Here is a 138,485-nt window from a genome sequence, read left to right on the forward strand (position 1 = left end):
CTTTTTCATTAAAATATTTTTTTCTTTATTTCAGCTAAGATAGTATGTATATTCCACAAACATTTTAAAATATAAAATAAAAATTAAATATTAGTGTAGAGAGACTAATGCTTTGCCTCTTCCTCTCTTTTCATTTTTTTATTCTTGTGGCAGGTCATATTTAGCCTTACAATAATTTAAAAAAAAGAACAGCAAAAACCAACAGAATAATTTCAAGACCAAAAAATGTGTAACTAAATCATGTTTGTAAGATACCAGAATAAAACATGCTTACAAAGAATATTATTCAAATGTGGATAAATAAATTTTAATGTATATACTTATGGGATAGTTAAATGCTTAGAAAGATCCACCACACTGAGGTGGAATTGCCTCAGAGATTTTCTGGGAAAGGAGGTGTATATAATTATTTGCTCCTTTGTTTATATTAACGCTTCTCTCAAATGCACTTTGAAAACCGGGGTGTGTATGTGACAGCCTTCACATGTACCATTAAAACACTGACTGTATTCTTAATTCACAATAAACTCACTATATGAATAATAACTTGAGTAGCGTGAGTTACTGACATTTCTCATTTGGAAAATCCCAGCTTAAATTTGTAAAAGTTTGCAGGTACTTCATGTACTTAATGACAGCACAGTTCCTTAATGGAGTAATGTAAAGTAAAGTAAAAAAGGGTAATGGAGACTTTTCATTCAAAGTTGAATCATAGAGTATGTTGAGTCAGAAGGAACCTGTCAGGATCCTTGAATCCCACTCCTGGCCCTGCACAGGACACCCCAAGACTCCCTCCATGTGTGTGAGAGCATTGTACAAAGGCTGCTTGAACTCTGTCAGGCTTGGAGCTGTGTCTGCTGCCCTGGGGAGTCTGTCCCAGTGCTCAAACACCCTTTGGGTGAAAAACCTTTTCCTAACATCCATCCTAAGTCCCTCATGACTCAGCTCCAGCCATTTCCCCAGGTCCCTTCACTGGCCATGAGAATTAAGAGGTTGGCACCTGCCCCTCTGCTGCCCCTCATGAGGATTTGAAGGCCACACTGAGCTCTCCCCTCAGTCTCCTCCAGGCTGGACAAACCAAGTGACTTCAGCCACTCCTCATACAGCTTCCCCTCCAGACCTTTCATCATCCCTGTGGCCTCCTTTGGACACTCTCTAATGCCTTTATTTTTGTTGTGGCACCCAAAACTGCTCACAGAACTCCAGACAAGGCTGCCCCAGTGCAGAGCAGAGCAGGACAATCCCCTCAAATACAAAAACATTTTCCCAGGACACTTTACTCACTAGTTTCCTGAGCAACCTGAAGTCAGCTCTCCTCCTGTCCAGAGCTGAAGTTTTGCTGTCCCTTTTCCTCCTGTCAACAGAGATTTTAAACTCAATTTCTCTGTGGCCTCTTTGGCCAAGATGGCTGCAATCACCACTTCACTCACAAGATCCTCTCTCGTGAGGAGAGGATGACAAGTGCAGACATGCTTCATTATAGTAGTTTTCTCTCATTTCTCCATGTTCTTCTTAGTACAGGAAGGCAGACACAGCAAAACACTTAGGAAACGGGTTGTAAGTGAAGTGCACTTGGCTGTCTAACCATCTGTAGATTAAGATGTTCTTCATTTCTTCTCTTCTTCTTATCACAGAATCACAGAATGTTAAGGGGACAGAAGGAACCTTAAAGATCATCCATCTAACCCCCTGCCATGGGCAGGGATGCCTTCTACTGGCCCAGCTTGCTCAGATCCCAGTCCAGCCTGGCCTTGAACACTGCCAGAGATGGGGCAGCCACAGCTGCTCTGGGCAACCTGTGCCAGGGCCTCAGCAGCATCACAGTAAAGAATTTTTCCTTATATCTTATCTAACCCTGCTTCACTTAAAAAACATTTAGAATAGAACAGACCATGATAGAATAGTTAATTGAAAGGGGCCCACAATGATCATTCAGTCCAATTGCTCAACCACTTAAGGGATGACCAAAACATGGAAAAAACATTGAGGTTATTAAGGGCATTGTCCAAATGCTTGTGGCATTGAACACTTCTCAAGACCAGCCTGGTTTAGTGCTTGGCCTCTCTCGTGGTAAGGAAATATTTCCTAGTGTCAAGTTTGAACCTCCCCATATGCAACTTTTAATTATTCCCACACATCCTAACACTGGATACCAGAAAGAAGGAACTGGCAGCTCTTTTCCACTTCCCCTGTTCAGGAAGCTGCACCACCACAATCGACCCTGCAACTAAAGCTGACTTTTTTGGGCCTCTGCAGAGAGCCCATGGCCCATGAACTATCCCCTAAGGATTGTGGAGATATTAACAACTGTCAAGAAATTAAGTGTAATCCTGATATGGCATAAATGGTAGATGAAAGGTTTTTCCCAGTACCTGGATTAAAGCAACAAAGGTATGTTTTATCTGTAAAAACTGGGAAAGGAAAATCATGGGTAATGGCAGGAAAAAATGTGAACAGATGATACTAAAGTTTTGTGGTGAGGTTTTGTTTTGAGGTGACTTTGTGGTCATGTCAGTACTCATAACCCATGGAGCCAGCTAGGTTCTGCCTTGCTGTCTCCTGCACTGCTGTTGCAGCACTGTAGGCACAAGGCACTGCACCAAACCAAGAGCTTCCAGAGGTGATCCTGCTGGGAGAGCAATGCAGCAGCTCCTCCTGAAAGGCACTGCAGTAAAGCAGAGCCAATTCTCACACCTTGTACTCCTTCATCACGCAGGTACCTGATGTGAGCTGATCAGAGGAGAGTATCCATGCTCAAGAGCCAAAACAGTGACCTTTTCTGGACATAAATAAACCAATACTGGCAAAAATCTAAACAGCCTACAATCAGACTAGAAAATTACAAAGTATCCTGAGCCAGAAGGCACTCACAAAGTCCAGCTCCTGGCTCCACACAGTACAACACCAAGAATCACACCACATCTCCAAGAGTGTAGTTCAAATGCTTCTTAATGTGACAACTTTCCTGGGGAGTCTTTCCACTGCCCAACCACCCTCTGGGTTAAGAACCTTTTTCCAATAGCCAATCTGCCCAAAGATTATGCTAATAAATGCCACTGGAGGACCCAGGATACATTTGGTACAGTCCTTAGCTTGGAGAAATCACAATCTAAACAAAAGAGATAAGTAAGAGATTAATGGATAAGGACTATTATTAACCCTGTTTCATAAATAGAAAAGAATTGAGACTCAAAGCCTGGTTATAACTTACATGTCTAGTAGAAAACAAATACATAAGAATCAAGGTGTGAACAGGCTTCAAAAATCTTACAAGAAACCAGGGAAATACTCCCAAGTTCCTCTTAGATCCAGTTCATTGTATTAACTGTAAACTCCCCCCTCACCTTCCCATATGTAGAGGAAAACCAACAGTGAAGTCAGTAGAGAAAATAGAAGAGCTCTCTCCTAAGCATCCATTTTTCTTTTATAAGCCAAACCTTAACCCACCTGAGGTTTATATGGCCATAAGAGAAATTCTGCCACCTTATCCAGAAACTCTGTCCCACTGAAAAACTAATCCAGCACTGTCAGATTTGAGCTCCCGAGTAGGAGAGAAGGAAGTTTTCGTCTTCCTCCTGCAATGTCTATCCCTGCCAAAATAGAAAACACAGCTTGGAGTGCCATCTAGAGGAGTGTGCTCCTCTACAGGAAACTCTTTTGTTGGTTGAAGATGTAACGCCTAAGATTTTCAAACTAGCTCTTGTTAGGAAATAGGGGATGAGAGCACGAAAAGCACCAGCATGTTCCTCAGTATTTTGGCATGTATGTGAATACTCTCAAAATTTCAATGATATCTGTACATGTAACTACATGTCTTAGAAAATCTGCCACAGTAACAAGAACATTTATTTGTAATGATGGATAAAATACTCCAAGGAATCTTGAAAATGTCTGAAGAGATAGCTAAAGAGCAGCCTGGAAACCAAAAAACACAACATTGATGGGGTCATCTCTAAAAATCCTTATTTGTGTGTGGATTTTTGTGTCTGCACAGCCCTGGCAAGGCTCATGGAGCTCCAGCCCAGTGTCACTCACAGCTGGAGCACGAGCCCTGCTCTCCTTTCCTGTCCCCTCAGGAAGGCACCCAGGGCAGAGATGTAGTGGATGCGGATACCAGGCACCAGATGGCTCAGGGCTGTGGTCCCCGAGTGACTGCAGGAGGCAGGGCAGCCCAGAGACACAGCACTGCTCAGGGCCAGCACCAGGGCAGCCCAGAAGGAGCAAGGAGCCTCTCCAAGCACTGCCCACAGCACAGGTAGGATGCCCCAGCCACAACAGCACCCATGGAGCAGCTTTGCCCTGCTCCCCATCCTGTTTGCTGCACAGGACTGACACGCAGACATCCAAACACTCCCAGACTCTTCAGGTTCCAGGGCAGCTGAGTTGGAAACTGGCCCCAAAGTTAAATCCCAGGCATTTATCTCTAGCAGCTAGCCTCAACACTTAGAAACAGGTAATCTCGAATTTCTTCAACCAACATTAATCCCTGTGTCTCTAATTTCTAAATGCTTTTAAAAATCTACCCTTCCTATTGTGGGTGATCATTATACATGGCTAAAAAGTTAAGGTGGCCAGGAGTTTTTAAAAAATGTTTAAACACATGTAAGCAAACACTGTTAATGGAACTTTTAGGTTGAAATATATAGTTTCTAAAGATAAAATAGCAGAGCAATAATGATCTGTGTCTCTGATGTTTGCTTTAATGTCAGACAGCTTGTCATACAACATTGTATACATTTCATTAACTCTGCAATGAGGTAATCACACCAAAAAATCAACCATCACACACTGACTGGTGGTTTTGCAGGTAGAGTCAACTATCAGAAATTCTCATGCCACCAGTGTGGATGCCACGAGGAAGTGATTTCTCTGACCAAGACAAAAAGAAGAGAGTTCCTTGATTTGCATGTGAACAACATTCAAATACATTTTTTTGTTTCTATTTTAAGTGCACATTTCAATTCACTTCAGGTCTAATCCCATTTACAGTCTTTCTGTCCCTGCACATCTTCCAGATTCACCACATATTGGGAATTCCAGTCTCTCTCAAAAAGATCTTTCATCTGCTCCTGGACAGGTTGTTGCCTTCTTTGCAGGTTGGTTGAATCCTGTTTGATAATTAGTCCCACACCAGCTGTATCAGTGAAGTAGTTTTCTGACCAATTGGAAGTCCCTGTGCAATGGAAAAGCAGCTGATTAGAAAACATTCATTTCCCAGTGCTCTGTTTGATCTCTGGGCTTTGTTGATTTGCTCTATGACTGCAAATCTCATTAGGACCAACGAAGCAGCAAAAATCAGGTCACCTCCTTCTTATGCCAGACCTCAGGTTTTGAAAACTTGCTATTAACTGCAACCCTGAAGGTTCATAACCTTCTGATTCATTACAGTCTGTGACAGAGTGTACAAATTGACTCATGAACATGGCAATAAAGTGCAATATTTGAGTATTAAGAGAAGTAAAAGCCAGTGTTTGACATGGGTTTCAGTGTTTGAAGAAAAAAGTCTTTAATTTACTTAGTTCTCTTCACTTGTTAAAGGAAAACAAAAGGAGGAACTGGACTCCTGATCAATAAACCCTCGGGAGCTGTTCTGAGCTTGACACGCAAAGCCTGCTTCTAAACCAGGCAAAGCTGGAAATCCAGCTGCAGACATTGTCTGGGGCTCTCTCCAAATCAAGCACTGTGAACAATGCACATTCTATCACTTACACACTTGCCCTTGTGATTGCCTTTGCCAGAAAAATCTGCCAATTCCAGAAGGTGCTTAGGCATGAAAACAAATCATCTACGTATCTGCCTTCAAGTATGAAACAGGTTATTAAAGTATTGAAGGCAACTGGAGCTGTAAACCCTCAGCCAGTTGGAAGATGAGACTATTTGCTGGAGTGTATTGCTGGGAGGATGAGCTGGCTGAAGTGACAGAGCACTTTCACGTCTCCTTTTTTGAGGGTTCCTAATAAAAGAATGAAATGTAAACACCATCCTGGCTTTCGGGAGCAACGCACAGTTGACATTACTGTTTTCTCATTTCCTTTCCTAGAATTCTGTTCAACAAACAGTGCATGGAATTAATTCCTCCCAGCAGTTTCCTCTTTATTAAAGCACTGTAATGTCATGGACTGGAGCACCAGCTATCCCTGTGTCACTGTGAGCACACAGGCTGTGAAATCCCCGCTGTGCTTGTCACAGGCTGTGCACTCAGCCTTGTCACACTCTGCTCCTAATGGCTCACAGTCATATGAAATAATCTCTTACTGAACTTGACCTACATTATTTTCTCCCCTTCATATCTGTTCTCCTTTACCTAGGACAGACTTTGCTTTATATGGCAAAATGAGGTATTTTTGGTATTGCAAGTGATCCTATCTCAGCCTCAGTCCAGTAGATCTGGGGATACTGTAAATATTTGGAATAATGGAATACATACCGATGTAGGCTACTTTATCAGTGACCATGTACTTGTTGTGATTCACTCTCCCATGAGGAATGTTTGTGTGATTGAGAACAGGAACAATGAAGAGTTTCTGGAGGGAGAGGAATTAAAAATATTAACACAAATCCTAGAGTGAGGAACAGACATCATGATTGGACAGTGCATGTTTTCTATAGTTTCAAAGAATAGAAGAGTGTGGAAAGAACAAAAGAGAACATACTGCACTATGTCATTGAATAGACCATAGAAGGGATCTTACTCCTATCCGAGAAAACTAGCAAATAATACTTCCACTATACATAAAACTGGATAAGCAATTAAGATCAGATACAGAAAATGTTTGCCTCACAATGTTCCATTAGTGGCACAGCTATTATCATTACAGGGCAGACAATTAAATGCAGTTTTAAGCAGCTGTTTAATAGATTGCATTTACCACTGATTGCTGCTCTTATTTTGTGTGAGAATGGGCTGATCACAGACACAAGGGGTACTGTAGGCCACTATAATGCCTAACTTTTTGTGTTAACTCTTACCAAAATCTACATTTTCCTTTCTATTTTTTTTTTCTGAAACCCACTCCTCCTTCTGTGGTATTTCTCTGTTGTGATTACTGCATCAAGTTGGGAGCATCCACATCATCCCCACTCCACCTGATACATTCCAGCCTAATGCCTATCACCTGTGTGCAATATTTAGTGCTCAAGAACAGATCTTTCTGTATAGGCACACAGCAGAGCTCTCAGTTAAAAAAAAATGGTATCAATTAGACCAACTTAACATGTTCCATGCAGGAAAAGGTCTCTGAGAGGAGCACTAAGTTATCATATAAACTGCTGCTGCCACAGAGCTCAGCAAAAGCAGCTGCCTGGATAATGTCTCAAGTGCCACAGCCAGGCACATACCTGATATCACTAGTAGCTTTAAATAGCTGCTTCCTCAAAGATTATATGTTGGGCCTTATTTTCACAAAAACAGGAAGCAGTCACTGCAAAACCAGACAACCAGCTTCTCTAGAAGCTAACATTTGTACACACGAACAGCAGCTCATTCTCAGAAACCAGTGTGGGGCCATATCCTCAAGCTGCCTGTCCAAAATCAGGGTTCTTATTCATACCACGTCGATGCTGATGTGGGCGTGTGGGTTGTCGAGGGCACGCAGGGACCTGAGGTAGTGGAGCATGGCTGGGTCGGTGTAGGCCCAGCAGCTGACCAGGAGCCGGACCTGCACTCGGTGGTTGAAAGCTGCACGCCTCAGGGCATTGTCAATGGCTGGCCAGTACCTGCAGAAAGGGAGGTAAAAAGGGATATTTTTTAAAAACAGTTCACTAGAAAGCTGTGAAGTTGAGACTAGGAGTGATGATGCACAGATGGGGTTTCTGATGTCCAGTAAGTGAAGCACTCATGGCTTCCCTGGAGGTACAAACAAGGTTTCTGCCTTCTACCAAGTCTGTTCTTTTCACAGAATGTGTTTTGAGACCTCCAGACCCTGCCAAATTGGGGTGAAATTCATCCAAAAGTTTAAAGCTTAGTGAAGTGCCCCTACACAGACACACACACACAGCGTGGTGCCACCATCCTTATCTCCTTGGGAAACCAAAGATAACAATAGCAACTCCAGGGTAAAGCCAGTTCATACAGCACAGAGTAAAAGGGCAGTGCAGAGACCAGAGGAAAGTCTAAGAACTGTTTTGCAGAATATGGCTTTTTCAGGCCCCTGGAGACTGTTTCCAGTGTCTGCAGTGATCCTGTGCCATCAGCCAGCATGGGCAGACTCCATCCCTCCCTGTCCTCATTGTGTGTGCCCAAGGTAATGGACACAGCTGTGCTCTGAACATGGGAAAATCCATTTTCCTGACACTTGTGTTGGCTGTAGCTATGGGGGACATTTTTAACATCCTTCACCCAGCTACACAACACTAAGAGCTGGACAATGTGCATCCCAGGGCTGGTAACTCCAAACACCCACATGGCATTTTCACTGCACAGATCCTAACAAATACTGCACAGAGGGAGAGGGGCATGTTTAGTACAGATTGGAGGGCTGATAACAGAGAGAGGTCCAGCATTTGCTCACAGTCCCATGAGCAATGATGAATTAATTTGCCTAACTTAATCCTTTTGGTCTTATGTACAAAGGCCTGAATTCTCTGATCCTCCCCCATGCATCGTCCTATTGCTATCAATGGCCTGGCCACATGCTCTGAGGCTCAGGCTTGACTTACAGATCCTGAAAGGCTTGGAAAATCATGCTATTTGAAATGCAATTTTTGAATGGTTTCAATTTTTAAAATATATCAGTTTCTAGTTGATTAATACTCAGGCATTAGACAGCAGCTTTGTTTCCTCTGCCTCAGCTGCTGGAGGAACCTAAAATGAACTAATCAGCTTCAATTCATGGCACTACAGCTGGTTGCTGTGGAGATAGCCCGAGGCCCTGTGCCACTTTCCCTGGGCCTTTCAAACCCTTGTTTGCATCTGATCAGCCCAAGATGTCACAAACTGTGGATTAAGCCTTCAGATGAAGAATAAGGAGTATTAATGCACTCAGTCCTAAGGGGGAAAAGAGACTTTCTGGGAACTTATTCCCTGAAAGATGAGTGGGTTCTCAGAAGATGAGAAACCCAGAGACTCAATCATGTTACATATAAACTGAAAATCCTCTGAGGTGTTGAATTTATTAAAGATATCCTCCAAGTAGAGGCTAATCTCAATTTTGTTTCTTGGACAGTAGAATTATCTGCATCTCTCTCTTATCCTAAAATCTTCCCCTAACACACCTATGCCTCAGCTGAACTACAGAGGCTTTGCAGAGTTGTGGCAGAGGGACATGATGCATGGTATCATTCTGGCTGAATGGCAGCCTAGAGCTTACCCTGTTCAACAAGACGTCTTGTACATAATTCTTTCACTTGAACTTCTTTCTCAGATCATTTAGCTGGTTGAAATGGAAAACTCAGAAAAGTTGTAAGCAGATAATTCAGAGCACTTGGTTGCACATAAACATCCCAATTCAAGCCTATCTAAGAGGATTTGGGAGTCAGTGCTGCTGTGTAACTTTCTGTGCTGCTCAGGTTTGGGTTCATGTGCAGAGCCTGCACAGTTCTGCTGAGCCTTGGGCAGTCTTTGGACCAGGACAGTGGTTCAGACTCAAGGCCAGGCTGGATGGGGCTTTGAGCAGCCTGGTCTAGTGGAAAGGGTCCCTGCCCATGGCACAGGAGGGGAGGGATGAGATGTTCTGTAGCCCAAACCATTCTATGATTCTGTGATTACTCCAGATCATCATTATCACCTTATCTCTGAAGCTGCTGCTGGAACTTAGATGGAATTATTAAAAACAAAACAAAAACCCCAAACAGCAACCAAAAAACCCCCCTCAACAACAGCAACAATAAAACACCAACCCCCAAACAAAGAAAAAACCCAGAAGTTTCTTTAGAGACTGTTTCAGCTCTCACTGCAAAGGTCAGGAGAGTCAAGAATCACCCTCTATACTATTGGTCAAGTGCATCAAGCAAGAAATAGAGTAGGAAGTCAAGACTCTTCACAAGTAAAGAACAACAAGAAAGAAGAATGGGAGCAAAAAAGGAGAGCACAGCAATGCTTTCTCTGAAAAATCTGATGTCAGATAAATTTCTGGTGTTCCCTTTCCTCTCTCAATTCATAAAGCTGCTGTGTTGAATTTTGGAGGACGCTGGACCTGACTGTCCCTAGTATGGCATGTCACAGCTTTTCTTCTGTGTGTAGAGCACAGGAGGCTGCTCCAGAGTACCAGCAAAGCACACAGGTGTTGGTAATCATCCTTCCTGCAGCATCAGGACTGGAATCACAGAATCCTGGAATTGTCAGGCTCTGGAAAAGACCTTTAAGGTCATCAAGTGCAACTCTCAGTCCCGCAGCAGCACCATGTTCACCACTGAAACATGTACTCAAGTCCCATAGCCACAGAATTTTTAAACACTTCAAGGGATGGTGGGGCCACCACTCCCCTGGGTAGTCTGTTCCGATACCTGACAACCCTTTCCATGAATTCCTTTTTCCTAATATCCAATCTAAACATCCCCTGGCACAACTTGAGGCTGTTTCCTCCCATCCTGTCCCTTGGTATATAGAAGGCACAGTCTATGGATGATTGTGAATGCAGAGCAAAGGCTCTCCCCATTCTGAATATTTTCCTTGCAGAAGGAGGGGAATCATATATTTTTTTTTCTTTAAATAATACAAGTAGCTGACTTGCTCAGGATTGAAATTGTACCTTTTTGGCCGAATAAAACGGCTGGTAGGGAAATATTCCATAACAGAAACATAGACAAACTCCTGTGCCTGACTGATAATACTGAGTATAGCATGGAGGTCATGGGTGCGACCTTCTGGGCAAAATGCTGGAGGAGAAGCCTGGAAAAAAAAAAGAAAGAAGAAAACATGTAGATCCGTGATTTTTTTTTTTTTAAATCTCAGACTCCTTTGTGTTTAGATCTGTCTACTTTTCACTAAAATATCATGAAGCATTTGAGATGGATCACCATCTTTCCTCGTGCCTTCCATATCTGGCTGGGTCAGATATTTATTGATATATTGAGCCTACAGGTGATTAAAAGAGACCTGCACACTGTTCCTGCCATACAGTTTGACAGCTTATGCTGGGTTTATCCCTATCCTTTGAACATCCCAGAGAAACCTAAGGAACAAATTATTATCCACCTGGAACACAAGCAATTGAGCAGGACTGCTGAAGAAACTTTTCTGCTCAATCCTTAAACACTTTACACTCTGTCGTGTTATTTTCAAACATACTTACAGAAAAATAGGTTTTTGTCAAGATTCCATTAAATTCTACTTCCAGCGGATGATGCTTGTTAATGTGGGTTGAGTAATTAAGAGGCCAAGGGTCTGGGATGGTAGCATTAGGATATCCAACATCCCAGTAGGTACTAAATGTTTTCCAGAGGTCTTGGGCCAAGCAGCTGCAGTTATACATCACAGCACCAAGCTCCTTCACCTGCAAAGAGAACAAGCTGTGTCACAGCCCCACGAGGAGCCACCTCCAGGAGTTTCTGTAGCGGGATAGAATACAAGAAAATAAAGGTAGTATAGAAAGTAATCTTAACCCTAAAGAGCTGCAGCTGGGCTAATTATTAAAGATTAGGAGCAGGCCTGACTTTAACAGGCCACAGCTGTAGCCAATAAGAAAAAGAGTGCTATAAAAGAATGGGTTTGTTGGTTGAGGGGGAACTGGAGTCAGCTGGTTGCTGTGAGAAGGAGGAGTAGGTGCTTAGAAGAGCTGCCCACGAGAAACACCAAAGAGGTACAAAGCTCTTGCATTAAGAAGACAACAGTATGGAACCTTTGCAATGTAACAACAACAGGTTTCTTTGCTGTTTCTTCTGCTCTTACAATATTTTACATCATTATGATTTTTCTCTCTTATCTGCTAGGATGTGAGTTTTCCCCCAGATTTCTGAATATGCAGCAGCAGATGTTACCTGAGATAAAGACCTCCAGTCCATGTTTGCACTACCAATATATATGTGTTTCATGTCTACTATCCAGAATTTGCTATGCAGCACTCCTCCTGTCAAATGTCCAAAATCAATCTTTTTCACATGAGCCCCTGAAGAAAGAGAGAGGGAAAAAGAGTTTAGGTACAGCATGGAGGTGGTTCCTCAACAGCCAGAACACATCTGCATGCCTGACTCTTCCAGGCAGTAACAATTACCAAAATTCACAAGCACTCATTTCTGGGAACACAGTAACTTGAAAAACAATATGCAGAATGTGAACTTTCAGAAGATCCTGAAGAGCATGGCAACACAGAAAGAAAGCATGAACTAGTGGGCAGATGGTGCTTTTCCTGTGAATCCATGTAAGCACTACATCAGAACAAGCCTTGAAGACCAGTTTCCCACAGATGCCTTTTTGCAATACAGAAGCTGTGAGGGGATCACTGAAGGGAAATAATTACCTTTCTCCTCTAAAAGCTCAAGGTCCCTTGATTTTGTCGCCAGAGTTGGTGAGCTTGCTGCAATATACAAAGAGACATTCTGTGCGAGTAACCTCTCAAACCTCTGCAGAATATCTTCACCCTGTGTAGGGGGACACAGCATGGGTAATGTAGAATGTAATCTTATCTCCCAATGAGTTGCAGCTGGAACCCATTACTAAAGATTAGGAGCAGGCCTGATGATAACAGGCAACACCTATAGCCAATAAGAACGAGTGGTATAAAAGAGTGGATTGGTGGGAAGAGGAGGGAGAGAATTCAGGAGTCAGATGGCTGCTGCAAGGACCAGGAACAGTCAGTGCTTTGAGGAGATGCCTGTGAGAAACATTGAAGTATGAAACTCTGGTGCTATGGAATCCTTGCATCATAATGATGCAATAACTCATGATATATAAGACAACATATAACGATAATAGAACTGTTGTAATATATACGACAACAAGCCTGTGTGGTGAATTGTTATTTTTTATATTTTGTTACAGAAGGTGTAGTAAGAGATATGCAAGGGCAGTGTTACTAATGGGTACTTCCTTTGAAGAACCCCAGCATGAGGAAGGTCAGAAATTTCACTTATTTCAGCCTAACTTGACTAAAGGAGGAAAGTTGGAGTCTTGCTTAAAAAAAGCATGGACAACCTTCCTGGATGTGCAGGAGGAGTTAAGCAACGTCTCTGGGAGACAGACCACACAGCCAGCCTGTCCTCTACCACGTGGACATGAGGAAAAACAATCACAGACATGCTTGCTGCTGATTTTACCTTACCTGCTTGGAAGAGGAGTCATTGACACAAATATCCTTCCCAGTGAGAGACCAATAGTAAGAAGCCACATACACTTTTTCTTGGGCTAGATCAAGCAGTTTTGTCCAGGCTTGGTACAAGGGTTTGGCTGCAGTGCTGTTTATCTCGAAGGGTAAGTCATAAGGAACATTTTCCACAAGTTCAAAGCTGCAATGGCAATTTTGTATTGTGAAGTAAGTGACTGTGACCCCAGCAGGACACCAAGGCAGGCTGCACAGTTGGCCATGCTGGGTGCCAACCTCCGCAGCAAACAAGATGAGCTGGACAAACAGGCTGGCAGTTCTCCTTACCCCTAGTTTTTGTGGCCAGGTTTATATCACTGTACAGTGACCTCCCAAATTCAGCAGAATGGTTTCTCAGTAGCCATTCTGAGCTTTTTATTTTACTCTGCCTAAGATGTGGAGAAAAGCAAACCCCCATAGCTGGATGTTGCTAGGGTACCCTCTTCACCCTGGAGGTGAAGCAGCACAGACATTCCCTGCCCCTCCAGCCTCTGAGAGAGGCTGCTCTGCCAGCTGTGACACTGCTGCCACAAAAGGAGGGTGGCTGCAGGGGGCAGAGGAGGAACTGATCTGGAATGAACATTACAGGCACAGGACTGGGAGAGGAGCTGTGATACTGCTCCTATTGCCCCTCACAGCACGCAGCTGCCAATTACCCAGTGCCTAAACAGCACCCCAAATTAGCAGTTCTCCTAAATTAGTGGTGCTTCATCACTTATGATACAGTGAGAAGGGAATAAAACCCATGCTGATATTATCAGTGCTGTAGCTATTCCTTCCTCTGGTGACGACTTTCTCCATGTGCCATCTAACCCGACTCACCTGCAGGAGTCATTGCATCTGTTGGTGCCTCCTGGGATATCCCCATAGAGTCCTTCTTCCTCTGGGGCATCTCCGTACAGTCCTTCCTCCTCCACATTTCTGTAAATGCTGACAATTGCTGCTGCTTCTCCGTTACCATCAGCTGTGCTGTCCATGCTCAGGAAGTAAAAAGCCCCCAGGACCAGACCAAGAGTCAGAATTGCCCCCAAGATTTGAAACTAGAACAGAACACACAGAGGAGAAGATTTAAGTGATCACCAAGGCATTGATGCACCAGCTCATGGATGACTGCCTGTGCAGGTGAATAAATCACAATCTTTGAATGGGAGATCCACTTGCAGCTCCTGCCAGACAGTGTTCTCAGGGACAGCACTGAAAGTGAGGAGCTGTTCAAGGTCTGCTTGGACAGGGCCCTGAGCAGCCTGATCTAATTGAAGATGACCCTTCTCCCTGCAGGGAGGTTGGATTAGATGACCTTTAAAATGTTCATTTAAACTCAAATGAAATGCAGTGAGAAGGAACAGAAGTTGCCAAAATTTTACACATTGCAACCCCAAAATCAGGGAAGAAAGGTAAACAAAGAGACAGGAGAATAAATTGAAGAAAGGAACTGCTAAAAAACAAAAGAGAAAATTCTGAAACTAAGTGAAAACAATAAAAGCCAATGGGATGACATGACGTGCAAGAAAATGGACCAAAGCTTGCCCAATTGATCCTCATTGAAATGGCAAGATTTCATTCCTTTCCTGAAAGGAAGAGCTTCCTGAAATTTCATGAAATCTTGAAATCAGAGAATCAAGTGGAACAAACACTCTGGAAAGGAGATCTGATCAAATAAAGTGCAACTGGGGGGGGAAAAAAGAAAATTTGGAAATGGGTTGGTGTTGGTTTATGTGAAGACTGTGATTTTAGTTTAATGTTTTGGTTTAATTTTTTGTGCCAACATACCAATCCCTTGTTTTTTTCCCAAATGCTGTGATTACTTTGATATTGATGACCTTTATTTTAGCACAGGACCAATGGATGTTCAACAAAGTTTCTACCAAAATAAAAATAGGGAAATTTCTAACACAAGATTAGCTGTGGGATTAAGCCAAGCATTACCATAAAAAGGAAGTTTGTGTTGTCAGGGGAGAAAAAACAGTTCAGAAAGTATCAGAGTCAGAAAGACATTTTGTGGTTTCTGAACATGTTCTGGTTTTGTCTTAAACCTCCCTTAATTGAAACTACACAAATCTAATTTATCCATGTGCACAGTATTCCCAAGTCATTTTAGTGTGGTGAGTTAGTTTCATTTCACTTTTGCTGCACTTTCATTTTTTTATCCTGAATGTAGACAGAAAAATTAAATGTAGCCTGGCTACCTGGCAGCTTCAGATCTGCAGTCCAGCCACTCACATGCTAAAAAATTTTAGCACCAGGCTCTCAATGCTGCCTTGTACTGAGCAGGAAAAGACAACCAGCCACACATGCAGATCTATTACCCCCAGTAATTATCATGGCTGGCTCCCCATGGCAATTTGTGGGAGCTGGAACCATCCACCAGCCTGTGATAGGCACCATGGACTTCAGAGCTGAGCTTCTGAGCCCCCAGGCAGGAGAATTGAGTCTGGGGGTGGTCCTGAGGCTGCAGCCATAAATCTGAGCTCCCAAAAGGGCACATGGGGAAGCCACACAGAAACCACTTGCCTCTGAAAGTTTCTGTTTCAGTTTCTGTGTGGATAAAGCTGCTTGCTTTTAATCTTCTCTGCTTTTCTCAAAATCTACAGTGCTGACAGATTTCAGGCATTGATTTGAATAAAATAATCAACTTTAGGCTATCTAGTTAAATTTTTCCCCTCTGGCTTGTTCTCCACCCTACCACAAAAAAAAAAAAAAAATCTCACCTACTTTTAACAGTTCCACATTTCATCACATGAACCTGTTAGCAAGACTTAGGTTTTAGAAGTTATTTCTAAGGTAAGAAATCTATTTTGCAGTCACATCATGGCTGTCACCATGCTATGCACTGTGATGTCCAGGTACTCTGGGCGTCTGAATAAATGAACAACTGAATACATGAATAAATGCTGTGCCGGGGTGGAAGTGAGGCTGTTTGTATGAGTGTGGTTTCCTTGTCCTGAGCCAGACTGAGCTGCTGGATTTATCTCCACATTGCTCCCTCTGGGCAAGGTTTGATCAGTCTACCGGATAAATCAATGAGGGTTTTGTCACTCACTTGTTTACAAATGGGATTGAAACCTACACAGTTTTCTAAAATGGCCAATAAAATAATTCTCAACCTGTTATTTCTTTTCAGAAATGTCAGCACAATCTCAGCCCTTGTAAGCAAATGTGGTGCATCCCAATAATTACCGTTTTGACGTCTTTTTGATTGTTCACGCCTAATTTCATGTTGGAGGACTCATCAAACATCAGGGATGTTTTTAATGCTTTTTTCACAATCTGAAAAACAGAAATGTATGCAAGGGGAAAAATAAAGCTTTATGACAACATTTGTGTACAGCCAATTACAGACAAAAAGTGCAGGTTACTGCCACTGCTTTACACAGTGCTCTGAGATTTGAGCATGGATCTGTGCATCATCCTCCTGTATTATGGCTCTTGAGTGACATTAACAGATTCCAAAGTGACAGAGAGACATGTCCCCACTGTTTTCCCCCAGTGCTCTCTACACACAAAAATCCCTGCAGTAATTAATGTGTAAACATCTGCATCACTGCCTCTTGCAGCCATCCTTCAACACCCACTTTTGTCCTGTTGCAAGAGAACATGTTTGCCAACAAGCAGTAATTAAATGCAGAAGCAGTGGGTGATAGTGTGCAGAGCATCAGCCTCATTCTGCATGTGACTCTGTCAGGCTTCTGCTCTCTTCCTGTGCCTGTTGTCTTCAATGCCAGCATCTCTTCCAGAAGTGACTCTGTTAAGGGGACAGGGACTAGGCTGAAATACAAATTCCCTTTCTCCCCTGTTGCAGTCATGACTCTAGAAAATAAGTTATCTTCTTATCCTTCTCAGGCAGTATTTCTCCAATCTTTTGTTACTGCCAGCAGAGGCAACCATAAGAGCAAATACCAAAATATGCCAATATGACAGCAGATGGCCAGACAGGGGGAGCTGGCACTTGCCTATTTTATCTCCTCAAAAACTTGACACACGCCCAGTGGGTCATGGATCATCTCTGCACTGGCAGAGGTGAGTTTACACAACAGGAGCCTGATGACACTTTTCATTCTGAGAAGCAAGAAGCAGATCCTGGCATGCAGCAGATTTCAGAAGGTGCCACCAGATGATACCTCCACCTGTCCAGTCCCTGAATGCCTGTTCTGACCCCTGAGCCCCTGGGTTTTTGTGGCCTGGAGGATCAACCTGCTGCAGTGGAGTTGTTCTGTGGGTGGCCACACTCAAACAAGGTTTATGTAGGAAGGATCCTGCCAGGCTTGTCCCATCCATCTTGCCACGTGTCACAGTGTCTGCCTCCCCCAGCAGCAAAGCAGCATGGCCCTACACATTCCCTGCTGCTTCCAGCTCCTGCCCACTCCTCCCTTCTGTGTGGATGCTGTGGCTGCAGGGAGCAGGCAGGGGCTGGACACAGCCCCAAAGGCTTCCTCGAGTCACAGGTGCTGGTGGGGCTGAACCAAAGAGGTGGAGGATGGACAGGAGGACAAGGGAGGAGGGTCTGAAACTTGGGGAATGCAGAGAGGGATGTGGAAAGGGAGGGCCTGTGATAAAACAGCAGACATGAGAGAATGACAAAGATGGAAAAGGTGGAGAGGGAATAAAAGGTACAAACGCTCCTGTTTAAAAGCATACTGGAGCTGCATAGAAGAAAGCCCTGCTTCCATTTCAGGGCCTGCTTGTTGTTATCAGCTGTAATCACTACAGCAGGGCCCACTTCCCAAAGCAGTTTTACTCACACTTTTCACTGTCACTTCCTTTTGCTGCCCCAGGCTCAGCTGCAAGTTCTTCCACTAAAAATAGTTACAAATGCTGGCAGGTAAACATCCATTCTCCCAGATCTGGAGAAATGGAGTGGCTGCCAGCAGTGAAGGACAGTTGGTCATTCCCACAGCTCTGAAATCCTGGTTCATGTTTTCAGCACAGTATAAACACCCACTGCCTTACCCCAAAGAGCTGACAGCCCAAACAGATGGGGGATCAACCCACCACACAGAGAAAGGTGTGACAGCAACACACACGAGAGGAAGGGGTCACATTGCAACCCAGAAATCTTAGTGGGAAGGAAGGGAAGAGAGAGCAAGAGTGAAGATGTGAAAGAGCTGGGTAGAAAGTGAGACAGAGCTATTTTAAAGGAGGAGAAGAAAGGCACCTGACAAACAGCAGCAGCCCTTCAGGCTGGGCCAGAAGAGCCCACTGGGGCTGCAGGTCATGCTGTGCAGCTTGTGGCTTTGGCACAGCTGTCTCAATAGCTGGGCTGGCCAGGAACAAGCACCAGGAGTGCTTCTCATCACAGGACTGGAGCTGAGAGGTGTCTCTCTGGCTCCCTTGTCCCTCTGCCTGCCTTGTCGCTCTGGCTCCTGAAGCCCCATGGGGTAACCCAGGCAGTGTCTTGGTAGGAAACTGCAGGTGTCAGTGCTATGAGAGCCACGTGATGGCCTCAGATGGAGGGAGCTTACCAGAAACAACTTGTTTCACTTCTCTTTTTCAGCAACAATTACAAAATGTCTTCCAAAAGCAGCGTTTTTCTTAAAATACGAAGGTGAAAAGATTTTGTGAGTGCTGTGACAGAATCATCTACTGTCCTGTTCAAACAAAGCACTTCCTGATGTTTTTGACTGGTGATGGGTTGAAGTCCCACCTGCTGTACAATAGTTGTGAGAACTGCTCTAAAACAGTTTAATTTTCAAGAAGGGAAACATCACAGAAACAACCAGAATTCTTAAGAATAATATTGTAGCTAGTCAGCAATTAATTACGGCTCCCTCAAAACTTTCAGGGCTCTACCAGCTGCCAGTTTCAATGACTGAATGAAGTTCATCCAAGAGCAATAAATATAAGCACTATTAGCACTGCTGCACAGGCTGGGGCACCAGCTAATGCCAGTCTGCTGAGTACCCACAGGACTCTGCTGTTTGTAACATTAAGGTTCCTTTCTCCTTGCCTCCGAAATACCTCTTGGTACTTTTCTCCACCAGCCACAAATTGTGTCAGACTTTGAATTCCAAAAACAAGAATGTGATTTTTCACTGTACCAGATCCTCCCCAGGAGCTGTCTGAAGTTCCTCAGATGAACAAGATGCATTCATCTCTCCATGGCCACCCCTCAGCTCCCTCAAGATGAAGACAAAGGCACTTACCATCCTGGAAGGTCTCCTCCTGTGTGGATGTCCCCCTGAATTCTGATGTTACTCCCAGCCTTGTATACAAAAGGCAACACTCATGCTCTGTCAGCACATTTGTTTAGGGTTCTTCTGGTTTTTTCCCCTCCTGCTGTAGATCACTTCCTCTTAGACACTGAGTCTCACAGTGTGTACTGACAGGGTGCTGAGTTATCCTCCAGTTGTTGTGACCCAGTACTTAAACTCTGGGTTCTGATCTTCACATGTTTGCCATAACTTGCTCTGTTGGATGGCAAAGCCCCCACTCAGTGGTGGAAAGTCAGAGTTCCCATCAGCATGAGAAGACACTGGTTGGAAGGGCTGCTTGCTTTGGTTACCAGCCCAAACATGGCTTTATTTTTACTGCACTATCTTAACCACAAGCTTCATTTTAAGCAGACAAACAAACCCTCCAAAACAACCTCTCTACAAAGTTTTTCTTGAAAGCAGAGTCGTGCTGGACAAACACAAGGAAGCAAAGCAGCTCCTTTGAAACAGTGCAGCCCTCATCTTGAACATGTGGCATTTGGAATTTGCAGTGATGCTGTTCAGGGTTATATCTGACACTGAGTTTGGGGCAGCTTGTAAGATATTATGCCTTCTATAAAAGTCCAAAGGCTGCACCTCAGCCAACACAAATCCTTCTGGGAATGCTGCTGTTTTCCTCCAGGCAGCCTCTTGTTCCTGCTGAACCCAAGGATGCAGTTCCCCAGTGCAGGTCCAGAGGAAGGATGCTGTAAGGAGTTGGTGGAGACAGCTTGGAACACGAGGCTTTAGCACACCTTGTACTAAGCTGCTGAAGAGGGAAAAAATAACGAGCCAGAGGATAGGTCTGGTACAACAGAAAGAGGGCTTTCCATGGAAAATGCAAGTGCCATGAGTCCTCTGCTTCCCTCAAGACCAAAACACAAGTGTGAACTCAAAGAAGCCCAAAAAGTAATTAGTGGAGCAAATAGGAACCTCTCTGCCCAGCCACCTCACTCCTGAATTTACTGCAGTGCACAGATCACTTACCATGGGAGCCATCCCAAATCTCTGGATTTACAACAGGACTTAAAAACAAAGCAAAGGCTGCTGCTGTCCCTGTATATCCGTGTCACAGACATATTTTATGAAAAATCCTTTCCTTAGGATATTTCCTCCTGAGAAGCTGAGAAGCCTCTGGAATGTAAAATGTAAACAATGATTATCTGCTGCTGTGGAATGCAACAGGTGCATCTGTGATTGGCCCATGTTGGTTGTTTCTAATTAATGGCCAATCACAGTCAGCTGGCTCAGACAGAGAGTCTGAGCCACAAACCTTTGTTATCATTGTTTTCTATTCTATTCTTAGCTAGCCTTCTGATGAAATCCTTTCTTCTATTCTTTTAGTATAGTTTTAATGTAATATGTATCATAAAATAATAAATCAAGCCTTCAGAAACATGGAGTCAGATCCTCGTCTCTTCCCTCAGCCTGAGACCCCTGTGAACACGGTCACAAATCCGAGTTACCAGGAAGCTGGAGGCAGGATCTGCAGCCAGTGAAAAGGGCTCCAGAAAGCCACCCCTGCTAAAGATCCAGATCAGCCCCAGGAAGTGTCCCTGGCCTTCAGATGACTTCAGAGGCTGAGCATTCCAACCAAATATTTCAGCTAAGCTCCTGCTTGTGTGCAGGGCTGAAATCCTGGCATGAGCTGTGCCAGATAAGTCACAAAATCTCCCACTGAATTCGGGATCAAACCACACAGGGCAGCAGCACCTTTTTGCCAAGTTCAGGATTTATCATTTATCCCTCCAATATCACAAGTTCAGTTTAAGAGGGTTGTATCAGAGGAAGAGCAGCTCCCAGGAAAAGGAATGCTCTGTATTCCTCCTCTTTGTCAGCTCTCTAACCACTTGCAGCACTGATGAATTCCACTGTCCTCCTCCACTCCAGATTGCACAATCCTGGTTTCCTTCTCCTCTGACCTCACATACCAGCCCACCCACTCTGCATTTCTGATCTTGCCAGCAGTGTTGTAGCTGTGACAGCTTCAGGATGGAAGAGAGTTTATGGGCAGAATATGGTTCTGTTTGACCAATTCATGCAGCTGGGGGGAGGAAAGAAAACGAGAATAGCAAGTTTTAGAGCAAACAGGAAATTTTATTTCTTCTTCCTCTTTCCCACTTCTCAGACAAGGCTCCTTCTACCAGTTGCTCTGGCTGACTTGCCACCATCCCACACAGAATAAATGCACCTCTTGCTCTATGGTTGGGTGGCACTCTGTGCTTAACATAATCCCTCTAAAAATCATGCCTGGATTTCCAGTTTGTTACAGAGTGCATAGAAAGATACAGTGGAGGAGCTTTTTCTGCCTGTGTGGGAGGTTTGCTAAGAAGAAACTGCCAGTTTAATGCATCCTCATCTCTGAGAGCTAATTATAGACCAAAACATCAGAACCACTGCAGAGATTACTACAAAACTCCACTTTCTGTTTCATGAGAACGAGGCTGGGCTCCAAATACCAACAGCTGACAGAAGGATGGGAGGCAGGAGTAGTCAAGGTCTGAAAAGAAAAGTGTTCTATTTATACTTTGTGCCAGAAGAGTGTATACTTAAATTAGCTGGGGAAGGGGGGGGGGTGGGGAACCAAAAGAAATTATTTCAGGTTTAGAACTGGGAAGTGATTCAGCTGACAAGCCATGGGAAAATTTCAAAGTCTAAATAAAATTGTGATTTGTTTGGAAGTATTTATGAAGATTTACTCAGTTTTCACTTTTTAAAACATTCAGTAAATTCACTATGATATCTGATCATGGACTTGAAACATTTAACTTCAAATATATATATATATATATATATATATATATATATATATATAAATAACTTATTTAGAATAATTTTATTCAGCCTAAAATTAAATACTCTATGCCTGCCAGCCATGTTTTGTTTAGAAAAAAAATTCAGGGGAAACAAGTAAAGCTGTGATTCATATAGCACAAGAGAGTGCAGAGTCCTTTGCTGTCGCAGTCTTGCCACTCATCTTTTGCAGCACTCACCCTCCAGTCACACCTGGGAAAGATGACTTGCAGGTGTTAGGAAAATACTTCAGTGTATGATGTGTTGAATGTATTTTCTATTATAAAAATTATACTCCTCTTATCTCTGTGGTTATTGCTGTTGCTGAAACAAAACCTCACCCAGACCTCTGGATCTCCTGTTTGGGAGTGTCAGCAAGTGCCAGGTGGATGCTGTATTTTGTGGGTTTTGGTAGGTGTTTTCCTTCCTGAGATTAGAATGTTGACAGAAGCATTTAGTGTTGAACAAACCCTTTCTCGCACCAACTCTTTTGGCAAGTACAGTATTTCCAGGATTTTCTGTTCAGAGGAGAAAAGGCTTAATCAGGGTAGAGTCCTAATGAGTGCTACTGTCCTATACTCATTGTTCTTGGCTTCTCTTGCTCAGCCCACATCACTCAGAGAGCTCAGCAGCCAACCCACTGCAGTAACACCTTTTCTAGGTAACTGCACAGGGGACTGTGCAGGTGCTCAGTCTTTGCAGGGTTGCACCCAAATGGCTGCACCCCACTAAGGAAAGCAGCACCCCTGCATGCACACTGCTGCCCCAACCAGCCCCATCTCACCAGCTGAGACCAGCAGGGCTTTGCTCTTTGTTGGGGAAGATGAAACAGGAAAGCCTCATAAATATGATTGTTTGGCAAAAGATTTTGAGAATATGGAAACTATAAGTGAGATTGAAAAGAAAGCAAGCTTTGAGATCCCTTAGTTACTGAACAACTGGAAAACAATGGTGTGGCTGGCTGAAGGTAATCTCCTTTTGATAGAACACCCTCTGCTTGCCAAGGGTCAGAGCAGACCCTGCCAGCTTGGCAGAAGGGGCCCAAAGAGGAGTTTTTGGTGTTTAAAATGTAACCCAGTATGGCAATGTAGTGATTCTTATAGGCCATATGTAAATGCTATAGGATTTGTATCTTGTACTAGATTGGTTAGTGAGAAATAGAATATTCAACACAGAAGAAGATTTATTGCATTGTAACGGGAACTTTGCACTCTTACCCCTTTTACTCTCTTACCCTTTTTTACTCCCTTACACTCTCACTCTCTCACCCTCTCTACCCCTCTCTTCTCTCTTTGCTGCTCTGAGCTGTGGCTGGCATCTCCCAGCAGGGCCCTGCACCCAGGCCCTCTGCAATGAACCCCAAATCCCAGCAGGCCCCTGCACCCAGGCCCTCTGCAATGAACCCCAAGTTCCATCACCTGGCTGCAGAGATCTCGTCTCCATCCATCCTGACCGTGCTACCCCCGATGCTCCTACAGCTCTTCAAAGCCCAAGGATGTCCTTGCTGTCCTGGCTCTCCCACACCACATCTGCAGAACCCAGCAGATGAGGCTCTACTGCTGAATCTTCACACAACATCCAAAAAAACCACCTGTCTGCTCCAAAGAATGAAAAACTTTGTTCTGAGAAAGGATCCTGAAACCCTGCTCAAGGCAAAGCGTTCTGCTGTTCCCTGCTGTGCACATGTGGAAAATCAGGCTCTATTTCCCAAAGCAGCTGAGGATGTTGGAGAGCCAGGCTTGCAGCTGAAGGCTCAGCAGGAAGATGCACAGAGGAGATCATTACTTTTCCCATCTATCCTTTATTTTTCAATTCTAGCAGCTTTCATTATGTTGCAAATAGTTTTGGCTACAGTTCCACTGCCTCTTATGTTTATTCAGTCAAACAGTTAAAAATTAATGAAGTGGGTGCACTATTGATTTCAAAAGGGCCCTTTGCACAGCATCCCAACTCAAACACTGCTCCATACTGTCAGGGAAGCCTGGGGAGAGGCAATATTGTCAGTGTGCAATGCAGCCCTGCATTGTAGGCAACACAGAAACCTCTGCAGACACAGCACACAAAGCTGCAGAAGGCTTTTTAAGAGAGACATAAGATTTATTGGGTTTTTAAAACACAAAATCCCTCCCTAAAACTTTTCAACGTAAAAGATTTCTATATACAAGTATCTAAGGGAAAGGTAACCAGGAGATGGAAGTTCTCCCAGTGATTCTCGTTAGGGACTAATATTTTCTTCCTCTTTCTGTTTTAGTTATTGCTGGCAAGCAATGCCATGTTTTCATCAGCTGCATGTGTTCTGCTTCCTACAGGAGCTGTGCTAATGCAGAGTTCCACGTGGCACCAGGCAGGCTGGGGGAGGCTGAAGGCAGTGCAGAGAAGGAGGAATTAACATTATTTCTAAAGTGCCAGGAAGGATGCAAAGCTCAGAGAGAACTGCAGGAGGGAAGGAGGACACTGGTGGAATGAAGGAAAACATCAAAAACTACTTCACAGACACGTAAGCTATATATATATAATCTAAAAAAGAAAAATGTGCCTAATAATGTATCTGCAATCACATACCTCCTGGGGAATGATCACTTCCAGGCTGGATTCAACCACCATGTTAATAATGGCAACGACACATAACAGCACTAAAAATTAAATAAAGTATCACCATACAATACGGAGATGTGCTACCTCCATGTTGAAGAGACTTAGGGACTTAAACCAGAGATTCTGGGGGAATAAGGGGGCTCCTGCTCTTTGGAGAGGGACCTGCTCAGCCATAGGTGTTACAGGACTGATCCAGTCGTGCTCTGAGTCTCCAGTTGCTGACAATTCTGTCATTTTACTGCACTTAACACCAGTGAGAACAGGCAGTTGAAACAATCCATCCACCAAACACACATCCTCCTCCAAATTAATGCACAAAATGCAGCATCACTGTCACATGATAAAAGAATGATTTATTAGAGCAACTTTATGATAAAATTATATAAAATAACAATTTGGTTTTTTAAAGACATCCACAATATCACCTTGAAACAAAATGTACAGATACTGCCTATAATCCAAACAAAAATAAATTACTGTTCAAAAAAAAACACAACAAACCAAAAGTGGAAAGAAATCAGGGCAGAAGAAACAAATCAAAATTATACACAGCATTTCAAGAGGGCGTGGAAAAGAGAAAGTCATTAATTGATTCAAGTTATACAAACGTGTTTCAGCTTTACTCTCAGACAGCTCAGCTTGCATTTGTGTTGCATGCAAATGGAATGATCCAGTGAACAGTTCAGAACAGCAGAATCAGCAGCATAACAACAGCAGAGAGTGAAATAGGCACAATTCAGCACGGGGCACATTGAAAGTGAACAGGTAGTTCTGTCTGGTCTTTGCAAAAGTTATACACATTTACCAACTTCAAAAATAGCTAGTGTGATCTGCAAAACAAGAAAAAACTAGTAGAGTCTTGCACTTAAATACTTTACACCTTTTTATTTTTTTCTTTTTGTCTCCTTTTTTGTCAGTAGGCTGTATGTAAACATTCCACTAGTTGTACCTTTATTAAAATACTCAAAGATGATGCAGAGGTTCTTTCCTCCTGGAGCAAGACCACAACATGACACCACCACAGATCCAGCTGGGTCCTCGCTCCCAAAGCTCCTACACACCCTCACAGGAATTTACATTCACCCCATCAGAACAGAGTAACAGGATTTTACATTTGAAAGCGTCAAACTGAAAAGTTTTCAAGTATAGTGGAAGAGCTGAGGGCTGGGATTTTGGAAGGTGCTCAGGGCATCAAGCACCCAAAGCGTTACGGAAACCCCAAAAGGACCTGAGCACTTGCTTCCCCCAAGACTTGAAAAATCCCACCCTTGGTTACATTGCTTTAGTCAAACACAAAACACGCAAAAGCAGTGGCCCAGGAGTGACACACAGGGCAGTGCCAGCCCTGCCAAGCTCAGTGCAGGGCCCATCCCCAGCTCACAGGAGCAGCAGGAATCTCGTGCACTGACCCTGGGCCCCCCAGAGACACCACTACACATGGGGCAGGTTCACACTGGAGTCACACAGGCATGGTTCCATGGCTGCATACAGTACTGCTTGTAAGAACCAACAACCAGCAAAGGAGTGGATAGCTCTTTGGCTTATCTGGAGCAGACAAGTGCAAACCACAGTACAGCAGAAGCAGTGAACACAAGAGAAAATATGTTGCGTTTCATCGTTGACTAGCAACACCTTTTCAAATGCAAAGATCCAAGAATGAGCATTGTGTCAGGACACAGAAGCATTTTACAGTTTGGCTGAGTCACAAATAAAACAGATCAAGCTGTGCATCCTCCCTGCCTTCACACACTCATTTCCAAATTACCAAGAGACACTGATTGTTGCATCCTCATTAGTCACTTGAAGAGGTACTGTATTTTGCAGGTTGATTTAATTGATGCAAGGTATCTGTGGGCTTGCTCTCTCTAGCTCAGAACAGAGCAACCAAGGGAGAAAAATCCCTCCCTGATGTGTTCAAGAATCAAAGAAGAATCAAGCAATTTTCAAGTGAAAGTAAACAGAAGTCCCATCAAGGACACATTGCAGAGAAACAGAATCCACTTGCGCATAGCCATGAAGATGTGGAAATAACAAATAAGCAGAGAAGTCAGATTTAGGTCTTAGTAATTCACTTGTTTCTACAGCAAAACTGAAACTAACAGCAACACCTTATCTGTGAAGGTCCTTTGACTCCTAGTGAGTTGGGGTAGCACCTGGTCAGTTCAAACCCTAACTAAGAAGGGCTTGAAAAATTGTGTTTCATATGTCAGGAATGATACCACCACTTATGATATTCACCAAGGACACAGTCAGGTATTTCAAGAAAAGACAGATCAGAATCAACAACTGAATTAACACATTCAGATAGTGCATATATTACAGGCAGAACAACATCAAGGGCAAATTCTTTTTATTCTGCATTCATCTACGTGAAATCCAGCAGATTTCTTCATGGAAGGGCATCTCCACACAAGCAGATGAGCTTATAGCCTACTGGAAATCTTGGAAGGATATCTGCACCTACTATTTACCAGCCAGCATCTTGCAGGCTCAAAAATAAACTAATGACGTGTTGACATACTCCCATTCTGGGACTGATCCTGTCTCTGCTGAAATTGATTAAATTTCCTGGCTTCACCAGGAAAGCAATCACCTTCTTCACTAGTAAGGTTAAACACTTTGTGAGCATCCCTATTTAGGTAAATTATTTTAACAGGTTCCCACAGTTACAACATCCTAGCAGAAAAGCTCAGGTAACTACTGAAGCTAACTAAGGAATCCACTACTCACCCCAAAATATAGAGTCAGCACACAAGAAGCAGTCAAGCTTGGGAAACCATTTTCACTGGTTAAACTACATACTGTATGAGGGCAAAGTGGAACTCATCTGCTCACCTTTCCCAGTAAATGTATCCTCCACAGCTACAAAAGAATTTCTTTACCTGATTACTATTTGTTGACCTGGAAGAATGAAAAAGGAATCGATACAAGACAGAAAAAACTGGGAGCAAACACATCTGGAAGAGATCCCCTCAAAACCAAAATTTTTGCTCTTAAAGCAAGAAAAATTGCTTAGTGTTTTGCAGTTTAACACAAAGACAGAATATAAACCCCAACTTTTGTTAAATAAGAAATTGCTCAAACAACTGTACACAATCCTTAGTGTTTCTAGGATTATAATGGACCAAAAATTAAATCCAGAGACAAAAATCCCAAACGTACCTATACAAGTGCTTGACACTGTTGAACAGTTTCTGAGGAACACCACAATGGTGGCCTCCACAAGCACTTTTGCATTGAAAAAAAAATCATAACAGAATTAGCCATAAAGGTGGAGCTACATTGAAGCCATTATTTTTTCAGTGCTGTCAAGTGATTGCACTAGTTCACAGCAACTGTGTAATTGAGTTTATTCCACGAGCCATAGGAACAGATGGTTTTCTTTGCAATTGGGTAATTGCAAACATCTTAGTCTTTAGCCCAGCCAAGAGCATTTGTAGCTCATTATGAAAAGACTGTATATTTAAATTAAAAAAGAAAAGCAGCTTTAAGACAGCATTTGTACCAAAATCATGAAAATTTGGCAAGCTAAATTGTAAAATATAACTTTTTGCACCTACCCCAGACTTTGGGTCTGAAAGATAATCAAAAACATTAGGTGTATCGGTAGTCTTTACATTCATACCATTATTAACTTTTACACTTTCCCAATAGAAAAAACAAAAGGGTTTATTCTGTCTTGTTTTGGCTTTTGGACTGAAAAACAGATGCACAACTTCAGTGTGGCTTCTTTTTCATGACTGCTGAAAGGAAATCTTACACAACTGCAAGTAAGGGTTTCTCTCAGAAACCCATGATATTGCACAATTGTTCTGTTGGATTTGCAAGTTGATTCCAACAGAATTGTAATGCTTCACTTGTACACTTCAAAAAAATTCAACCAAATAAAACCCAAACAAATATAGTACCAAAAAGGTGTGTTTTTTTTTTTTTCAAATCGAGCCTCATTACAACTTAATAGTTATAAACAGGCCAATGCAAGAGCACTTTAGCCTCAGCAGTATTGAATGGAAAATATGCAAAGCCTGTTTTCTTATGGCACACTGGAAGAATAAATAAATGAGTAATTTAGTAAAAATCAGTTTGCCTCTGTGCTGAGTATGTGCTGCTCCACAGTGCTAGTCTTGTTTAAAAGGCATACACAGACTTTCCATTCACCCTCACAGCATAGATTTTTCTTTTTTGTGCAACATGTTAGCAATCTAAAGAACTGCTCCACACAAACTGTCCACAAACCACTCATACACAATACTAATGCAACAGTAGATTACAGTATAACAGCAATACAAAATTTTGTATCAGATCACATATTTCTCTCCATCTGGAATGAAATTCGAATCTTGCAAGCTAGAAGACCCACAGTTCGATTTCTGAGCGTAGTTCCTCATCTGTGGTAGGGACAAAGTCTCCAGTGTGGACCCAGAATTGTTAGCAGTCCTGACTTTAGTGGCTGTAGATTGTTTAGCAGCAGAAGATGCTTTGTTACTGGCAACTATATCCAAGTTTCCAGTGGGGTCAATGATGGCGTTTATGACTAGGGGGAAAAAAAAAAAAAAAAAAAAAAGAGACATAAAGTCATTAGCAGCAGTAGCAAAGTTCCCAAACAGAAGTTTGCTACCCTCATTTTGAAAGCAGTAGAACTGTAAGCAGTACTTTTGTTCATCTTAGTCAGGTTATTTTGCTCCTTAATACCTTCAGGTCTAAACAGCTTTAACAAGCAAAACCTCTCCCAGACTCAAGAGATATGGACTCTGGTTAAATTGGAAAAGACAAACTAGAGCAGCCAAATGGCAAGCTTTTAGCAGGAGCCCAAAATGATGCCTGGATGTTTTTACATGTCTTTATTACACTTTTAGATGATGCAAGAGCTTGTCTTGTTTTTCCTAGTGCAGAGATCTATGTGCAAAATTCAAGTCCAAAAAGCACAGCTTTACTGGCTGAAAGAGCTGCTAAATATTATTTCATCAGGACTGTCCTGCACCATTTTATCTTATGGGAATATGCTAATTACCACAAACAAAGCATTTCCATAGCAACAGCTTCTACATTTCAATAGTAAAAAATTTTCCTCAAAACAGCAGTATAAGATAAATCTACTGTTAATTCCCTATGCATTCAGCAGACAGCACTGTGGTAACAGCCTGAACTTCTGCATCCTTTCCCAGCTTTCACTGACAAATCAGGCCAACAATACTTTATTTTGTGCAACTCTACTGGCATTTGAGAGACAACAGGAACATTTTAGATGACCAACCTTCAAGCTGTTTTTGAACTCGCCTGAGCTCCTTCAGGATAGAACTGATTTCCTAGAAACAAAAGCATCAGAATGGAAAATTAAGCAACAAAGTACTCGACTGACACAGGAATCAAGTCTTACTGCTTCTGCATTATCTGATCACGAAGATTCAAGGTCAGGCCCAACCTTGCTCATTTACCAGAAAAGCTGTACTGAGGGGCATTTGGTCAGTGCACAGGGAGCCTGCTCTGCACTGTGCCACCAAGTGCTGCTACAGCACCCCATTCATAGCCAGAGGGGCTTTTATGAAATGCTACACCTGTACAAAGACTCCTCCTTAATATGAAATACACAAAGATGTTTATAAACTCAACTCCTAGACCAGACAGGGTATTTGGCCACATTTACAGCGCTGCAGCACCAAGCTGCACAGGTCTAGCACGAGGTTGTTTAGCATTAATCATATTCACTGGGTCCACTACTGCCCTTAAATCCTTACTGACTGACAATCCCCTTCAAGGACAATGAAAGGCCATGAGAACACAAGCACCATCCTGAGGCTGAAGCACCTGAGTGAATGCACCCTGAGGTGGATTTTTACTGCCCTAATATCAAACAGTTCCAGGTGAAGAAAACAAACATTCATGAGGAACACCTGTCTGCAACTGAAGCTGTGGAACCACATGGCAGGTGACCCTTTGGTAAATGTTTAAATGAGGCCGTATGACCCTGAACTTCCACACCTGTTAAGAAACCCAGGCTTTGAAGATCATTTGCAAAGGAACTGGAAAAGGGTTGGTGAAACAAAACCACAGAAGGAACTCACTCTGTGATACTTCAAACAATAACGAAATCCAGCAGTTCAACAGATGAAAATGGACCAGAAATTCCAGAAATGGATTTGAGAAGGGTCAGAGATTGTTGGTTTTGTTTCTTACAAAGCTTTCATGGATCAAGTCTTTAGTATTTCACTTGTTTGCATGGACTTACTTTGTTTGATGTTTTCAGAATTGGCACTTCATTTTCTGAATTGATTTTGGCCTCCATTTCCTCCCAGGTCCTTTCTGAGTTTTGAAACAGAATCCTGTAATACAAAAGTAGAGCAGATCTTAAAATTGCCATCAAAAAACTGCTTGTTTAAAAGACTTAATTATCACAAGATGTGGCAACAAAAGAGTAAAGTGGATTAGCAGCTGGATAAAGCTCCTTTCAGCTGATTTAGGAACAATCCAAAGTCCTTCCCTCTGAAGTCTCTAGAGCAACAACAAACTTTGAAAAGATTTCACAAGCTTGGTAACATATTGCATATTTACAAGAGCCTTGTAAAAAGAGACAATCCACCAGTTTTCTGCTGTATCTCCTGCATAGGCAGCATTTCAAAACCAAGGCATCAACAGGCAAATCCAGCATCAAAATTCCAAAGGCCAAAGATATGAGGAAAAGTGATAGCAAACAATCATATTACCTCTGGTTCACTGAACACACACTATTTCTTACATGTAGATTCCCTGCATCTTGATTACAGAACTTTCCAAGACAACAGCACAATATCTTCCACAACTAGCAAGTCAACAAGCTCACCAGCAAGTCAATATTTCAGGCCAGAGACAAGAAGTTACTTACTTCATTTTCTCAGCGAGGTTTTCTGTATTTTCACGGATTGTATGTGATAACTGGGACACTGGGTTCAACATCAGATTGTCAAAGATTACCTAAAATATGAGGACAGATTGGAAAACTTTTAGCAAAAGCAGCATATTACAAAACAGGAATTTTTTGTACAGTAAATCACCCCCACTGAAACATCTTTGTTTGTGGGGATGATACTTGAAGTTCAAAGGAGATTAAGATGATGTGTGGCTTTACTGCAGCACTTTGGCAAAAAAGTTAATACCAACTTGTTCAGACTTTTGCTAGAGACAGAGCTGTTTGCAGTTACATAAGCATTTCTGAAAGAACAGCGCTTAGGACTTTCCACACACACAAAAAAAAACCCCAAAAGTCAAATCGGAATGCAAGAAGCCCCACAAACAGTTGAAACTACCGAACATGACACATGTAAGTTCAAATCACCTTCAGAGCCAGGTATCCCACCATGTTACATTCTGCTTTAATAAAATACTATCAAACCCCAAGTATTCAAGTCCTGTGGCTCAGCAGAGCCTCCAGACTTCTGCCAGGAAAGCCCACACCAAGCTGGGGGCACTCTGAAGCTGCACCCTTTATCCAGCCTTGGCACTTCTCTACAGGAGAGGAAGGGATTGTTTCAAAGCAGTCACAGGACAGGATCAGTTCCAGTGGCTCAGCCCACAGTCCCTGTATGCGCCTGTGTGAGTCACACTCCACCTCCAGAGTGGCTGTGCAGGAGCCAGCTCTGCCCCCCTGAGCCTCTGCCCAGCTCTTCCTTCCCACCACAGCAGGCAGGAGCATCAGCCAGTGCTGGATCAGCAGCTTTCTCCTCCTCCTGCTGGCACCATCACCCCTCTACACCCGTCATCCCAACACCATCCCCAGCCTCCAGAGCAGGCCAGGCTTTCCCAGCCTTTAGCATCACCCCTGTGATTTGCAGGTCACCCTGCATGTAACATGGGAGGGAGCAATGCTCAGACTGCAGGCCAGCTGTGCCACCAGTCACACACCCCTCCCAAGGTCCAGATCTCCACTGCTGCTCCATGAGCAGCTCTAACCAGGATGCCAGCTGCAGAACAGTGACATTAAACTATCAGTGCTTCAGATTTCAAAGTTGAGATGTCTGAGGTCTTCTCTAAGACAGCAGTGAAACAGCCTAAGTAGGCTCTGACACTGAATATGTGCTCCCAAAAACAGGAGACCAAGCCTCAGGTTTTACTGGCATTTTACACAAGAGAGGAAACTTCCAGTCACTACTGGCAAGAGGGGTGGTTCTGTTCCTCTTTTTTCTTTTTAAACACTCTTTCTATACCCACACATCAGGGCTGCTGAGAAGTGTGGGTTTGGGGTTTTTTTGAGCAGCCTCCTTTGGCAGCTTACAAAGAACAAGATGACATACAGCAGCTTAAAACCATGTCATATATAAAGTAAAGAAAAAGGTGGCCTGCCTCCTCACGGTTTCTTGTCCTTGTTTTTCTTGAGGGATCCTCTTCTCTATTGTCGTTCATATTTTGGTCAAAATCCTTCAGTTCCACTGATCCCGGAGGCACTTTCTGGTAGTTCAGACTTGCTTCTGGAATGTGCTGCACCAACTTGGAAATAATGAGTAATGAGTCATTAAAAATTAGTAGGGAAAGCAGGCTCACAGGCACTCACTGCAGGTATTGCAGATTTAGAGGAACACTGATTCACTTAAGTCTTGTTCAGACAGGTATGGGCTCGTAAGCAAATTATTAGACCCCAATCCTGCAAGTGCCTACCCGCTGGAGTCATACCACAAAACTCTGTGGGACTATTCTACTTTAAAATTTTGAGTCTTGAGCATGTATGGAAAAGTAAATCTTTGTCTTTTTTGAATTTAGCTAAAACTCAAAAGGACCCTGTTTTCCCATATCTTATGTCTTAATACATCAATGCAACATTAAAGACACACTCAAATTAATCAGAAACTATTTAGTAACACATGAAAGAGATGAAAAAGCAATACAAAACCACTAAAAAAGCAAATAATTAACAAGAAGAACCGAAATGACAAGACAGTTACTCTTGTTGGGTTTACTGACAAAAACTTTAAAAGAAGGGGCAGAAAACAACAGTGACAAGACAGAGATACAAAAATAATGGGATGGAAAGTGCACCTGAGATGGATATGCCAGCCGAAAAGATCTACGAGCAATCTGTGTTAAAACAGAAACAAAGAGATCAATGCTAGTGAATGACTGTGACAGCAAGTATCAAAGAGAACACAGGGTTTGGGGTTATTTGGGGTTGACATTCCCAAAAGCACATTCCTGAGGACCAGTTCTTGGTGCCCACCCTCCATCATGCACAGAAGCCCACGGAGATCCTGGTCAGCAGCCAGTTCTGCTGAGGTGGCCTCAGGCAGATTCCCAGTTATCCAAACTGGATTGTGCTGAGTGAAATCCAGAGTGCTCTGGGAAAGGGATGAACACCCAGCCCAAGAGGCTCTTTGGTCGGCAAAGCACACAGCTCCTTGTGAGAAAACTGTGTGCCATCCAAGCTCCAGGCTCCCCACACTATGCAGCAGCACTTGGGTTATACACAGGCAGCAGGTGTGAGATATTACAGCACAGGGGCAGAACAGCCAAAATATTTAGCTAATAAGCCTCCTTTCACAAAGTGCAGAAACAGTAAGTTAGGCTGACTGCAGCAGTAAAAGTGTCAGAAGGGAATGAGATATTCCTACAGTGAGCAGGTCTCAGCCCAACCAGCTGAAAACAAGGCAAGGACAGCACCTGCTCCACCATCCCAGGAGATTCTGTACATGACCTGTTCTGTTCTCACATTTTCTGTTCCATCACACCCATAAGCATTTCCTCTTGCTGTACCAACACTCATACTGAGTACATTACACAACTTAACAAACTTAATCAGGCTCTTTAGTTTTTGTTACATCGTTATCAACTTTTTTAAAAAGACCTGCCAAAAGAATGTTATGCAGGGCTAAAATTTGCAGAAGTAGCCAGTGATTTGGGATGACCCAACCTGACTGTGTTTGCAGCAGCTGAGGTTTAAGTTTGGTGGCTGAGCTCTGCAGAAAGCTGGGTCCTGCAAAACCTACACACCCCAAAAGCAAGGCATCCCAAACAACCCAAGGCTTTGGTAAACAGGAAATATTAAGGTTTCATCCTTGCTGAACTCTTTTGTTCTGTTTTGTTGTTTTTTGTTGTTTTTTTTTTTTTTTTTTAATTTGCTTAATTTGTAGCAGTACTCAGCTCTGTATAGCAAGAATCTATCTTATCATAAACTATACGGCTGAGCCTAGAAAAACAGAACCACCCCAAACATACACTGGGGAAATGGAAAGCCTCCTTTGCAAACATCCAAGCCAGCACTGAACCTGAAAGAACAGAAACTGAAGAATAAGGTTTAAATCTAAGGCTCCACCTTAACTTATAAGAAGATACTCCTCATTTAAACTTTAACCAAGCTTCTTAATAAAACTAATTTAAAAAGCAGTTCATTTGAGGCTGAGAAATGCCAACCACGCACTGGTCCCAGATGATGTTTCTGGTACAGCATTAAACACTCAAAAGTGATTCCAGTATCAGTACTTATTTTTCCAGCATTTTCCCCCACTTTTTAGAATAGATATAAATATTTAGTACTAAAATACAGAATGGCATACAACACTGCATAAGCCATTGCAGCATAAGAGACACCCACACACAGAAAATTTTTCTTATTCACGTAATTCCTTCTATCAGATCTTTCAATATATTACTATTATAACCATGGTAGCTATTTCTCATCACTGTGTCCTTTCCTAGAATATTTAATAGAAAGTTGTTTGATAAACATTCACAAAATTCACAGTGCTTAGCATCACACACACACTGATCTTCAGATATTTCCCAGCAGCTTCTCTGCATCAAGCCAAAATTATTAATTCAGCACATTTTCAACAACACTCAGACTGGGGGAAGCAGGCAAGGCAGTGCACTGGGGCTGAATCTGGTCCAGTGCCAAAGATGAGGTGTCTGTTTACAAAACTCACATCAGTTTATGCTGTTGGCATTCATAACAAGACCCCCAGGCTGCACTGTTTAGGATCCCAAGCTATTCAGGATCTGGCTCCACATCTCAGCACTGCCAGCAGAAAACCCTGCTGATGGAACCTGTTCCTGGCTATCAATCATGGAAGGCAGCAACACCAATGCACTTTGGCATTTTGGCCTGCCAGATGCTGGCCCTGCTGAAACCATGTTGATATCCACTCCTGCTCAGAGGAAGCCTCATTAGAAGCCTTTAGAGTGTTTTCAGCCACTACCTGAACACACCAAAGGTTATGGCTCCTGATCTGTCTTCACTGATAAATACCAGTGCTTTGTCCTTCACATCACTGTAAGATCTCAAAAACTGCTCTGGCAGTGGGCACTGCCAGGAGTACTCCCTACAGTGTCACAGTCCTGAATTTGCTCTCCTGATGTCGTGAGGGACTGACTGGCATGTCCCACACAGCAGCACTGCAAAGCCACAGAGAAACCCTCATCCAGGTCTGAGCAACCTGGGTTTGTGATTCTGCTATTCATCACCTGTCATTTCGCACAGAGCAGAAACACTGTTCTCCAGGTGTCCCCCTCTAGCAGCAGGGAACATCCCTCTGTATGAGCTGAGTTATGGTTGAACCATTCAGTGTCACTCCAAAAAAAAAAGAAGGGATGCTGCTCTTCCTCCCCTGCTTTCCTGTAAGCAAGTGGGAGCCCAGTAAAAAGTTTAATTTGCAAGTCACAAGTACGGTAGGCATGTCACCTTTACTGCTTGAAAAGAATAATACAAAAGGCAGCTTGGCAGGCGTGGCACTTGCAAGGAAACAAAGCAATAAAACATTTTATCTCAGAGCCTGCAGTTATTGTGAAACATTTGTGCACTTTGGCTCCAAAAGGCCCCAGGACAAACCCCTCCCTGAGCAGGCTGCAGCTGATCTCAGTTTAGCACAACCACAGCCACACTCGACGATCTTCTGGGTATTTCCCTAAACTTGATCTAGTGCTGATCACAGAAGGATCACGGGGCCTCCAAGGACCCTCTTGGCAGACTAACAGCCTTGGTCTCAGCTTTGAACCCTACCTAGGATGGGTCTGCAATTCTCACAACAGTCAAAGGCAACAGGGGGCCAGGGGAACCATCTGAGCAGCAGAGAGCTGTGTAATTTTTAAGCCCACACTGATGGTACACAGGAGGGAATTTGGATTTAAACAGTAGCAAAGGCAATTTTGCTTCAGCATCTGAAGCCTCCCGGTGACCTTGCAGCAAAATTTGAGCTGAGCTGGTCCCTGTGCTACAGCACTGGTGAAACAAATTAAGAAATTTCCTCTCCTTCCCAGCCTAGTGTGGACAAACTGAGCTAAGCAGTTTGGGAGGAAGCCACAGCTTCACAGAAGGGCTGGGGGACAGCACTTCCCAAGCTACCTGCCTGCCTCCCTGCCCAGCTCCCAGAGTCCTTGCCCTCCTCCATCAATACTCAGATGGAGGGAAGGGATTCAAGCAACACCTGCACAGCATTTCAACAGTCCTGGCAGAAAGGACACAGCAGAACACAAAAACACAGCTGACACAGAGAGTGCAGCCAGCACACACGGTCAGTGCCTTGTGTGAAACAAAGAGGAAGGCTCCGGCTCCCTGGCACAGCAGCACAACACATCCTCTCCCTCCTGTTCCTCAGATGCAAATTTCAGGGACCAGCATCCACACAGAAGCCTTGGGAAATTATATGATTCTGGCTGTGGCAGAGAGGAGAAAATAAAGAGCACCCTAAGTAGGCTGCAGTTGGTCTTTCTGGTGGTGCTTTTTAGGAGGACAAGGAATGAAGGTTTTTGAGTGCTGCAGCAACTGGGGATGCTGCCCTGGTCTCCCATGTCCCAGGCACTCACTAACACGGAGGGGCAGAGATGCCAGTGATCCCACCTTACCTCCTCTCTGGCAGATATGGTGGAAGCTGGAGTGTTGGGCACAGAGCTGAGGCAGGGGCTGGGTCCTGTCCCCGAGGAGCTCTGGGAGTCCCCATCTCCAGCAACGTCGTGGATCTCCCGAGCAAGGATGGCCACATCCTTCACCAAGGTCTGGCTGAGCCTGAAGCACAGGCAACGAAGCAGAACCATCAGCACACAGAATGCAACATGCCTCACATTCATAACATATAAAAAAGGAGCCACAAAAGGTTTGTGGGAACTATAACCTCTGCAGAGCCTTTTGGGCTGCCTTGGCAGCTGCTGAGGAAAGTTCTGGCTGCATAAAAAATAAATCCCCTTCCCTCCCAAATCCAGCTTCAAAGTAGAGAATTGATATAAAGCAAATTCTAGTGACTACACACTGCCAGAAAGTAGAAACAATCTGTAAACAAATTTATGCTATTGCTCCCCCACCCATTCACTCTACTTCTTTCTCTTGTTTGTTTGGTTTCTTAATACAGTACCGTTAATTTTTCTTCCTGGGTCTTGTTTTCCATTAAAAAGTACATACAGGGGAAAAAACTTTTTTTTTTTTTTCTAAAAGAAAAAAAACTCAATTCCTCTTGCATTTTCCTTGTGGTTTGTACACTGAAAATCACAATGTGCCTCCACATTCTCCACAAGAGCTGAGGGATTATGAAGATAAGCATAACATAAATTAGAGGGATCTGGTTTTCAGAAACCAAATCCTGAAACTTCAAGCCCTTTGACAGGTGTGCAGTTAACATTCAGTGTTGGCAGTGTTGCTCTATCTGCTCTAGAGCTCAAAAACAGTTCCTCAGTCTCTGGATTGTTTGTAGTAGAGCTTTAAAAAAACCCTTCAGACCAGAAGTAGCTGTTGTGGTAATTTTAAAGGAAAACTTCCATGAGAAAAGATAATCTTACAGCTAGTCAGATTCATTTGGAACAACTGTTTCTTTTAATGAAAAAAACCTAAAACAGTCTACCAAAAAAAAAAACCCAGAACACCCCACCCAACAAAAAACCCCCATGTTATTATGGAATATTCCAAATTGGAAGGCACCCACAAGGAAAACAAGCAATGTGTTAAAACTGTCAGTTCATAAAAACATTTCCTTGGAAAGAAAACGCACAGTTGAACTAATAAAATGCAGGCTAAGCTGCCTGCACAAGGTAACCCCTCTCTATGCTGGTTTGGATAGAGCTGTCACCAAACACTTCCATTATGTGACTCACTACTGTAAACAAGTGGCATTTTCCCTTTTAACTCTCCCTGACTCCTCTAAACCCCTCCCAGTTAATTCGGGAGCAGCAAGGGAAACCAGAGCTGCAATTACCAGCAGACTGTGACAGAGCCGTGCTCGGTGCAGCGCCAGACGAGGCTGACGCAAGCCTGTATTTATAGCTCTGAGAGCCCCAGCTCCCCGGTGCTGGGAGTGCTGCTGGGAGGGAAGCTGGCATCTCACACACACACACACTGTGCAGCACAGGTAGAGCAGCCTGGTTTGAAGGCTGACACACTTTCTAGCAGCTTGACAGCAACTTTCAGCAAGAAAAGCCCTTTCGAGGTGAGCACGGCAGCGGCGAGGGCGATGTGGCCAAAAGCAGACACAAGGCAGCTTCCTCAGGCAAAAGTATTTCAAGTATGGCCAGTACAATGGAAGACCAGTATTTCTGGAAAGTTGGCATAACACAGTTGCATATTAGAGATGACAAACCTCAAATGCCACTGTTTAAAAAAAGAATCTATTTGCTTTATTGCTGAAGTCCTCCAGGCAACCATCAGACCACCAGTACACAGCAAGCACCGTATCCAGGGACATCAAGCTAAGCAACGATTCATTTATATACAAGGTCTAGACAGGTTCAGATTCAGTTGTGCCAAGCAAAGAGGTTTCTGCCCTGCAGCTGTTTCTTACTGCTCCCTGACCAGCTTCAGGCAAAGCAGCTTCAACAGTTTACATATTCAGTCTTTGCTAATCCATCTGACTTCCTCTGCAGAGAATTAAGAGAGTTCACACCAACCACACCATACACACACACACTGTGACTTCCAGCAGAGAGCAGAGTTATGCAGGTATAAACAATTAGACTTCCCACAGCTTGAACAAGAAACAAACCAAGAGACAATGCCCTGCACCATGGCCTTTTGTAGGTACAAGGTACAACCAGCACATCCAGGCTGTAAAGGTTCATGAAACCCTTCCAAGTCAATGTTCATATATAAAGGATATGTGGGCACACAAACAACACTACCCCCACACCTGGGTTTGATTTGAACACCAAGGAGAAAACAACCCATTTTCAACTCGTGGGTTAACAGATAAAGCCCCACCTCACCTGGCTATTTCTGCTATCTCTGCTGTTTGCGCAATGAAGCCGTAGGGGTCAGGGTTGTCATCAAAATCTTCATCCTCATCCGTTTCTCTGCCGTTGTGCTTCTGCCTGCCCAGCCCAGAGCCACGCATCCTCGGTGTTTGTGTGGCTGTTGAAGTATGGGAGCGTTTGTGTTTAGGGGAGCTCTGATTTGAGCCATATTCCTCCTCCGAAGTGGAAGTGTAATCTGAACCCTGTGGTCTCCGCCTTGATGCTTATAAAAAATGAATTGGTTTCAGACTGAGGACAGTAGTCAAGAGTAACTACAAAAGGCTGAAAGGTAACACAAAACTAGCCCAAGAGCACAAGGTAAGGAGAGTTTCTGTGCAGATCTTAAGTTAAAATACCACATTTTCTGAGCTTATTACAAAGTTGAGCCCCTCTATGGCTCCCATTCACTGTACAAATTTGGAGTGGAAAATTCCAATGGAAAATCATAATGACTGTGTTAACGCCTCCACTGTAGTAAATTACTACCACAGACTTGGCTTTCCATGCACAGAAGCTCTGTGTGTAAGTAGCATGCATTTCAGACTCCTCATAGTCCCACAGAAGTCCTTTTCTGAAGAGAGCCCAATTTTCAAGCCTGCAGATACCTTTCTAATTAGCTTCAAGTACAAGCAGAAGGAGGGGTTTTGGAGTGAAGAGTAGACTGTTGGTGTTTGGTGTTATTTGCAGGAGTCCACACCCCGTGTTCACCTCCTGCCTCACAATTCACCATTAATGACACTCTACAAGAAAGTGTTCACAGTCAGGACTGGCTCCAAGCCCTGGAGCCAAGTGGAAGCTGCTCACTTTTCCCAACTTGTTCTGCAGATCTGTAGACACCCAGGTCTTCCTTGCATGGGAAATGTCAAGGTGCCCTTGTTAGAAAACTGGGCTCTCAATGTTTGCTGCCTCACTATACTCTCTACAGGTACTGCTTCATTCCCTTCTGTCCACCCCTGGAGAATGAAGACCCACCAAACACAGAACCAGCCAAGTTATTTAGCATTACAACACCGAAAAACTTCACTGTGTTACCAAGACAATCCTAACACTGAAACACTACCTGTGAATTAAGTCAGCATCATACACCATACAAACAAAACCAACTAATTTGGTGTGTAAGATGCAGGTAGAAACTATAGATAATTACTGTATAGTGAAAGAAGAATTCCTAGACATTGCTATCTCACCCATAGCTACAATAATGCCTTGGCTTAGGATATTTATGTATATAATAAAAATAAATTTGCTCATATTCAATTCATAGAGTTGCGTCTCTTTTTTTCAAATGCAGTTTTAGAACCAAGAGGTCACTCTGTCACTGAAGCAATTTTAAAATGATGAGACTCATTTTCCATCTCTGTACACCAAAGGAAATCAGAATCAGCTCCCTCAGTATCATTTAAATTACCCTGAGTAAACAAATTGTGTACACAGAGGAGCATGGGAGACAGGCCTTTAGCTCTCAGAACTGGTAACTTGGGTAATTCTGATGTTATCTGTGACTTTCACAGAAAGCTACTTCAGATGGCTCAACAATATACCGGCATTTCTTGTCTCATGGGCAGACAGTTCATGCTGTTCCTCCACTAGTGAGATTAACTTTCTCCCACTGGGAGAGTTGGAACTCCTGTGGTTAGCTAAACACCAAGAACTCCTGGAATAAATCAGCAACATCTGCCTCCCTATCCCCTAGGCCTCACACTCAAAGCTTTCAAGGGTTGTTGTATCGTGTTAAAAAAAGTCTTGATGGCACAGTGCAATAGTCCAGTTTCACAACATGCCACTCTGGCTGCAGAAGGGAGTTCTAGCTGCTGATTTGCTATGTCTACAACAGCATTAGTACAGGAGCATGGATCATACGACAGCAAGCACAATGAAGCTCGAAATACACCAGCGTGTACTTAGAGCTTGCACAAGGTTCACAATCCTATCAAAGAATTAGGAGGTTAGTATTTTAAGAGTGACTAATTCAGAGGAAGGATTAGCATCATCTGCTGCAACTATGGACAAGGAAAGGTGTTAGCATGCTGCTACAAAGGTGTGGAAATCAAAAACCAATTCATTTAAATAAAGAACTGGCCAACACTTATCATTTTTCTCTGAATGATTTGAAGCCTGTGGTCCAAAGGCAGAGGGAGTGCAAAGAGCACCTCCTGTTTGGAAAACTGACCACATCATCTTGCTTTAAATTTGTTTATCAGCATTAACAAGAAGTTAATAATAGCATCATCTCAAAAAAAGGCAAGAGCAGAGACTGTACATACTGTTTTAGCTTAATCACATTCTGATTTACATGCATATACAAGTGTGTAAGGAAAAAAAATCACTAAAATTAAAGGTGAAGCTGAATGTACTAAAACAATCCAAAACAAGCAGCAAATAACATTTTTAGCATGCAATAAAAACTAATACTGCAAGGGGGATAAATACTCAGCTGTATTAAAATATATTAAAGGACACATCCAGAACTCCAAGACCCTTTACAAAAACATGAAACTGCTGAAAATAGCATTCTACTGAGAAATCCAGCCAAAGGGGTTCTTCCTGTCCCTCTGGCTACCAATCATTCCTAAAATCCTAAGCAAACACATTTGCTTTGCCACATCTGTTGCATGTCAAGGACTACAGGCATTGTCCTGAACCTAAACCAAAGGTTTCAGGAACAATCTCCCATAATTAATTACCATCCCAAAGTTGTCATCTGAATTGTCCCCACCTCTTAATTGAAGGCTGATTTCAATATGACAAATTCTGATTTTTCAAGGGTCTATTGAGTGCTCAACTATAGGGCAATGTAATTCCTACACCTCTGTCTCATGGGAACCCCAACTGTGAACCTGCCTTAGCTGTGGCAAAAGTCAGTGAAAATACATAGAAGTGTCTCTTGGGGTAATCAATGTGCAGTGTCTAGCTCTGTATTTATATTTTCAGGACAACAAGGGAACAGCTTTCACAACACAGGGACATATTTTTTTGTTCTTCAGTTTCAGATGCCTTCAAACCTGCCACCTTGGACATCAGCTGTCACCAACACTGTTATAAGCTCTCTAGGAGAAAACTTTGAATTTTACAAATAAAAGAGATCAGAATTTTTTGCAGCACTAGAAAGGCATTAAATTCTATCTTTTAAAAAAAATATGGCCAACTGTCAAATGGCAACTAGTTGTTCAAGAAACAAACCACTGGAGTAGCTATTTGGAGTATTCTCACAGACACAACCACAATACCATCTCACTGAGTATGAGAGTGCTCTGCTGTCTCCAAATCCACATGAAATCTCAACATCTGTGCTGCTCATTAATGCAGACTTTTGTACTCACCAAGGCAGCACCTCTACTACTGCGATACTAATCCCTGGCAACCACATGCAGCCTGTAGGTCAGAAATAGGGGAAGAGGGGAGAAACATAAAGCAGGAGCACTTACAGGATGATGAAGAGGAATACTTGACACTGCTTGAACGAGTCCTGCTGAAAGGCTGCTTGGCAGAGGCAGCAGCTGCTGTTTTCCTGGCTGCAGCTCTCACCTCCGACACGCCTGTCTTGCGATAGGACTCGGCGCTGCGGCCTGAAAACCCCGTCGTCCTTGCCTGCGCTGTCTCCGAGTCACTGGGCACTGTGAATGAGCCTGCCCGTTTCCTGGGCATGGCCAGGATGTCCAGCCGGGACAGCTTCTTCGTCTCCGTGGGCTGCTTGGTGCCCTGAGCAGTGGCATCCGAGTTGGAGGCTGCTTTGTCAGCATCCACGCATTCGTTGTCCGAAGCATCTCCCAGCCGGGCGCGGCGCAGCTTTGAGGCCCTCGTGGGCCGGGGGGTGGATAAACTGTTGGACCGAGTGAGAACCTGCTGGATTTTCTGCACGTTCGAGGTCGTTTTGCTCTGGTCCTCCTTGGTGGGCTGAGTGAAAGGTTTCCTCCTGGGAACAGGCCGGGTTACCGAGTGCTCGTGGTCAGACACAACCGCATCTGGGACTGGCAGGTAGGGCGAGTTCGAACTTCTCTCATCATCTGTGAAGTCAAGTGACCCTCGAGTCCCAGCGCTCCGCTTCATCTGGAAGCGTTTGGCGGCCTCTGCTCGGTTGGGTGCCTCTGGCGCTTGTGTTTTCTGCTTCTCCGTCAGCCTGTCCCGAGCGCTGGGCTGCCCACACTGGTCCTGGATGGATGGTGTGGAGGAAGATTTCTCCTTCTGCAAGCCCACAACTGCTTTGCGTTTTGGGGCACTTGCTGGGACGTTTTTGCCGCTCACCAAGCTAACTGTGCTGGCTGTGTCTACATCTGAGTCCCCTGACAAGGAGTCCTCCAGCTGACCAGCAGTTTCTGATGGCTCCAGCTGTTGGCTTTGACCAAGCAATTTGGCTTCCAGCGCTGCCAAGGCAGTTTCAGTGTCCTTAAGCAGAAGATGAGTGTCCTGACCAAAGTCCATACGAGTTGACCGAAGAGCCTCTAAATCTTTAAGCAGAGGGTGACTTGAAATATGTGGGAGTTTATTCTGAGGAACACCACTGCTTGATTTATCTTTGGTAAAACTTTCCTGTCTAACAAAAGATGCCGTTTCCTTTCCTGACATGTTTTCTTGATCTTGAGGAAGACTCTGATGAAGGGAAATGACAACTTTTCCAGCCGTGTTTATATAGGCACTGACATCTTTGACCGGTGGCTTTCCAGAAACTGGTGTGCCAGCACACTTGAAGGAAAACTCCGGATCCTTGCTGTCCTTGTCTGCTCGAGCATGGGATATACTCATGGAGAGCTTGGAGGGAACCTCTGTATCATTGCTGTCATCACCAATGTAGAAGGAAGTAGAAACTGGCTCACTCACAGCTCTCACGTGAGAGATCCGGGTGGCTCCTGGCTGCCGACTCTCTGATCTATTGTCTTCCCTCATCTGCTCTAGCATTTTGCTGTTCTCTTTGTATTTCTTGCCTTTTTCTGTGCTGAAGCCATCATCAGATCTGCTGGCATCGCTGAGGCTATCCGGATCCAGGTCCTCCTGGATGAAGAGGTGGCTGCTGGAATCGCCACAGGCTTCCACGCAGCCATCCTTCACGATGGTTCTCTTGGTAACCTCTGAATAGGACTCCTGGCACACCAGGACTGTGGGAGTGGGGCTGTCTGATTTATCACTTGGAGGGAGCTGGGGAAGAAGGCGCCTTGTTCTCGAGGGCACAGAGTTTTCTGGTTCTCCAGGTTTTGGGAGCACCCCACTTTCTGAAGAGACTTAAGAGGAAAAGAATCAATTAGTGTAAAACTGTGCCATTTATTTGTTTCTTTGTTTAGGAAGAGACTGATCCTGTAAAATGCAAGTCCACAAAAGCACTCACAAGGTGTGCTTAGAACTAAGGTTTTATGTGAACATAATCTGAACATCAGCAGGGCCTGGTTGGTATCTGCTCTCTCAGGTTTATCAATACAGACATTAAACTTGATTCCTCTGCTGAATCACACTGCTCAACAGCTTCCCTTCTCAAGGTAGTATGTCAGATTCATGCTCCCATAATACACCCCTCAGTACAAGCACTATGGAGTATAATGACATCGCTGGCATCTAGCATCAATCAGGCCACAGGAATGAGATGAAAAGCCATCAGACATCAGTGATGCAGTGTTTTAAGTGCCATTCTAAACAACACTGCCCATTTGACTAAATAGACTGTGTTTTTCACAGTACAGGTTCTCCTACACTCATATCCCAGAGCAAAGTCCCAGGAGAAAGACTCTGTGATAATCAAGAGGCTCTGAATTAGAGCTCCCTGCCCCAGCTTGTGTGGGCTTATCAGCAGGAACACTAACACTCCACAGAAAGAGTGTTCCTATTTCTCCCATGCTTCTGGCCAGGCCTCCATATCTGATAACACCTTTAAATACCGGGATCACTGGTTATTTGGCTATGGTAATATTACAAGGACTCCAGGAGTTAGGTATCCTACACGGTGTGGAAACAGTAGCAATGATCTCTGAAACAAAGATTCCTTCTAATCTTTAGTTCCTTCTAATCTTTTAGCTGTGGATGGCAAGAAGGTATGACAAGTAATCACAAGCAAAAAAAATGTTGAAAACATTTGCAAAAGCCAACAAAGTGCTTTTCTCCTTTTCTCACACACCAAGAGGACCACAGGGTCTGTAAGGTGGCTTCCAAGTTAGGGAGCTGGAGGTTATCACAGACTCCCATCGTTTCTCCCCCACCACATCTAGTTTTCTATGCTGATCTCCACCCTTTAAACTGGCCACTCAACAGCAAATCCCAGAACAGCCTAAATTCTCAGCACAGCCAGACACAGGAGATGCATCCAAAAATATGCAAGTCAGGAACTAACTCCAAGGCTATGCGCAAAGGGTTCTCATCTGGCATTATACGGCAGTCTAAGGAACCACAGCTTGGGGCTGGTTAACACCCAAAGCCCTTACAAGCTTTCTCCTTCCCAGGTTCCCCTCAGTCATGTCAAACCTAACATTTAAGAACCTCTTGAATAACTCCAAAATGCAAAGCAGAGGCGCTCTCTATCTTCAGTCCGCTGGGAACTACTCACTCTGTGCTTCTCATCTCCAACTACTGCAGCTAAAACAGAAAACAAGCTACAGCCAGATGCAGAGATGCCCTTACATTTCTGCTTTTCCAATCATCCTGGTTTAGATTCAGATACCCTCAAAACACAGTGCTGGATGAGACTTACCTACACTTCCATCACCCGGCCCAGAGGCAAATCCAGAGTCAGAGTAACTGTCCGCAAGGCTCGCCCACCTTGACACCCACTTCTGACTCCCCTGAGCTGCTGCAGACATCTACAACAAGGTGGGGAAAATGAGGTCAGAAGGAGGGTTTGGACACAAAATCCTAGCCACAAAATCTCTCCTCTCTCATGGAATCACTCGGTCTGTTTAAAATAGAAATCAAGCTACACATCACATTTACATGCAGACAGAAAGCCCATCTACACCTCCACCATCCCAGGAAATCCACCTGGACTGCTCATACCTGTGCCTCAGCCTGAGACCCATTCACAGCTTTTGAGGAAAGAGCCTGGAGCAAGGGTGACTTCTGACTAGTGCCGTTTTCACTGATTAGATGCTGAGAACTGGCGTCATCTTTTTCACCTTTAATTACTGGTCTAAAGGTTGAAGAGATTCTGGAAAATTCAGGCGATTCAAGAACACCAAAAACCTGAAAAGATGTTTGCATGGGAATATTAAAATGCAAGGAAACAGAAAAACATTAGCCAAAATCTATGAAAATCTGTGAAACATTAGTCACACACAAACTATGATGCCAAGGGGCCAGAAACACTTGCCAATGCTTCCATGCAAAGTATGTAAAAGATTTTCTTCTGCACTCCATAGCAGCAGCTTTAAATATACATAATCATAGAATTCCACTCACACCCACCTTTCCTCTCTCCCTCATTATTTAGGGGTGTTGCCTTTAACAGCAGTAACTTTCACTGAAAAGGAGTCCCTTTTCAGCCCAGAGAAATTTAGGATGAGTGTTGGAAAAGCTATATACCAGCCCATTCATGAAGATTTAGACAGAGAAAATGGGAAAGCTCCATCCCCAGTACCTTTCACAGATGTAGCTGTGAGTGGGCTGAGCAAAGCAGCCCTGCACTGCCACATGATGCACCTCTGAGATGGGTGAGTGTTTGATCTTGTTTCACAGATTCCCCCTGAAGATAAACAGGCCTTCTATGGGGGGTGACCAAGACTCATGCCTTGGAAGGGCTTGTTCCTCTCACTTGACTGCAAGAAGCTCAGAGGAAGATAACAACACAGAGAGTGCCTTGGCTGTGCAGAGATGGCCATAAAGACCTCTACTCACTGCTGTTTAGAAATGTGCTTGCAGTGAGGGAGGAATAAAGAATAGAAACACCTTAGAACCTAGTCCAGAATTCATTTTCTTTCTTCCGGGACAGAAGCACTGAGGTTCAGTTATCAGCTGTTTCACAAGTGGCAGGTCTGCACTGCACCAAGTCTATGGCACAATTGGGCCAGAAGCTGGCCAGTTTGTCTGCCAGTTACATGGCTGCCAAGACTACGCCCCAGAAACACATGTATTTTTGTGGCATTTTCCCTAATATTTCCCCACCAGAACAATTAGTCATTTATTGTCAGGACTAGGACCTTGCTGTGACCTAAATGCCATGCCCTGAAAGCTTCTGATCACATTTCAAACAAGATGGAAGGAACAAATGTAATCAAAAACAAAAGAGAGAAGCTAGATCCAGGCTCATAAACACTGTATACAAAGCTCTAAAGCCAGGTTCAATTAAGGCTTCCTTTAAACCTTGCCATCCTCCTGACTACATTTCATTAAATCTTCATAACAACCTGCCAGTTTTGTTTTCATAATAGACCGCAGATGAGAGTTAAACCTGAAAATCAGCCAAACTTTCGTTTGCCCTGCGGTTGGTTAGTTGGGTGGGTTCTTCTTAAGCCTTCCTCATCTCTGGAGTTTATTTTTTATGCAATCATTCACACTGCAAAATACAAACAGATCCATCTGGGATTGCCTCTGTCCTAGATCACACCCTTTGCTATCTCAGCCAGCTGCCACTTGCCCTGACAGCAAGCACTGCCTTTCTAATCAGGCACAGCCAAATACAGAAACATCTGCCACTAAGGCTTGTAAGCACCAGCCCTTGGCATTTCCTGTGGCCTACCATGGGATGATGCATCAGTCATGGGCTGCAGCTCCCACTTTATAACAGTGGGCAGGAGGTGATGCAATGCCAAGGCAGAGGCTTGGGAGCAGTCCTAGAGAGCAGAGCTGCTCCCAACCACAGCTGTCAGCAGGATCAGCCTGATCTTTATTCAGGTGTTGCCTTTCCTCTAAACAGATGGCAAATCCATTCTTTCCCTTTTGCTTCCAAATTCCATTTTTTAAGGAAGCAGCTCTCTGCTGTGGGCATATTTTGCCTTATTTTACTCTGCAGTTTTTTGTTTGTTTGTAATTTTGTTGTTTTGATGGGATTTCTTAAAGACAAGCATCACTGTTCATTGAGGCCTATCCTTAGCACCCAGGATGATTTTTCTACCCCTAACTATAATGCCCTGCTGTACTCAATTGCATCCCTTCATGGCAACAGTTAATTTAAGCCCTCCAAGCCTTCAGCCCTCAGCTCACTGGCCAAGCACAGAAAAGCAGCATTTACCTGATCTATCATTTTTCGGGCTTCCTCCACCTCTTTGTCCTGCGACTCTGTCTCAATGGTGTACGTGCCCGTCTCACTCACACTGTCCTCCTCATCATTCCTCCTGCCCTGGGCAGACTTCACCTCTGGAGGTGGAGCAGAGGCAGGCTCTGGTTCCGAGGATATAACCACACGTGGAGCTGCGGGCATGGGCACAGGGGCTGCTTTCTCAGCGTTTGGCTTCCCAGACTGAGCAGTCTCGCGCAAGTACTCAGCCATAAAATCCTGAGCCATTTTCGACTTCCTCCCAACGCTCCCATAACTTTTGACTCTGGGAGCAGAGGCGGACGAAGAGTTGATCCGATCCTCTGTCTTGTCCCTCTTGAAGGAGCTGGCTCTTTGGGTCCCGCAGGAGCTGTTGCTGGCTTTGCCCGCCTGGGCTGTGAGGTGGGACGGCGGCGCTGAATTTCCCAGCTTCTCCGCTGGCAGCGCGTTCTTGCGCTTTTCCACCTTGCTCTTCATGCCCGGATCCGTGTCGCTCTGGGATGAGTGGGCGCTGTGCGTGAAGGACTGGGAGCGCTTCTTGCGCGGCGTGTCCTCGAAGAACTCGATGACGAAGGCCTGCTTGTTGTGCAGCATCTCGTGGGGGTCGCGCCTCATCTGGCGCTGCAGCCTCGTCTGCTCTGCGGGACGCTCCCCGCCCGCCGCCGGCGTCTCCTTCTCCGCCTTGGGGTCTTCGGTGTCGCTCTGCGTCCCGTCCTCGTGCCTGTTGCCTGGAAACAAGGTATGTGGATTTGACCTTCGTACTCTCAGAGGTTGTGGGCCTGTCATACCCTCCCAGATGAAATTTATAATTTCAGTTACAAGGAAAGCATTCTGTAAGATTAAAAAACTCCAAAGACATCTGTGTGGTACAGGGATTACACCCCAGCACAAGAAATAAAGAGAAGGCAGCTCTCTCCTGACCCCACTTTTCACCACTGGTTGGATACCAAGTTAATTATTTATTTTAAAAGAATTCAAGAAGTACTTTCAACTTTATTTTTATTCTTATTTAAAAAGAATTCAAGATGTACTTTCAACCTCATGGATTTCTGATTTTTTTTCTGATTCTGGTGGTGATTTGTTTACATACCTAACATTTTGTTTCTTTACTTTTTCAATTCAAATAAAAATGATGAGATTATTTTGCCATTCTATCCAATTACTGTAGTCCAAGACCACCTCACTGGGTTTTCTCTTTTACAGAGCAGAAATATCTCTGCAGGATCAGGAAATAAAACCCTCACACTGCATACCATGAAACCAAATCCCCACGATGAAAGACCAGACAGATCACTGCATTACAAGTACATGCATCTCTGAGCACCCATGTCACCCTCCTCTACAAGGGGTAATAAACCAGAGGCTAACAGAAAAGTGGATTTGCAGGATTCTTTACTCTTCCTGGAGATTTAAGAATCACACCACGACACCCCCATGAGTTACACCATCCTATCAGCAGCCAAGCAAAGGTTAAATCGTTAGTTAAGAGCTCACTAAGCTTAAACTAAGTTTATAAATATTTTCATTTATGTTAGCAACAACCATATTTACAACTGTCTCTACGTATCAGTGCCTGCCTGTCTCTCAGCACCTTAGCTCAGGACTCTCAGAAAGTAAGTTGAAGTAAAACAAAAAGTCAAAATTAAAACAAAAAGTTAAAAGTAAAACAAAAACAAACCTTTTTTTGGAGAAGGAAACAGGTGTGAAGGCACACAACACGATTCAGTCAACGACCAGGAACCTGTCATCGGGAGAACGGGGAAAGAGGTCTCTGCGCTCTAGACTGTAATATGTAGCAAGATATACTGGCTAAAACACCACGTGTTTGAAGGAAAACTGCTCAAACCAACTTGGCAAGTTCTCGAGACTCATGGGTGAAGACCATTTATTACATCAAGTTAACTGCAAAAGATTAGAATTTAATGCAAGGTCCATTCAACCCAGGAGTCAATTCTATGAAGAGTTTGCTAATACACTGATGAAGAAAGCCAGCAAACTTTGCATTGTGCCCCGAGGGCTGATAAGCTTCACCCTTGGAAGGGAAAGTTCTTAAATTAAAGGTCTTGACTAAGAGCTCTGATGGATGCAAAACGGTGAGGACACAAGGAAAACATGCACCATGCTCACAGCAGAACATCATGCACATCCCCTCAAGCTGCTAAGACCTGAACACCCTGTAGTCTTGATACTGGACTTTACATTCGCCACATTGTTGCTGGAAGTGAATAAACGCTACTTAGATAGCCCCAATAGAGGGCATTTCTGATCCTGGAGACTCAAACCTGGTAGGCAGCCAGCAGCAGCCTCCAAGACACCTTCAACATTAGCCCTGCCAGAAGAACACGTTGCACAGCTATCGTAGATAAATGACACCTGCCAAAACAGAGGAGGATCAACTCCTCAGGCCATCAGCACTCCATGTTTTAATCAAATGTCCAGTGTTGATTTCTTTATATGCAAATTGTGCCCTGAATTACCTCAGCTTCTTTCCATGCTTTATGGACTGCAGAGAGGCAAATGCAGCCAATCTCTAGTGCTCCCGTGCATCACAACAGCAACAGCTGCCCAGCACTCCAGTTTTCTCCAAGAGGAAGAGCAAAACCACTGAAGCACATTTCTATCCCTGACAATGTTCTCCAGTAGGTCAACAAAATTCAGTATGACAACAACATAAAAAATCCCAGCACAAACCCTTTCATCACACAGTCACAGTACACCAAAAATAAGACCTAAATAATGAAACAGGGCACCTCAACACTGTCCCTTATGGGGCAGAACTAGAACCAAGCAATGGCCAACAAAGTAGTTCAATTTCCACGCCATGTGAAACCCTATAGCTGAATAGAAGACCTTTATGATCCTACAGCGTTCCCAAAAATATGCACCAAAACTAGCAATTTGGAGGTGTAATACATAAGACTCTTCACATTATGATGAGTTTTCGGGTTTTTTTTTTTTTTGTTTTTTTTTTTTTCGCAAGAAGGTCAAAGCAAATATTCCTTTAAGAGAAAACAAGGCATAGCTCTTATTTAAGTAGGAACTCAAGCACAAGTAGGTCTGGTAGCCTTCAATTTGACTTCATCAGCTCAAGCTGCAGTTCAAAACAATAGCTCTTCCAGAAGCAAGGCAGTGAGAATGCAGGACTCACTGGTCTCCTCCAAGCTGTTCAGAGGATGGCCCAAGAGAGACACCCAAGCAACCACAGATCTTGCAGAATGTATTCCAAGCTGCATCAGAATCATGTAAGTCCCACAAGCTGCTCTAAGAACTGAGCTCCAAACTTCACTTCAGATCTTTGAAAGTCCCCCAAGAATTCCTCACAAGTGAGACACTTAACAAGACAGAGGTTCACTAAATCTGACGTTTTTGAACAGAGCAAGATTTCAGAAAAGCTTTTGGTTAGAAGAAACCTTTTCCTACAAGCACAACAATTTCCTCTACTAGGGATCAGTGTATCTCAACTCTGTCAGTATTGTCTCTGTCAGCACTTTCTGTCATCCAACAAACTGGCTCTGGCCATTACCAGATGATCACACTTAAGGCAGCAGGACAATCATGCTTAGACTCCTATGGACTACAGTTAAAAAGAAAAGCCATTCCATCAGCTAGGAGTAGCCAAGAAAACCAAATTCACTGAAATATCTGTGTTTATCGGCCTGCCTGACCATATGGAAATTATTTTAGACATTTAATAACCAAAATCTTTTTTTCAACCAATTACTGCTGAGCTGGCATTATAGATGCAGAGGAGTCACATTAGTGTCCCCAAGCCAACATCACACATGACTTCAGGGCCAGGTGAAGAGCATGCTGGACGCATTCAAAATATCAACAGTCATTAAAGTAATATTCTTCATCTTGCAAATTTGGAGCAGAGATAATTAAGTCCAGTTCTCCTTGACAGGAGAATGGTTTTCATATTTTATTATGAAAGGCTGCATTTTGCATGGTCAACAGAGAGCTACGTCCACATGACAAGACATTCACTCACCTTTGAGCGTCCTTACATGAATTGGCAGGTCACTCTTGGTACTGTAAACATCATCTCCTGCAGACTGCCTTCTCATCAGGCTTGGGTCATTCTGGACAAGCCAGTCAGCCACTTTGCTCTCTGCCGACATCATTTCTGTGTGAGCTGGCTCCTTACTGTAGGGTCTTCTTTGTCTGAGTGAAAATTTTGTTACATGGTCTTTTATCTTTATTTTACCAGGTGTACCATCATCAAATTCAATGGTGAAAGAGGCATGACTCTGTACCACAGGGGCTACCACAGCATCAACATCTTTTGTGGGGATCTCATGGACCTGTGTTTCTGGAGATTTTGATGGCTGCTGAAATTCTTTAGTTGGAATCTCAAAGTAACTTGGCTCTCTCCGGAAAGCAAACACAGATTGTTCTTGGGCATCTCTATAAGTAGAAATATTCCCATTCATTTCCTCTTCATGTTGGGTTATCTCTTTTGATCTCTCTACAAAAGTGGGGAAAAAAAGGATACAATAACATTTTTTCAGTGCTACTTAATTTACTTGTTTCAATTTCTTGGAAGGGCTACTAATTACAACCCCTTTCTGCTAGAGATTAGATACACTGTGAGTGCACAGAAATAAAACAGTTCTTTGTGCAGTAGAACAAATGCTTGATGGAAACATCAGGTTTACTGCACAAGTGAAAACAAGATGACTCTTCCATACACACAGATTGACAACAGGAGTGTTAAGACCAAATAGCTCACAAGGATGATGAGGTGAGAAATGGACACAGCTACACAACTAACTCTACAACAAACTTAATGATTTACTCCACAACTGCTGTTTCTAATGGTCAAATGTTTTAGGGAAAATGTATTAATTTCCCCTTATTCCAGTTTCAGCAGCAGCAACCTACACACAGGCACGTGCAAATACAAGCACAAAAAAAGAAGTAGTAATTACAAGTCTTGAAACAGGATGGCTTCAAACAGTAAGTATCAAAAGTGTGCCAAAATTTTGTGTCCCATATCTTCTCCAACCCCACCTCACCTCCATTACCTGAGTAATGTTCCTCTTGCCTTCTCTCTTCCTTGTTGTTTGCATCATCTTCCCCCCACCAGGAGGGCTGCCCATAGAGAGGGGTGCGGTAAGTATTTGTTTCTAGGAAGAGGATAAGCAAATATTTTAACACAGAAAATACTAATTTACCAGGTTCAATTGCACAGCAAAAGGGGAAAAACAGCAGGGCCAGATGAGACCATGAACCTGCTACACCACAGCTCTAACAACAGCAAATGATACATAATAATATGTTCTGGCTTTTCTTTGTTTCGCCCTTTTTTTTTTCTTTTTACATTCTATTGCAAGATACTAACTTCACCTCCTTTCATTGTCTTTCACAGCTGTGTTTCCCAGATACTGCCTTCTGTAGCTTTCTTGCCTTACTATACACAAAAAGTAGATTTTTGGCAGGACAGACTACAAAACCCTAACCACAAAACTGTCTTCAACTCACCTGCAATTCAGGTGAAAATCTTTTTTCCTCACCTTAATTGGGAAGACTTTAGCTCTACCCATTTTTGTCCCACATCCTTCGATGTGTCCAGGCTAGGGATATTTTGCACTATTTACCACTCCCACTGTAAGTGACACACATTCCACAACAGGAAATTCTTGAACCATTACAAACTTATGAAAAATTGTAAAACCATCTCCTTATACTTTCACAAAGAAGCAGTAAACTCTTGCTCTCTAAAGTTTATTATAGTAAACCAAATGAGTTGCATAGTCATTGTAGGACAGAGGTTTTTCTCATGGAGAATTTCCTCTAGAAGAGCCAGGCTTACATTATTTCTCTGTTCAGTGAGCACTCACTGCAAGATCAGGGCTTCACTGCAACAACTGGCACCCACTCAGTGGAGCTGATCCACTGCTCCTCGTCCTGTATCCCACAAAACAAGGCTGTGTTATGGCAGTGCCTTGGGCTGCTGCTGTTTATGCAACAAACAAAAAGAATACACCCAATTTGCCTGTGGTACAGTTAATACTACAGTTTTTTCATAGTTCAAGAGAAGCAAATAAAATAGCTTTTGTTCTTTCATCTAGAGGTGACAGGAACACCAGGATAGGTCAGGGGCTGAGGGTAAGATCCAGCTTTGTTAGGCTGTTTCTGCCTTTGCTCACAGCAGCTGTAGCCGGCCACGTCTTGAAACCCTGGCTCCAGCTCCAGAGCCATAGCTGGGCTTCTACTGCCAGCTGCTGCTCAGCTTGTGGCTTTCAAGCCACACACTGCTCTGTGCAAAGCAGCTCTCAAACAGCCCTGCAATTTTGCATTCTCTGATTTAGTAGGGACATGACAGAAAGCAGTTGTTTGCATAAGGGAAGTCAGGGGAGGAAGGGGAATTAAATAGCTCGAATTAAAAAAGCAGCCTGGTTTTATGCTGTTGTTTCTAAAGCTACACAGATCCAGTGGCCACTTCAGATATTTTTGTCCTAGGATCATTCCAGATATATAAGCTCATACACTGACAGTCCACAGGCAAAAATTTTGCTTTACAGATGCAGCCCACAGGCCCTTTTCTAGAGATCTTCTTCGTGTTTCAAAGATAACCACACAGCCTCCCTTCTCACTGAGGATCAAAAGAGGCTGAAAGTATTGCTCTCCTCCCTGCCTAGAGTGCATGGAAGATAAACCATGCTGCTATTATGTGGGCGGCCTTTGAAAGTTCAAAGGAGGAAGCATTTCTCACCATGATAAATTGGAATTGCCAAGCAATGTGTTTCATAACTGATGGGTAAACCACTCATGGCAGAGGGGGAAAAAATAATAAAAAACCTATTCACAACGTTGTCAGTGAACCCTATTCCAGTGCAGGGTTTGGTTTCTCCTAGGCTCAGAGCTGCTGTCACACAGCCTAACAGAAACCTACCAGCCCTTTTCATGCTGTAACTTGCCCACTAGACCCCACCCATGCAGGATCTGCTCCACCAGTGTCAGGCACTGTGGGCACACCATGGATTGCAGTACAGACCTTAGGGTTGATGGCCAAGAGGCAGCCATCTGGGGGAAGCCCGGGGAGGGAGATCAGCACTTTAACACAAATCCACTAGCAAGAGCCACTGATGTCTGAGGTAATATGTGCCTAAAGGGATCAACTAGCCCATAGATGAAATGCAAAGACCACCTGCACTCCACTGCTGCACAAGCTACATCTTTCCCAAGCACGGTGCTGTTACTGCTTGCATCTTGCAAGGAGTTGCAGCTCATCAACAGCTCATGTCTCCAGCACATCCCAGCCCCAAAGGGATCCCAAAGGCCCCCCAGTCTAGAAGATGCCAGTGATCTATTCCAAGACAATTCTGTGTCCAGAGGGGCAGAAGAGTGCTAAGAGAGCTCACACTCATCCTGCAGGACAGAAGTCTTCCCAGAAACTGCTCTAAGACCTGTGTCCCATCTGAGTACAAACAGAACTTAGAGCAGTTTCTGGGAGCTTCTGCCTTTGTTGAGCTTTTCTACTACAGGGAAAAGGCAGCCAGGGGAGTAAGTCAGACTTTTGGTCAGACCTCTTCTGTTGATGAGAAACTTTGGGATTACAACTGAAGTTGAAGGAGGAAAAGAAAGGATTTATAAAGAATGATGATCCAGCTCTGCTGTCTCAAATTTCCCTGGGCTCTAATGGGTACTTGGAATTACCCTAACTGCCCCTCTGACAAAAGCTAGCACAAAGTCAAAACCCCAGGACAGGTCTAGGAACATCTAGAAAGAGTGCACCAGGTGGCCAGAGTGCACAGATCTGGGGCCCTCAGGTGGAAGACACTGCACTGCACAGCAGCAGAAGGTTCCTCATGCCCCATGACACAGAGCTCACACGGCACCACCTGCAATGCCTGTTACAGCATCTGTGAGCTGCACATTTGTGTGTGTGGCATTTCACTCCTTTCCTCTCCCAACCTGCACAATGAACAGGAGCTTCATTTTAAAACTGCTTCATTTTAAAACGGTGGAAAGCTAGGGAGTCAGTATCTTGCTATTCAGGAGCAGTTTCAATATTTTAAGAGCAATTAATATTTCCCCTGAGCATTCATATTAATTTCCATTTTGAGTAACACTGTCAAGTGACACAGTCAGTGTCATTCTTGGCTATTGCTGAAAGCAGACAGATCCTGAACCAGAGTAAAATTTCTCTGACTTCAGAAGAGTGTTGTGGTTTAACCCCAGCCAGCAGCCAAGCTCCACACAGCCACTCACTCACTCCCCCACCAGTGGGATCAGGGCAAGAATCAGAAGGGTAAAAGGCAGAACAGTGATGGGTTGAGATATAGAGAGTTTACTAAGGAAAGCAAACGCCATGCACAGAAGCAAAGCCAAACAAGGAGCTCCTTCACCACTTCCCATGGGCAGGCAGGTGCTCAGCCATCTCCAGGAAATCAGGACTCGATTACACATAACAGTGACTTGGGAAGACAAACATCACTCCAAACATCTCCTCCCACTTCCTCCTTCTTCTATATACTGAGCATGTGATATGGTCTGGACTATCCCTGTGGTCCCTTTGGGTCACCTGTCCTGGCTGTGTCCCCTCCCAGGCAGCCCCAATCTCCTCTCCAGCGTGGCAGTACAGAGAGCAGAAAAGGCCTTGGCTCTGTGTAAGCCCTGCTCAGCAATAACAAAAACATCTCTGTATTAACAACTCTGTGTTCTGCAAAAATCCAAAACACAGCTCCATACCAGGCACTGGGAAGAGAATTAACTCTACCCCAGCCAAAACCAGCACAAAGAGCTGCATGAATTTGCTGCCCTGCTCATGTCAGAAGCTTCTGTCCCTTCTAATTTGCCAGCACAACTGACACCTCTCCCAGCTCCAGCTCTAGCACAACAATATTGTAGAAAAAGGGGAGGGGAGGGGGGAAAAGCACGAGGGGAAGGCAGATAAACAGATGGCTGTGACAGAAGTGGGCCAGGGAGCAGCTACACATGCAGTTGTGCCAGCGGGCTTTGCTCCTCACCAGCTGGGATCCATTTTAGGTAGCAACCTCAACCTGGACCTGCATCATCCAGAGCAGCATGTCTGCCTGTGTCCTGAGACATGCAAAGCACCCTGAAGCCACCTCCTGTCTGCTCTGCTTTAGTGTAAGATGGATGCTCTTGCAAGAGCAGAGAAATTCTGGGCTTGCTCAAGTCAACAGTGAGGGGAGGAACACCAATGAAAATGAGCTGTTCAGTCATTTTAATGACATGAGACTTCCTCCAATTGATGGCAGCTCGTTACCACCTCTCTCCACTCCGTGCCAGGCTGCCCAGATGGTGCCAATTCATTTAGACATATTTCTTGGCTCATCAATTCAGGCAGGCAGCCCGAAAACCATCCTTTTAGATAACTGAATTGAGGTCAGCACAAGCATTCAGCCAGACAAACACTGAGCTACCAGCGATGCTGTAATACAGGGAAGACCACTGACATACACGTGTTCTGCTCCTGAATTTCAGTCTTTGGGGCAGTCACTCAAAAGGAAAAATGAAGGCTGTTTTAGCACAGAACAAGGGAAGTCCATTTGCTTAACAGTCTGAAAAACTGTGGCCTGTTAAATTAATACAGAACTATTGATCATCTGAAGGAGAGGCACCAAAAGAGAGAATGAGACGTGCCAATACAAAGGGCGTATTTATGGAGAAGTGAATCACACAGAACACAAGGCCACAACCACAAATGCACTCAGGTGATGAAAGGCAAAGGAGAAAGACTGTGTTAAAGCTGCTTTCCATCATCAAGCAGGAAGAAGAGCTTTCAAGACAAGCACACAGCTCCCACTACACAGAGGGGTCTGATTTCCCTTGAAGGCGTCCCCTGTGGTCAGGACTGAGCACTGTGCTTTGCCTGAATCTTCACAAAACTTCACAATCATGAGAGAGACAGTCAGCAACAGCAAATTTCTTTGCTCACAGAAGCACACACAGCTTTGAAGCTCACTACTGCAAGTCATAACAAAAGCATGAAAAATCTAGCTTCCTTTAAGTCAAACTGTTTTTGATTCATTATTAATAACAATAATGTCCATCTCTAGAAGATGCAGAGTAGGTTTCTTACAGCAGAGGCCTTGGGGAAAAAAAAAAGATCATCTAGCTGCAGCATTTGGAAATTAATTCCTTACATCTCCGCTTTTTAACTCCTCTCCAAAATAGAGGATTCAGACCTAGCAGGAATAATCATTAAGCAGTTCTCTGACTCTTTACTACACAATTTATTTCCTATGTGCATGGTTAATCTGGGCCCTGGTCTTTTGTATCTGCTGTGAACATACATAGGACTTTCAAATCAGGCTGATGATCACAAATGTACTTGTATCACCTACATGGTCAAACCTTAAACATGCTGCAGTTACCACCACTCTAGTTCAGGCAAAAAAGCAGATATAACACCACTCCCTTAAATTAAAGGCTAGGGCAGAGCTGTGTGTCTAAACAGCTATTGCCATGATCTCATGGGGAAAGCAGCCAAAGACCATGGAAACCACTTCACAGCTGGGCACAGCTCCCACTGCCTCCATCCATGCTGCCTGCTGACCTCAGCCCTGGACATCAGCAACACTTTCAAGTTGTTCATTCTGCTGAGAGGACTTAACTAATGACATGGACGCTGACCTGGTGAGCAAACCTATTTCACAGCTAGGAGAAGCTCCTGCAATTGGTCCCACTCCTGCAAGTGATGATGCCCATTTCCCTGCAAGCAGCCTCCACCCCTGGACACTCAGGCCTGCAGCAGTTATTCAGAGGTTAGTCATCAGATTCAGGATTACCCAGTCCCATCAGGCTGTGGCAGCTTTGAAAAAACAAAAAATTAAGATCAGCCTAGGATTTAACCATGTGCTGAGAACAGAGGACCACAAAGCAGCTTATCTCATCAAGTACCTCAACTCAGGTAGCAACAGATGGGAATAGGGATTGTGACTGTCTTGAAATCTACTCAGTTCAAGGCTCTACCTGGCTTTCTGATAATTTAGGGCTTTAGACATGAGAGCTAATAGCTATTTTTAGCATTAACTAGCTGAGCTGTGGACACTTTTATGCATATCCATCTCCAAGCTATAGAATTAACCAAGCTCCTTGCTTCATACATTTCACAGACTGATGATTTTCTGCTTACAGGCAACATACACCCAAAAGCTGCAAGTTCAACAGCATAAAGACTGAACTGAGTGTTTCCCATTCACTCCCCTGGATCTCTTTATCCTCAGCCCCTCACCTCCTCCCATTTCTAAGCAGCTCTAATTGTTCACATTGTTTTGCTAAACCTCTTCCCTGAAAGCTTGCATTCCCTCTGCCTCTTTTCCACCCGGGCCCTGGGAACCGATCCTTCTAAAGGCTTTTGTCAGCCCAGACCTTGCTTTAATTAGTCAATGCAAATTCCTAAATACCTACAGGCTTAGCAAAACAGCTCTTTCCCTAAAGCCTCTTTCTGCTGCCACTAAGCAAGCCCACTCCCCTTAAGAACACTACAGCTCCTCTTTTCACTAATCATTTCAAATTGCTGCCAGTCCTCCCGGCAGCCCAGGAGAAACAGTGCATGTGTGCAGCTGAGGACAAGGTGAATTAGTCACCTCGCAGATGAGAAAGGGATCCACTGATCATTCTGCTCACGTGACAGAGATGCTTTTGGGAGAGCCAGAGACTGATTTAATGCTCAGGCTCTTTCCACAGGCTTCAGTCCAATCCAGCAAAATACTTCAAACAAAAAGTCCTGATTTCCTCTATAGTTCAGTGGGGTTAGCAGCACTTCACAGATTTTTTTAGCTCTGCCCATCAGTCCCACTGCATGTGACATACTTCAGTGCTGGTCCCCAGCAAGAACACAGAGCCCGTTTTGCCTCAGACCTCTGGTCTGTGCCCACTGAAAATGACAAAATCAAAATGCAGGTCTGCAAATCACAGGCCAGAAAAACAGGTCACCTTGCTGAAGAGTCACTCCACGTCCTGGCTTTGAAGGTGTTCCAAATATCCACTGCTTATGCTATGTAGGTTAAAATCAATGAGAGTGTATTTTGGAAGGTAGCAAGAATAAAAAACTGAGTGGTCGTGGAACCAGGCAGTGGCAAACACAAAGTGGTTCCAGTTCCTCAAAGCTTTCCAACAGCCTCCTGTCCCTTGAAAGGCAGTGGAGAGCTCTTCCCCCGGTGGGGTTCACCTCTTCTCACCCTCCCCAGTGTCACACCTCATCATCCACAGTTCCATCCCTTTACATTCACACTTGTCAGGCTCGGTCCCAAACACAGCCACAGCCAAAGCAACACAAAGAAAGGTTTTCTGGTGCAGAAAATGGGAGTGCTTCCCACACAGCTGGAGGCAGCAAAGAGACCAGGGAGGAACATTTCACTGTTCTAGTGCACTGTGCCAGCTTAGGGGGATTTTCATAAGGACAATACATGGGAGATTATGGTCAGTCAGCCCATTCCTATTAGTTACCATGAAGCATTAACAGATTGACCCAAAGCTGTATACTTTTCTAGAAAGCTGCCATACCTGTCTCTAGGCAGACTCACCCAAGATGTTTACCTCACTCTTTTGCTTGCCATCCCCTTCCCTCCATTCTCCTCCCTGATTCTTCCTCCAACAGCGTGGGCAACTCCCCCTGCTAAACCGTAAAGCCTTCCAATTGCTCTGCCATCCTGAAGCCACAAGACCACCACTGGTAGTCATGTCATCAATATGCTTAAAAACCTTATTTCTTCCTCCCATGCACCAGGCAAGCTCCAGAAAACCATGAACTGATACCTGACCAGAACTGGGCAGAGAGACCTGTCAGGACAGCACACATAGGAGGCAGGAATTTGGGTGAAATGGGTGAGACAAAGTTGCTGGGAAGGTCCTGGCAAACCATAATGGGGAACACAGAGGAACCAAATTTGACAAAGGATCTTTAAAGGCAGGCAGCAGTTGTTAACAAAATGGAGGACAGAAGGAATTTCTCAAATAGAAAAGGTTTGAAGTTGGGGAACAGCAAACCTGAAGCAAACATCTCCCAGCTTGGCAGTCAGCTTCAATCCCACACGTTGGCACGTTAGGAAATACAGCCATTTAAAACCATCCAGGCTTTGTGAAAGAAATGGCTTGCTGCTTCTTTGCCTGCCAGCACCATGCCACAGCAGCTATACATTTTCTACTCTGAGTCACCCTCTGTTCAAACACCAGCTCACGATTAGGAAATTAAAAATAGACCAGACAGGTGCCAGAGAACTTACCAAACCTGCTCTGCCCACAGGTTTTCCAGAACACACACAGCGACAAGGCATGTAGGAGCCATCACACCAGCTGAATTTTTTTTGAGACTGAATCTCCAAAAACCCAGAGTCTGGAATAATCCAGGAGTTTAGAAAGATGATCCTTCCAGAACTGCTCCCAAATGCAACCCACAAGACTCTACTGTCAGAATCATAACCCAGCACAGGACTCAAGCTGCACTTTGCTCAGAATCCAGATGAACTGGTTCCCAAGCAGGTACCTGTAATTGCTTTCCTCTCTCCTTTCTCCAGCTTGGCTTGTGGGGACTCTGTGTAGACGCTGTGCTCCATGGGCTGCTCCGCCCTCTTCATGGCCGTGCCCTTGTAGTTCATCTGCAGCTGGCTGGTGTACTTCTCATGCTGCAGAGGCACAAACAGCACTGAAAACCTCTGCCCCACCAACAGACCACCCAAATCTCCACTGCAGCTGTGCCCTTCAACAAAAAGCATGTACACCTGGGAAGAAGCTACAGAACAGAAGTACCCCCATTCAGAAGCCATTAAGTGAGAATTCTAGTACACAAGAAGGTCACTGTGACTTAGGTCTGCAAAACAACTAATTAGCAAAATCCTTTAAAAAAATAGACTGAGAAGAATCAGAGCACAGGCCATTCTCCACTCAGGATTCAAATCCTGAAATCTCTTTTGTTCTTAAAGGAATATTATAAATTATTTCAGGGCACCCATCTGCATTATCTCAGTTTTTCAGCAAAGGCAATTGGAATCTATTGTAATTATTTTTCCAAACCCTCTCCCCAGCTAGGAAAGTGATTCTACCTTAAAACAGGTTCCATATTAACACAGTAAATCAGCTATTTAGAAGCTGGTTGATTACAAGTAAATTAAAAAAAGGGTGAACCCATCCAGATTATCCCTGAGTAAGTTCAATGAATCATTTGCCCAATTCTAGCTGTTAAATTTCCTATTCTTGCCAAGTTCTAAACATGGAACCAGGGCTAGGAAGGCAGCATCTGCTAGCCATGAGCTGATGCATGGCACTGATAGCCCAGTCCCACAGCTGAACATTATAGCTTCCTTGCCCAGAGGGGGTTGCTTTTCTGCCTTAGATAAAAGCTTATTCTGTCTTGAATATTTCTTACCTGCTACTGAACAATGTTTCAAAAACACCTCACTCCTAAGAGGACTGACTGCTCAGTAAGTAAAAATTGGGAGCTTGAAGGCAAAAATGAGATGATACCCATGAATAAATTAAGCAAACTTCAGCCTGATTGAGGAGGTGTGGTGGAGCTGGCATAAGTCACTGTGCTCAGAAAAAGACATCTGTGCTCCACTTCTGGGAAGAAAAAAGTTCTGCTGTGCTTCACCCACAAGTTCATGTGCTGGTTATTCTTTAACATGTTGCAGCTTTAAGTAACCTTTTCTTTCTTGGCAGTCACAAACATACAGAACTTGGTCTACATGTTAGTACAGGGATAGATCAGAGTTGAGATAACTGGGAAATGTATCTCTCCTCAAAGGAGGGTTTCATTAAGTCCAAATCCAAGGAGAGCCTCACATTTTGAAACATTTCACTGTCATAAAGAGTATTTTAATATTTCACTCTGATTGACTATTACTAGAGTACTTAAAGTTTTTCTTTAAGTGCACTGCACCCACCCACTCTTACCTTTAATGCTTCTTCTGGGACTTTGTGTTGAATTTGTTCCAGGACATACATATTCGAATGTACAGAAAATTCATTAAGGAAAATACAAAGGACTTGAATGGATAAAGAAATTTAGCACTTAGTCTCAGAAACAGGATCATAAAACCAGAAAGTCTTAAAATACACAGGGTAGTAAAAGTTGTCTGTGCTGCAGCCCAGCATGGTCTTTGCTGTGCACAACCACATTTGCTGTGCAGACCCAGGACAGCTGAGGGGCAGCAGACAGGGGGATCTGAGCAGGAGAAACCTGGAGGACCATCAGAAAGTCTGTGCAGGACCTGGGGGAGCAGCCAGAGCCCCAGCTCAGCTCACACCCTGATCCTCTCCACCTGGCTGGTGGCATCAGACAGACCACTGAGCATCCTGGCCAAGATGGGCCAGTCTCCCATGCTGGGTGAGGGAGCAGCAGAGTTCAGCTCCTGGCTCAAACCCTTGGGACTATGGTGCTCTCTTGCCCTGGCCAGGCCTTTCAGTCACTGCAGTTTTCTAGATGAAAAGTAAATCAGGTCATGAGCTGCTGTGACCTCTTAGGGAGGGAGGCATTCACATGGTTGAGGCCCAGGCAATAATCCTCAGCAATGCTGCATTAAAAAAAAAAAAAAAAGAAAAAAGCTGGCATCTGGAATGTCATCATGAACAACCCAATCAGCACAGCAGAAAGCAAAGAGGAGGAAAAAGGAAAGATGGAAAATGTTAGACTAAAAATAAACCCAGTGATACTGGCCTAGCAGGGAAACTCTGCACAGGCTGTGAGTGAAACTGTAAATGGAAAAGAGAAATGCTCTCATGCAATGGGACACAGGGATTCCAGGACCTCAGGAGATGCTGCCATCCACACCAGGCTGACTGCAGTGGGCACAGAAACCTCTGCTAAACAGAGTGGCACCAAAACAGCAAAGCAGAGGAAGACCTTATAGCTGCCATAGGCACATTACATCTCATGAAGTTTACTCTAAAACCTACATTCTTTAAAATTTTCTGTTGAGGGCAATAAATTCTACAGCTCATAAGTATAATAATTCATTTCACTTGAATATCCATGAAAGGCTGCAGGACTAAATACTTAAACTCAGCTGCTCATTGCTGAGAGTTGTTTTCTGTAAAAAGTTTAAACTGGTATTGCAGCCACTAAAACCCACCCATGCTCCAGGCACTGATTTTTGCCTTCCTAGGACTGGAGTTTACAGCAAGTCTTCTCTGCATTTCTTCACACACCAAGAGACCAGAACATATACAAGCAGCTATAATAATAAAAAAAAAAAATTTTGCAAAGTCAAAAAAGCTTCAACTGAGGTTGCCTGTAACAGATTTCATCACATGTGCAGCAAGAGACCACCTTTAATGACAGGATCCCAAAGGAGAGTGACCAAGATCCAAATTATGATCCATGGCCCAGAAAAATCTCTTTTCCCGCAGATCCAGAAAGGCACACACAAGTTTAAGCAATCCTGGTGGCAACAGTGAGGGGTCCTGCACTGTCACTGCTGAGAGCTGAAGTACCAGATCCCTGGGAGACCAGCAAGGCTAAAGGTTTGGAGGATTTCAAGAGCCAAAGCATGGCCAAGCACAAATGGATTATCATGGGGACAAAAAAAGGCAGAAGAATGTGGCCTTGGGGTCAAGGATGCACAAGAGTTTTCCAGCCAAACATTTTCCCCCACCAAATGGTAAAACTTAGTCTCTGCCTCTATTCTCAGAAATGTCTGGACTGTTTTAATTGACATCTCCCCAGAAAAGAAAAAAAAAAACCTGGAGAAGACACTTGCTACTTCTAAATTCAGCTTGAGTGGGCAAAGTTTGGCAGATAGAAGCAACTGAAAAAAAAAGTGAAAAAAGTATTAGATTACATGAAAAGACAGCAATAGGAACCTGTACTTAGCACTATTGCTCTTCAGGCTCAGAAAGGTATGTCAACATCTATTCTTATAGCCAGCCATACTGTCACATCAGGATACAAAAGCAAAGGGATGAAAGCAAAGGTGTTTTAGCAGACACTGGCAGGATTTGTGGTCTGTAAATAAAGCAATAACTGCAACCTAGCTTCCCTTGCCAGAGGTGAAATGTGCAATTGCTAAAGATTTACTCCTGCATTTTATGGCAGAACCAATTTGCATGGGCACACTTTAATCAGTACACAGTCAAGGTCTGGCCACAAGCTCCACAGCTAGATGTTGAAGGCTGAAGGCCTGAAAATTGTCTGAAAGAAAGCATATGGGTGAAATGACAAAAAAAACAAGGCAAATTGAATGAAAAAAAAATAGGAAGATGTTAGTTCATACAAAAATATATGATCTATGTTTGCTCCCAGCTGGTACCACCCAAATAAAAAGAAAAAACCACAACCCTTCCTTAGGAGGAGACTGAAGAGGCATTTCCACAGTCAGCACTGCCAGTGCAGAGCCTGATCCAAAGTCCAGGCATCTGAAAAGGCAGGCATCGTGATTAATGTGCTCTGAATCAGGTTGATGGTGGAGAAACACGAGCTCATGAGCCATCCAAAGGTTCCAAAGGCAAAACAAACACCTTACTCAGTAGACACAATTAGCCCTGGTACCTCTCCATGCAGCCAGCAGCACAAAACCCAAGCAGAGCCTGGGTCCCCATCCTCTGCAGAAAGGATATCGTAGCCGAAGCGAATGACATCGTTCAGTTTCAGGGTGATGTACTTCTGGTCAGGAATCCTCACATCATTGACAAACGTCTGCAGGACAGAAACACAGGAATGGGCTTGGACTGAGGGTACCAGGGTGGTGGATCTCAGAGGGATGGTGCTCTCGGAGGGCACCCATGTCCACACTCTTACTCAGAGTGTGCCAGCACCAAGGCAGGAGCTAGGAGCTAAGTTCCCTGGAAAAACCAACACCAGCAAGTAGCTCCCATGGGCAAGTCAGAGCACTCCAATTATGCTTCAAAGCAAGGTGCTGTCAAGGGACCTTTAGGGAGATTTCCTTTGCACCAACTGCAAATGCAATTTCAGTCCCTGACTTGAGCAGGTAAATGAGGTGCCTGAAGTTAGGAACTTCAAATGCTCTTGGTTCTCCTACATCTGTCTCAACCAGCAAACGGTTGCAAGTCATGCCCTTAATTACTGAGCTAGGAATCAGCTTTCTGCTGGATGGCAAACAAGCCTGGTGTCAGCCTCAAGGCCTGATAATTTAACAAGCAAAGCCTGTCACAGAGGAAGGGGAAATGAAAATACACAGAGAAATGGGGAAAAAATTTGAAGCAGCATCACCATGACACCTGAGGCCACGCTGTCCAAGATAACCAAATGCCTCGTGCTAAAACTTCACCCACCCCTTTTCCCATGCTCCAGGCAGTTAACTGAGGCTGAAAGGAACCAACATCCTTCTAAAGGTGCAAGACATGTATTTCACAGCTGTGAAAAAATGTCTTTGATGTCTGAGCTTCCTGAGGGGACCCACTATGAACAAAATTCTCCCAGACCAACTGAGGATCAAATCAAGCATGCATGGACATCTTTCACAAATAAACCCAGGTACTTTTGCAATCAGCTGGGCCAAATAAAAATCAGAAGGGGCTGAAGAAGCCCCAGAGAGCTGATGGGGATTAGCCACTCCAACAGCTGGATTTGAGGCAGTCAGACACCAGGGGTTACCCTGCTTGGCAAGGTGGGATTCACCCAGCCTCTCTCAGCCCCAGCAGCAGGTTCCTGGTCTTTGTGCCATTAATGCAAATGCAGCTGAGGAAACAAAATTAAACTACAAAATGAATTTACATGTTTTCATGACTGCAGCACAGTCTTTTCCTTCTGTCTTCTCACCTCAGCCAAGCCAAACATTCATGATAAGACCTAGTATTAACCACAGAGGAAAAATAAATGGTAGACCAGGAAACTAAAATCTCAGCAGACAACAGCCCCCAGTTTCCTGGCAATTTACAGAAGAGCTGGGAAACAGGCCTGTAATTTCAGAATAAAAACAGTGAAGCTAGTTAAAAGGCACAGAATTCCAATTTGCATTTAAGTTTTTAATATTTAAAAAACCCACAACAGTCGCATCTGGAACAGGAATACTTGTTTGCTGAATTTTCTTCAAAAAAGTCTGCAAGAACCCATTTCGATAGTTAACTATTTGTCCATGTTTACTTGAGATAAAGTAACTTCAGTAAAATTCTTAATCTGGATAAAAATGCTACCCTTAAAAACAAAAACCTCTGAATAGAGACAGCAGAATTACCTGAACGTTATAATAAAAACAATATAAAACACTTTGACAATTAATATAAACCAGATTATCCAGCAAAGCCATTTAATGCATTGCTGACTACTCAAATACAAAATAAAAGGAAATTCTGAAAATGGATTTAAAATCAAGCTGCTCAAAAGCGATTTCTTTAGTTTCAGGGAGGAAAACAAGGTTTTGTGACAATTTTCAAGTAAAAGTATGTTTCTTGCATGCAAAATTTTGTTTGGCCACAACAGATTTTTTCAAGAGAAGTGTTTGATCAGCTGCAGAAGACAGGCACTGCTGTAACTCCTTTTTACTCCACTGCCTCTCTAAGCATAAGTTTAATAGTAAAATGCTGTAAATTCTTATGCTTAAGCATGTGAAGATAGAAAATAATTAGTGGTACAAGTATCCCTCCCTAGCTAGCAGAATCTTTAGCTGCTGTTTTGCCACCATGAGTTAAATACCACAGTTTTTGAACCAGGGCTCCAGCTAGAGTCCAGACCAGTTACTGGAAATATTCCCATTTCAGCAGGGCTCCATGCCTTCAGCTATTAGGCTGAGAAGGATTAGCACTCATTCCTGTTGTGTTCAGATGCCAGAGCAGGCAGAATGGTTGAGGGCCGCTTTAGCCACTGTTTTTGTACAAGTTTCTGGGCTCATCTTGTGGTTTTGTGGCTGTAATGGTGAAGGGCTTCTATGTCCAAAACAATGAAACAATGGCTGCAGTAAAACCCCCACTGGGAAGACAATTATGTGAATCTGGCTTAGGCCTGCTCCAGCAGAGGAACAGCTCCACTTGTATGAAGAAACCACCAAAACAGAGGCATGCTATGACATCTGGACATTTTTAACAACAATAGTGTATTTAAATATTACAGAATTCAGGTGTCTAACACCTGAATAAGTTGAAGCAGAGCAAGGGTTAAGATTCAGCCAGGCTCAGTTCCTGCTTCTGTGCTCACAGTATTCCTCAGTCTTCATGCAAACCAGGCTCAAGGCAGGCAAAAATGCAATTTTTTTTATTATTAAAAAAAAAAAAGAGGTGGTTTTAAGTAGTTTCTCCCCAATGAAATTAAATGTCTCATCACCCCATAAATCACTCCATGCACTGACAATGAAACCACCAAAAGGTCACCCTGCTCATGCTGAACAGCTGCTCCAGAATCTCCACCAGTTTAAAGTTAACACTCCCAACACAAAACTGAATTTATTTCCTCCCCTTTTGCAAGAGGCTTTATAATTCTGTGAGCCCTGAAGCATTCTGCAAGGACACCAGCAGAGAGGGAAAAAGCAATACAACATTCACCAAAGCTTTCCCCTCCCAAGATGAGATGCTACACGACCTCCACCTCAGGCCTTGCAAATAATGATGCACATTTGGCTTAACTCGTGCCAACAGCTGCAGTGACCCAAAAGGGTCTGAGAGCAGGATTGAGTGAGCACATGAGAGCCTGCAGACTCAGCACAGCACCAGGCCACCCCTGCCAGCTGGGAGCTTTGGTACTTACCCCGTTTAAGCTGCCGAGATCCTTCACCCAGTGCTCATCCTTGTCCTTGTCATAGTTGATGACGGCGTGCTGCTTATCCACGCTGCGGGACTGGCAATGGGAGCACAAAACGAGACACTGGTCACCAGAGCGACACTGAGACAGCAAACTGCCCTCATGGGGGTAGGGGAACAGCAGGGAAAGCAGGGAGGATTAAATACTATTTACTGCTCTAAGTAATGGAAGGATAAGCTGTAAATGCTTCCATGGTTGTTTGCAGAATTTGAAGACAATATGCTGTTTTCACGGAGAAGGGAAAAGAAAAAGTATTTTAAAAAATTGCTGAAGGCTGTCAAGACTATGTCACAATTCCAATAAATTATATCAATACACACTGAACAAAATCAGTCAAACTGAAAGCCTGGGGGCCAGGATCTGAGCCAGCATGAGCTAGAAGATCTCAATTTTTCAACTGCTGAGGCCAATGGCCTCAACACTAGGGATGCTCCTACTTAGGATCATTTCTTCCTACTTTTCAAAGAGAAAAAAAATCATTCTCTTGAGTTACAAACCAAACTTGTTCCCAAAAATTTATACTGTTCCCAGGATTATGTCCTGGAATTGATTTAAATTTTAGAATGTGTTCCAAGTTAGAGAGAGGTTAGTAAACCTGGAATAAGAAAGAAAGCAACTCCAAGAAAATTTAAATTGTAAACTGGGTTTGAGTACACTGAACTTAACAGTAATCTGGTGCCACTGGCTTTGTCACAATGCACAAGTAATGCACCTTATCTTCAAAACAGAGTGTGACACTTGAGCAGGCATCATGTCAGACTTCTATGAATAATTTTGAAATATGGTGTGTTACAGCTATAAAGACACCAGACTGACTGTTTTTAGACCTGCTGCCTCTCGTAACTTGAATCCTTGCTGCAGTTGACCTCAAGCAGACACTGGAAGCAGTCACCCCATCAGCACGTACACACAGCACTGAGACCTCCCTGGTACCTCAGGCCAGGGGACGGGAGAGCAGGGAGACCAGCCAGGCTCCAAGTCAGCTAATCCTCATCCTCCTGGGCACCAACTAACAAGTTCTTGCTGGAAGTTCTTTCCTTTTGCCAAGTATAGACAGATAGACACACTGGTTTCCACAGCACCGCTCCCAGCAAGCCATTATCTGGCTTCTTGCAAGCATGCAGAGGCAAAGATTGTTTCAGGCAATTCCTTGGTGAAAACAAAAGAGGCTTTTTTCACACAAACTGCTACTATTTGCAGGAATTTCTTCTGGCCCTGCCAATATCAAGCACAAGGGAAGTACCACAACACCTGAGAAATGGCATCTCCTTCCCCTGGAGAGCATCCATCAGCCCAGGAGACACATCCTCCAGAATAACCCTCAAGTACCAATATGAAGCAGGCACACACCTGGCCAGAAGACTATCCTTCCACCTTGCAACGTCCCTCAGACTACTCATGACATGTCACCCCAAGCAGAGGCAGTGAGGACAGGGGCAAGTGACTCCAGCTCCCTCACTAATATAGCTCTCCACATGCTGCTGGACTTCCAAGGAAGCACTTCATGCTTTGCTGCCCAACTGATGCTGCTCATGCAGCAATCACCCCCCAAAGACACAAACAGAGGTGGGACAGGCAGAGACAACGTGGTTGGGGACACCCTACCTGTGCCTCTGCTATGCTGAGCACTAAACAGGAGAAGCAACACAGAGCAGGGACACACACAAACCCCTCACCCCAATGCCATCGCCACACCTGATGTTTGAGCCCTGACCTCAAGGCAGAGCAGATTTTAAGCATTTGCAGTGAAGACACTGCTTCTCTCTCCTGTTGTCCACAGCAGATGCAGCTCCTCAGTCCATTTTCAGTGACCCACGGCTGTGGCAGGTGTGTGCAGTGCAAGGTAAGGATGGTCCAGGTAAGCACAGCTGAGGGACACTGCCCAGGCCCTGCACCTCAGCACATGGCCCTGAGGACAGCAGTGTCTCCATCCTCAGGTACCACAGCAGCTGATGCTCCACAAGCTGGGGTTGTTCCTGATCTGTCACATGATCCTTCAAAACCTTTGGAGAGATGTGAGCCCAGAGTCTGTCCCACAGCAGTCTGGCTGTTTGACCACTGTATGGACAGGGCTCCTGGAGGGATCACCACACCTCACCTACATAGCAGAGTCTCACAGACATCTTTTAATTAAAATCCTTTCATTAGGATTTTTCCTGCTGAAGCTGAGAAGTTTCAGCAACAAAGTGTAAACAATGGTTATCTGCTGCTGTGGAATGCAACAGGTGGATCCGTGATTGGTCGCGTGTGGATGTTTGGATTTACTGACCACTCAAAGCAGAGCTAGGTCTTGCTCTCTGCTGAGACACAGACCTTTGTTATTCATTCTTTTCTATTCTTAGCTTAGCTAGCCTTCTGAGAATTTTTCTTTCTATTTTTTTTAGTATAGTCATAATGTAATATATATGTATATATATCATAAAATAATAAATCAAGCCTTCTGAACATGGATTCAATATTCTCGTCTCTCTCTCACCCTGAAGACCCTTGTGACCACTGTCACAGCACAGGGGGATGACCATCCCCTGTCCCTATCCATGGGCATTTATGTGCTGTGCTTCAAAGACAACCATGCACAGGCAACCATGCAAAGCCCGCCCAGCACAGACGTGGTCTGTCACCCCTGTGATCCCTCTGCTGCTCAAAATTGTGGATGCACTGTTCCCAATGAGATACAAGGGAATGCTGATAAACTGGTGCAGCAGTGTTTGCTTTAGCTTTTTACAGCACATCATGGAAGCTCATTTAAAGATTAACAGATTCTAAAGGCAGAACAAACCATTCAGCTCCCTTCCAAGGGCAGAAAGGTTTCCAGCCCAAAAAGTTAACCCAGACAAAAATTGGGGCAGATCTGGTATCTGACTTTAAATGGATCACAGGTCACTTAAAAAGAAGTTTATTTCTGGGAACCAGCTGTCTCCAAAAAATTCAATTTGCCCTGCATCTGACCCTGGTGTAACTGAGCACAGCCCTTGGTCTGCTGTTCTACAACAGCTGACTTCAGCCACTCAGGGGTCCCCAATCAGATGGGGGTCATCTCGGGGGAGCAGACATGTATTCCTGCAACATGATATTCCCCTCCATAAACGCAGAAAGAGGTCACCAAAGGAACCAATTTATGCCACCCTGTTTTCCAAGGAAGTTTCAGCTGTGTTCAAGAAAGCCTAGGGCAAAGAGAGTCAAAACAACATGCAAAATCTGACCCACAGTCTTCATCCAACCTCTCAGCATCTCTTTAAGAGCACATCAGGAACAAGGCAAACTGTTATGCATATTGCACTTCTGTGAAATTTCATGCTTTTATGGAGAAGAGAGGAATTTTCTTAGTTTTGTTTACGTTAAGCCAGCAAACATCACAGGAACTGGCGGCAGGAGTTCCTAGGGGCCTGTCTCCAAGGAAACTCAACTTAAAGTAACTAAAATCACACCTTATTTATTTTGATGCAGACTTGCCAAAGGTCACTCTTACTTGAGAACTGAGGTGTGGTTTATTTCAACATCAGTCACATTTAACATAAACTGCTCTTGTGTGCAGTGCCAGCAGCAACTCGGCGGCTGACGGTGCTCAGAGAGGAGCAGGCTCCCTCAATCCCACTTCCCAAGAGGAGACTAACCAGTTCCCATGCTGGCAACAGCTGGGAGCCCAGGGACAGTCACTTCAGCCCAGCAGGCCAGTGGTTTCTAAGGAGTGACCTGCTGAATCACAGAAAGTGATTTAAGAAGCCTGAGTCAACACATTACGGAGCTGCCCATGGGTGCAAAGCTCCCAGCCATCTGCAACTTCACTGGAAAGATTTTAGGCATCTATAAATTGAAAGACTGCAATTAAGTTCACTGAGTCACTAACATAAGAGGACTTCTAGCCTAAATGCACACGTGCACCAAATACTGAGTCTTGCTTAATGATCAGCCATGACCTCCACAACCAAAGGCAAGACTGGTCCGTCAGGAGTAGACACAGGGGTCCAAAAAAAACCAAAACAAAACAACAGAATTTCCAATAAAGTGTTAATAAGAAACCTCAATTACTTATATCCAGATGTCAAAAGCAGAAAATAACCAGTATCTCCTTGCAGGTAGTCTGTTTCACCAGAAAAGCACTTGTGATGGGGTGAGCAGCAGTCCTGAGCTATAGGTAAGAGATCCAAACCAGAGCTGGAGCACCTCAGGGAGCACCTCAGGGGAGGTTGAGAAGGGGAAAAGAAGGAAGAGAGGTATCATTCTCTTAAGCAGTGGTGATCTTCAAGCAAGAAACAAGGCTACACTCCAAGAGGCTGGACATGAAGGAAGCACATAGCATTCTCACCGTGTCCCAACACTGGACCTGCTATCAAATGAAAACAACTCTCAGGAAAACACGTGTGCTTTTCTGATTAGGAATATTTACACTTCTCTGCAGGGAGAACATGGGCACTGATTTGTTACTACACTCAGCCCTCATCCAGGGCTGGAATTTCCAGACATTCAAATCACTTCCTAATATAAGGTTGTGTTGCTTTTCTGTCATACTACCTACCATGCATCATGTTTTAAATACCTAGTAGACAAAATGCACACACAGCATATAACTGAGGATGGAGGTACTTTATATTTAGCTCTTCCTTCTTCCATGATCATGTTAAGCAGATGGTACAAAACACAGGAATGGTACCTGGGGGTCTGCCAGTCCCACAGTGGTACCAACACCTTGGATCATCAGTTTCCAATCAGCCATAAAAGCAGGCAGCTCACTTGTGATTCTCAAAACTGCACACATCATCAAATCAGTGAAATCAGCTTCAAAAGCTTGCAGGAATCTCCACAGAGGCACAAATCACACTGTGGCTACGTGTGCTGCACACACCCTACAGCTTTGTGTTTGGGGAAGGGTCTGATGCGGAGAACAGGGATCTCAGCATGAAAGCATGACCTGCAGAGATGCCAAACAAAATCCACAAGGCAAAAAGACCTGCTCAGGAAGGCAGGAGGAGAAATAGAGCCAGACAGCCTGTGCTTCCCCACAGGGCCAGGGAGCAGACTCAGCTCAGCTGTCTGTGCAGATACAGATGCTACTTTTTTCTCAGGAGAATTACCATGGGTGAAAATCTACCGGTTGGGGTTGAGATTTGGACCTCAGCCCTGCCAGTGCCGCGAGGCATCCTGGCACTGGAGATAAAATAAACAAACATGAGCAGTTTCCCTGTTCCTCACTGCAGTCTGCTGTGCACTTCTGGCACAAAGTAACTGCAGCGTTCTGGTGGCAGCATGCAATAAAACAGTTGCTCAAATACTTTCCATAGTGAACAGGTTACATTTCTGCCAGTACTGTGCTCTGCACAAGTGTCCCAGTAAGGAAATATAAACCTCTGCTGGTGTCCCACTTTAGAATGGAGACAGACAAAACCAAATTAAAAAAAACAACAAAACCCCAAAACAAACAAAAAATCTAACAGCAACAACAAAAAACCAAACGACCCAAAAAAACAACAACAAAAGTCAGTTTCCAGGCACGCTGGCCTGAAATGTGAATTTTGCTCCTCACAAGTAAACATATGCTGGATAACATTTAATGACAGATGTGAACACCTCTTTCAGGAGGGGTGCTGGGTCACAGATGGGTCCTTCTCTTTCACCACAAAGCATTTCACAGCGTTGTGTGCACTGGCCCCTCCAGTACTTTTCCAGAATATCAGCGAATGCTCCATCCTGCCCCAGGCTGGTTGCAAGTGTGTCACCCCTGTGGCAGCCTGATGGCTCCCAGGGGCAGGTGCTGCCAGCTTCTAATGACTCTGCCTAAGCAGACAAATCTCTTCAGCAAGTGCAGCCACCTCATCCTGGGGCTGGACTCTCTTTACAGCTCCCAGGCTGCAGAGGCTCCTGCCCTCAGCTCTGCTGCAGCCAAAATCATGGGCTTTGCAGATCTGTGGCTGAAGCAGGGCCTGAGTATTCAAGCAAAAAATAAGGCACTGAACAAAAGAGAGAAATCCCTCAGGAAAATGAAACTGTAATCCCCACAGCTTGGCAAAGGGATTTGGAAGCTGGCACAGTTCCCATAAAAACTTAACCCGTTATTTTGGGGTAAAATGGGTTTTTGCTCGCTGGTTCCCCATCCCCAAAGCGAAGTGGTTCAAATGACCCAGGGTCAGATCCTGACCACAGGCAGGGAGCATGCTGCCCACAGATGCACTGGCTTTCCCTTTGTTTTACATGGCCACCCAGGAGGAATGGAAAAGCATCATTTTAGGTGGGACACAAGCCTGAATTTTTATAGTGCAGCTGAGCTGCTACTGCCTGGATCAGGATCTCATATAAGGAACATACATCTCCCTTTTTTCCCTGCCCACTCCAGAGTGGGACAAACCCTCTCTTGACAGTCCAGGCTTCCAGCACCTTGCCAGCTGCATGAAGCCCTCTGAACCCTAATAACCTCCTGCCTTCATTGCCACCATCACCTCTCTCCCTACCCTGCCTCCAGCAATGATCTCCCCTCCCAGGTCTGCCAGTCTGGATATGCCTCCAGCCTCCTACACCCAAGTGCCACCAGGCATCATAACCTCCTCCCATCAACTGCACATTAACAGAACACAATGGGACAAGGAAGAGCCAAAACAACAACTCTAGGCCTGGAAATACAGGATGTGCATCCTTCCTCCCACAGCTGCTGTCCCAGTGCCTGGAAACACTACCTGTCAAAAAGCAGCACCTTCCCAAGGCTAGATCCATTCCCTTCTGAAAGACACTTACTTCCTTTGTAACACCTAATGAATTACTCTTGGCAATTCCCAACACCCAGGGACTAACTTAGGTGCTTGTTCACACCCTCTAGATAACTACAGCAAAACAGCACAGGTAGGGCATCTCCCCATCCCGACTAGAGCCTCCCACTTCCACCCTACACTGCCATGGTGAAGGAGGTCCACACACAAAAACCAGCAGAGAATCCTCATGGCTTCTTCTGGGAGCTCCCAGTGCTGGAAATACATGAGCAATGGAGGGATACAACTTCTGTACTGTGTTGAATCCACCTAGGAGGACCAGGAAAAAGATCATCTACCAAGTTCTCACCATCTGCCTCTTCCCAGCATAACACTGTAGACAACCACACCTATTCACCCTTGTTTATGTATGCACTTCTTAAACTACACAGGACAGACATGGTATTATCAAGTATGGCCCAGGGAAGGCAGGATACATCAGGTCAATGAAACCTTAATTTGCCCAGATGTCACACACAGGCAGGGTTCATCTTTGCACTCTGTTATTTGTGGAGCACGCCGTGCACCCTGCATACCAGACACAGAACAGATCCTGCGGGGAAAAATACCCGGGAACGGCACAATAACAGATTGCATCTTCATGCCTGTGTACACAGGGGCAGAGCAGGATTACACAGCCAGCCTTCACACTAGTGTGTTGTAACTGCTCTGCAGTTATAAACACTTGACTTAGCAGCCATAAGAACGCTCCTTCAGTGCCTAGAATGCTTGAAATTCCCTGTCTTTTTAACAAAGATGGAAACACAGTATTGTTACCTTTGTGTGATTCACCACAATGAACTTGTGCGTCCAGCTCACAAGGTCCTAGCACCTGAACTAATTGGTATCATAAGCAGCACTGGTCCCATCTGGAGCAGTGACAGATGCTTCGCTAGGAGCTTTCACAGCTCTCTTCTGACACCAGAATAATAAATAGCAAGTCTTGACCCATCTCAGGCCTAAGGGCAATGCTGCTCAGCAGCCACATCCTGTAATGCCCGTTTTGCCCTCACTGAGAGGCTTCTGCCCTATGTGCACCACCCTCTCCTCTTCTCCAGGTCCTGCTGCTCCTCCTCTCACTCTGCACAGAATCCTCACTTGTACTCGTTGTACTTCCTCACTTGGCCAAATCTTCACCACTTGGTGTAGCTATATAGAGTAGAAATCCAACCACTACATGCAAAGATCTGACCTGTGGCCTCCTGAAACCCAGGTGAAGAGGTTGAACAAGTGTTCTGGAAGTATCATTGCACTCTTGGCTTGTTCTTGCCCTTTCCTCGACAGCTGCTTTGACCACTGAGTCAGGATGCCAGGTTAGGTGTACCCTGATTTAATCCAGCACAGCCTTGTGGATACCTGCATCCAGTTCCTCTTTGCTCCACCTGTGACACTTCTCCACTCCATCCTTGCCAACCTCACTCCCAGATGAAATTACTTAAGGGAATACTATCAAATAAGTCTCTGCTGACCACATTCAAACTCCAGATTTTATTCAAAGGTTAGGAACTTGGTCAAAGCCGCTTGATGTGGGCAAAAAAACAACAAACCCACCACCTCCAACATAGTCATTCACTCTTGAAAATCTTCACTGACCCAGCTCTACTACAATGCCAGAACTTCAAAGAGCAGCCTAAATATACTTTTAAATAATTGACCTGAAGAAAACAGCATTTTTCTTAGAGTTGCTCAAAGCAAAGACCAAAGAAGGGAGATAAATTATTGCATCCAGAACATACTGCATAAAACAGATGCCTGGAAAATAAACTCTCATCCCAAATAGCTACAAAGTTTAGCAGAGTTATAAGCAATTGCAAACAGTGTCTCCTGATAGGAAATGTCCGGCTGTCTCAAAAGGCATATACGATAAAGGATAAAACAGAAAGCACCATGCTGCCTGCACCTACTCACACTCATGAACAAACTCACATGCCCAGAGCATCACTCTAAAGGGAGGGAAATAATCAGGGGAGCACTGGTTAAACATTTCTATTTCCCAAATTTTCCAGTAAACATCACTCTCAAACAAAACCAGGGAAATCATGACACTGCTTTCCATTCTGTAAATATTTACATTTAGCAAAAATGCAAAAAAATTGTTTTGTTTAGGAGCAGCAGAGAATGTTTTAATGGTTAAGTGACATTTTTGAGTTAGCAAAATGTTTGTCCCCTGAGTACCCATCACATTAAGCAAGTTATCAAAGCTGATAAAAATGGCAGCTTCATTTCCCAAAAGAAGGATGTGGGGGAGGGGAAAATTATTTTCTTCAGGATGGTCCCAAAATTATTTTATTTTTGATTTTAAAAAAAAGAAGATCTTTTTAGAACATTACTTCCTACCACACCTAAGTTTCACATTAAAAACCCACAGCAGTGCAAGTTACTGAAGGCCCAGATTTCCACACTCCTGCAGTTTGTTGACCTTTACCTGAAGGAAGCAGCAAGGCTGTTGAAGAAATCAAGCACTTTTCTTAGAAAAAGGGCAGAATTTTGCTCTTGGCTCAGGCAGCAACACTGCATGCCAAGCTACAGCTCCACTTCATGGCATTTTCACCCATGCATTAACATTCAAACCCAATGTAAATCTCGCATTTACTTGTACTAGAAGCCTTAGAGAGCTGCAAAAACATTTAAAATATTTTTAATCCTCTTAGTAGGTATAGAAGATATCAAGGTAGATTATGTTTCTCCACTATCAGACCTACTTTAAGATTAAAGACTTTGGGTTTCTTCACCTCTTTGTTAATCAGAAAGCAAATCCACTACTTGTATTATGAAATAAGAAAACCAGACATAACTAAAGCTTAATTGCTTGGTGACAAATCCTTCCTTTTCTGCTGTTTAGAGATCTGATACCTTGAGACAGCACATTCTAAGAAAATATCAATATACAAGACACTTCTAAAATAGTAAAATGAGAAAGGAAGGACTGCAGTCTCCAGGACAAGGATTATCTCTGTACTGTGTGTTTGAGCACCATGCTACACGTGGTCTCAACAGGGAACCACAAACCATATCACTATGAAATCAATGAGCAGTAACAGCCTAAGAAATGAAAAAACACTGACCAGGTCACCCAGTCACTGCCAGTCTGTCCCCAGCTGTGCACTTTAAAGGATTAAATGCCAGTATCTTGAAATATATATGGAAAATAACCATGCAGTGAATATACAGTTTCAGGGTCAGTACCACAGAAATACTACAAGGTGCAAACAACTGCCACAAGAGCTCTGTCCATCTGCTCTGATAACTGCCCTGCTTCTTAAGCTGCCCCCAAGACAAACGATTGTGCCAGTCTGCACAATCATTTTGTGACATGGACAGTCACAGTAGGGAAAAAGGCTATTTTTAGATCTCATCCTCCATCTGCTCACATACAATTCTGCTTGGATATGAAGTCTCTCTGCTCAGCTTCTCTTCTGCACTTACTTCTCTTCAGTCTTACTACAAACATCTCATTTGGAGCCCCCGGTAGCTCTGGAAAACATCTTCATAAACAAATGGCTAGGAAAAGAATGTGCTGTGCTGTTCAAAACAAGACCTTACATGTGAGCCTAGAAAAAGCTTTATTACAGGAGATAGCAGACCAGTATGTTTATAAAGGGTCACATGTAGCTCACCCCATGAACACAAGCTGCTGGCTTTTACAGACAATCCAGAGCCTTCACTCTGGTGAAATAATGAAAACCTCTTTTAATACCACCACCACCTATGAACCCCCAGATCCAACCATTTCACAGATATTCCTGGCTCCTCCAGGAATCTCGATTCATTTGGTAATGTTTGCACTTGTAGAAAAGTGCATGGCACAGGAAGAGCCTCACAAGGTTGGGTACTCCACAAGCAACACTGACAAGCCAGCTCAGACTTGCAAAGAAGCATGAAATAGTCTGGTTGGTATGGAGTGGCTCACAATCCATGACATCCAGTTAACCCCACAAGCAACCAGAGAAACAAGCTGAGCATTTTTAGCATAACAGGTATTTGGGTACTTTTATTTTAGAGTGCACTGCTTGAGATGTGACTGTCAGAGCACTGAAAACTGACAGTAAGAAAAATGCACAACAACCCTCAAGTTTTTTCGTAAGATAGTAAGATGGGCAGCCTAAAACTCAGATAATTTCTGGAAACCAGGGCCACTGTGTGTTTTCTCCTCCAAGTCATGAGAGAAGATGCCAATCAGGTTCCTGAGCAGCTAAATGCACATGTACAGCAAGTATCAGGACATTTTTAATGTATCACCTTCACATGTCTCAGCAGCCAGACATGTAGAAACATGAAATAAGAGATAGTGTGATTCATGGGAGAACCCAAACAAATGATGTGCTGTGGAACAGGAGTCCCAGCTCTACCACTGCAGCACAGCTGTGCACTCTCTGCCAGCATGCAGAGCAGGACAAACACTGCAAGCTCTCCTCTTGTGGACACTGACACTTTATTACAGCTAGACAGCACACTGCCCTTCAACTACACCTTGTACAAGAACTTCTACCTCTCTAAACAGGCCTCCTACTGACATATCATACAAAATCCCTGCAGCAACTACAAACACAGCCTCCTACATCAGCACAGCACTTAGGGCATACCTGTGATCAGGTCAGCAGTGGAAATTATGAGGAGGGAGTCTCCATTGTGCAGGCAGCTTCCTAATTTTGCCACCTTCACAAAGGGGCAAAAGGGGGATGGGCAGGTGCAAGAGAACATTTTTTGTACACTTAAGTACTCATAGCATGGGTTTAGCAGCATCACTAATTTAATTCTGAGCTTCTACAAATTTCTGAGCTAAACTGCTCCTGTCAAAAGCTCTTTGCAAGACTGCAGCCCCATTCGTCTGGAGTGACATCTACTACATTATGCTGTCAAACACCAGACCACAGTCAACACTTCAGACATGCTGGATTAGGTCCAGCACAGACACATGCTGGTATGGAAAGTACTAACAGAAGATCAAAGTTTGCCCAAGTAACACAATTACTTCGGGAAGAGGTCACCAGCCTACTCAGCCTACCAAAACATCAGTGTTTTCTACCATGATAAAAACACCCAAGAAATACCAGCATAAATAATTTAATCAAACCTAAAGGGAAAAACAGGTAAACAAAAAACCCCGCCTGCATTCAAATCACATGTAAACAGCACATGTGTTAAAAGCCAAAAAAAACCAGCAGCATAATCACAGATCAGGACAGAATGGAATGTCTTTGTTTACTGCTTCTAGTAGCATCAAGACAGTTAATCTATTTGATTAATCTCCCACCACTACAGATCCTATCCCTCTGATGACATGGCAATTTGAAAACCTCATTCGTGCTGTCACAAACATGAAGTCTTCAGGGGAAACACAGACTCAGGATAAAAAGAAGAGGCTCCTTTTAAAAGGTGTCACTTGAAAGCATCAAATATCTCTACAGATCCCCAGCATTACATACACATCTACTGCATCTTCAGAAGAAATAATTACGAAAAAAATAAAGCCATGTTACCTGGAGCATCAGTTCACAGTCATCTCTCCCAACAAATATCATCTCCCGAGGGAGCCGGTGGCGAATGCCAGTGCTGCTCACCAAGAACCACGAAGTCACGCTCATTTTGACGCTTGGCACTTAACCTTTATACATCCTAAACACAAAAAAAAGCCACAAGACACAGTTAGCTATTAATGAAGTGTGCAAGTACAAGAGAGTGTAGCTGCCATTTCCAAATTGCCGTATACCATGGGACCCAACGCTGCCTCATGCACTTGTGTTCCTATCTTAAATCTCTGGTGACAACAAGCAGTTGTGAAGCGTCTGCCAGGACCTTCTGCCCATGTGCAGGAGCTCTGCAGCCCTGGGAATATTCCCATGGCAAAGTAAGACTAAGGATCTGCAGAAAGGATTGTTTAAAAAATTGAAGCATCCAGCTTGAATCCAACGAATGAAATTATGAAATATGGTGGAGGGGAAAAAAGAGAAAACAACAAAGATCTCCTTTCCAGAACATTTCCAGAACCGCTACCACAGTGCTACACAGCCTGAGCCTCCCCCATCACCAAAGACGTGGACCAGCACATCAGTGAGGTGACATAACGTGGCTCCTCTAACCTTTCTCAGCGCATTCCCAAGAGCGCTTACACCAGCGCTAGGAGGGAGGAGACCAACCTCTCCATTGCTCATCCCACTTCCACACTGATGTAAGTTGGGAACCACAAATCCTTCCTTCCTTCCTCCCCCGCTGCACGGCCGGTCCAAACACCGACCCGCTCTGCGGCCCCAGGTCGGGGAGCCCAGGCTGCGATGGGTTCCCAGCGGGGCTCGGAGGGGCGGCACTGCTGAGCGGCGTGCGGCACTCACCGGCCGCTCTCCCGGCCACACCTGTTTGTTGTCGCTGCTCCTGCGGCCTCCCCGCCTGCCTCTCCCACACCATCCCATTTTCCCCTACCTGGCTGAAGGAAGGAGCATTCACGGCACACGCCAGGCTCTCGCCTTCCCCTCACCCACCTCCCGGGCTCCCAGCTGCATTCCTAAGCGCACCGGGGGAAGGAGATCTCCATTTTCCCCGGGCTGCGCGGCGCTGCCCGGCCCGACCGCCGCCTGAGCAGCCTCAGCGGCCTCGGGCGCTCAGGTGCGGATGGGTGCCCTCCACGGGGAACGGGCACAGCCCGCACGGCCCCCGCCGCTCCGGGAGCCGCCGCTCCGCGCTGCCGCGCCCGTGTCACGACACACGAGCGGCCCCACACACCGCGGCCCCGACAAAGCGCCCGGGAAGGGGAGCCGGGAGCCGCCGGCACAGCCCTTTGTGTGCCGGCCCCGCGGCCCCCCGGCCCCTGCCCGCCCGTCCTACCTGCTGCGGCCCTCGGCGCGGTGGCAGCCGGGCACCGCGCCCCGCCAGCCGGCTCTGCCTGCCCCGCGGGCCGCTCCCGGCGCCCGCCCCGCTCCGCCCCCGCGCCGCAGGTTCCCGACGTCAGGAGGCGGCTCCAGCCCTGCCGGGCCCGGCCGGGGGAGGCGGCGGTGCCGCCGCGGGTCCCGCTCCCGGCCCGAGGGGCACCTGGGCGGAAGGTGCTGGCCTGGCTTTGGGTCCTGTCATCGCTGCAGGGACACAACCGTGGCTTGGGTGGGGTTGGAAGGGGCCGTAAAGGTCATTTACCTTAAAGGTCATCTACCTTAAAGGTCATTACCTTGCCACCGTGAGCAGGGATGCCAACCACCCGACCAGGTTGTTCAAAGGTGTATCCAGCTTGGCATTGAACATCTCCAGGGATGGGGCATCCACAGCTTTTCCAGGAAGCCTGTGCCAGTGCCGTGCCCTGGTTCAGGGCTCTCCCAGGGGCTCAGTGAATGCCAGCAGAGCCTCTGGCACCTCGCTGACCAGGGCAGCCATCCCTGACCTGGGAAGGTCCAATATGCAGGTTTGATGCCACGGGACTGGAGGTGCTGCCTCTGTGAGACACCAGGACCAGACCCAACACCAGCCCAAGGGAGGTCCAACACCAGCCTCTTCTCCCACACAAGTCCCAGCACCAGCTGCTTCTCCAGCCCAAATCCCAGCACAGCCTCTCCAGCCACCCAAGTGAGCCTCAGCACCAGTCTCTCTCACTCTCCAGCAGGCTGCAGGTTGGCATCCATCTCCACATACCCTCCTAACTCTTGCAGGGCAGTACCTAAATGCAGTTGGCAGGACTGAGTTAATCTAGAGCATCTAACCATGGAATAAGAGCTCGAAATGGGTGCTGGGAAAGGACATGCCATTTTATGAGTTCTTTTCAGTTGTAGGTAACTAGAAAATTCTGAACAACAGTAAGTGCTGCAAGTGATGACAAATTTTTCTCCCATTGTGAGGAGCATTGAGTATCATGGTAAAGCTTTCTCAAGAGAGCCCCAGCTGCTGCAGATGTCAGTGGAGCTGCAAGGAGCAGCAGCTGAACACTGGTTCTCTGCCTCCAGCTGACACAGGCTGCCAAAGGAGGACTATAGGAAGACCCCAAGTTCATAGTGATGTTTCCCCAGGCTGACATTCCAGCTGGAAAGACAGCTTTGCTTTTATACACTGTACAGTTGGGTTTGAGTATTGTTTCTCAGTCACCTGCAAGAACTTTTCTTGGTCTATTCAGTGTTGTGTACGTTGGAATTTTGGCTCAGGATGTAATCTCAATGAAGTCTGATGGCATGGAAACCACAGGTCTGGCACACCACTTGCAGGGGGTGGCCCTTTAGCCACATCACTTTGTGGGCTCACTCCTGATTTATGCTTTTGCTGCAAGGCTGAGGACCAGGAAGGGCAAAGTGAACTGCAGCAGTACTGTAAGGATGGAAGGAAAACAGCATTTCTTCTGTTTCCTCCTCTTTCTGAAGAGCAGCAGGACTTTGTTATTATTTAATTAATGGTATTATTGCCTTCCTTAAATCAACATTTGACTTCTTTCTTGGCAGATACGTCATGCCCCAGAGTGATTTCAGGGTATCATTATCTTCAAAGTCTTGGAAGCTGGCTGAGCTGCAGCATCTGTGTTTTATTGAAGTGCTCTTGGTCTCTGCTTGGAGCAGAGCACCACACCCTTGCAGCATGCCATGTCCCTCAGACACCAGGCAGGAGGATGGAGGGAGCAGCTGCCACTGCCAGGGCACTTTGAAGGCTCTTATACTGAGTGCTGCTATGAAGTAATAGAAATCCTTTGTAAATAAAAATGAATTTCTGCCCTATTTTGCCAGCTCATCCCGTCATTGAATCATATTTTATTATTGGTTTAACTGACCTATGGCTTAAGTTTTTATGTATATTACTCACTTCTTTATGAACTACGTCTGTTTACTGGAGAGGCTGCTCTATGAACTGATCTGTAGAGCATCTCTAAACTCCTCAAAGGAAGTAGGATAATTTACTTCTTTATACAAGCCTGCCATCTAGGCAAATCTTTGTTATAAGTTGCTATTAAAAGGTTAGTGTTTGCTTTAGTCTCTTTTTAAGCCCAGTTTTACCATGCATTTATCCATGTGTATTTATTTGAGCAGTCAGTCAGAACTTCAGTGTTTATAGGGAAGGAAAAAAGTCCCTGTTCCCACCAGGTGTCTTCTGACCTGGCTGAAGATGAACTTTGGGCCAATAGCCTGGGCTGAATGCTGCATTGCAGCCTCTTTATTTTACTCCAGTGATCTAAAAGGAATAAAAAAGATAATAAGTGATGTCTTTCCTTGTCCTCACACCTCACCCCTCCAAAAAGAGTGTGTGGGCAGCATATCCTAGTGCTACACTGTCATCTTTAAGTCACACTCAGAGCATGTGTCTATGGGGAAAACAAGCTGTTGCACTGCTGTACTTTGAGTTTTACATTTTTTTCATATTGAAACAAGCCCTTTTGGCAGGCAGTTTGGCCCTTGGGCTGCTCAAGCCCCCAGGCTAGCCAAACACACAACTGTCTTGGAAAATACAACCCCATAAAAATGACATAAAAGCACTTCTTCCTGCTGGGAGGAGGAAAGGCCAGGGAAAGACTTTACAAAGTTGGGTGTAGCAGCAGCACCATGTGCTCACACTAAATTTGGGGCATATGTTTATCATGTAATTCTCTCTACATTCATCTACAGCATTGTCACCTTCAGCTACAGGGGACATGCTCACAGCTGCATGGCCCAGGTAGTAGGAGGTTCACTGCTCTGTACATTGTGCAGGAGCAGAGTAATGACCAGTCCCTGTCCCAGAGCATTCATATTCCCCCTAAACAAGGAAATTGAGGGCAAGGTAAAATGTCCAAGCAGAAGAATAACAGGTCACAGGGCAATCTGTATCCAGAGCTGTTGAATCAGGTCCTCAGCTCCACTGAAATACTTTGTCTGACATCCTGAACCCACAGCTTGGAGCAGAACCACTTCAGATCCCTGCTTCAAACAAGATCCCACCATCCCCAAAGGAGCTGAGCTAAATCAAGTTCTTGCTGGCAGGCTCTGATGTGAAGGAGATTTTTGACAGAGTTGCCAAACAAGAGTTGCATCTTGCTGCAGAGGAGGCTTCTGTTCCATAGTCTGATCCAGATGTCCTGTTTGGCCTCCCCTCTGAAGGGCAGTTTCCCTGTCCATGAGCCAGATATAAATATGGTGAGCACCTTGTAAATGAAGGTGAGCAGGACTGCTAAATGAACGTGGCCTGATTAACTCTTTGCAGGCTGGCTGAAATCCACTGTGCACAGCTGTATGCACACACATTCACAAGTGGAAGTGCAGCTCGTGAATTCCTGACTGCTTTGCATCCAAGGGCTGTAGAAGCAATTGTCAGTCACTGTTCCCTGAGATTATTTCATTTGTTCTTTGTTAACTCACTTTGAGAAGCATCAGGAGAGGTTCACAAGTAGGTCACGCAGGGTTTCTAAACCACTTCTTCATTCAAATGGATTCCGCTCCTCAGTGATTACTTTCTTTCCCAGAAAACCAAAATTGGACACCTGCCAGCTCTTTGAGCCCCGCTGCAGGGAGATGTGTGCCTGCAGCATTCTCACTTCAGGTCAGGATTTCTGCCTGGATTTTTGCTGTAACCAGGCAAGATCTGTGGGCTGTCACAAGAGAATGCTGCAGGTCTAGACCTGTGTACTTCACACAGCTAATGGTGCTGTTGGCTGCCAGCAGAAAGGGCAGCACTGAGCCCTTTCCTATGGAGCCTGAAACCAAAGCTTTTCATCACTCTTTCTGGGTATCAGCATGAGCTGGATCAGCATAAAATGCAAATAATCCCCCTTCTGAATATGCACCTTCTAAATGTCATTTTAAAAATATGTCCCTTGATTTTTGTTTGGTTTTTTTGTTTGTTTTTTCATTTCTTGCTGATTGATGATTTTTAAATGACTAAAAATAATTATTTTCAAATGGATGTTTATCTTAATTTTAGTTAGCTTGGTGTAGGAACCTTGCTTGTTGAGTTTGCACCAACAAAAGCAATCTGCCCCTCCTCTCTGTCTAAGCACCAATCCTTCACTCTGCCCAGTACCTCAGCTCTGCTGGTTGCCAACATTCCCCTCTCCTGTATAGCCAGGAACAGGCCCCAACCCTGCCCAGTCAACTGGAAAACAATAAGACCATTCATGTGCATGGTTATTCCCTGGCATAAATGTTTGCAGAGATACAGTCTGACTGCGACAGGCTTCTGTCGTTTGCATGGTTCTACAAGATGGCTTTTTGCAATATTTGTGTTTTTAACCTGTTTATTAACCAGCTATAGGGACAGATTCTTAGCTGGAATGTGGTAGCATTGCCCAAAACAGCTTTAGTTTGGCATCTTTGTTTTACACCAGCTGGAGAATTTTACTTGTATTTTTTTTTACCCACAGCACAGTCCCACATACCAAGATTAAATTTAATTTTACTACTATGGAATTTACTAAAATAAAACCCCCATTTGTGTTAACACTTCTTTTCAGAATGTGCAGTATGGCCTTCTCCAGTGATCCTCTTTTATTCCCCAGCTAACCCACAAAAAATATCCTATTTTTATTATGGAGAGAAATTTGTACAACTATTTTTAATTTATGGCCCTCATAACTTGTGGCAGGGGAGCAGGAAGAATTATCAGTGCAATAAAAGAATGGAGCTGGTTTAGTGTGAGCATTGTCAGAATGTCTCATCTAGGATCTGTGTGGTATAAAACTTCACTGAAAGAATTAAAACATACGCTTAAGTGAGCTCGTTTTAGGGGGGTTTAATTAGTAAAAGCTCAGCAATGCTGATGTCGTGCTGTCTGATGAGATTAGGTCAGATTATACAGAGTTGTGTGGTGTGGCATCTTAAATGGGAATCACCTTATGGCAAGTCAGAGCCATTTCAATATCACATTTAAAGAAATAGCTTCTCAGGGAAAGTTGATTGGTTTCATAAGAGAAGCAGCAGGGTTTTGAGGCCTCCTGTGTGGGAGAATGGGAACAACAGGCAGCTTGAGATTGTCTCTATTTCAGGGGTTTTTTCTCTCTTATTCGTTCAATTAATTTTCATATATGTGTGTATTTCTTAAGAGAAAGGTTGCAAGCCTACTTGAACAGAAAAATGATTTCACATGGCCTGAAGAACCCAACACAACACACATGGCCAGAGGGCTGTACTTTGCCCTCCCAACCATGAACAAATTCTTTCTCCTCTTCCTCTGTGGTTGTTATTACAATGCTAAGGCAGGAATATTTGGTTGAATGCCAGAAATGCAGGATTTCCTTAAGCAGTTTTGCTACAGTAACCTCCTCTATTTATTTTCCTTCCTCTTCCCTAGTACTCCAGTCATGCACTTGCACATTTTCAGACCTGGCCCAAGCTTTATTTTGCAAGTACATTCATTGCAGACTCTGTTCCATGCAGGGGATCCTCTGCTACCCTTTCCCAAGGGTCCACTTAGTCAGGAGATTCTTAATAAAATTTCTCCCATTGGTTCAATTTTCTGCATTTTTAGGAAAATCCTCCTCATATTTAGTTCAGTGGGGCTGTTTGATTAAAATTCATGAGGATTATAAAAATCCTAGTTCAAAATGAAACATAGGTTTACACCAAAGGAAACCAACATTGTTATTCAACAGGATCTCACTGATTTATGAACTATTGAAGGTTGCTCCTTGCCTAAGAGACTTGTTAAGACAAGACTTGGAGACTCAGCAATGGGTAAATGAGAACTTCTGGAAAAGAAGTAATTTCTGTATGATTTGAGCAAATTCATGCATTTTACTGGAAATCCAAGACCAATAAACTTATTTTGCTGATGTTATAAAGAACATTTTAGGTAACAGTAAAGTTTCATCTCTAAAGCAATCATTATTATTGCCACTGTAAACAAGTGTTTGCTCTGCTGACTGACACTAGATCATCTGGTTTAATGAAAATGTCAGTTCTGCTTGAAACTATCTTCTTGGTTTCTTGCATTATCATTTTTGCCTGCAAGATGAAAAGCTTTGAGGAAATATTTAATAGGTACATGTAAAAAGATACTGTTCTTTAAATTGAAGAATGTGTCTGAAGAATATCCAATGTAGTGGCAAAGGCCTTTCAGGAAGAGAAGGTTCATAATTTGCTGCCCTACAGGGAATAATTTATTGAATCACTTGGAGATTCACATATTTTCTGCCCTGTGAAGTTAAAACCATACTGCACTGTGTTGATCTTTAGAGATGCTCTTTCTTCACTTGAGAATGGTGGAAGAATGCTGTGAATGTGGAAGAAAAGGTGCCAGGAGGAGCCAGCCCACTTTGATGGGGTCAACTGTAGGGGCAGCTTTGGCAATTTATAGCACACGAGCCATCAGCTGGAGATTTATATGCTTGTTAGGCATTTTATGAGAGCTCATCAGAATAATATTTATTTCTTTGGGGGAAACAGTTGTATTACCAGCACCACTGGAGAATAAAAGCCACGAGCAGGAGACCAACAGAGCAGTATTTTTGAGATGTAGTAGTGGCTTCATTACATGCTGGTTCTTAAAAGCTTCAGGATACTTTACAATAATCTTCTTTAGTCAGCAGGTGCATGAACTGCCATGTGTTCCACATTCATTAAACCATCTTAAAACCCTGAAAAAAAATGCACATTTTCTGACTGCACACACACAGCTCGTGGCTGTCCTTACTGCAGGGTCTGTGAGTAGAAGCTCCATTCATTTCAGGTAAACAGAGTGATCATGACTGAAACAAGCTCTCAGGTAAGCTGGGCACAGATCTCTGTGTCATTGCAACACTCCTGGCAAAGCTCAGGTTCCTGGGTATTTCCATGCTGGTGGAATTAATTCCCAAAAATGAGTTGTGGGAGGTTGAGAGAGTTGATTGAGGAAGGCTAAGTGACATTTGAACAAAAAAGAGAGGTACCACAGTCTTGAATATCTGCCAAATATGAAGCAACTGTTCACTTCCTAAACACACAGGCTGCTTTGTTTAAATTGTCCAGAAGAGACTCAGAATGCCTCTCACCTCTACTAAGTTTCACCACCTTGCACAATTTTTTTGAGATTAATAAAATTCTGGGCTCTTTCAATACCTCTGCCTATAGGATGGTGCTTGCTGGGAGATAATGGCACCATACAACTCCCTTTGTTAATAATCAGCTTCAGTGTTTGGGGTTGAATTGCATGTTCTGTAGGAAAAGATTTAGCAGAAACACTTCTGAACTGACCACATCTAGCCACTGCAGGCAGAAGGACCATGTTGTAGCTTTCTGGCCAAATCGAATATCAGGGGTGCAGGAGCTCTCAGAGGAGGGTCCAGTCACCAGCTTTGACTGATGCCTCTCCTTTCCCTGTGGCAGAGCAGATTTGTGAAGGTTCCTCATTTTTTCAAAGACCCTTGCAGTGGTTCCAGAGAGAAAAGGAGGTAGATAACACCAGCAAGCAAGGATTTTCTCCAGGAAAAAACAGTGACTGCCACACCAGTCAGTGCTGGTCACACCTGCCCACAGGCTGGGTACTTAGGGACAAGAACAGATTATACTGCTAAATCTCACTAAAGGATTTTAGCCATCTTTTTTTTTTTTGTCCTAGGACATGCAGAATAGGTTCTGCATCACATCAGTGGGCATAACACAGCACATCCCCATCTCAGTCATGCCTACCCTCATCCTGCCTTTGCCACTAGCTGCTACAGATCAGATTTCTGCTCTTGGGATCTTGAGGAAACATCCTAGAGCTTTCCCCACACACACCATGAGTTAACTTTGAATGCAGAAACATCCATTAGCACTGTATTTTATGTTAATTTCTCATTCATTCCTGAGGGTTACTTTCCCCACTCTACAAGAGGCATTTCTCAGTAGCTGGGCCTGCATATGCATCAGCTCAAACACATGATGGAGAACAGAGGAGCCAGCACAGCAGCGAGATGCCGTGAAGAGGTTCTCCAAGTGGTGTGGTTAGGACAGGGTGGTCAGCAAAACTCAAGTGCAAAAGAAAATGCAAGGAGAACAAGAAAAATCCTGTGACAGTACACACAGGTCTTGTAGGAGACTGAGAGGCAGCAACAATACGTGGGAAATAAGAATTGTCCCATTTTACAGCTTTGCCTCTGGTCTTTGGTTTCTGAGTAGACTTCAACCATTTTTAATCAGGGACTGTCTTAAATAATGCTTTTGTACTATGCACTGAGCTTCTCAGCACTCCTCCAGTATAAATAATCATTCAACAGAAGCTGGTGTATACCTGGCAAGGCTGTTAATCATATCTCTTTAAGAGCCAAGGTAAATCAGAGATAATGTCTTACAGTAGTTTATCTAAGATAATAAACTGAGGAGGGGAGAGAATGGGTGAAAATAGTTAAGGCTGATGACATGGTCTATAATTTCATTAAGGTTGATGACATGGTCTATAATTTCTTTCTTTGTTGGACTGGTAATAGCTGAGAAAAATGATCACATTTATAACAAGTTGTCTTATTAGTGCAAGGAGAAGATGAAAAGGAAATCCTGCAGTGTGTGGTTTGACTGGTCCTGTGATGTGCTGTTGAGCCATAAGCTGATTGCTGGGGACACGTCTGGACAAGGAGAGGAGCTGAGGTTAACACACTCTGCAGAGAGCTCTGACAGTGCCCTCTGACAGTGAGCTCAGCAAACCCTATGCAAATGTCTTTTGCAAGTCTTTCAAGGGAGGGAAATAAGCAATACAATACTGTACTGTGACACAAAAGGACTTTCGAAACTTCCAGTTAATACTTGAAAGCATTTTGAACTCTGCCTAGAGCGCTGGCCAATAATTTGCCAGGTTACTTTGTTCCACCCTGCAGGATAAAGGATCATGCACAAGTATGGCTTGGACTTCCTTGCCCCTACAGATCTGCCTTTGCAAACAGAAATGGACACAAGGAATGGCATTTCCTGCTTTAAGTAAAACAAAGAAAACAAAAAAAACCCCTTCCAAACCAACCAACCAACCATCCATCCAAAAAAAAAAACCTCACCAAAATACCCAAACCCCAACCAACCCTCCCAAATAGCTATAGTTTAAAACATTTTATATTTCCTTACAGAAAACGGGGGTGCAGTTGGAGGACCAGAGGGACTGTATCAGTCCTAGTGCCCACTGAGCCCTTTGCACAGGGAATAGCAGGAGAGGTTTTGTGCTGGTGGGGAGCTCCCACAGCATCAGGAGCCTGAGCTCAGGAGTGCCCAGGAGGAGAGAAGTGTCCCTGATGTAACAGAACCCACAGGAAGGTGTTTCAATCCCTGCACAACCCTAGCCACAGGTTAGTCACAGACTTGGATGACAATAGTGATGTCACTGGCCATTGGGCACTTCTGACAGTGCACTTTTGGGGCTCTCTGCCATTTCTGTGCTTTCAGTTAAGCAATTTTTTCCCTCTCTGAGCTACAGCTGGTTAATTCTTTAACATTAGAAACAGAAAGGATTGCACATAGAGGCCAGCTTTTAAAAACATTATATGAAAGGTGCTTGCTGTGGGAAAATAAATTTGAGAATGCCATTGGATTAATAAAAGTACCGTGCTGCCTTTCAGACTAATTTAAAACTTGAATTGTAGCCATTTTTAGCTTTAACAAAATCAATAAGGCCAATTGGTATGCTGTGTCAGTCATTGCCTGTTTTAATCTTTTAAGTAATTTTGGCAGCCAATAGCATCTGGGGGGTTGAGTTCACCCCTGAAGATCCTCTAGTATTTTAGTGGGATTTTCATATTGCTGCAGTCTTGAACAATCAAGTCCTAAATCGGTCACAAGTGCATTAAATAGAACAGGGCAATAAGCTGGCGTTTGGCTCTGGTTTACATTTAAGATGATGCTCACTTCAAAAACACTTGAACCACGTGGTGGAAATGGTAAAATTGTTGATGATGATGTGAAAAGGACTGAGGTGTTCAATAAATATTTTTGTTCTGAATTTGGAAACAAGAAGAATCATGCACAAATGTCATGAGGACAATGCACTTTCCATCCCATTAGTAACCAAGGAGGCTATTAAACAGCATTACTAGAGATAAACATTATTACCTTAACAGGTCCAGGCAACTGTCATCTTCAGAACTGAAATGAATTGGCTCAAAGGATCTTTGACCCACTCCCACTTAATCTTGGAGGACTGCAAATGTTTTAGAGGACTGGTGAAATGCTGCATTTTGGGTAAATTATTTTAAAAATCACTAGGCCAATGTAAGTAATTCTAAGCCATCCAGCCAGCCATTCTGGGCAAAGTAAGGAAATCTTAGTGTAGAAGTCAGCAATAAAGAATGTCAGTGGATATAGTAGGGGTCAGCACAATTTACAGGAAAAAGGCTTGTGAAAGAAACTTCATTTTGTCTTTTCCATAAATTATTTGCCTGGTTGATAACAGCTTCTAAACTGATATAAGATAGTTGCCTTTTGCAGATTGCTTTATTGTTTGCAATAATTATCACAGTAAGTGATAGCATTAAGGCAGGTGAATTAAGAAGTGACAAATTGGCAAGTCTTAAGTGAAATACAGGCCTCAGTAAAGACTTGGCAAGAAGCAGAATGAACCAGGTTTGGATACTGCAGCCAGCATCACCCTGCTGGTTGTTCTAAGGTGTGTGGTTTGTGTAAAACTGACTCCTGCTAAAAACAGGGGATGTCTTGGTTTGTAGGGGTGCCAGTTGAAGCCAGTTTTGTACCACTGCCTTCCCTGCTACTGGTTATTAAAAAATATCATTGTATAACTGGGCTGCAGCTGTTCCCTCGGGGTTTAGGAAATCCAGAGTGGTGCAGGACAGGAGCTCAGCCCTGGGGGCTCTCTCTGGGCTGTTTCAGAAGGGATGAGAGCTGGTCAGACAGAGAAGCAAGCTGATCTGAACCGCTCCACTCTTGAGCCCATGCAGAGCCCCCAGGTATCCCTGCAACCCTCTCAGCTCAGAAAATCCCTCTGTGGCTGGGTTTGGGTCATGTCCTCCTGTGCATTGCACCTGGAAACTTCCCAGCCCCCTGTGCCTCTCCATGGACCCACCAGAGTGCAGGAGGCTCAGCACCTGGGATTCTGGTTTTCAGTCATTCAGCACATCTGGGTGTGTGGCATTCGCATTCTCTGAACGTGATTCCTTCGCCCAGGGTTTTTCTCCTGGGAAGCTGAGAAGCCTCAAAGAAAAGAAAAACAATTCTTATCTCATTTGCTTCTCCTGTGTTGTGCTCATGTGGAATGTGTTTGGAGATTGTTTACCCACAGGTGATTGTTCCATTGGACTCCAGTGTGAGTTGTTTTGACTCTTTGGCCAATTGGGGCCAAGCTGTATCAGAACTCTGGAAAGTCATGAGTTTTCATTATTATTTTTTAGCATTCAGTATCTTTTCTGTTTTCTTTAGTATAGTATGGTATAGTATTCTTTAATATAATATAGTATAATAAAGTAATAAATTAGCCTTCTGATAACATGGAGTCTTCCTCATCATTCCTTTCTTCATCAGTGGCCGTGCATTTACAATATGAATATTTACAATTCAGGACATATTCATCTGTGCCCTAAATGCTTTTCTTAATGTAAGATTAAAAAGCCGAGAAGTAAACCTGAAGATTCTGACAGCTTTACACAGCACAATTTCACATCCTTGAGAGCACACACTCCAAATTCCTCTTCTGAGGAGGAAGAAGGGCAGGAATATCTTTGAATACCCTCATCTAGTAGGAACAGATCCCTCAAAATCTCTTTACGTTAGCTGAGGCTGTGACCACGTCCATTTATTCAGCTCTGTGTAATTATTGCTCTTGCCTTTTGGTGATTATTTTACTATCCACGAAGAATTATAAAGCCATTAACCTGGAGGAGAAAAAGACAAAAGCCTGGGCATGTGAGAAAAACTTTGAACACCAAATTCATTCACCAGCTAGAAACAAAAGTGCGTGTTCAGAAAGTCAATTAACAAAAAGTCTGTCTCAAGGCAACTTCTGCTTACTACTAATGGATATCATGAAAATTCATAAACTCACTGCTCTCAATGGGAGGATTTGTTGACTGGAGACTGCTGTGTGGGACCACATCTCTCTATTCCTTTGTGATGGGAAGGTGGGGGATGGCCACAAAAGCCCCTCATCCACGTGCAGGAGTAAATTCCTGATGAATTCAGCAAGGGAAGATTTCAGATGTTGTTGTTGTCTGTCAGGAACATATATCACTCTCTACTCAGGAAAAGGTTTGAACTGCAGCCTTTGCTATTTGAAGAAAAACTGGAAGTTCTTGACCCAGAATCAGCACTGCCAGCTGCAGTTGAGGCAGCACTTTCACTTTGCTGCAGATGTGAAGCAGGAAGGTCCAGACTGCAGGAGCTCAGGGACCTGTTCCCACTGAGGGCAGCCATGGGCAGGCAGAGCCTGTGTGTGATGAGAGCTCACAGGTGCTCTGGAAAGTGATGGCTTTCCTGTTAATGGCTGTATCCTGTGCCTCCCTGGCCACAAAGTGAATTCCTGGAGGAAAATGCAAAAATCCCTACTTGCCCTGGGTGCAGCCTGGCTGCCAGAGCCTGCCTCCCTGAGGTGTGTGTGGTTTCCCTCTTCTAAACAGCTTTTTGTGGGTGTGCCCAGCCTCTCCTTAAACTCACAATCGTTTTTATCACTGCAATATCAATTGCACCAAAGGGATATAAGGCACATGGGGCCATGACCTGCCTTCCTTCACCAGGGCACAGCAGGCTCCCTGATACCAGCAGAGGCAGAGGGGATTTAGGACATTGTATTGGAAGGGCTCAGTGCATTTTGAAGCTGCACAGACTTATAGATCAGCTGGCACAGGGATTTTCTTCAGGCCCCTCTGCAATTACTGTGATTTCTTGGCTCTGAGCTTTAGTGATTCACCTGAGTGGAGTCATGCACAAGGTAGTGACTCTGGAGGGCTTCCCACCACAATTGGTGTGCTCAGCAAGTCCATCAGCTGAATACAAGGGATCTTGCAACTGCTAAGCCTTCTGGGGTAGGGGGGAGACTTAAAAGAGATTAAGTAATTGCCTGCACTAATCAGAACCATAGATTTTACAAGTCAGTCTTGGCTAAGTTGCTGGAGAAAAGCAGCTTCTGGACTTGGAGGGAGATGGATGCTGGTTTTGGGAGACAGGACTGGGTGTTGGGAGGGTAGGATGGATTTCCTAAAAATGACAGAAGCCAAAGAGCCAAAAAGCAACACAGAATTGGCTCCAGAGCCTATCTTCCTGCAGCAGGCTTAGGGCAAAGAGAATAGGCTGGGTGAATGAGTAAAAGCCTGGTTAGAAAGACAGAAGAGAAGGCAGAGAGATACCATGAGGCACCAAGGGCAGCCTCACTGGGGTCTAGGGAGGAACCTAGCAGTCAGTCAGGAACCACAGCATTCCTCAGCACCCAATCCAGTGCTCATTCCAACCAGGAGCTACACTGCTGCTCTTTTCAGCAGGGCATGATGAACAGGGAATGGGGGTGCAAGGCTTTGCATAATTTCAGCAACACCTCCCCTCATCACTGCCATGCAGCAGTTCTGCTATCCAGAGGATTATTAAGAGGGTTTTTATTTACCAAATGACACACCTTGTGGCCCCACCTGTGTCTGTTCATGCTCTCTGTTTGTTGCAGTGCTTGTACTGTCCATACCATCCCTCTGAAGCCACTGCCAGCACAAACTGGATGTTGCTGGTGTGCTGTCAAGGTGGGATTGCAGCAGGTTACTCAGAGGACACAGGAGCAAGGCAGGGCAGGAAGTGAGCAATCAGCCCTGGAAGCCCATGGGCAGATGTCCACACAGGCATTCCAACCACCCCAGCTGCAGAAGGGAGGGCATCAGTCAACAAAACTTGTCAACCTGCAATTCAGCACCGGGAATGGGCAAAATCCTTGGTGGCATTAACATTTATGGTTTAATTTTCAAGATCTGTGCTGCTTCAACTTGTTTATCTTGTGTTTAGCTCTATGATCTGATTAAATCGCAAGTCAGCAAAAGAAGTAAGCTCAAAATTTTGGGGTATGCCCAGCAGCTCTATTTAAGGTGTTAGAATAGAATAGGATAGTTCCAGTAGGAAGGGATCTGCAATGATCATCCTGTCCAGCATAAATATTTACCTGTGAAAAGCTGTGCCTCTTCTCCCCAAAGCCACCTGCCCTGTCTGGTAGATATGCCCAGTACCTCCCACAGAGGACCAGACTGAGCAGAACATCCCAGGAGAAGTCTCACCCTCCTCTGTTCTATGGCCTTTGTCCTGCCTTCTCTCTGCTGGAAATCCATCCCACCTGTTCCATGCTAGGAGTGAACACACCCCTGTCAAGGCCATGGCAGCTGCTGGATCTCAGTCCTGCTCTCAGTGGAGGCACTGATGTGTTCTCCTTCCCAGTCATTCCCAGATGGCAGAAACTCTGTTATTACTCCATGACCTCATGCTCACAGCAACTGAATTTCCTCCCTTTCTCCTACTTTTTCCATCTGTGCTCTACTGGGACACCCCATCTCCCCTGGGAATGATTTTTCAGTCTTGTTGTGGAATGTCTCCAGCAGCTTCCCCCAAGGCTTTCCCTGCTGCTCACATTGCCCTGACCAGTTTCTTACCTCACCACAACATTTCTACCACTTCCCATCTGAGGGCATAATTTCCCAAATTGTACTTATCAATTGTTTTGAGAGGCCAGGCAAGTAGTGGATGGATGAAGTAGATCTTATCTGGGAAATCAGTTCTTTTATCAAAGGAAGCTAACAGGTTAGGCTGGCATGGTGGACTTTGGGTAAGCTCTCTTGGATCTTATCTCATTTTCTGTTTGCTCCCATGTTGGATAAGTACAACAATTCCCTTATCCCTTCAAAGCTTCTTCCAAAGCCTTTCATCCCACTGAGGTGAGATTACTCCAACCTGTGTCTGTCCTGATCTCACCCTTCCTCCCTACTTCTTCCAAATTTGCGCACAGATGGAGCGTGTGACATGTCCTACTATGTGAGCTTCTCCAGGTCAGAGTGTGTGTGCTGCCTTCCTTCCTGCACAAGGTTTCACTGCAAGCTTTTAGCAAACAGCAAGAACCAAAGACAGCCCAAACATCCCATGACAGGATGGTTCCAGCACTTCAATAAGGAGAGGAAAGATGAGGGATCAGGGAGTGTAGGGACACCACAAGGGCTAGCAGTGTGAAACTGAAGGAGAGGTCGATTTAGATTAAATATCAGCAAGAAATTCTTTACTGTGAGGGTGGTGAGGCCCTGGCACAGGTTGCTGAGAAAGGTTGTGAGTTCTCCATCCCTGGGACTGTTCAAAGCCAGGCTGAGCATCTTGGTCTGGTGGATGTGTCCCTGCCCATGGCAAGGGTTTGGAACTGGATGATCTTTAAGGTCATTCCAATCCAAACCAATCTGTGATTCTGTGATTCCAAGGTGCAGCGAGGTGGGGAAGGGAAGCGTGCCCTCATTTCTCCTGTTCAGGCTTTGGAAGGTAACATTCTGTCATTGGCCATGTGTCCACCCAGCTGCAATAATTATACAGCTCCCCATCATCTTGTAGATGCACACTCAGCATAATTAGTTTATCCCCTCCTGAGGCAGTGAAATTAAACTTGTTTTTTCCATTTTACAGAACAAAAAATAAGGCACCGGGGGACTAGATCTGTGTCATATAATACCATAATAGCATAAATACACATAATAGCCATGTAATGATTATTTTAAAATCTTTAGTCACACTCTTCATTATTTACCCACGCTTCTATCTACTGGAGATGCATCCCCTGACACCCTAGGAGTGGACCATGGCAGCTGCTGGATCTCAGTCCTCCTGCTGTCAATGGAAGAACACTTTTTACAGTGCACTGAAAATCAAAATGTGGTTTTGGTTGCTCAGTGCACAAAAATTGCTTACTGTTACCAAAAAATATAAAGTAGATTTTCACAGAAAAAGAAAAAAAAAACCAAAACCCAGAACCTCAAAGGTGGTTTCACTTATCTTTTTTAGCAAAATACATTTATACTCAAAACACACCCTTACAGAAACCACTGTAATTTTTAAGTGCATAATACACATTTTAAATTATTTGAAGGCGTCTGCCTACAGCAAGTCTTTCATTTTTTATATACTTGGCCACATTTAACATGACGAAATGGTTGGCACTTGGTTTCACAGGCTCAGCCCACGGGGTTTTGGTGCTGTCAGCTCCTGCTGCAGTGGGGCCAAGCATCCCTGTCTGTGTTTGCATTCCGTCCCTCCTGCTGCCTTTCCCCACCACCTTGGAGCTGCTTTTTTCCCTGCTCAGCTCCCTGTTCAGTGCAGTTTTTGGAGGCGAGGTGTGAGTATTCCCTTCCATCCACACTAGAGGATGCTCTTGGGTCAGCAGTGAGAGGCGAGCGCCTCTCTCCCTCCTCAATCCGCGCAGCTCCGAGGCTCACAGACTATTCCGAGGCTTAGCCAAGGCTTAGGCGGCGTTTCAGGGCTTAAAAAGATAAGAAGAAAACGTTCACACGTACAAAAGTGTAATGCAAGTGACAAAGTAGTGACAAAAACTACTTACCCTGCTTTTGCAATGCTATTACTGCTCAATATACGTTTAAAACCAGCTTGGAGGCAGGCAAGGACTTTGATAAGGCCAATAGTTCTTTGCTGGTTGTTGTTGGTTTTTTTCAGTCACCTATTTGTGATACATTACGTGGGACATAAGAGAAGGCTCCAGGGAGACCCTCCAGTACCTAAAGGAGAATTCAGGGCAGCTGGAGAGGAGGAAGTAGTGACTGGACAAGGGGAATGGCTTTAGACTGAAGGAGGGCAGGTGTAGATGAGATATTAGGAAGTAAATTGTCACTGTGGGAGTGGTGAGGCCCTGGCACAGGTTGGCCAGAGCAGGTGTGGCTGCTCCATCCCTGGGAGTGCTCCAGGCCAGGCTGGATGGGGCTCTGAGCAGCCTGGGATGGTGGAAGTGTCCCTGCCCATGGAGAGGGTTTGGAAATGGATGATCTTTAAAGTCCCTTCCAACCCAAACCATTCTGTGATTCTGTGATTTTTACAGCAAATTAAACGACACTTATAAATCCTCATGTCCCTTTATCATAGAAAACAAGGAAGGAAATGAAGAAATTTGTGTTGTTATGCATTTCCCCAGCACTGTGCAGATGCACCCACCCCACCACAGCACCCATCTCCCAACAGGCTCAGTGAATATTCTGAATTTCAGTCCCTCCCACTGGAACAAGGGAATTTCTGCAGATGTTGGTGTTTGTACCAAACACTTGTTTATAATGGCAATAGTCTCTTGCTTTGCCATGGTTTTATTTTTCTGGTTTGATAGATTTCCTCTAAAATCCCCCTTTTCTGCAAACTGCCTCATTTTGCAGGATGAAACTCATGGTGGCACACAGGAACAAATCCGGTCTAACAAAACACCTGGGTGCATGTTGAGACTGTCCAGTGAGATCCAAACTAATAATAAAAATGGATTTTAAATGAAGGGCTTGATATTTCAGGGGAAGTGGGAAAACCCAGGGGGGACTTTTTTTGGTTTTTAAAAATGGTCCTGGCATTCTCAAAACAAAAGTGAAAGAAAACCCAACCATTCAAAAGCACATTAATTTCAACACAGTGTGACTACAGGAGGCTGTGCCCATCAGAACTATACTGAAACTCCAGCTCAGGTGGCTCTTCAGGGCCCAGCACCTGCAAGGCTGCACCCAGGAGAAACCTTTCCCAGGAAGAAGGATTCCTCCAGCCTTCCAGCCCATCCAGAGAGTTTATTTCATACACAAAACTTCCTGTGGTTTGCTCCTGTCAGAAGGGAAGGAGCATTTTGACCTCTCCCACAGCACAAAGTCACCCATCAGCTGGAGGGATGAGGAAAGCCACTAATGCCTTTGCTGCCCACATATGAAATCATCCAGCCCCAAAGTGCTGGTGTGGCCCCAAGGAGGAAGGTAACAAACTGTACCACTGCTGAAACTCCTCTGGTGGGGAAGTTTGGGCTGCTGGGGGAGCTGGTGGTGGGTGGGAGAAGCGATTATGAAAGCAGGTTAGCAGCATAACTGGTAATTGTGATGCTCACTTGGGGCTGACTGCAGGTTGCAATTCAAGACCTTGCTGCAGTCCAGAGAGCATCTTAATCACTCAAACTGAAGCTAAAACTCCTGCTCCGAACCTCAGACCCCTCATTCAAATTTGAACCTTTTTCCTTGGAAAATCTGCTTTCCATATAAATCCCCAGACACCCTTTCCTCCCCCCAAAGACATGTGAAATGTTTTGCCTAAGCAGCTCCATGTGGTAACAAATCCCAAAGGCTAATTGTGTGGAAAAGCATTTCCTTTCATCAGATTTAAATTTTCTGCCTTTTAGCATCGACTGCACCCTTTTTCTTGCATCATGGGAAAGCAATGTTTAATGCACAGGCCTGGAAAGAGCCCAAGACCACCGAGTCGATGCGTGAAGGCCAGTGGGCTGCCAGCAGCTTTGAACAACTGCTGATCATCACCACCACCACCAAATTCCAAACAGATTACCCAAAAAAGGCCAAGGCCAAATCCCTATTTCTAGGCTAGAAAAACAGATTCTTCCAACTGTTGTTATGGTGAGGAATTCAGCTCATTTGCAGATGACAGGCAGAGTGGAGCTGTCACTCAGGCAGGGGAGAACACCCAGGGCTTGGGAAGTTGTACCTTTCTCCTCTGTTTTGCCTGGCTAGTTGCTAACATTGCAAGCAGCTTTTGAGAAGAAAATGCCAAATCAATCCTCTATTATTTTGAAACAAAGCAGTAGTTATTCTGACTTGCCTGAGCAGCATCTCCGGGGAGGCAGATGCTCATTTCAGAGTAAGTTTTATGAAGAGCTGCTGAGAGAGCTGGGAGTGTTTAGCCTGGATGAAAAGATGCTCAGGGGAGAACTTATCACTCTCTACAACTTTCTGAAAGGATTCAGGTGCGGGTCAGCCTTTTCTCCCAGGCAGTCAGTGACAGGATGAGAAGAATTGGCCTGAGGCTGCACCAGGGGAGGTTCAGGTTGGACATCTGGAAGAAGCTTTTCACTGGAAGGGTGATTAAGCATTGCAATGGGCTGCCCAGGGAGGTGGGGAAGTCACCATCCCTGAAATGCCTGGATGTGGCACTCAGTGCCATGGTGATGTTGGGTTAAAGGCTGGATTCCATGGCCCTGGAGTTCTTTCCCACCCTTGATGGTTCTGTGGCTCTGGGATGTCTTGGTGATATCAAGATGTTTCCTCCTTCATCCCCAACTTCACCTTGTCCTCCTGAGCATCTGCAGGGCTCCTGGAAAGTCTCCTGCCTTTGCATGAGGGGTTCTGTATTCAGAGGCACTGAATTTGTCCCTGCTGGGAGAGGACCCAGGTTTGGCTGGAGCAGGCTGAGGATGCCCTGGCACCTCCCTTGCAGCCCTGCCACTCTCAACAGGGATGAAATAACTAGCAATTTCATTAGATAATCCTAATGAAATTGCAATTAAAAATTAAGCATCACCACCCAAATCCTTTGCTGTAACAATGTGTAGGGCAAACTTGCAGCAGATCAGTTGGCAGCTCTCAGCTATCCCCTATTCATGTGCATAAACTCCACTTTTAAAACTCGGCTGTTCCTGTAACCTGCATCCTCAGGTAAATCAGCACTGCTTTGCTCCCTTCTCTGAGAAGATGTGGTGTGCAGGGGACAAATGCTCATCAGAGGCAAGAAAGCTCTGGGTTAAATCGCCTTTTATTGTCTGTAGATGTAGACAGAGGGCTGGAAAGAAGTCAGCTCAGAAAACAACCTAGCTCAGAAAGCACAGCTCATGAAAAAGTGGTGTTTGGGGACGTTATCTGAAGGGCAGCAGCCTGCCTAAGGCTCAAATCTTCTTCCATTTAAATCAATAAACATGAATTTCAGCTAAACTGCTTAGCAGAGATTTCTTCATAGATCCTTCTTTCAAAATATTTGAGTGAAAGAAAGTGTGATTATTATTTTTGTAGTTTTGTGGCCAAGAAAATATAACCAGGTTATTAGAGTGGAAATAGCATCACTTGTATCACCAAGGGGAAAATCTCAAAGTTGGGGTTGAGGCAGAGATATGAATATGCAATTTTGGGGAAAAGCTAGAAAATACACATTTGACTCTACAATATAGCCAAACATAGGAATAAGTAAATTTGGAAAGTCAGAGTTCTGAGGGTTTTTTTTAAGTTTAAGATGGGTTTTTTGCTATTCCTGTTTGAAAATTGCTTAATTACAGTTTTGAATACGATCTCCTTAATGACTGGTCTGATTTCATCAAACAAAATTAATCTAGGTTAAAAAAAACCCTCACCATTTACTTTATCCATCCTCACAGTCATCTCCGATTTTAAAAAGCTTCCACACTAAGTTCAGCATGAACATCTCTTCTGTGCACATCCTACACACAGTTGGATGGGCTGGTTTGTGTGTTCATCACCTCAGTAGTTAACATTTTGCTTAAAAACAATTTGTCTGAAGAACTCTGGAACAGCCACATTTATTGCCTGCTGTACCCAGGCCTCAGAGCAAGGTCTGTTTGCATTCACATGTCATTAAAGGCAATATTGACAAATTAATGAAAGGTACGAGTGGAAAAAGGCATCAAACACTTGACAATAATGCAGGGACAATTTTACATTGAAATAGAATTTAAAACTGAAAAGGAGCTGCTCTACTCCAGAGAAGCAGAGAAGGAAGTGGAAGCAGCAGCAAAAGTGCAGACAAATGCTAAGGCAGCCTCTGCATGCAGAGGGGGAGATGGGGGAAGAAACTGAGCTACAGGTTCTGTTTGTTGTCAGCTAAAACCAGCAGAAGACACACTGATAATTTTCCCATCTCAGTTTATTTCCCTTTCTTTATGCTTATGATGCACATACCGATTAACACAATTTTGAACAAATCCTGAACTCTCACAGATAGTTTGGTGGGAAAAAATAAAGATAAGTGTATGAAACCGAAATATTTATACAATTGGTTTCTTTAGGAGGGTGGAGGTGATTTTGCTGTGTTTCTCTCTAACAAACAGCCAGATTGATACAATTTTTTACCTCAAAGGGTAAAAGCTTGACTCAACAAAGCTTGAGGCAGGGGTAGAACCCATATTCTGACAGCATTTATCTCTGATGTACCTTCAAAATAATTTCCTTCTGCTTTTTTTGTTGTCTTCCCACTCCCTTTCCCCAGCTGCCTTCTATAAAGGGGTCTGTGCTCATGGCATCCCCCTTATGGAGGTGGAGGGGCTCACCTGGCCTTGCTAAAAACCCTCTGTCCCTTCTGTGCTGGACTGGGACAGTGCCTTTGATTTAGTTCAGTTTGTTACACAGTTTTGCGTGCTCAAATGATGGAAAATTGCACAACAGGCTGAGTTTGATTTTTTTTTTTAAAGACATTGAGAGGTAACATGGAAAACAACACGTCAAGAATCCTCTGTGACCCAGGTTTCCTCTCCCACATCCCACGCTGCAAATGTTTCATATCCTCGATTCGGTTTCTGGGTCGCTCTGGCGCCGCTCCCAGCCCCAGCCACGAGGAGCTCAGCAGGAACCAGACCCTGCTCCATCCATCACCCACCCTGCCGAGGCTCCCCAGCCCCACAGGGCTGGGCTGGGAAGGGCTTTCAGCTGGGTGTGCAGCACCAGGCACCAAGGGCACCCTGGGCTGGCCATAGCAGAGCTCACCTCCATCTCACAGGACACAAGATCTCACCCAAACATCTTTGGCTGTTCTCTGTTCTAGGGAGAGATGGCAATGCTGCAGAAGTGACTCCAGCAATACTGGCTGTACCACAGCCAAGAGACAAACCCTTTGTGCTCTTTACCCCTCAAACTCTGGGTAATATTTACAGTGCTGCCCTCAATGCATTAGCGAAGACGTTCCCTCACATCCACTGCTTGCCAAAAAGCAAGTAAATTTAACTCAGTGATTCGATTCAAAGCAGTTTCAATCATCTCCATCCCTGGCTATGGGTGTCCAGACACTGCATCCAGCCACACATGCATTAATAAAGACTTAAAACTAGACCTGGAGTAACACATCTTGTCCCAGCTAAGCAGAGACCCAGCAGGGGCCACCTCAGCCAGGTGTGCAGTGCAGGTGGTTTCCTAATGCACCTCCAGGTGGTGGTGGCTGGGTCCTCCTGCTCTCCTGGAGCCTGTGGCTGGGAAGGAGCACTGGAGATGCTCTGGCAGTGCCAGTGCTCCTGCCCTGCCTGGGCTTAGGTGCTGACAAACAGAGGATCAATAATTCATCAACTAAAAGGCAGACTTCTATTACAGCAGATGTTTCTCCGAATGTTTGACACTGCCCATTAACTCACCCTTTAATTTTAATTGCTTAACTAATGGCTGTGTTCAAGGTTAAATGAGCTTAAATCTTTATTCTTCTCTTGTGCTTCTTTAATATAAAGATACTATGGGACTAACAGGGAAAAGGGAGGGAGAAGGAACTAAACCAAGTAACATCTTTGACCAGACACAAAGAGGCAGCCAGCTTATCCTCCACAGGCCTGCCTAGGGATAGACACAGCACTTGGACATGGTTTTCTCTGAAGCACAGAAATGATGGAAGGATCCCTCAGACTGAAGGAATCTGTGGGTTTGCAAAGCCAGGCTGAACCAGAGTCAGGAAGGAGGTGTCTTGGGGTGAGCATCCTTCCTGAAGCCAACAGAGAGAGGGAGGGGAGAAGTGTTTGAACATGCTGTTTAGGTACCCTCCAAAGCAAGAATTCAGCTTATCAAAGTAATTTAGGTTTGTCAGTCATGGAAGTGATGGCCTGGCATGGCCGGGCTCCTATGCTTCCTCCTTTAAATATTTACAGCCCATGGGAAGAGTGGAGTTTCCTGGCCATCAGGGCAGGAGCTCTGAGGAAAAGAAGAGGTTCACCTCAGTGCCTGGACAGGAAGGAGGGATCATCTCTCAGGGGATACAACCTCCAGGAACTGCTGGGCTGCAGGGCAGGGGCCATGGTCCTCACCTCACTGTGGCCACAGCCTTGCCAAGTGCCAAGCCAGGGTTTACCATGGATTTCAGCTCTACAGCTTGGATCCCTTTAGGAATGAGCAGTGTGGGCACTGCTAATGCCACAAACTAAGCGTGCCCTGTCCCCCACCTGCTCCCCATCCCAGGCACAGGGATGTCCCCTCAGCAGTTCCTCCCTGCCAGAATCAGTCCCTTTGAGTCACACCAGAAGAAAACAAAAGGATGCATCCTGGAGAGGTCACATCACCAGGCAGGAGGCTTTTCCTCAGCTCAGCCAGGCTCAAAGATACCTTTGGCATCACATGTCTTGACCTAATTCAAGAATGCGTGGCACCATTTTTCCAGCAAGGCCTGTGGATTTAGTTTGGATAGTTCAGATCTACCCCTAAAAAATAAATTACCAGTATTAGTAGGCTCTCAAGACCCAAGCCAGCACTCCTCAGCCCAGTGAGCAGCAGCACCACAGCACCTCCATGCCTAGAGAGGGACTTGATACACGTGGTTGAGAAAAACACTTTATTTTCTGTACCTTACACTGAGGACATGAGAGAAGGAAAGTGGAGGCAGGCAGAAGAGTAAACTTTTTTCCCCAGCATAGAGGAGAAAAGGAAGCACACCTCTTTCCTTTCTGGCTTGCTTTCTTTCCTTTTGTCCCTCTCTCAAGAGGTGAAGGAGCAGAGATTAATGCATTCCATTTTCCAAGTTGCTCTTTTCCCTCAGGATATGTTGGTCCAGACAATTCTTGTCCATTTTGTGAACAATTTGGAGACTGAAAGGTGAGCTGACCCCATGCCAGGGGTAGGGCCTCATCTCTGCTTTGCTGGTGTAAATCTGGCCCAATTCAGCCATTATAGACAAACCAGGCTCTAACACTGTGTTTCTACTGTAATTTTGTAAAATTCTTTTGGTAACACCTCTCAGTCAGATTCAGGAAACCAAATCCCTTCTTTTTGTCTGGGAAACACTGAAGGTCATTTGGGATGGGGCTCTGATCAATCTTACCTAGTTGAAGAACAGATAAAAGGGCACACAGCCATAGGAAAAACAGGAAGTGTGGTTTTAAGCTGACAGAGGACAGGTTTAGATTAGATATTGGGGAGAAATTCTTTACTGTGAGGGCAGTGAGGCATTGGCACGGGCTGCCCAGAGAAATTGAGGCGGCCCCATCCCTGGGAGTGTTCAAGGATGGGTTCTGAATAACCTGGTCTGGCTGAAGGTGCCCGTGCCCATGGCAGTGGGGTTGGAACTCAATGATCTTTAAGGTCCCTTCCAACCTCAACCATTCTCTCATGCTATGACAATGTCCCTGCTCATTGATGGAGGGTTGGACTGAGTGATCCTTAAAGTTACCTTCCAACACAAACTATTCCGTGATTTCCCAAGGAGGTTATAACCAGCCGCTTCACTGTCATTGTGTATCAGCCACGATCATGCACAGGGCTGGTTTTCCATGTGGGAAGAGGGAAAACCATTAAAGGACATCAGCCCATCCCCTGTTGCCACCATCAACGTTACACCACACCTGTCAAGATCAGGGCTGGCCATGGTTAAACATTCCTCTGTGCCCTATGGAGAGTTTAACATGAGATACTCCCTCCTTCCTGACAGTCTCTCCTGCTAAAAATCAGTACCAAGGAAGACAAAAACCTGTGGCCTTCCAATTCTGCGTGCAGCAGGAACACTTCCCGGCCCTTCTTCTCAGCTAAGCTATCACAAAGTGGAACAACCCTCTTTAGCTCATTTTCTAAACTGAAAAGTTCTTAGTTTAACTTGCTTTTTTTTTCTCCTCTCTCCCCCAAGCAGGCTCACAAGGACATCCACTCATTTGATTTTGGCTCTGTCTCAGCAGCGTTCGGTAGTGACAACCATCAATCCTGCCAGACAGCCGATGGCACAGACTGCGGAGTGGGCGATCTCCGTTCCTGTGCAGCTCCTGTGCTGCAGCGTGCCTTGGGCAGGGCTGGGCTGGCGGGCAGCCAGGCGCTCGCCATCCTCCTCCTCCTCCTGCCACCCCCCAGGTGTCTGTGCAGAGCAAGGTGCCGGGGCTGCGCTGCCAATTCCGCGGCGCCAACCGTGCCAGTCCTGCAAATAGACGCGGCAGCGCGGAGCTGCTAATCCTACACGCTGCAGTGTTGCAAAGTTCAACACACAGAGGAGGCTTTTTTTTTATTCCTCCTCTCCCCACCACACCACCAAGTTCAGCCTGAGTAGTACTAAGCTTAAGTTTAAGCTTAATACTCGGGTGCAGCCCAGTTTTTGGCAGGGAAGGGGAAGGTTGCACCAAGCGGCGGCGATGTCAAGGACTGGTTGCTGGCTGGCCCCTGCCCTCCGGTGAATATTGGGTTTCTGAGTGCAGAAGTGAGAGTTTCATTCTTTGTTCTTGAACTCATTCTTTCCATCCCAAGGGCCAGTGGAATGTAATCCCTCCAGATGCCAGCACCTCTGAGGAAATTGTAATATAGCAGCTATGCCTTGTAAGTGGCTTATTCATACATGGAGAAAATAACAGTAATATCCTTGGGGGACAGTTTTTAAACGGTGCACAGTGACACAATCCAAGGGACAGGTGGGATTTACTTCAGCTGAGGTCTGCCCCCAAAACCACACATTTTCAAGAGCACCAGCAGAACTGGCATTTTGTCTTTTAACTCCTATTTTGTTTACAGGCTTTTCTTTCTGTTTAAAACCATCAGTGCTTCCTTCCTGGGGAGGGAGTCAATGCTTTTAAGGTTACTGTAAATAATCAGTCAGCTGAGCAAATTACCCTGTCCACTGGCACGAACAGATTCCACGAGCTACCAGGAACTTGACAAGCTTTTTTTCCCTCTCCCTATTGTTATAATAAAACAAAGATTTGCCAGAAGACCCTCTTTGCAGCAAAGTAAAAGAAATGCCTTGTGGATGGAGATTCCAGGGAGCACTTTCAGAACTCTCATTGACCAACTCTGAATTAAGAGGTTTGTCAAAAAGAAAAGGCACGCAAGAGAACAAGGGGGCCCGAAGAGCCAACTGACAGATTACCACACGACAAAACTAAAAGGGAACTCCAAACCCTGCCAGTGTGGCTGCCCACAGAATCTGCCAAGAGCCAGATGCTGCCACAGGGATAATATCCTCCAGGGCTGGGGAGCCAGGCACTTCCCAGCCTTCTGAGCTGAGAACAAGGGGATGGTGGGGCAGCTGTGTACCCCAAGCCCATCATTTCTACATGAAAAAGCCTCGAGAGGAATAGGCAGGTGGGAATTTTTCAGGGGAAAAAAAATAAAAATAAGAAATACAAAACCCACCAGGGTATCTGCTTCTTACCCAGAAACTCCATTGGGAAAAATAAATAAATAAAAGCTGGGGGGGGAAAAATTTGGAGTCCTTCTGGGTAGAGCTTTTCCTCCTTACGCAAAGCAAACTGCCACTGGCAGCAGGGGCAGAGCAAACAGGTCAGGCAGGGGAAGAAATGACACATAGCAAAGGAATAAGCAGCACACTTTGCAGAATTAGGAACCAAAGGCACATATTCAGGGGGCCAGCACGCACCCTGCTCCAAGCAGACTTTTATTAGCAACCAACCCCGATGGTCTGCCGAGAGATTCTGCCAAGAAAAGGGCGAGTTAACACAGACACATCGGTGAAGTTAGCATTACCCTCGAATGGAAGTGGCACAAACACAAAATATTTGTTTCGCTGCTACTGTGCAGCATCTGCTGCCAGCGCCTTACTCATCCCTCGGGGTTTCAAAGTACGGGGGAAGGAGGGAGAGGCTCGCAGGTACCGGCTCTGCTCAGACACCCGAGCCCTCTCAGCAGCCTCCGATTGCCAAAATTCTGCTCCACCGAGCCAGAGTTTGCCTCCAGCCCAGGCTGAGCCTCGCAGGATGCACCAGCAACCCGGGCACTTTGTATTTCTGCAGTTCGGTACCTCACACGTGAGCCTGCGGGGATGGCAAACCTGCAGAGTTCTAACTGAGAGGCTGCCAATCTAATACTGTCCTTAGCAGATTTAAAAGAAGAAAAAAATTAAAAAAATAAAAATCAGACTTGAACTCGTTTTTTGAGACCGACTGAATCAGTCAGCTTTTGCTGCAGTGCCAGGAGCCAGCCATGCAATAAGAGCTCTCACTGCATCTATTTTCCTTCCACAGAACCCTCTAACACCACACAGTTGTAAAAGCTAAGGGAGTTTGTGCCAGGTCATGATGTGGAGACAGGCTCTCCCAGGGAAACTCCCAGCACTGACATTTTAGCAAAAGGGCTGTTAGATATGTCAGCTTGAGAGGAGAATTAAGAGATCCAGATATCATGACTGTGCATGAAATCATCCTGGGGGACAAATTCGGGTTTTGTAGTTACATTCCTGATACCTCCCCACACTCCCCTGTGCTCCATCAGCTGTGCACAGCCACACTGCATACCCTGAAGACCCAGTAAACAGAGAAAAACACACACAAAAAGGCATGTTTTGGAAAATAATTTCCAAGATAAATCTCCTAAGTGTCCTTATTCCAAAAGCAGTTGACATTTTTTGTTGGGTTTGAAATAAGCAAAACAAAAATCCAGAATATCTGATTTGAAGGTGAACACAAAGCATTGCAAGAGCTTGCCAGAATGCTACTGGAGGCACAGTGAACACCACTGTGCTCATGCCTAACTTCAGAGCAGTGCTCAGTAAGTTTAGTCATCTTTTGATGTTTGAAAATACTGTAGAACAAAGTGTTGTCTGATCTTTTAAATTCTGGTTTTACAAGCAGCAAGGCTAAAAAAACCTGAGCCCAATAAAACAGGTGCCTTTTTTTGTTGGGAGTCACGGGTGACTTTTTAGCCTAATATCAGGGAAAAGAAGCTTTTCTGATTCTGCTGATGGTGAGAAGTTAAATGCAGCCTTTGGAAGTATTGCAGCTTCTCTGCCTTGCTGGAATTTGGGAGCCAGAGCCCCTCAGTCCTGTTACACCAGCAACAAGAAGCAGCAGCACTATCATCATGATTTCAGGGTCAGAGCCCTGTTCTTTGCTCTGAAAATGATCACACCTTTTGTGTTCAAGTCTGCAGCCTCAGACTGTGACCTCCCCAAAATTGTCCTCATCCAGTGGGTGCAGAGCCTGGCTCTCTTCTCTCTCTTTTTGGATAAGTCTTGCCCTTGAGGAGGGGATTTCTCCTGGGCAAGGGCTGCTATCCCAGGCTTATTGCACTGAATGGCATTGCTGAGTTCAGCAGCTTCTTTAAAAAGGTCCAGACAAGACCATATAAAGTGCTTGAGGCTGTACCACCTCTGGATACATGGAGCTGAAGGGAATTCAGTGTTCCACTTTCATGGCACTGAAACTGGGATTGGATTTCAGCTAAGTGGCTCGACAGAACTCCCTCAGACCTAAAGCAGAGCTCCATCCCCTGGCTAAACTTGAGCTTAAGGAAAATTCTCACACTTCCTGAGAGGCATGGAGCTGAAAGTTTTTCTGCCAGGTGTAGGAGAAGCACCAGGAGACAAAGTGCTGCCCAGAGCAGGGGATGGCTGAGCAGGACTGATCAATCCTGCTTCACCCTTCCACCAGCCCGAGGCAGAGCAGAGATACGGGCACCTCCATGGACCAGGTGTTTCTCTGCACTCCCCAGCAGCCCCAGATCCTTTTCCATCCAGCAGTGAGTTTCTCCACCACACTCTTGCCAGCTGAAGGATTCAGATCTTACCAGGCCAAAGGCAGGAAGGACCCTCACATTCACTGCCTCATTCACCACCACAGGCTACAGTCCCACACTGGTGCAGCCCCAGCCCAAAAAGTCTCACAAGGTTAATAACCCCTGGTTATTAACCCTGTCCCCTTTTTCCTAGCATGCTCCCTCTGAATACCCTCGTTTTGAATTGATGCAAGAGAAATTACTTTCATTAGTAAGAGGCTAATGAGGTTATTCCTGAAGTCAGAACCAGATGATCAGTTTGAAGGCTGCAAGAAAGGGAAGGCAATCTCGCTTGGGGTTTCCCCTCTACACCTCTAAAAACTTAAATTGTGTTCATTAAAAAGAGATCAAAATTCTACCTTAAGCAACAGCCCAAGACAAGGCCCAGAAGAACTCAGCCTGCTGCTGGCCAGGCAGGGGTCAGTCCCCGAGAGTGTCCTGAAGAACAAATGCAGCCTTAATCTTGCATGTTTTACTGAAGGCTCTTGTGCAGGCACTAACCCAACAGCCTGCTTCTCATGCTGGCCACCTACAGACAGCAGCTCATGCCCTGGGGCCTCCTGGATCTTCCTGGCTGTGAAATAAAACACCCAGGGGCTTCAGAATAGGCTCATTCTGCTGTTCAGCTGCTTTGCCCAAGACTGCATCCAGGTCTAGCTTATAAACTGGGTCAGACCCCCACACGGACCATTTTTACATCTCAGGCATCACACTGACAGTAGAGCCTGCCTCTTTATCCACCAAAAAAGGTAAAACATCAGAGCATATGGCCTACAATAGATATTAGGGTGAGAAAAAAGGCTTTCTAAGCTAAGGGAGAGGTGAGCATCATGACAGACTGCCCAAGGAGGTTCCTACAAGCAGGTTGGACGCATATTCCTCAGGTAAAACTAATGGCAAGTTGGCCCTCACCAGGAGCAGGGCAGACCAGATCCCAGACAAGGTCTTTTCCCCTCTTGTGCCAAAGATTTTGTGCATATCCTTTGACAGCAATATGGTGAAAGGGTTTGCTTACAAAACATTTTCAGAAACAAAACTGTTAGATATATAAAAACTTCTCTGAGGAAATGATTAAAAGGAAAGCAGCTTCTTCTGACAGCTGATTAGACATCAGAAGGGTTGAAACCCCACTCAGTGTGACTACTCCTAGTCTACTAAAACTAAGATATTTTATTTAATTTACAAAGCGAGAAGCTTCTTAATTTACAGAAGCTTCTGCTTCTCCAAATGTCACTGTCCTCCATGAGCTGAAAACACCTTCCAGTACATGAGAAATGTAATGTTCCTGGTCCTCTTTCGGTGCCCATTGCCACAACCTATTGCACAGATGTGATGGATTTTGAACACAAGATCTATTATGTTTCCTGCCAGAGGCTCAAACACACACAGGCACTGAAAACACGTTGCCAGGTAGTTACTTTTTATACTGACTCAGTATTTGCTGGCAGTCCCTGCCAAGCATTTCTTGACTATTACCAATAGGTTGGAAAGTCAGCGCTGCTAATGAAATTCTTCGTGTTATCTGAAAGATCATCTAAGATCATCTTTCCCCCATCTCAGGGTAAAATTCGAGTGATTCTCACACTCAAAGAGAAGGCAAAAGGCAATGTAAATTATCCCAAGGCAAATTCTTACCCCAAGGAATTTGCAATTTCCATGGCAGAACTGGCATCACCCTTCCTGGCCCGCTCCTGTCCCGCACATCATTTGTTCTACAAAATCCTACTGGACTGGAGCTGTCTTATGGCCCCACAGGGGAATTCTTGCCCCCACCTTGGAGAGCTTTATCCTCCGATGCTTTTCAGCCCAGGCCCTCTCAGCACGACCTTGGGAACGAGAATGGCCCCGTCCCATTCCCATCCTGTGCCAGCCAGGAAGCCCAGCAGCGCCTGCCAAGCGCCAGCCAGACACCGCCGCACACCACAAAGTGCAAGGCAAGTTCTTCCCTCGCACAGCCAGAGCAGCCATTTGATAATTAACCACGGGGCCGAGGCAGCCGGGCCCGCAGGAGCGGGCGAGGCTCCGGCAGCGCCCCGGGGGCTGGGGCTGACCCCGGCCCCGCTCCCCGCGCAGACACCGCGGCAGATGTGCCGGGCTTCCCCCCGAGCCTGGCAGATGCCGGCCTCGCTGGGAAAGCGCTAAATGGATTCTGCTGAATCACTGCGGCAGATGGCTCGGAACACCACCTGGATAGCACAGAAGAGAGCGAGAGATAAAGGAGGTTGGGGAACAGAGAGTACCTAGTGCGTGTGGGCTGAGCTGTCCCCAGGGAGAAGTAACCTGTGGGTGAGGTCGGCGTGTGAACTTTTGTTTTCCCAAATTCCTGCGTTATGAAGACTGAGGACATCAATTTCCTAGAAATTCTATCCTGACATGTACAACATACATTGTTTAAAGCCCCCTCCTTGGGAAAAGCCTTCAAAACCCACTGGGATGCCAGAGCCCACTCTTTGCCACTGGGAAATGCTGCCTGGCCCAGGTTGCTTTGCTGGTGGGAGCATCAGCCTTCATCCACGCCTGAACCAAGCTCCTCCAGCTGGGGTAGGGTACAGACAAGACTGATGCGTTGGAGGCCAAAGAACATTAAGAAGGATTTAGGAGATGTTGTTGGGTTTGTGTTTGTGTTGTTTGAGGCTTTTTTAGAGCCAGGTTGGCAAATACTTCAGTTTTCTGCAACAGATCATTTTGAAAGGGCAGGGGAGCCAGCTGTGCACAGAAGCGAGCAGCTGTACAGAAGAGAACAACAAACAGGAAACAGGTAACAATAACCAATGTGTTTGCTCACTCTCCTCCTGTTAAACACCAATTTTTTATTTAATTTTTTTTAATTGGGATGAAAAGAGCATGTCAGCAGAGAGCTACAGCACACACATGGAGGGTGCCGGCTTGGAAAGTAAGAACCTGGGATCTGGTGCCGGCTTGGAAAGTAAGAACCTGGGATCCCTTGGTCTGACTGGCAGGAGACAATCAGACTGCACAACCTGCAGCACTTCCAGCTGGTCTCCCTGGCACATCACACCAGGTTTCTTGAGATAACATTGCTCTCCAGGCAGTCGGTCACTGCTCTGCCCACGATTCCTCCTCCCAGGACAAGGCATTTTCACACACCAACTCCATTTCACTTGAGCCCAGCTTTGTCCTGCATAGGCTGTTTTTGCTGGGTCACACCTGCCATTGATTCCCTCAGAAAACAGCTGCTGTTCATGTTCTGCTGTTCACCTTGCTCAGCACAAAGACACTCGTGGGCAAGCCAGGCTCGGGGTGGCACGAGCTGACCTCGAGCACAGCAGAAACTGGAAGGTGACAGCACTGCCAGCCAGCTGGGCAATAACACAAAGATCCCTCTACTTCTCATGAGGGAACCTCCCTCATTAAATTCATGCAATAATTTAATCAATTTAAGCAATAAATAAGATCCATCCTCACAGCGCTTCCCCACAATGTGGAATCCAACAGCACCAGGGACACTTTTATGGGTCAGCATGAACTCTCCTCATGCTTTGGAGGCATTTGGTCCAAACCCAGACCCCATCACCCAAGCCAGGAAAAAAACCACTTCTCTGTGGTCTTCAGCTGCACAGCAGCATTTGGTGACACACGGCCAGATGCACCCAGAGAGCCACAGCCACCTCTGTGCCTACCAGACCACTTCCAGAAGGCACTTAAGACTTCAAAACAAAAGCTAAAAATAAACAAAACCATTTCCCAACACTCATCCCAAGGAGAACCAGGCTGTGCAAGGGCAGCACGAACCCCAGCTGCTGGCAGGGGCACAGCTGACCCCTGCCAACCCAAGGAGCCCATCACGTGCTGTAATCCTGGAAGATGACAGCCCTTGCAGCGTGGGATTAGGACAGCAGATGCTCCTGGGGGTCACCCCCTTTGCTGCAGGTTTCAGGATCATTCCCAACGTGGCAGGCAGGGAATCCTGCCCAGAGCAACCCCATTGCTTCTTTGGTACAGCCACAGCCTGCACACCCCCCTTCCCAGCTTCCACTTAGTGGCCTGGTTTCTTCTCAAAGCTTTTTATATTTCACATTCCTAAGATTTAATTATGTTATCAGAACAACAGGCATCGGGATTTGGAGTGCCAGAATTCACATTAGCAATTGCTATCAACAAAGAAAATGGGCACAGCATGCCCATGCCAGAGGAGATGTGGGCTGCTCTCCTCAATCTACTCACAGTTATTTATAGCCTGTTTGCAAGCCATCCACCTCCCAGGTTTAGCTTCAAGCTTGCTTCTTTCTGAGCACCCTCTCTCTCAAAGAAAAGCCTTTTGCCTCCTCCTTCCCCAGCACCACACTCAGATTTGGGCAAAATTATTTAATTTCTGGGGAGGGGGCAAGGGCAATATCAAACACCTTTGAATCCACAACAGCAGAAAAGACTGGAAACAAGAGTGCCACAAATAAGCAGCTGCAGGGACACCTAACTCTCAGTGGTAGAAATAAAAAAAATAAAACTAAAAAAATAGATATATTTATAGTTTTTAACACTTCACCACATTGCAGCAGATCACCACGCATCTTCAGCAGCTTTCAGCCCTCCCCACAGATGGGGATGCAGGCACAGGATCTCTAAGGAAGGACACATGCTTGAAGGCAAGAAATACCCACCTATTTTGAGACGATCGTGAAGAAGCTGCTCTGTGGTGGCAGGAGGGGAGCGAGGGCTGTGCCTCCACACCAGCATTAACCATAACCTGCTCATCCTTTAACCAGCACCACGCTGAGGCAGCCCCACTCTCTGCCAGCATCTTTTGCTTCCAGATAATTAAGAAACACAAGACATGGTGCAGGTGCAAACCTCCCCTGAGCAGCAGCCAGCACGGACAGCCCATGTGCCTTCTTCCTCCAGTCCCAGCTCTGCTAAACCCAGCCCGAGGATTGAGGGAGGTGTTAGGAGTGGGTCAGAGCTCAGCTCTCCCAAGGCTGGCGGAGATTCTGCACTTGAGAGAACGCCCTCATGCCAGTCAGCCAGCACTGTGATGGGTCTGCATGAGTGTGCTGGGCTGTCCTCACACACCACGTCACCCCCGTGCTCACAGGTTTGTCACCTGGCCAGCACCAGCATCACTGGGGACAGCGCTGGCCCACAGCTCCCCTGGAGCATCCAGGCAGCACTGAGCCCCAAAACAGCCCCAAAATCCCTGGTCAAAATGCAGAAGTGGTGCTGGGTTAGGTCCAGCCCTGTCACTAAGGAAATGTTCAGTCAGGCTCTGACTGAGACACGGCAGCTCCTTACACGCCTAAAATTCCAGATGGCCCTGAAAAAGAAAGACATTATTAGAGTATATTGTAATGAATTTTTTTTAAAGTGGCAAATTATAAAGTACTTGCAATTAATGTAATCATTATTAATACATCATAAAAAATGGCAAACACCACGCCCCTTCTGCTAAAGGGGGGAGGAAGCTCAAAGCTTACAATTCTAGCACGTTTTATTTCATGTAAATTTATAAAGACAACAATCCTAGTCACGATTGTCACATTGTACAGCACATACCAATACAGTTGCAAACAGAACTCCACGCAAAACTAAGCGCTAACAGTAGCCTGAATCACTCTTCCTGCGATTGTCGGGTCTAGACTAACAGTATTACACTAACACTGAAGGAAAAATAGCTCACTATAAAACAGTGATAGAACATTTTTATAAAATATATTCCATTCCAATAGCTTTTCTACATACTGTATACTATAAAACTCTCCCACAAAAATTAGTGTCTTTAAATATACATATTTAATCTGAACTGCACCAAGATTAAAAACAATTAAAAATATCAATGATTTTTTTTTTTACATTAACTTCACAGTATTTGTTTGTAGTAGAAGACAAATCCAGTGTTTAAAATGCAGAGCAGGACTGTTCCCTATGGAGACAGCAACTGCCCCACAGAGAAATAGTTTATGAAGAGACAAGCCTTAAGTGTGCCATGTTTCAGTACTTCTCCGCAGAGCCATGAACCATTTTGAAAACATGCTCCGAGCTATTGCAACTTAAAAATAAGAGACACACAGAGAAATAGCCAAAAAAAAGTCACCTTAAGAACAAAAATAAGTGCAAACATTTCTTTACTTTAGAAATTCAAGCTAAGAGGAGTGGGAACACAAATACCAGACTATGAGAACAGCGTGTTCATGATGTAGTCAAGGATGAGAAAGTCTTTTTTTTTCTTATTTAAAAAAAAAAACCAAAACAAAAACAACTTTTGCCCCATATTCACTGCAGCACAGAGCATGCTCATAGCATCAGTTTAATGAATTATTTCTATACTAAGATCAGACAAAAACTTGTTTCAACTTTTCCCTGCTCCATACACTAATGATGTTCTTATGGCACATCCTATTTTATGATCTTCTAAAAAAAAAAACAAACAAACAGTAATTGAAGACTGAAATGCAAACAAAAGTGTCACAAGAATGCAAAATTAAGATTACCAGCTTCAGTAATGCTGACTCTACATTAAACTCTTTACATGTTGCTCAACATGCAAAACCCATTGTTATAAAATTTAAAGTGTAAATTAACTAGTTTTGAAATAGATTAACAGTAATAATTCCACTTCAAAAACAAAACAAAAAAAATCTAATAAATACTATATCAAGTATCTTCAGGAGAAAAAAATAACTTAATTTTAGTAGAAAGAAAAATAACTTAATTTAACTAGATTTTGTTCAGTGCTATTTCCAATCACAGCAAAAATAAAAAAAGAAAAAAAAAGAAAAAACTGATTAAGTAGAATAAGACCACAGTACCAAAGCCACTTATGTTCAAGATACAGTACTCTCCCACAACTTTCATATGTAACAGGTTCAGCAAAAATATTTTACAGTTGAGAAATTAAACTGAAAACAAACCCCAAAACTATAAATAAAAGCAAAATTTCACATTACATGTACATTCATAGTTTAAGAGATGAATAATAAGAGGCCGTAACAAGTATATCCTGATTTTCCTTAAAGAGGAAGTACTTATATAAAAAAAAAATTCAATTCCATATTATTTATGTAGGTAGTGCTCAGTTTTTGGACCAGAGGGGGAAAGGCATTGGGAAGGTTTTTCTTCATAAGATGCAATACAGTATTTTAAGCACAACTTTTAAAAATAATCTAAATCAGTGCTTCAAATTCATTTCAAAACACACACTTAAGTTTCACCAAACAACTCCAGGAGTGTCAAGAAAGCTGGTGAAGCAATGCTAATGCAGCAGAAGGACATTCACACCCCTCAGATATTATTATTATTATTATATTTCAGTCCCATGTACATGTACCTTGAATGGGTAATTTGACTGGAAGGGAACAAAGTGATATCCACCGACATGCACAGACCAAATGATGATCTAATAGGCAAGAAACTGAATCATCTGGAGTAAAACTGGCTATAGTTACAGGCAGCCTCAGTTTACAAACAAACTAAAAAAAAAATAAAATTACCCCCAACAGCTTCCCCTGAAAAGGTGGGACCTGGGGAAGAAGTCAGGCCACGCTTTTCCTCCAGCGGTTCAACTTCGTGCTGCCTCTTGGGAACACCAGCAATTGCACACAATTTGGCTCAGAGGGAATTGCCAACTTCATAAAAATAAATTAAAATAAAAAAAAACAATTTCATGCTGCTGGTTTTAGCACGGCAGCAAACTTTTTGGGCAAGACAACAGGGCGTCTCCTAATGCACAAGGCATGAGTTACTTTGAACTAGGAAACCCCAGAAACCTGGTACCAGGAGGGGTATTTGGCCACTTTGCAGCTGCTGTTCCCTCCAAGGGTGATGGGATCAGCCTCTGGATGTCGATATGGGAATGAAAATATTCACATATTATACACTCTTTTTGTATGTCCTAGCGTGCATCCTTCAACATTTCGGGAGTGAACAGGCTGCAGACAGAAAGTGTTTTTCCATCCACAATTTTATGCTCAAAAGCAGCTTTTCAGCAGGTCAGCTCAGTGAGGAGGATGGGTGGGAAGGGAAAATTTAAGTCAAGTCCCAAGGCAAAAACTTCTCATTTAGATTTTAGGACCAACTGCACAACAGTATTAATGGAATAAAGAGAATAAAAAATGACCAGTACCAAAGATGCAGCCAGGAATCCTCAACCCCTTCAAAATTTGGGCCAATTCAATGTCTTATCTAGCTCTATAAAATAAAAGTACATCTGCCCACTCTGCAATGTGCGGACAGGTTTCTCTACACCAAAATGTATTTAAATCATAGTTCATCTCTTCAGATGTTCCTCTGCAACACAAAGAGGGCATTTGGGGAACTTAATGGAAGCCAAATTTTTCTCCAGAATGTGCTGATAATCTTTTTTCAAAAAAAAAAAAAGGTTAAAAAAAAGGAAAAGAAAACCCAAACCAACAAAACCCTGACCACAATGCAAGTACTTCCAGTGAGAAAACTGATGCTAAATCATTGCAGAATTACTTAAGATCATTTCACATTAATAATGTAACATGGGTGCACAAGAGAAGACCTAAAGGACCGTGCTGGGGAAAGGGGAGGAGATGGAGGGGTGGAAGGATTGCATTAAAAGGCCTCTGGAGTGTATACCGCTGCATCTTTTAAAGATCATATACCTGAAGTGAATATCACCAAAATAAAATAAAGGGAGGAGAAAAACAAAATTAAAATTCAGACGCTGCCTTTTCTTTTTTCCTGCTTTGTTTCAAAAGAGTTGGAGGGGGGTTGTAGATATAAAAAAAACAACCAAAAAAAAAAAAACAACAAAAAAAAAAAACCAAATGAAACAAAACACAAGTCACACATCTCAAACAACCAAGGACTTTACAAGGCCACAATGAAATTTGCGGATGTGTCTGTAGAGATCCCCGGACTGCGTGAAGCGTCTCTCACACCACTTGCACCCGTGGGGTTTCTCCCTGGTGTGCACCACCGCGTGCCGGCTGAGGTTGTGGGAATACTGGAAGCTCTTCCCGCACTGGCCGCAGGTGTAGGGCTTCTCCCCCGAGTGAGTCCTCTCGTGCCTCTTGAGCGTGTACATGCAGGAGAAAGTCTTTCCGCAGAGGGTGCAAGTGGGCACCGACCCGTCGGGGGACAGGCGGGTCCGCGAGCCGTCCTTGTCGCGGAAGTGAGAGCTCAGGTGCAGCTGGAGGATGTGCGGGCTCGGGAACACCTTGCTACAGAGGGGACAAATGCAGATATGCCCAGGAGGCACCAGGACGCCCGAGGAGATGTCCGACGAATCCATGTCGTCCTCGCTCTCGTCTCGCTCTTGATCTATGTCCTCCTCTCGGGCATGAGAGCTGCCATTCCCCGCGAACATGTGTCCTAACCCTGTCACTAGGCTTTTGGCTGAATTCCCAAAATGCTGACTCTCTGGACTCCTGGCTTCGCTGTCCTCCTGATCTGACAGCAAGTCTTGTTCATCTTTAACAAGTGGCTCGGTACCCTGCTGCTGGCTGTCGGAAGCCAGCTGTCCAAAGACATAGGAGGGGTGTAAGGAATCTCTCCCCGGCACGGGCTTGAAAGACAAATCCAGCGCGCAGTCCACATCACTCGAAGCCAGGGGATGGTTAACAGACCTTTGGGACAAAGGTCCTGTGGAACTATTGACATTAGCCTTTGTTTTTCCAGCTGCTGCGGCGCACGGTTCTGCCTCTGTCGGCACAGAGCTGACACTTATATGATCAGAGGACCAGGCGGGGTGACTGCTGACCTTTTCTTTGCCTGCTGCTCTCTCGTATTCTGCAACGCTGAATTTTTGTTTGTTTCCTGGGTCAAACTCGTGGACCAGGGGCACTCCGGCGTCTAGAAAATGCTCCGCTTTCTCCAAACTAGCCGCCTCATCATTAATCTTCTCTTCGGAACATAATTCTTTATCTTTCAACTTGCCCTTGCAGACTTTCACAATGTCATACATGTGAAGGTAGCTCGCCGCAGCCAGCACATCTTCCACTGGGAGACTGTTGAATTCCAGCTTTCCCTCGTACATGAATTCAAGCAGCAGGCTGAAGGCAGGGGCTGTGACAATGTCACTGTTCAGATGCACAATATCCCTTTTGTCTAACTGGTCCCTGTAGAAAAGATGGAAGTACATACTGCAAGAGGCAAGAACGGCTCTGTGAGCTCTGAATTGAGCTTCTCCAACTAAAACAGTACAGTCACACAGGAAGCCCTGGTGACGCTGCTGACTCAGACACTGCAGCAACTGGCGGCTATGGTCTGGAAACTCCATTCTTCCTTCATAACCTGTTCAAAACAGGAAAAACTTGAATGCTACTGTAAACTAAAGCCTCCTAGCAGCTGTAACAAACAGATCGGCTTTTTGGTAACCCAAGCCAAAGAAACAGCCTTGGAGATAACATTTACTGTTAATTGTCTGTAATAGTTTTATTAAGGGGGGGGAGGGAAAAAAAAAAACCACCAACACAACATGTTTCTCATCCTTTCGCACCTGCTCCGAACAGGAAAAACTTGATTGTAAGTAAACAAAAGCTAGTAAAGCAGCAGCCCCTCCAACCTTTGTTTCTCCCACTAAGCACTTTAATAAAATTATGCAGAGGAGAGCGCGCACACACACCCCCGAAAAGAAAAAAAAAGCATCAACTCCCAGGCTGTCCTCCCAGCAACGCTAACTTGGGGCATCTTTTAATAAAGCATATTCCCCGCGTCACGCACGCACACACACACACACACGCACATTTAAACTTTATCCTCAGTCGTTATGCACCGAATCACAACAAAACAGCGGCGGCTGGCGCTGAGGGAGCGGCGGCTCTGCGGGGAGGGGGGCGAGAGGCCCCGGCCCCCGCACGCCAAAAGGGCGGGGGGGATAAAGGGGGGAGGGAAAAAAAAAAGTTTCCCTTGAAGTTATTAAAAGGCAAGGAGGAAAATAAGCGGCGGAAGGCCGGCGGGAGGGCAGGACGGAGGCTGCAGCCGGCGGCGTGCCGCGGCCGGGCGCTTACCTTGCGCGGGGCGCGGCGGGGCCGGCCGCGGGCGCGGAGCCGGGCGGGCAGGAGGGAGCGCGGTGCGAGTGCGACCGAGGCGCGGCGGGAGGGAGGGAGGGAGGGGGAGAGAGAGAGAGAGAGGCAGGCGGGAGGGAGGAGGAGGGAGGGAAGGAGGAGTGCTCGGTTTGCTAATTACACCGCAAGCTGGAGAGTCAGCTGCTCTGACTTCACTGCGATGGAAATGCTACCTCCAGCTGTGCGCCTTTTAATGCCATATGTTACTCCAAATCTCGCTACCAGCCAACCACAGCTTGCTGCCTTTTAAAGTTCCAGCAGCCCCATTTATAGCCCGCGATTAAATCCCACAAACTTGCCCCGAGCCCGCCCCCCCCTCTCCGACACTCTCGCCACCACCAGCCCCCAGCCCGGACCCCACCTCCCGCCGCAAAGTTGCTCCCCGCAGCCCGCCGCGGTGACCTTCGCCGGTGCCCGGCTCCGCGCAGCGCTCAGGGGGCCGCCGAGGGGAAGCACCGCGGAGCCGCTCCCGGGATCTCCCCCTCGCACAGCCGCGCTCCCCAACTTTGCGGGGAGCACTTTCCCCCGCCGGGGTGTGGCGTGGCGGCGAGTTCCCCCCGCGCTGCCCCGCTCCGCGGGTCCCCCCGCGTTACTCACCGGCGGGCGGCAGCGGCGGCGCTCGGCGTCCGCATGTGCGCGGCGGCGGCGGCGCGGGCGCTCCGCGGGCGCGGCGCGGGGCTGTGGCGGAGCAGGTTGTTCGCCGGCCGCTCTCGCGATACTTTGGCCGCTGCGAGCCGCGGGTGCGGGCGAGGGTGCGGTGGCGAGCGGCCGTGTCCCCGTCTGGAGCACACAATGGCCCCGCCGCCCCGGCCAGCCCCGCCGCCGCCGGCCGGTGCGCGCTGCCGGCTGCGCCCTCCCCCTCGCCGCCTCCTCCTCCTCCTCCTCCTCCTCCTCCTCCCGCTGCTGCCGCCGCTGCTGCTGCTGCTGCTGCCGCCCGCCCCTCTCGGCCGCTGCATTGGCAGCGCCGCCGTCCCGCTCCCAACTCCGCTGCGCCGCCGCGGACAGGGCGCACCCGCCCCGCTGCAGCCCGACGTGCCGCGGAGCGCGGGGCCGGGGCTGCGCGGCCGCGGGAGATGCGCGGAGCCGGCCCTGCCGCGGGGCTGGGGCGAGGGGCGCGGCGCTGCCCCCCCGAGACACACACACAGACACACTTACACGCTCTCACACACACAGACACCCACATACACACAGCCCGGGTTTGTCTGTAGTTGCGCGCCAGCCGATAAATACCAAATGCCGACGGATTTCTCAAGATGACCTTTTCGATAGTTGATTTGAAATTTAAATTTTAATTAGCTGTAATCGCATCAGGAGCGAGCGCCCGGCGAGGAGGGGGCGCGGGGTTCCCGCCGGGGCTCCCGGCCCGCTCGCACCCGGCAGGCGCGGCCGAAAGCGCCGGGAGCTGCCGGAGCCCCGGTGCCGCTGCCCGGGATGCCGCGGCTCCGGCTGGTCCCGGAGCCTCGGGGCTGCAGGGGCCTGTGGATGGAGGCTCCGGGCCGAGGTGGATGGTGGCGTTTTTGAGGGATGGTGGGTGAGGGGGAGTGCAGGGGTAGCGGAGCACCGGCGGCACTTCAGAGCTCCCCTGCGAACGCCGTGCGTGGTGCCAGCTGGAGTCTCCAGACTGTGCTTTAGTCTCCAACAAGTACGGCAGGGAAACTCCTTTCCCTTTCCTTCCTCTAGGTTGCTTTGCCTAGATTGTAATATCTGCAAAATAGCAACTTTTTTTTTTTAATTAATCCATTTTTCCCCCACATTTTTCTACAATGGTAGTAGCATTAGCACCTTAAAACATCAGGTTTAATTTGGATTTAATCTAATTTAATTTGGATCTCTGATACATCAAGGCTCTTTGTCACAGGAGCTGGGGTCTGCATCATCAACATCACTTTTCTTCCACAGACCTCAACTGTTTAACTCCATTGGCAGTGAATGCCAGGACATTTGGGTGGGTTTGAGCATTAATGATTGCATTGTCGCAAAGCCCTTCTCAGAGTAGCAGCATCTGTAATACTGTCAGCTGTAAGGTTCAAATTAGGAAACTCCAGCTCAGAATGTGGAGGTGCCCAGCTTCAGCAAAAGAGTTAAAGGTCCTGGGGTTAAATCTGTCACCATTCAGTAAAGCTGAGAGCTTTATCTGTTCGTCCACCATGGCAGACAGGACTGGGGAACTCTGTCTGGTTAAAGACAGTGTCATCCTGCAGTCACAGCCTGCACAGGCTCCACCAAAACTGGAGCAATTTCTTCCCCAAAATGCAATCTCCATGAAGTTACTCCATGGATTTGCTAACTTGTGGAGTTTTGTTGTCTTTGTACATTGGAAATGTTAGGCAGAATTTTGTACTCGTATTAATTAGGCTTCTTGGCAGAAATACCTTGTTTTGTGTAAGTAATAATTCAGGTTACCCTCTCCCCATTAATGAATAATTTGGGAAAAGACAAGATTACAAAAAGAACCCAGGTATTAATTCCTATTTGGGTGCTGTAAGCTCGGTGTAATTGCCTACAATCCAGCAGTGTCTTATTTTTAGGAAGCCAATTACAATTTCACAGTAAGTCCGTGGTCATTATCGGGTTAGAAGTGTCAGAAAATACAACAGCATTCCCATTTCCTCTAAGTATCCATTTGGCACTTTGCTGGCTTGCTTTTTCAGGACCCAGGCACACTACACTCACCTTCACACCAAGGCAACGCTGGGTACAATGCAGGTGTTGTACTGATTTAGCCACGGCTGTATAAAATACTGGTAGTACAACTCACTAATGTAAACAAGCACAAAGTCATTACTGGAAGCAAGGCAACAGGAAGAACTGCCCCAGAAACTTAATTCTGAGAGCTCCTGCGCTTCTGACAGCCCTCGTGGGAGCACGACAGGGTGAGCAAAGGATCTGCTTTCCTCTGCCTGGCCCCTGAGCCCGTCTCAGGCTCAGGGCTCCCCTCCCACCGGCCCAGAGGAGGCTCTGTTTTCAGCCCTTCCCCAGTGGAGCAGAGCCAGGCAGAGCTGCTCGGCCAGCACTGAGCTTTGTGGCTGGTGCCTGTGCTCACAGGAGATCACAGCCACCAAGCAGCAGGGTGGCTGAATGGGGATGGGGGCTGATGGAAGCTTTGGGAGTGACTGTGTTCAGCATCCTTGTGCAGCTGTGTGCATTCCTGGGTCTGGCTAAAGCTCTCCTGGGCTCCAGCGAGCCTTTTGCTGCCTATGGAGCTTTCCAGAGTTGAGAGAAAGCCCAGCTTTAGGGCAGAGAGAGTAAAAATCAGTGGTGCTGGCAGGGCTTCCACTTGCCAGGCAAGGCTAGCCCTGCTCCTGGTTGTTTTTGCTGCCTGGACACCAGCCAAAGCCCACAGAAATTAGTAGAAAAACCAACTGGATCAGGTCCATAAAGCCTGAGGACTTGCTTCCATTCTTACCCCTTTGATCCAACAAGAGTAGGTATTTACTGAGTGGGGCCTCTCTAGCCCTCTTTGTTGGCCAGATGCAGAAGCAGTAGCAACAGGTTTTTCATGCCATTTAATCGTTTTCTCTCTCACCGCATTGGGCAGAAGCCTCTTTGTGTTTGTTCCTACATGATTTCAGTGCTTTTATGTTCCTTTTTATTTTTAATAGGACATCTTCTTTGTGATAGTCCAGTTGTATTTCAGAGGGAGAGTCAGGGCCTGAGACTGTCTAGTACTTGCAGGATTGAAGCTATTTTAAGTGCATTGGTCATAGTGAGGTTTATTTGCAGAAGTTCTTCCAAACTTTTTCAAAGGCTGTTTTATCCCTTGCAGACAGCAGTGAGCATTAGAAGGACCAAATGCTTCATTCTCTCCTGTGAAACAGGGAGGAATTTAACCCCAAGAGATGCAGACCTGCTGGTGGTAAGACAAGGAGCTGCCCTTGGCATCCACGGCACTTCCCCAATTAGCAATCTCCTCCAGCACCTACCCTGCAGTCAAACCCAAGGTCAGCATTTGGGGGTTGCTCAGTTTGCAGCCAAGTCATAAAAGTGGGCACGACTTTCCCAAAGATCTTTTCAAGCATGTCATTCAAGACTCCAGAAAGCATTAACTTGCACTGCTGCCATTCCTGACATTAATCAGAGCATATATTGCAGACAGTCTCCTCAGCAGTGTGCTTATGTGAGTCGTATTTGTTTTATGGCTGTCCTGCTGATTTCTCCCCGATAACGAGACCCTGCGTGTGCTGCAGTGTTTGTGAGAATATATTGGAGCAGCCAGGGCCATTGTCAAATCATCCTAGCAAATGGAGAGGCTGGTGGCACTAAGCTGCATGTATAAATTACATATTGTTCTATTTGCCATAACGTGGCTGTCAATAAGGCTGCATCAATCTAGGAACAGGCATTAAAATCAAAAAGGACTCTGCAGAGGTGCCACTGGCACAGGTCACATTTGACTCTGCAGTGAGAGCTTGCAACATCCCTGTCCGAGCCAGCCAGGCATTTAATATCACACCTGTACCTTGGCTCCCCTGTCAGCTTTCACTCAGTTATTCATCTTCATAGTTTTATTCAGCTTGTCTAACCCTTGGCGTCTGGTTGTTTGGGTTTTTTACAGTCTGCTGTATTCTGTTTTTCTGGAAATGGTAAATGAAGGTACCTTTTCAGCCTTTATAAAGCCATTGCTTTTTCAGTAAAGAGAGCATGCTTCTTGCTTTGCAATGGTGAAGGAAATTTGCATGGCATTGACAAGGCACACTCCTCTTTTAGAGTTTTTTTCCTCTTTCACTCTTGTTCATCACCCTGGCAACTGTATTTTAACATTGCTTGGGTTTTCTTTGCCAAATTAATTTAAAAATTCAAACAAAATTAAGCAGGTTCCTTCCTTTTTTAATATTTGTTTTATTTATTTATCAATGCCCAAGAAGGAATCTGAGAACCCACATTATAAAATAACAGGTGTACAGAAGTTTTTAGCAAGATAAATAGAGAAGGACAGTGAAAGACCAGTGGAAAGTAAGAGACAAAATTGGTGTCTGTCAAAATTTATCAAACCCAGACAAAAGTCTTTAAAACAGAATCTGCTGTATCCTCAGTAAGGGTCCAGTGTAGAGTTACTAATTTCTTATTAAAGGAGAGAATTTAATTGGTGTTGCTCTATTTGTAAGCAAATAATGCACTGTGTTAACAATGCACTTTATTTTGGTAACTCCCAGAAGAGACCTTAATACTGCAGAAGTGTTTTGCTAGATTAGGACTGGGAAATCTCAGGATGAAAATACTTGCTAAGCAAAAAATATAACCTAGAATAAAGGGCTTCATTCTAAAAATGTTCTCACAACTTTTGCAGCAGTTCCTCGGAAAACACTTCATACCAGGACAAATCAATGTTACCACAACTACTGCCCTGAGCTTTGTAAGGCAGAGATCTGGCATATTTATCCCACTATCTGCAAAAGGTCTCTTAAACAGGATCCATTCCTCTCCTGGGACTTGTGGGGTTGGCAGAATGTGTTCTTGGAACAAGTGTTGGCTTCCTCATTAGATAAATCAGCAATCTCAGGGCATAAAGGACTCTGTCTTTTCTCACATGTGGGGTATATAGTATCAGTCTTCTCTTTTGCTTTTCCATGAGGTTTCCAAATCAGCCTAGCCTGAGTACAAATAAGCATCCCAGATGCCTGTTAAAATAAGGAAATCCCAAACATCTTGCTTTTCTCCATTGCCCACACTGAAACCTCCCTGTTACATAGGTCAGGCTGTCCTTGCTACAATGTGATATCCCCTCCTGCCCTCCCAAACACATCCCCATAGCTGCAGCAATTACCTTTACTATTCCTTTATCCCTTTATCAGGTACTGAATAAAAACCAAGCTGCCTCTTCCTACCTCCAAGACCCTCTGTACCTTGGGGTGCTCACACTGGTATCATCTGCTAACCCTACTCCTTACCCTCCTGGGATGTTTTCCTCTTCCCTCACCCTTGTGTCCTTTTTGTGCTGGCCCCTTCAGCAAAGGCAATTCCTGCTCTTTGCTGTGCCTCAGCCTTGGCTTGGTGTTGCTCACGATGTAGACAGAGGAGCTGGGATAAGGATTTTTGGTGATATTGGATACGAAGGATTTTGGGTGACTCAGGGAGCTCTGTGCAGAGAGAAGCTGGGCTCAGTGGGCTGTCTCTGCTTGACTCCTTAGGGAGCCTGAATTCCAAACCTGTGCCTCTGAGAGCAGCCCAGCTCCAGAGAAATGGGAGGCTGGGCATGAGGAGAGCAAGACAGACCATTTTTCTAGTCAAAATGAGCTGCTTTTGTCTCAGGGCTGTACAGTAGCCATCACACTGGTTGCTCCACTTCCCTCTCATGTATTCCAGGTGGAGGGGAAGTCCAGGGAATGTCATGTAAGAAATGCAAATAAAAATGTCTTTCTAGACTTCCTTCTCTTACGTACTGTCTGCCAGAACCTTCGCTCCCCTCTCTTACTGTTTTGCCTATGGATGCATTTGATGCTTTTATGTTGCTCTTCTGGTAAAAGAAGAATTACTTGCTGTGAGTTTACATAACTTGCCTTTTACTGCTCTGGAAATGAATATGGGACTTCAGTCTTAATTAGACTTTCAGTGTAAGTCCTGCTTTAATGAATCGCTGAAAGATGTGAATAACATTAAGGTTCAGAATGTGGCTGCAGAGTTGGATAGCTGAGGCTGATCACCCCACTGGGTCTGTGGGAGGATGAGCACTTAGTACTGAGGTGAAGGTGCCATGAGGGGGAACAGAATCCCTGAAACCTGAGTGAGTTTGAATTTAGATGCAGGTAGACCCCTGCCTGTGGAAGAGTTTTGATTTCAGAGCCTGCCCTTGTGTATTCAACACTTTGCTCCTGCATCATGGCTTCACAACAGAGCAACAGACTTCACTGCTGCAGGAAGTTCAGGCTGCAGGCTGAGATCCAGGCTATCACATTACTGAGTTCCTCTTGCAACACAGCCACCAGCCTGAGCTCCACCTGCACCCAGCGAGGAGAGGGATTTCAGCAGTTTGCTCTTGGAAATAAAGTGGGATGGTAGAGATGTCAGAAAATGTAAAAAGCCTTGAGAAAAATATACCGGCTCGTTAAGATATACTCCTGATGCTTTTGCAAAGTGTCTGTCTCACCTGGTGAACCTGGTGACACTTCCTAAAGAGCAAAAGACACTCAGCACCACACTCAAGCTGGAGGCCAGCCCATAGCAGTTAATAAGTGAAAGGAATAACCTGGAATGGTGATCACCTGCCGGGGACCTGCGGGTGTCGCTGGTAGGATGTCACCTGCTCACAGCACGGTGGGATGAACTGCCCTGGAAATGGTGCTGGTAACCATTTGTGACAAAAAGGGGTTTTGTAGAAGCTGGCATAGCAATGAAAGGCTCCTTTGCAGAAGACAAGGAAGGGGCCGAACTAAAAGTAAAACTGAATGGACTGGGAGAGTTGCAGAAGTAGCAGTGGGCCAAAACCCCGTGGTTTTTACATCTCCCTTTTTTGCCTGACCTTCATGACCCAGACTTGATGATGTGCCATGGGGGAATGGACCCCTAGGCTGGGGTGACTGTAGGACCCAAGGTTTCTGTAGCCAGCAGTGAACATGGTGTGAGGTGCTGCTGCTCCTGCCTGCCTTTAATTCCATAGTCCAAAAGGCTAAGTGCTTACTTTCAGCTGAGTGAAGCAGAGATGCCCTCCAGCTCTAGTCCAGAGCAACGTTCAAACTACACCTTTGTAATCAGGATACTCTCGGGCTCTCTGCTGCATCTCAGTGATGATTATGGGAGAGGATTTGTGACTGCATGAATTTAGACCAGACTCCTAAGAAGGCAGGGACAGAAAAGGAAAGCAGAGATCCTTTTAAGATCAGTTCTAACAAAAATATAGCTAAAGAGAAATTTTTTAAAATTTGGTTATTGAGATTTACTTGAATTTCCCCAGCTCTTCCAGCACTGCATTTGATGTGGAGTCAATACTGAGAAGATCAGCTCTGATGGAGAAGCTGAAATCCAAACAATTTCTCTCTCCTAATCTGGAGATCAGATTGCCCACTTGATTCATGTATACAGGTAAGGTGGGCAAAAGTAGTAAAAATTGTGTAAAGCAGAGATGAGAAAGAAAGGAATTGTAAGGTAAATGATGTTTGGAATCATAGGGAACTTTGGGGAAATAAGCAAACACAAAGGAACAGTAAAAGGATAAAAATGGCCAAAAAAGCAAGTTTTATTTACTGGAAAAATAAGATGGGTAAAGGCTAAATCCCACAATCCTTTACTCATGCAAGGATTCCTGTTGACTTAAATACTTGTGTAAAACTATTTCTCTGGGTAAAGGATTTGTTGGACTGTGTCCAAACCCGCGTTAAGGTTGATGTTTTCGCAGAGGCAGCAGCAGCCTTTCGAATGCCACCCTGGGCAGCAAACCACATCCATGGGACACCTCTTACAGGACACAGCACACAAGTGAGCAAACAACAACAAGAAGCAGCCTCTGCTGAGGTGCCTGGGGTGCTCGGGGTGGCAGGGCTGGCAGGAAGGTGACTCAGGGCTGCAGGAAGGGTCGGGGTGCCGGCTCCGCGGACCCTCGGCCGCAGCTCGCGGCTGCCAGCAGCACAAACTCACACAAGCTGTTCTGGCACCTGGCCCAGAACAACACGGGGCTGTTTTTTCCCTTTTGTGCTCAACTCTGTTGCACTGGGACAATGTGAGATTTTTAATTTTATATGCAGAAGGAAGAAAGAATTCGACCTTTTCCTTTTTTTTTTTTTTAACTTTTCTGTTTCTCCACTGTACTTATCTTTATGTGTGGTGGTGTTACAAGGCCAGGTCAGCAAATACTTTGTTCCAGTGGCAAGTTTTTTGTGCAAAGGTCAAAAGGGATGGCTGTGAGTGATCAGGGCACTTCTAATAGTCACAGACAGATTTGCTGCTCCCACCTTTAATTTTCTGCTTCTTCTGTGGGCTGCCAGGTACAGCTGTTGCAGAAAGAGGGAGAGAACAGCAAGTAGAGCAGTAGAAGGGAGGAGTTTGGTGCTTAAAGCCTGACAGACAAATGAGATAAAAAGTCCTGTGTCCCCTGTGCCCTGCTCTTGGCACCAGTGACTCAGGGAGCCACGTAGCAAACCTTGCACTTGTCCAGGTGTGCCTCGATGGAGATGCAGAACTCTGGCCAGCCACGGCTCTTCCCACACCTTCAGCAGAGACATCAGAGTGAGCCTGCATGTACCTGCCCAGCAGCACCAGCCAAGGCTCCACTCTGCCAGCCTGAGCCCAGCCTGAGGGAGAGCTGCTCATCACCCTCATCCTCCTGCAGGACTTTGCATTAGGTGCCATCAACATGAACAGCCCTGGTGCCACTGAGGCTTCACTTCAGGCAGGTGCTCCCTGGATCAGGACCTAAATGGTTAATTTTCAAGTGGCTTCTTAGAGCAGATGTTCCCATGTGTATCCCCTCCTTCCTTCTTCTGACACATTTCCTACACAAACAGCAGATTGCATTGCTGCTGTCCTTTTGATCTGTGGGAGGGGGAGGAAAATCCCACACAAATGATATTAGTTCTCTTTTCAGGCAGGCTGGTGATGGTGGGTATGGGCATGTGCCTCCCTCCTGCCCAGATGCTTTTTCTGGGACTTTCTTCTTTGGTCCCTGCCCATTTCTGGAGCTGCTTTTGAGGTTGCTTACCTTAAAGTCTGGAAAGAAAGAGGAGGTAAGGGTGGGAAAATTGTGGAAAAATTTTGTTGTTGCAAAACACTGCTGTCTGTCAAAACACATCCAGAGCTGGGATACTGTCTGTTCCATCTGCTGCCACCCTGCTGGCTCTCGTGCTTGGATACCTGCACTCTTTGTGGGCACTGATGAGTTCAGCCACACTGCCTGGGTGAAGCTTAAGTTCTCACCAGTCAGGAGATTCTCTTTGAGCCTGTGTCTAGATCATTCCCAACCCCAAACTTACTGTCCAGCCTAGTAGTCTCAGGCTGGTGGCCGAGGGACAGCTCTTGCAGCCTCAGTGAGAGGTGACTCAGGGTGGGGTGGCACAACACTGCAGGGTCAGATTATTATGGGGAGATCAGGCCTTCCCTCTTTCTTCCAGGGTAAGAACCAGGACCAGCAGAAAACTCTGCAAGATTGTGGGTTCAGGATGAATTAAAGGAGGTGATTCTCTATGGGATTGTAGTTCAGGTGTGCATCTCTTTGATACAGCACCTCTGGGGTGTCAAGGCTGCGTGGGTTTGGAGGACCATGAGAAAATTTCATGGTTAATGAATTCATCAAAAGGTGTTAAATGCAATGCAGAGATTTGGGTTTATAAAGCCATACAGTGCTAACAGCATGAAAATATTCTGGGGTAGCATCACTGATTGCTTACCCTGTTCTTACATTCATCTGACCACATCACTCCTGTTCTTTTTTGGAAAGAAGGCATCAGACTTGATGTTCCTCTGCTCTGTCCCAGGATGACCTTTGTTTGTACATTATTATCCTGAGACAGAAGAAAGCTTCCTGTCACTCTGCTGTGGGTGGCACCTGCAGAAGCCCTCTAGATGTGTGATGGAGCTGATGGAGTCAAGGTGTGGTGGTCACTAATTTTTCTAGCATCACCCACCTGTGACTTGACTGGGGTGAACAAGACAAACAGTTCTGCCTGAGCTCCTTCCTAGAAAGACCAGGCATTGCTGTTCAGGAAGGAATTTTTGGGATATCTGGAGGGCTTAACACTGCAGTGTCCCTGTCCCTGCCACAGCAGCAATGTGGGTGCACTGACACAGAGCAGGATGCACATGTGAAGTAGCCTGGCACTGAGCTGCCTGCTGTTATGACATGTAGCCAGTGGAATTTCAGAAATCAGATATTTTTCTTTATTTAATTTTGTCTTTTTTTCCCTGCTTTAGCATCATCCTCATTTCTAACCCTCAGCAGTGGGCTTACAGCATCAGTGCTGTGTCCCATGGCTTTTGGAGGCTCCCACAACAAACACCTGATTATCATGAGGTCGATGATTCTTGAGGCAGGGGATGGGAGGGCTCAGACGTGACACTGTGACCAGCCAAAGCAGCAAGGCAGGGAGTGACTGATTGAAATGCTCTAAATAACAAATTCTTTTAAACCAAAACCAATTCCAAAGAGGCTCAGCATATTTGCAGATGTTATTCATATAGAAGGAGAATCAAATATCATCAAATAACCCACTAAGCCTGACTTGCTCACTGGCTTAGATGGGATAAGCCAAGCTTTGCATGTTATTTCGCTCGATTTCTTGAGCTTGTAACCAGAACCAGGCAGTTTGCAGCAGTCAGCCCTCATGTTCAATTCAGCTCCTTCTTCTGTTGCTAAATTTATTCAAGTTGCCCAAGAGTGTGCACTGGGGCCATCTCCATGTGGCTGCTCCCCAGCATTTCTGCAGAGACATGGAGTACTCAGGGATCCTGGGTGTGTGTGTGTGAGGGGGAGGATGTGTGCACCATGAGCCTGGCTGGGCACTGCCTGCACCTCTGCCTTCCCAGAACATCTGGGAGAGAGCCAGAACAGCTGCCCCTGGCACAGGCCACCGGCCTCAAGCAGTGCTGCTCCTGCAATTGCTCCCACAGCAACAGGCAGCAGCGGGAAAGGAAAGAACAGGCTTGTTACACTCCTGCAAGGAAAAGTGCAGGTTGCTCTTCTTTCTTTTTGCTGTCTTCTTTTTGCTTTTCTTTCATGGTGTTTCACACACAGTGGTTTTTACAGTTGTGCTTGGGATGTTTCCTAGATGGTGATTTATGGATATCTTTGGATTTCAGAAAGGTCTGATGTTTGGTGTTTCACCCTGTCTGCAGGGAAAAAAAAAATCAACTGCCCAGTTCTTTGTTTTCCTCATTTACATTTTTTCATTATTCCTCATTGCAACCCATCAAGTGAGCTCTCATTGCAAAAAGTACCGGGGTAGAAAAGCTACAGTTTGCTCTATTTTCATTTCCCTGAAACTTTTTTGAAATTCATGAAATGATGAGAAGTTAGAGACTGCAAAGAAAAAGCAGCCAGAAAAATGGGGACAGGAGAATCCCTTCCACTTGTTACCCTGGCATCACCCCAACATCTTTCATTTCATTTTGTTCAGCAATAACAATAATAGGAAACAGACTTTTTAATCAAGTTATCAAGTGTCCTTTGTGAATACTCAAAAAGGTAATTGTTTTTTTTAGTTTACTACCATAAGCACTGGGCTTCATGGCTCAACAACTGGAAATGGAAAAGTTAAAAAGAAAAGCAGGTTATGGTAGGGACAGTCCCAGTCACAGGGAGCTCAGACTGGATATGGGAGACAAGGATTCCCCCACAAGCATCAGAACCCTGAGGTCTCCACAGACCATGAGGGTACACTTAGACATTCAGTCCATCAGACCATCTTGGCTCTGCAATATCAGTAAAAGCTGAAAGCAATTCCTTTGTGCCTTTCCCAAAGTTGCCAGCATCCCCCAGTCCCACCCAGCATCTGTCCCAAGGTACAAGCTCTCCTTCCCTGATGCTTTCACAGGTTATCTCAGGGGCTTAGGTTATTATCTTTCCCATCAGGAGACTGTATGATGCATTCCAGCTCTTAAAAACATAAACTTACCAGTTTCATTGCCTTTTGTGTAATATGTTTATGAAGAGTGTGTCCATACAATTTATACCACAAAATTTTCAACCCTGTGGCAGCCCTTAGATGCGGCAAGAATCAAATTCTTTCCCTTTAACATCAAATTGTTCGTTATTGTGTGATTTATTCAAAGGCTGCAGCGTGGAAAGTAAGAAATGCCTGTTGTTGCCAATAATATAATCACATGTGGGGCTTAATCCTGTAAACATGCACAAGGAAGGTTACTTACATATCTAAATCTTTGGTGCAAGCAGCCATTTGAATAAACTCCTCAGCCTGAACATGCATCTGTACAGTATTTAACATGTAGGGTTTGAGCCAGCCTGGGGTCTTTGTGCTAAATATATAATAATTATTATAATGAGGGTATTAATGATTTGTTTGTGTGCTCTTCTTACATCTAGTGCCAAATATTATACAGAATGTGAATCTGGGAAGAATTTAGCCCTTCACATTTTATATCTGTAATAATCCATGACTGAATTGCTGGATTCCATCTCATTTGTATATGCCATATTTTTTTCCAGAACATCTGTTTAAACCCACACTGGATAGCTGCCAGATTAGTGGAAAGGATATGGTATAAAGAAGACTTTTGTTTCCTCTGAGCAAGGAGAAAAAATAAGTTACAAGTTGGTGCAGATTGCCGAGAAGAAGCAACTTTTTCTCTCCAGAAGCAGATGTCCTGTAGTGTTTGAAAATGAAATGTTTTTGTGTCTTGCAGGCAAAGGTTCTGTGCTTCAACAATATTGATTGTCAGTTAGTGCAGGCTGTCAGCCCGCCGTGGTTAACCTACCAGTTGTTGGAGAGACAATCACGAGCAATTAAGAATCACATTTCGCAGTTTCAAATGCATCCATATTGCCACTTCATTCAAAATCCTTTTTTTTTTTCCATGTTGGAAAGTACATTGGTGAGAGAGAGAGAGAAGGAGTTTTCTTTTTTCCTCCTGCCAACCATATTTTCATTGCTGGCCAAATTAAGAGAGATATATAATGCTCATAAAGTTGCTGCAGTTTCTTGATTAAAATCTTACATCCAGCACTCCCTTCAACATCAATCTATATTAATAAGGAGGGAGCACATTGCATTGCATGTCTCTGTGTTGTGCCTTAGACACTAAGCACCAGGGAAGCACCAAGGAAAGATTCAGCTGCAGAACAAGCAGTAGCACAAAGAGGAAAGGACTGTTCTTCATGAGGACAGATCTTTGTGATTTGAAACATGAAAATGGATAGGGAGATGAAAACCAAGAAGAGCCAAGGGCTTAGCAGCTGAAATTATACCAGTGCTGGCTATGGAGCAGCACTGGGAATGGCTGATAGAGGCAAGGTAGCAAAGAGCTGAAATCAACCTGGTACACTGAGAAAAGCAGCCCAGGTGAGATGAAAATGGAGCACTACAGATTCCCAAAATCAGCAGTGTCTGGCAAGTCTTGCCACCCCTCTGCCAACCATCCTTCAAGGCTTCAGTAGCTGGTGGCCCTTTAAGGAGAAATATCAGAGACACTGGGCCTGGGCACTCTCTTGCCATAACTCAATTTGTCACAAAGCCTGTGCCAGGCACAATGCACGTTAATTTGTGACAAACTGTCACCTTAGTTGGTGGTTTCAGTCCAAACACCTGGGAACCATCTCAACATCATAAACCAGCATGACTTAGAAGGACTTTAGGCAAAGACAAATCCTGCCTCCTTTTCCAAAACTATTCAATAAAAAATAATTTCCTAAAACCAGCAAAAAAATCCATCAGTTCTTCCAAGACAGCACACCACTCACAGCCTCAAAAGAGGTTTCTGATCATCAGATGACTCCCACCATGGGGTTTCTCCATCACCCCAAACCTCAAAAGGATTAATACAGTGAAATCTTCAGAAGCCCTTCCTGTGCCTCTGTAACCCACCTCTCATGAAATCCTTGTGTTGTCTGGGTCTATAATGCTCGGGGGAATGGGACTGGGAGCAGCACTTGCAGGTTTTGTTGGTGAGAATATGGCCCTTGCAGACACATGGGGTTCTGCCTTATACACAGGGAGAGCAAGAAAATGTCAAATCCTAAGCAAACCCATATACATCATTCAGAGATTGTCAGGAGCAACCAGCAGAAAATGTCAGCACATGCTTCACAGCTCAGAGGATCAGAAAAAGAAGTTGGCTGTGACCCTGTCCTTGGGAAGGGTTTTTCCCCCACCCTGCACTCCCTTCCAATAGCATTATGAGCACAGAGCAGCATCCAAACACACTAAGCCAGCAATGGACTTGAGCTGAGTCCCACAGAGTTGCTGTGGCATTGCAGCACTGATGGGTTAATACAGCGAAATCTTCATGATTTAGGATCTCAGCAGAGGTATGTCAGAAAGGGTGGGCAATTTGGGTCAGCAGCACTGCAAATGAAAGATGCTCAAACTGGGGAATCCAAAGAAAAAAGGGAAATTATGCAGCTGAATAATATTGAAAAATCATTTCCTACATGCAAATGTACACAGGTTCTGATACCAAGGCTGATGTGAGTGTAGAAGTGAAGAGTTTCATGTTTAGTAAGACTTTGTCAATTCAAAACTTAGATTGAAGGGATTTCTGCGCAGTAGCTCTCTGACCATCTTCACCTCCTCTCTGTACAAAACACAAGTTTGTGGTTTTACAATCACATTTTCCTATTTTTAAAACATGTTTTCTCTGCTGTCTTGCTCTGTGAGAAAGACATTGAAAGTGCAAGAGAAACTGTCTCAACAGAGGAAACTGAAATGGTTTCGTGCTTGACATGTGAACAAGGGAACAAAGTAAACACCGACAAAAATAGAAAGCAGTGCTTTATTTTCTCTCTGATCTTTCATTTTTAGGGGATATTTGTGATTACAGAGAACTTCCAACATTTCAGGCAAATGGGAAATTTTTAAACAACTGATGTAATAGAGAGTTTAGGTGCTAGCATGCGATGAAACAATATCTTATTCTTACTGA

The 138,485-nt window shown here is 45.1% G+C and overlaps 3 protein-coding genes across 10 annotated transcripts; all 3 read right to left on the minus strand.

Annotated features, from left to right (window-relative positions):
- Positions 1–4,678: 4,678 nt before the first annotated feature.
- On the minus strand, positions 4,679–19,706 carry PLD4 (phospholipase D family member 4). The gene is made up of 11 exons (XM_064714050.1): positions 19,376–19,706; positions 16,413–16,502; positions 14,058–14,275; positions 13,197–13,380; positions 12,396–12,516; positions 11,917–12,044; positions 11,232–11,432; positions 10,689–10,828; positions 7,551–7,716; positions 6,428–6,524; positions 4,679–5,173 (listed from the first exon to the last, which is right to left on the minus strand). Exons 1-11 carry the CDS (start codon positions 19,376–19,378, stop codon positions 4,974–4,976), a joined length of 1,548 nt encoding a protein of 515 aa, XP_064570120.1. The 5' UTR covers positions 19,379–19,706; the 3' UTR covers positions 4,679–4,973.
- A 5,438-nt stretch (positions 19,707–25,144) lies between these two features.
- On the minus strand, positions 25,145–83,455 carry CEP170B (centrosomal protein 170B). 5 transcript variants are annotated; one of them, XM_064716048.1, is made up of 21 exons: positions 83,355–83,455; positions 82,016–82,151; positions 69,748–69,837; positions 66,667–66,747; positions 64,008–64,064; positions 62,602–62,740; positions 54,167–54,268; positions 53,131–53,607; positions 50,818–50,880; positions 49,116–49,867; positions 46,946–47,131; positions 46,644–46,752; positions 43,402–45,189; positions 39,950–40,094; positions 37,610–37,769; positions 33,815–33,853; positions 33,125–33,268; positions 31,671–31,759; positions 31,038–31,131; positions 30,066–30,117; positions 25,145–29,345 (listed from the first exon to the last, which is right to left on the minus strand). In XM_064716048.1, the coding sequence occupies exons 2-21, from the start codon at positions 82,118–82,120 to the stop codon at positions 29,110–29,112; spliced, it is 4,908 nt and encodes a 1,635-aa protein (XP_064572118.1). In that variant the 5' UTR covers positions 82,121–82,151; positions 83,355–83,455; the 3' UTR covers positions 25,145–29,109. The 5 variants fall into 5 exon arrangements, with proteins under 5 accessions (XP_064572118.1, XP_064572114.1, XP_064572117.1 ...); XM_064716044.1 differs by having other exon boundaries at positions 39,950–40,199; XM_064716047.1 differs by lacking the exon at positions 50,818–50,880 and having other exon boundaries at positions 39,950–40,199.
- Positions 83,456–118,852: 35,397 nt separating this feature from the next.
- ZBTB42 (zinc finger and BTB domain containing 42) lies at positions 118,853–123,723 on the minus strand. 4 transcript variants are annotated; one of them, XM_064715607.1, is made up of 2 exons: positions 123,564–123,723; positions 118,853–122,193 (listed from the first exon to the last, which is right to left on the minus strand). In XM_064715607.1, the coding sequence occupies exon 2, from the start codon at positions 122,177–122,179 to the stop codon at positions 120,752–120,754; it is 1,428 nt and encodes a 475-aa protein (XP_064571677.1). In that variant the 5' UTR covers positions 122,180–122,193; positions 123,564–123,723; the 3' UTR covers positions 118,853–120,751. The 4 variants fall into 4 exon arrangements, with proteins under 4 accessions (XP_064571677.1, XP_064571676.1, XP_064571674.1 ...); XM_064715606.1 differs by lacking the exon at positions 123,564–123,723 and adding an exon at positions 123,328–123,450; XM_064715604.1 differs by lacking the exon at positions 123,564–123,723 and adding an exon at positions 122,910–123,027.
- Between the last annotated feature and the right edge of the window lie 14,762 nt (positions 123,724–138,485).

This window comes from Zonotrichia leucophrys, chromosome 5, assembly GCF_028769735.1.
Source record: "Zonotrichia leucophrys gambelii isolate GWCS_2022_RI chromosome 5, RI_Zleu_2.0, whole genome shotgun sequence".
NCBI classification, from domain to species: domain Eukaryota; kingdom Metazoa; phylum Chordata; class Aves; order Passeriformes; family Passerellidae; genus Zonotrichia; species Zonotrichia leucophrys.

Excerpts from the sequence above, each read along its gene's own strand:
- PLD4 (XM_064714050.1), bottom strand. Across the intron at positions 6,525-7,550 it reads CCCACATCAGCATCGACGTG|AAACTCTTCATTGTTCCTGT; the intron begins GTATGAATAAGA and ends CTCTCCCTCCAG. Across the intron at positions 5,174-6,427 it reads TGATAAAGTAGCCTACATCG|GGACTTCCAATTGGTCAGAA; the intron begins GTATGTATTCCA and ends TCCATTGCACAG.
- ZBTB42 (XM_064715607.1), bottom strand. The coding sequence starts at position 122,179 with ATGGAGTTTCCAGACCATAGCCGCCAGTTGCTGCAGTGTCTGAGTCAG.
- CEP170B (XM_064716044.1), bottom strand. The coding sequence starts at position 82,120 with ATGAGCGTGACTTCGTGGTTCTTGGTGAGCAGCACTGGCATTCGCCAC. Across the intron at positions 47,132-49,115 it reads CCCGAAAAATGATAGATCAG|GTTTTTGGTGTTCTTGAATC; the intron begins GTAAATGCTGCT and ends ACATCTTTTCAG. Across the intron at positions 29,346-30,065 it reads AGTTCAAAAACAGCTTGAAG|TCATAAACGCCATCATTGAC; the intron begins GTTGGTCATCTA and ends TTTTCCCCCTAG.